The 129,290-nt window shown below is 33.0% G+C and overlaps 1 protein-coding gene across 4 annotated transcripts; it reads left to right on the forward strand.

The window, feature by feature from the left end:
• The first annotated feature begins 13,420 nt into the window (after window positions 1-13,420).
• LOC127731265 (tRNA N(3)-methylcytidine methyltransferase METTL2-like) lies at window positions 13,421-120,956 on the forward strand. Of its 4 annotated transcripts, XM_052240312.1 has the most exons (11): window positions 13,519-13,665; window positions 29,539-29,770; window positions 33,487-33,578; window positions 43,723-43,916; window positions 71,996-72,045; window positions 76,577-76,637; window positions 87,861-88,000; window positions 90,317-90,423; window positions 92,328-92,393; window positions 108,379-108,495; window positions 120,874-120,956. In XM_052240312.1, the coding sequence occupies exons 1-11, from the start codon at window positions 13,644-13,646 to the stop codon at window positions 120,891-120,893; spliced, it is 1,101 nt and encodes a 366-aa protein (XP_052096272.1). In that variant the 5' UTR covers window positions 13,519-13,643; the 3' UTR covers window positions 120,894-120,956. The 4 variants fall into 4 exon arrangements, with proteins under 4 accessions (XP_052096274.1, XP_052096272.1, XP_052096271.1 ...); XM_052240311.1 differs by lacking the exon at window positions 120,874-120,956 and having other exon boundaries at window positions 108,379-108,543; XM_052240314.1 differs by lacking the exons at window positions 29,539-29,770; window positions 120,874-120,956 and having other exon boundaries at window positions 13,421-13,665; window positions 108,379-108,543.
• Window positions 120,957-129,290: the final 8,334 nt, after the last annotated feature.

Below are 129,290 nucleotides of genomic sequence, written 5' to 3' on the forward strand. Positions count from 1 at the left end.
TGAAGAATTTCATAATAATTTCAATACTGCAACTGGTACCAAGGGCAGTTTCTTAAGATTCTCATCTTGTCTGATTCAGCAAACCGAGGATTTGAATAGATAACTTAATAAATAAACTTGTCAAACATGATTATCTGATCCATATTTAGCATCATAACTTATAATCAATAAAGACGACAAGAAAATGTGACAGTATTATATGCCCCGGCTTCTCTGACATCGTGGCAACAATGCATGCATTGTGTCCAGCGCCATAGACCACTCGGAAATTAGCTATAGGTTATAGGAAAATATAGCTTTCGTCAGTCCAGTAATGCCTTTCCTCCTATATTTGAGGGGAGGAGGTTGACAAAATTAATACTCTAGAATAGATTTGGACAGTTTAACCATACAAATGATCCTGATAGTTGTATCCTCAGTTTTAGGGTTTAAATATCATAGAACAGTTTAGATGGCAGATTATTCTGACAGTTCTGAATTGAGGTTAGAACATATATGGCCAAACCTCTTTACTACCATGTTTCCTCAAAATTTTTAATCTTTGTCTTTCTTACGGAAAATACCCTGAACCCTGGACTACATGTCTTTTTTTCCCAATTCATAAAGGGAATGATACATCTGATCCTTATAATTGTCGAGGAATCACAATCACTGATCCTAATGATTACCGAGGAATCACAATCACTGATCCTAATAATTATCGAGGAATCACAATCACTGATCCTAATAATTATCGAGGAATCACAATCACTGATCCTAATAATTACCGAGGAATCACAATCACTGATCCTAATAATTATCGAGGAATCACAATCACTGATCCTAATAATTATCGAGGAATCACAATCACTGATCCTAATAATTACCGAGGAATCACAATCACTGATTCAATGGGGAAGCTTTTTAATAAGATACTTGACACCCGTCTTTGTAAATTCTAAAATAAATATCATATCATTGATGATAGCCAAATTGGGTTTACCAAAAAAGCACGACCATCTGATTATATTTTCATTCTTAAGACTATTATTGATAAGTATTGTAATACAAAAGAAGGTAGAGTGTTTGCCTGCCTTGTTGATTTCCAGAAGGCTTTCGATACTGTCATTCACCCAGGGAAAAAGCTTAAGCTGTTACATATAGGGGTGGGTTCAAACTTTTATAATATCATTAAGAGCATGTATGCCCACAATAAATCTTGTCAGGTCTCTTTAGAACTAAAGTAGGAGTAAAACAGGGAGACAATCTGAGTCCTAATTTGTTTAAAATTTTCATAAATGACCTTCCTGATTGTCATAAAAGTTCGCCTGATCCAGTTGTTGTTAATTCACGACCAGTTCTTTGTTTACTATATGCTGATGATATTGTCATTTTTTCAACTTCATCAAAAGGACTTCAGAGTAAACTTGATCGAATAAGTACTTATTGTAAAGATTGGTGTTTGAAAATTAATCCCAATAAAACTAAGGTGTTTGTAGGCGGGCAGACATATCAAACACAGTTTTTATTTTACTGACATACTTATTGATTGTGCACAACATTGTGAATCTTTCGGAATAACTTTTAGTGCATCATGATCTTTTTCCTTCGCTCAGAGAGGATTGTATAATAAGGCGTTAAAAGCTTACCACATCGAGCTACGCAAGGACTTTATGTCACTTAATCCAAGTTCAAAAAACAGCCTTCATGTATTTGATCATACAATTAAATCTATTCTTTTTATTCTTTTATATAGTTCAGAACTTTGAGGATATTTTAACCCTTTAAAAAAAATTAAAATCTATGACTACACATGTAGATCAGGCTTATCCTAAGCTTCTTTCAGAAACACTACACATTAAATTTTGTAAACTTTTACTTGGCGTTGGCAAAAGGGCAACAAATTGTGCCACTCTTTCTGCAGTTTAGCTTCTGCGATCAATTATAGCTTTAAATTTTTATACAAAAAAAATTGTATCAGTACTATGAGAATCAGTGGAGACTCCAAATGCACAACTGTACTGATGGAAAGGTCTGTAACTATAGCACTTTCAAGACAAATTTTGATCTTGAAAGATATCTTATTTTATTGCGATCCCCTGAGCGGAGGAGAAATTTTACTCGATTGCGTAATCGTCGCATAAACTTAGAACTGAACAAGGTAGATATCATGGTATTTCTCGATAAAATAGAGGATGTCTCAGGTGCACCTCAAGTGAAAGTGATGATGAAAAACACTTTTTATTTTCATGCACATCATCTTTAACTAGGAAAAACTGCATGTACTCCATGATTAACTCACTCTGTCCTAACTTTAAGCACTTTTTTCCTAGCCAAAAACTAATCTGGCTACTTAATGTAGAGAATGTTGATACATTAATATCTGTTTGTGATCTGATTGATGAAGGCAAAATATATATCTAGCTTCTCTGCATGAGGCACGAAGATTGCATGGTGGTTACCTAGACTCACCAATGATAATAATGTACCTTTTTGTATTTGTTTTATCATTGACAATCAGAATTATTCCCATATATATTAAATATAAGTATTTTTTCTATTTAGTATTATATATACTTGGGCATGTCATTTAGCATCGTCCCTTGGTGCCTCTTGCAGTCGGGTCACCTTACAATATGTATCAACCCCTCTGCATCAGACACGAGGATGACATACCAGGTTTGTGCATCTGCTCATAATATCATAACCAAATTGTCTATTTACATACGTGTATACCATGTGCGTCTATCTCCCACCTTGCCATGCAACACCGTCCCTTGGTGGCTTTTGCAGTTAAGTTATATATCCAATACATTGCCAATTTATTCATAGACCTTTTTTATGTTGGGGTGTGCCTGAGAAGGAGGTACAGCACTGTTATAAAACGTATATATATATATATATATATATATATATATATATATATATATATATATATATATATATATATATATATATTTATATGTGTATATTTATATGTGTGTGGAGTTCATTCATGTTCAAACAGCTTTTTCTTTTCTTTGTATGTATATTTGACTATTGGTTTTTTTGTTGTTGTCTTATTAATGTCTTATATTGTATTATGCTCGTTGTGATCCATTTAATGGAATAAAACATCTTCTTTATCTATACATATATCAACTCAATAAATCTTATTTTGCATTTTATTCTCATTTTTTGTAAAATCTTATGACTGTTTAAATTGGCAAACCGTATCATGGATACTCGATCTAATCATATAGACAAGACAAGACAAAACTCGATCTAATCATGCAGACAAGACAAGACAATCTAATCATATAGACAAGACATGACAATACTCGACCTAATCATATAGACAAGACAATACTCCATTTTAGTCTCACATTTTCCTTTCATAAAACATACAAATAGTCAATAAAAAATAATCATAAAACATACAAGAGCCATTCTGGAAAGAGAGAGACTTTATAAAATGTATATACATTATCTAAACTATTAAAATAAGCAATATAAAAACATCTACTTTTCAATAGAAGGTCATTGCAGATTTCGGCAGTATAACAATGCACATTTTCCTCTGTGAAAAAACCCCAATATAAATCTATATCGTCATCAGACAAATGCATAAAATTAACATAACATAGAGATGCTTGATAAAACAAATAACAACGCAAATCTTCAAGCACTGGACAATTCATTAAGACAATGTTTTTTTTTTTATCTTCAATCATCATGATATATGTTGAGTCTAAATATGGAGTCAAATGAAGCATATAAAATATACTGATATATTTATAAAATTTTGTGCTAAAACCTTTGAAAATTGGTTTATTTAAATGAATTTCAAAATAATCTTTGTGATATGTTGCCTAAAGGATAAAAAAAGTATGCTTGAATATTTTCCATATTTATTCAGCAACAAGGACACTTGATATAATGCATGAAAAGAATAAGGGATGGATTAATCATTTCTTCACAAAAAGCATGAAAGGAATAAGAGATGGATTTCTTCACTAAAGTCACGAAAGGCATAAGGGATGGATTTCTTCACTAAAATCAAATATTAAAATGCAAATTATTTCAAACTACTTCACATAAAACCAAAACATTGCCCCCTTTGAAATAACATCTATCTTTAATAGTCTTTTGTATTCAAAGAATGGTAACTCTTACTTTAAATTCCGTTATTTATAATCAAATCAAATCAAATCAAATCAAATATTTTATTGTCGTTTAAACCTTACAGTTTGTGACCAACATGTATTAACACAATAAACATATATACATACATATCAAACATACACAATAAAAACAGCATCAAAATTTATAAAAACAAACAAGCTGTTAAGAGTCCCCTGCCCTCAGTTCTAATGACTTTTTCAAGAAGGATCCTAACTTATTTGTTTGTAAAGGAGTTGATGGATTTAGTAAATAATGAATTTTTTCTTCTTCACTTAAATTATTAAAGTTATTATTTTCAGTACATATGTGTTCAAAAAAGGCATTTCTTAGTGTTTTATTATAATCACAATAGAGTAAAAAATGTTTCTCATCCTCTAGTATTTTACATTTATGACAAAGTCGTTCCTCTCTTGGGATTCTAAAATATCTCCCTTTTTCAATCAAGAGGGAGTGATCACTTAGTCTAAATTTAGTGATCAATCTCCTTATCTGAAAATTAGATATATTTAGATAAGATTCTAGTTTGCAATCCTTTTTAAGTTTTTTATATAGATAAAATTTACTTTTATCATCAATGTTTTCAAATTTAGTTTCAATTAAATCTTCATATCTATTTTTCATTTTTAACTTTATATCGTTTTTTATTTTATTTACATCTTTTATGTCCTTACAATTAGAAAAAATATTAAGGTCAATATTAGTCTCTTCAACAATATTTTTTGCATATCTATACCATGAATAAGTTCCAGTCAAATCTAGAGACTGTGCTAGAGAAAAAGCTTCCTTTATCAATGGATTAATATTATTATTATATAGCCTAGCTAAATATAAAAGGGTTTGTGTTTTAATAAAACATTCTATAGGCAATCTTCCTAATTCAACTCTTGCTCCTAAATTGGATGCATTTTTTCTTATTCCTAGAGTAGATTTACAAAATTTAAGATGCATATTTTCAATAGGGGTTTTGTCTGTAAAATCAAGTTGATTAATTTGTTTTCCTGAAGATAAGGCTCTATTTTTGGCTCTATGAAAAGAAATATATGTATCCAAATATGTTACTTCTGAATTATAGGTCATAATTGGTTTTACTAAAGAATCAAAAAGGTTATTTGCTATTTTTATAGGTAGATTATTCAATGATTTAGTATAGGATTTTATTGCAAAAAATACTTTTTTTGTCTTTTTTGTCAGCTCTAAGGTACTTTGTGATAAATTTCCATTACATTTTTTCAACATTCCCAAAAATGAATATTCTGATACGCTCTTTATGGCTTCATTCTCATAGTAAATATGTGATGTTTCACCATTTTGTTTGGACTGACTGAAAATCATGGATTTTGTTTTGTTTGTATTTAAAGAGAGTTGCCATTTGTTGCAATATAATTTAACATTATTTAAACTGTTAGACCCTCTTTCGATTCTGACAGGATCAAAAGATCATCTGCAAAAAGGAGGCATCCCACCTTACTATTTATAAGCTTAAGGGGACTTGAATCATTTCCCTCAAACATTTTTACGATATAATTTATGAAGACATTAAATAAAGTGGGGCTCAGGGTGTCTCCTTGTTTAACCCCTCTAGCAATATTAAAAAATTCTGATACATAATCTTTGTATTTCAAAGATGATTTAGTATTTAAGTATTGTTGTTTTATAACTCTGTAAAAAGACCTGCCAACTCCCATTTTCCATAATTTATAAAGTAAAGCAGTTCTCCATACTGAATCAAAAGCCTTTTTCAGATCTATAAAGCAGGCATAAATCTTTTTTTTTCTCTTTATGTAGATATTTATTAATCAAGGACTTCAATAAAAAGATGCTATCAGCTGTTCTGTGATTTTCTCTGAAACCAAACTGACAATCACTTAATTGTTTGTCAACAATCTTGATATAATGTTTCATCGGAAAACCCATCTGCTACTCTGGAAGTATAAGCTGTTTATAAATTATTTGTTTTCTAGAAATATTGTTCGTATAAAGAAAGTATGTAAGCCCATTCTGGACTTCTTGGAGGAGGTCATTAATTAATAATTTGTTTCCTAGATATATTGTTCATGTATAGAAAGTATCTAAACCCATGCAGGAGTAGGCCGTTTATAAATATTTTGTTTCCTAGATATATTTTTCGTATATAAAACATATTTTAATCTAATCTGTTACTATAGGAGTAGGCCGTTTACAAATAATTTGTTTTCCTAGATATATTGTTCGTATATAAAAAGTATGTATAAATCCCATCTGCTACTCTCGTAAGGAGTAATTAAGCCGTTTGTAAATAATTTGTTTCCAAGATGGATGAGTTGGTATATCATATAATAGACAATGGAAACGGGGAATGTCTCAAAGAAAGAACAACCCGACCAAAGAGCAAACAACAGCACGTGGTCACCAATGAATCTCAATCCTCTCCCTATCCCAATAGCCAATGTGGAATAAACTAATTCTCTCCCTACTCCAATAGCCAATGTGGAATAAACTAATCCTCTCCCTATTCCAATAGCCAATGTGGAATAAACTAACCCTCTCCCTATTCCAATAGCCAATGTGGAATAAACTAACCCTCTCCTTATTCCAATAGCCAATGTGGAATAAACAAACCCTCTCCCTATTTCAATAGCCAATGTGGAATAAACCAACCCTCTCCCTATTCCAATAGCCAATGTGGAATAAACAACCCTCTCTCTATTCCAATAGCCAATGTGGAATAAACTAACCCTTTCCCTATTCCAATAGCCAATGTGGATTAAACAACTATCTCCCTATTCCAATAGCCAATTTGGAATAAACAACCCTCTCCCTATTACAATAGCCAGTGTGGAATAAACTAACCCTCTCTCTATTCCAATAGCCAATGTGAAATAAACAACTCTCTCCCTATTCCAATAGCCAATGTGGAATTAACAACCCTCTCCCTATTCTAAAAGCCAATGTGGAATAAACTAACCCTCTCACTATTCCAATAGCAATCATCTTCCTATTCCAATAGCCAATGTGGAATAAACTAATTCTCTCCCTACTCTAATAGCCAATGTGGAATAAACTAATCCTCTCCCTATTCCAATAGCCAATGTGGAATAAACTAACCCTCTCCTTATTCCAATAGCCAGTGTGGAATAAACAACCCTCTCCCTATTTCAATAGCCAATGTGGAATAAACTAACCTTCTCCTTATTCCAATAGCCAATGTGGAATAAACAACCCTCTCCCTATTCCAATAACCAATGTGGAATAAACTAATTCTCTCCCTACTCCAATAGCCAATGTGGAATAAACTAATCCTCTCCCTATTCCAATAGCCAATGTGGAATAAACTAACCCTCTCCCTATTCCAATATCCAATGTGGAATAAACTAACCCTCTCCTTATTCCAATAGCCAATGTGGAATAAACAAACCCTCTCCCTATTCCAATAGCCAATGTGGCATAAACTAACCCTCTCCCTATTCCAATAGCCAATGTGGAATAAACAACCCTCTCCATATTCCAATAGCCAATGTGGAATAAACTAACCCTTTCCCTATTCCAATAGCCAATGTGGAATAAACAACTATCTCCCTATTCCAATAGCCAATGTGGAATAAACAACCCTCTCCCTATTACAATAGCCAGTGTGGAATAAACTAACCCTCTCTCTATTCCAATAGCCAATGTGGAATAAACAACTCTCTCCCTATTCCAATAGCCAATGTGGAATAAACAACCCTCTCCCTATCCCAATAGCCAATGTGGAATAAATTAACCCTCTCCCTATTCCAATAGCCAATGTGGAATAAACTAACCCTCTCCTTATTCCAATAGCCAATGTGGAATAAACAACCATCTCCCTATTCCAATAGCCAGTGTGGAATAAACAACCCTCTCCCTATTTCAATAGCCAATGTGGAATAAACAACCCTCTCCCTATTTCAATAACCAATGTGAAATAAACAATCCTCTCCCTATTCCAATAGCCAATGTGGAATAAACAACCCTCTCCCTATTCCAATAGCCAATGTGAAATAAACAACCCTCTCCCTATTCCAATAGCCAATGTGGAATAAACAACCCTCTCCCTATTTCAATAGCCAATGTGGAATAAACAACCCTCTCCCTATTTCAATAACCAATGTGAAATAAACAACCCTCTCCCTATTCCAATAGCCAATGTGGAATAAACTAACCCTCTCCCTATTCCAATAGCCAATGTGGAATAAACTAACCCTCTCCCTATTCCAATAGCCAGTGTGGAATAAACTAACCCTCTCCCTATTCCAATAGCCAATGTGGAATAAACTAACCCTCTCTCTATTCCAATAGCCAATGTGGAATAAACAACCCTCTCCCTATTCCAATAGCCAATGTGGAATAAACAACCCTCTCCCTATTCCAATAGCCAATGTGGAATAAACAACCCTCTCCCTATTCCAATAGCCAATGTGGAATAAACTAACCCTCTCTCTATTCCAATAGCCAATGTGGAATAAACAACCCTCTCCCTATTCCAATAGCCAATGTGGAATAAACAACCCTCTCCCTATTCCAATAGCCAATGTGGAATAAACAACCCTCTCCCTATTCCAATAGCCAATGTGGAATAAACTAACCCTCTCCCTATTCCAATAGCCAATGTGGAATAAACAACTCTCTCCCTATTCCAATAGCCAATGTGGAATAAACTAACCCTCTCCCTATTCCAATAGCCAATGTGGAATAAATTAACCCTCTCCCTATTCCAATAGCCAATGTGGAATAAACAACTATCTCCCTATTCCAATAGCCAATGTGGAATAAACTAACCCTCTCCCTATTCCAATAGCCAATGTGGAATAAACTAACCCTCTCCCTATTCCAATAGCCAATGTGGAATAAACAACTATCTCCCTATTCCAATAGCCAATGTGGAATAAACTAACCCTCTCCCTATTCCAATAGCCAATGTGGAATAAACTAACCCTCTCCCTATTCCAATAGCCAATGTGGAATAAACTAACCCTCTCCCTATTCCAATAGCCAATGTGGAATAAACAACCCTCTCCCTATTCCAATAGCCAATGTGGAATAAACTAACCCTCTCCCTATTCCAATAGCCAATGTGGAATAAACAACCCTCTCCCTATTCCAATAGCCAATGTGGAATAAACTAACCCTCTCCCTATTCCAATAGCCAATGTGGAATAAACAACCCTCTCCCTATTCCAATAGCCAATGTGGAATAAACTAACCCTCTCCCTATTCCAATAGCCAATGTGGAATAAACTAACCCTCTCCCTATTCCAATAGCCAATGTGGAATAAACTAACCCTCTCCCTATTCCAATAGCCAATGTGGAATAAACAACCCTCTCCCTATTCCAATAGCCAATGTGGAATAAACTAACCCTCTCTCTATTCCAATAGCCAATGTGGAATAAACAACCCTCTCCCTATTCCAATAGCCAATGTGGAATAAACAACCCTCTCCCTATTCCAATAGCCAATGTGGAATAAACAACCCTCTCCCTATTCCAATAGCCAATGTGGAATAAACTAACCCTCTCCCTATTCCAATAGCCAATGTGGAATAAACTAACCCTCTCCTTATTCCAATAGCCAATGTGGAATAAACTAACCCTCTCCCTATTCCAATAGCCAATGTGGAATAAACTAACCCTCTCCTTATTCCAATAGCCAATGTGGAATAAACTAACCCTCTCCCTATTCCAATAGCCAATGTGGAATAAACTAACCCTCTCCCTATTCCAATAGCCAATGTGGAATAAACTAACCCTCTCCCTATTCCAATAGCCAATGTGGAATAAACAACCCTCTCCCTATTCCAATAGCCAATGTGGAATAAACAACCCTCTCCCTATTCCAATAGCCAATGTGGAATAAACTAACCCTCTCCCTATTCCAATAGCCAATGTGGAATAAACTAACCCTCTCCCTATTCCAATAGCCAATGTGGAATAAACTAACCCTCTCCCTATTCCAATAGCCAATGTGGAATAAACTAACCCTCTCCCTATTCCAATAGCCAATGTGGAATAAACTAACCCTCTCCCTATTCCAATAGCCAATGTGGAATAAACTAACCCTCTCCCTATTCCAATAGCCAATGTGGAATAAACTAACCCTCTCCCTATTCCAATAGCCAATGTGGAATAAACAAACCCTCTCCCTATTCCAATAGCCAATGTGGAATAAACAAATCCTCTCCCTATTCCAATAGCCAATGTGGAATAAACTAATCCTCTCCCTATTCCAATAGCCAATGTGGAATAAACTAACCCTCTCCCTATTCCAATAGCCAATGTGGAATAAACAAAGCAATACAGTACGCACAGTAAAACTCGGTTTAAAAGAAGTCCGATGGTTGAATAGGTAAAAAAAAATAAGCAAAAATGATGGTTATATGAGCTCTACAGAGCTCGTGTTTACTCTGTTAATTTGTACATTTTACTTACTTATACATAAATTAACCAAGGACTACTAGCGATTACTTACATGTCAGCTCCAGGGCTCAATTAAACTGATCGAAAGATCATGTCTTCGTGAAAATCAACCACAATCCCTGCCGTTAGGGGTTTAGTTGTAACAGTAAATTCGGTCCGATAGTAAAATGTGTTCCCAAGACATTGTTTGATATGTAATGAAGTCCATGACCATAATTTTACTAGAAAAATAAGTCCCAGGATAAATGTTCCTAGGAAAATAAGCCCATAGCTAGTAAAATATGTCTGGCACTGATTTTCAAGGGACTTAATTACTTTTCTAGTAAATTATGGTTATTATGGTTATGGAGAGTTTTTCGTGCATATTTGGGACAATTTTCAAATTTGTATCGAACTCTTCTGAAAATGACTGAATTATAAAGATAAAAAGTCCTTGTTATCAATTTTTCCTAGGAAAAAAAAACTCCTTTTAAAATTTCAATTCTTAAGACATTCCTTAATATTAATCCAACTGTGTATAGTTATTACTTCATTATTACTTCAAATAAAAAAAAACAACAATTTTTAAGTAATAAAAATCATAAAGTGTGTGATATCAATTTTCCTAGGAAAAAGTCCAATGTAATTATTTTGAAATGCACCCATATTTTAATAAAATGATGAAAGATTAGTGTACAACTGTTAAACAAAAATATTGAAACTTCACAAGTAAACAATCCCATTGTTTATATGTAAATATTTTTCCTAGTAAAATAGAGGACATGGGCATTTTTACCTAGGAATATTAAGTACACGGACATTAATACCTAGGAAAATTTATCTGTGGACATTATTTACCGACATCGCTCTAAAAATACTAGTAAATTGTGTAACCATGGACTTTTTATACTAGGAATTGGTGTCCACCCGGACACATTATTACCAGACCTGATTTATCTCTTTCATAGTATCATGCAATTAATCATAAATTATATGGGAAGAGCATATCCCGTATCATGCCAAAAACAAACAATTACTGGTTTTAGAATAAATATGTTTATTTTCGGTGCAAAGACCCTATGAGTGAATCAGTATTAATTCCCACAAATGTCAGAAAGTATGTATTTTGTTAATAGAATTAAAAGAAGAATAAGAATATTTATTGTTCCGAACAATGGCCATTGACGGAAAGCATGACATTAATTTACAAATGTTCAAACTATTTTTTTACTTTACAGAATGAAGATACTTGAATCTGTATTTTTTTCTTCTCTTGATGTGCGTATTCCATATTAAAGCTGCTTTATATAGTTATACAGTATTATGTATCTTATATAGTTAACTGTATTATGTATCTTATATAGTTAACTGTATTATGTATCTTATATAGTTAACTGTATTATGTATTTTATATAGTTAACTGTATTATGTATCTTATATAGTTAACTGTATTATGTATTTTATATAGTTAACTGTACTATGTATTTTATTTGTTTGTATTTTTTTCTATCGTATGAATAGTTTGTGAAGGCCCCAGGGAAGATTAACACCTTATTGTTAAGTGAGCTACCTTCGTTAAATAAAGAATTGTATTATGTATAGAGCTAGAAAACCTCACACGACTGTTCTGCTACGACATGCATACCAGTAGAATGAGGCAGATGGCAGGGTAGGGGCGAGGGTGTAGTGACAGTTTATGTAGAAGCATATTATTTATTAAAAAAATAACGACAATCCGGCTGGCTATTTACCTACATGTATCGTTTATTTTGGCCATTTTACAGCATAGTGCTTTAACATTCTATTTTCCTGCATATTTACCGCATAGTGCTTTAGTGTACCTAAATTTTAAATATATCTACATATTCTGCAGATGAACGCATATATCCGATATTAACAGTATGTCCAAAATATAAGACATTAACATTTAGTGCTTACCTATAGACTGCTATAAAGCTAATGTATAGAATAGAATAGAATAGAATAGAATATTTTTATTTCCCAAATTACAGGGCCCATAAAGGGCATAAAATCAGATACAATTGATTTACATAATTGGTAACAACAACAATAATAGTCACTTGAAAATATATATTTAGTATATTAGCATTGGTCAGAATCAGAGCCAAAAACCACATATATTGTGAATAAAAGAATAAAATTACATTATATGCATTCATTCTCAAATCATTTACTTGACTTAGTGTCAATATGCATACCTGATCTCCTTAATTCAAAACAGTCACAAATATAACAGCCCAGTTTTTCCATAAGAGTTACATTTTCTTGAGTCAAGAGCCATAAAAATTTAGAAGATTTATTTAAATTTTTAAAATTATAACAATTGTCAGATATGTATTGAAAAAAGTCTTCCCTTTGAATATCATAAAGAGGACATTCTAACAAAAAATGAAGCTCATCTTCAACTTTACCAAGTGAGCAATTTGAATATAATATGTAAATAACACTTGAACACAGTATATGTGCAGCACGCTTTTACCGTTACCGTTATATGATATATATATGCATGAATTAGTGGATTAGTGGCACGTTCCTTTGTGTGTAATATGAGTTTTTAGTGGGTGCGGGTGTATATTTGTATATAGCGCATTAGCCATTCTTCTATGTAGGAGTGCGCCGATCTAGAACGGCGATTCATACCTGTAGAAAGAAAGAACGATTATCATTATTTACACACACACAATGATATACTATGATTTTGTTTCGAAATGAAATATTACATGTTCATATAATTATAAACCTAAACACTTTCTTTATCTTATATAAATTATGTACATTTTATTCTAACGATATAATAGGCTGAAAATATTACAAACTATTACAATCCGGATTTTCCTCACATTTACTCCGTTCAGGTCCTTTTTTTATTATTGCGCAAGTGGATCCCTGTCCAGTCATGTCTCCGCTCCCTCTACTTCCACAGTGAGTTAGATACCATACTAACATCGATATTCAACCAAAGACTAATTTGCAAAGTGGCTAGGCCTAAATATGAATGATACTGGGGACAAATTCACGGATTTATCAGCTGAAAACGTAAAGGAAAAACGCCCACAATTCGGAAACAGAAACCTTGAAAATCAGGATAATGTGTTTGAACACAATGCATGGTAAGACAACAAAAACCAAAAAAATAAAATAGAAAGAATTGTACAGATCGGAAAAAAAACAATTAATTTCGCCATAGGCGACAATGATAGCCTTTTTCCAGATAAAGACTTTAGAAAGTTTATTTTTCTAACGAAACCTTGCTACAAATAAAGAAAAATTATTCGGACGGTATTTTTTGGTAAAAAAAATATAGGTTCCCGTGGCTTTTCTTAACGTAAATTGTACTTATCTCCCTTGCCTATCAATTTTGCACTTATAAACACGTCTCTCATCCTAGCGTAGAAAAGACACCTGAGATCCATTAGGGCTAAGGAAAATATATTATTTTGCCTTTGGTATAATGCAGAGTGCACGAAGTCTCTAATAATAAAAAATAACGGATGCACATATTGACCAATCAGGATTAGCCATACTCTTAATTCTGAATACCATGTTATCTTCAAAAAATGGCTGTGCCCATAATATTTAATGGTTGATTGTAACCTTCATTTACAGTTGCAATCACAACGATTTCCTGAGAACTTCCTAAAACTCAATATGAATCCGAGAACCGATAGATTTACCCGATAATTCCATTTTATATGGCGTAATACTGCTTTTATCGCAGTCATGACCAGTCAGGGGAATCACTTATTTATGAGTGATTTCTTAAATCACTAATTCAAGTAACATTTTGTCCAGAAATGTTGGAAGTGAGAGTTGCCTTTTTTTAATAATCACCTATTTAAGTAGTACTAATAAATCACTAAACTAGGTGATTTATTTTCATTGTAGCTTTAAATATATAATACTATATAGATATAAGAAGATGTGGTATGAGTGCCAATGAGACAACTCTCCATCCAAGTCACAATTTATAAAAGTAAACCATTATAGGTCAAAGTATGGTCTTCAACATGGACCCTTGGCTCACACCGCACAGCAAGCTAATGTATAAAGGGCCCCAAAAATTACTAGTGTAAAACCATTCAAACGAGAAAACCAACGGTCTAATCTATATAAAAAACGAGAAACACTTATGAACCACATAATTTTTGTCTCGCCTTGACAGAGTCAAAAAGTGAGACATAGGTATGCTGTTTCCAGCGGTGGCGGCTTCAACAATGTATTAGTTTGTGATTAGGTCTAGTTCATGGTGAACCACTAGTGGTAATTCAATGATATTTGGTATGCAGTTGTATTAGCATTGGCACATCTCATTACCATGGAGATTATTTGGCCCCGCCCCCTCAGTCAAGTTTTGCCTACAGTACAACCTGTGACTTCCTCTTAGTTATGTCCACCCTCTTGTTCATGTATGGTCATCATCAAATGGTGGCCAATTATTGGGGTATTCAATCTTGAGATGTTGGCCATTTATTGGGGTCATAAAACATAGGTTGATGTTTTATCTAATTATGTTACCTGTTGAAATCAATCAGGGTTGAAGTTTTCAGCTTGTATGTTTCATTAAAATTTACCTGTACAGGTAACTCAGGTTTCTTCTCAAATTGACATTTCACCTTCCTTGAAAATGTAGAATAGAATGTTTGTTTTAGTCTTTGTTAATTCATATCATCATGGTCATTTGTTGATTTTTCTGTCTTTAAATTTACATATTTCCCTTTTTTCTAATGTTTTTATTTTTTTATGTTATTATTATTTTTCATTTGCCAAGAAATATATCCTTTGTGTGATTAAAATTTAATAAATTTTCATTTATCAAGGCTTATGAACAATTTCCTAAACTTAAAAATGAAATATATATGTTATAAAAAGAAAATATTTCAAGATCTTTCTCTTATATATTCAAACAATTGTCAACAAATTATTTGTGACTTTTTGTCCTGTGACTTTTTGTCCTATCAAATTTGTGACTTTATGTCCTGTGACTTTTTGTCCTGTGTCTTTCTGTCTGTTTACCTATTAATTAAATCACTTTTTGTTCTGTGTATTATATTGTCGAAACTGCAGGACTGGCATATGCATGATACATATTCTTGGTATACATTTGCAAAGAATATTTCACTCAACTCAGGCCTTTTAGATAAAGTTAATAATTGCACGGACTTGAATGAATTAGATTCTTTAAAGCCCTTGATTAAAAATGAATTTTAAGAAAAAAAATAAGAATATTTTTGAAAATAAATAAGAATATTTTTTCAAATAGAATAAAAACTTATGATGAAAACAGTAAACTCAAATGCTTCACTAAGTAAAGAATTAGTGGTCATAATTTAGAAATAGAAAATGGTGAATAAAAATTCCTAGAAAGAATTGTTTGTAAAATTAACATAACAACATGAACAACTTAGGGATAATCTATTTGAAAATTGTTTACCTTCTCATAATAATGTCTCTGACCAGTTTATGAATAAAATCTTGAATCTTATGAATAAAATCTTAACCAAGAACAAAAAGTAAAAGAAATGCTAAACCTCTATAACCTGGAACATGTTTAAAATACTGGCTCCTTTATAAAAGAAAGTCATTAGAACTGAGGGCAGAAATCTAATAACTTTTTTCCATGTGTTTTGATTTCTTATAGAATTGTTATTTCTTTGCATTATAATGTTTGTTTTGGTTTTTTTTTTGTCAGAAACTTGATTAAATTGTAATATGTTTATATGACAATAAAAAAATTATCAATTTTTTCTGTAATGAATATTTTGAATATACATGTATTATCATGATTATTCAATAGAGAAATAATGAATTGCATAAATTTTATTTAGAATAAGTCAGAAAGATAATCTTAAACATTTGTTAAACAATGTTAAATGCAGTAAGTTTTAACAATTTTGAATTTAGAAAATTAATTTGAGAAACACCTTTTCAATGGAAAAAGGCAGGCGTTGTGAAAGTTTGCATTATATTAGAAGATGATATTCATTTATTATTCACTTGCCAAAAAACACATGTAAAAAATAACTTAAATTGATAGAATTATTTAAAAGTTATAACATCAACATGATCAAAACAAACATTTGCAAACAGTCATGAGAAAATTTTTACAAAAAAAAAGTTAGTAAATTAAGCTATATATTCAACTAGTTTTATTATTTCATTTTATTTTAGAATTTTATTGTCATAATCACGGTTTTTAAATTTGACAAACACAAAAAGTCATATATTTTCCCTGAGACACTTTACCTGTAAGTTATGTAATTTTAACACTTCAATGCAGTCATGATTTCTCTTTATCCTTGACTAGTTTTTGATTAATACCTTGTACATGTGTATTAATTTAGCAGCAGGGGGTATAATGATGGACATTTAGGGCCATCATGGTGACCATATTTTTTATGGCCACCATTAATAAGATAATGTCACAGGTAGAACTGTACTATCTTGAAAACTATAATAGATACATTGTAGAGAGAAACTTTCAATTGCAAAAACTGATCAGCAAGACATGTTCTACAAATAAGTCTGCATGGTTGAAATCCTCAGTCGACTCCTTATTAATGTTATTGCCCTTTGATGACGATTTGGCCAGCCTGCGACTTTTGTCGTAGAAAGCTCAACATGAGGATAGTGATCCAGCGGCGAAGATTAACTAACTTCTTAAAAACTTAATATTTCAGAAGGTAGAAGACCTGGATGCTTCAAACTTTAATTGTATATAGATGCCTTATGATATGAAGTTTCTGTCTGTCATATGTCCATTGTCCTTGACCTCATTTTCATGGTTCAGTGACTACTTGAAAAAAAGTTAAGATTTTTTGTAATGTTAATTTCTCTCTTATTATGAGTAATAGGATAACTAAATTTGGTATATGCGTACCTTGCAAGGTCATCATGCCTGTCAGACAGTTTTCACTTGACCTCGACCTCATTTCATGGATCAGTGAACAAGGTTAAGTTTTCGTGGTCAAGTCCATATCTGAGATACTATAAGCAATAGGTCTACTATATTTGGTGTAAATAATGATTGTAAGGTGAACATGTCCAACTGGCAGGTGTCATCTGACCTTGCCCCCCTTTTTCATGGTTCAGTGGTCATAGTTTAGTTTTTTTGTTTTGGTCTGTTTTTCTAATACTGTATGCAATAGGTCAACTGTATTTGGTGTATGGAAATATTTTACGATGTTCATGTCAGTCTGGCAGGTTTTATTTGACCTTGAACTCATTTTCACGGTTCATTGCTCAATGTTAAGTTTTTTGTGTTTTGGTCTGTTTTTCTAATACTGTATGCAATAGGTCAACTATATTTGGTGTATGGAAATATTTTAAGATGTACATGTCAGTCTGGCATGTTTTATTTTACCTTGACCTCATTTTCACAGTTCATTGCTCAATGTTAAGTTTTTTGTGTTTTGGTCTGTTTTTCTAATACTGTATGCAGTAGGTCAATTATATTTGGTGTATGGAAATATTTAATGATGTACATGTCAGTCTGGCAGGTTTTATTTGACCTTGACCTCATTTTCATGGTTGATTGGTCAATGTTCAGTTTTCCTGGTTAACTTTTTTCTTAGATACCTTAAACAATAGGTCTACTGTATTTGGTGCAAGGAATGATTTTAAGGTGTACATGTCTGTTTGGCAGGGTTCAATTGACCTTGACTTCATTTTCATGGTTCATTGGTGGGTATAGAATTTCCATGGTTTGGTCTGTTTCTTTTATACAATAAGCAATAGGTCATCTATATTCTGTGTATGGAGGGATTGTATTAAAGGTGTACATGTATTTCTGGCTTGGTTTATCTGACCTTGACCTCATTTTCTTGGATCATAAATGTTAATGTGATACTTGTAGTAAAACTTTATATGTAGGACTATCAACATAAAATCAATGGTCAGTAAATTAGGTGAGACATTTCAGCGTGTGCACTCTTGTTACCAATATTTTTAACCGGATTTTCGAAGGATATATCGGTTATTAAAATGGTTATATACGGCGGGCGGCTCTGGCGGCTGCCAAACAGCGTCCGCTCAATAACATGAAAACGCTTTAACAAATTTTCTTCAAATTTAAATATGTTGTTTCCTGGGACCTAATGACATGAATGAAGGTCTCTATTAATTTTCAAGATTTTAGTATATCTCCTTTGTGAGTTATCTTCATTTTTAATATCCAAAAGTAGAATTTTTAAATATTTTACTGTTGTTATATTTTTATGATTTGTCTTATCTCAGAATAAAAATTGGAGTGACAGATTTATTTGAAAATTATCTATTTCCTAAGTGGTAATGATTATAAGCTATATCATTAGACATTTTGAAGATTATTACATTATTAATTATGTTAGAGTACAATGTTAAACAACCATAGTTCTGTTCAATTAGATATTATAAATATTTCAGCATATGATAATGATTTATTTTCATTATTAATTAGATCTTTGAAATATTTTAGCATATGATAATCATTGGAGTGACAGATTTATTTGAAAATTTACTGTTTTCTGATTGAAATATAGGGGAAGTCCATTGGGGTAACCCTTACCCCCCTTTTTTTGATAACTTGTAAACGGTCAAGATTCCCACCCAGAAACCATATATATTCTAGTATGGGACAATATATCAAATCAAATGAAATATAGGGGAAGTCCACGGGGGTAAACCCTACCCCCTTCCTTTTGAAAACTTGTAAACAGTTGAGATCCCCACCCCTAAACCATATATGTACTTGTATGGAACAATAAATTAAAGCAAATTAAATTTAGGGGAAGTCCCCTGGGGTCACCCCACCCCATCCTGTTTAAGAACTTGTAAACCGTTGAGATCCCCGCCCCTAAACCATATATATTCTTGAATGGGACAATAAAACAAATCAAATGATATATAGGGGAAGTCCAGGGGGGTAACCCCCACCCCCCTTCTTTTTGATAACTTGTAAACAGTCGAGATCCCCACCCCTAAACCATATATATTCTTGAATGGGACAATAAAACAAATCAAATGAAATTGAGGGGGAGTCCCCTGGGGTCACCCCCACCCCCTTTTTTTGAAAACTTGTAAACGGTTTAGATCCCCACCCCTAAACCATATATATTCTTGTATGCAATAAAACAAATCAAATGAAATATAGGGGAAGTCCTTGGGGGTCAACCCCACCCCCTTCTTTTTGATAACTTGTAAACGGTCTAGATCCCCACCCCTAAACCATATATATTCTTGAATGGGACAACAAAACAAATCAAATGAAATATAGGGGAAATCTATTTGGGTAACCCCCACATTCTTCTTCTTGAGAAATTGTACACTGTTGAGATCCCCACCCCTAAACCATATATATTCTTGTATGGGACAATTAAACAAATCAAATGAATTTAGGGGAAGTCCACGCACTGAGTCCACGAGGGTAAACCCCACCCCATTCTTTTTGAAAACTTGTAAACGGTTGCGATCCCCACCCCTAAAACATATATAATCTTCTATGGGACAATAAAACAAATCAAATGAAATAAAAGGTGAGTCCCCTGGGGTAACCCCCAACCCCTTTTTTGTGAAAACTTGTAAACAGTCAAGATCTCCACCCTGAAACCATTTTTCTTCTTGTATATTACAATAAAACAAATCAAATGAAATAGAAGTCGAGTCCCCTGGGGTCTTTTTTCTGATTGAGTTATTTTCCTTTGAACAGAAATTGTTAATTATATGCATTAAGTTTGATTACACTAAGCCTTTATAGAAAATTTTCACCTGTTTATAAGTCCTGTAATCAGTTTACTAAACATATGGTTAATGTTTTATCTTGAGTGACAGATTTATTTGAAAATTTTCTGTTTTCTAAGTGTTGATGATTAAAAGCTATATAGTAGTAAATATAGTTAGAAATTTACTGTTCATTATTAGACATTTTGAAGATAATTACAGATAAGTTTTATAGATTTTTAAAAGACATTGTATTAATGATAAATACAATTTTTTTTTCTTTACTTTAGTTAATTGTAAATTGTTTGTTATTCTGTAAAAACTAATTTTCTGAATGCTATATATATTTTTTTGATTAGGTGAACTCCTTTTAAAACTTAGCTTAGATTGTCTATTAATAAACATATATTTAGATTTCTGATTTTGGGCCCAGTTTTCAAGTTGGTCCAAATTAGGGTCCAAAATTAAACTGTGTTTGATTTCAACATAAATTGAATATATATAGGGTTCTTTGAAATGCTGAATCTAAACCTGTATTTATTTTCATTATTAGTTAGATAATACCACATGGAGGTACTAAGGGTCCTAAATTAAACTTTTGTTTAATCAACAATTGAATTCTTGGGTTCTTTGATATGCTGATTTTAACAATGTTTGAGTGTTAAATCATATCTAATTTAAGAGAACTAAGTCATCACTGGTTGTTGTTATTATACTATTGATTATAATTTGAAAAATTACATCATATCAAATTTTATAGAACTTAGTCATCACTTTATTCATTATAATCTTATCTATTTATCAAGTTTGAGTTATTTCCCTTTGCACAGAAAGTATATGGACAAAATTAAATTGTGTTTCATTTCAACTTAAATTAAATATATATAGGGTTCTTTCAAATGCTGAATCTAAACCTGTATTTAAAAATTAGATTTTTGGGCCCAGTTTTCAAATTGGTCCAAATCAGGGTCCAAAATTAAACTTTGTTTGATTCACAAAAATTGAACTTATGTGGTTCCTTGAAATGCTGAATCTTACCATGTATTGAGAGATTTTGGATTGTGAGCTCCTTTATCAAATTGGTCTACATTGTGGTCCAAAGGGTCCTAAATTAAACTTTTGTTTGATTTCATTGAAAAATGAATTTTTGGAGTTCTTTGATATGCTGATTCTGACAATGTACTTAGATTTTGGATATTGGACCATAGTAGGTAATAAGATAAATGTCCAATTTCAAATATTTCAGTTCTTTGACCACATTCATTTTGTGTCACAAACCTATGCTGTGTCAAATATTCAACCACAATCCAAATTCAGAGCAGTTTTAAGCTTAAATGAAGTGTCCATACTTGCTCAACTGTTCAGGGTTTGACCTCTGCAGGAAAATCCGGTTTGCTGTCACTCTGACAGCCTCTTGTCTGTTTTTGCCTTAGATCTTAAAAATTATAATAGATACATAGAAACTTAAAAAAGCAAAAATGATCAGCAAGACAAGATCTACAATTAAGACAATATGGAGGAAATCGTCCGACTTATATGATAAAAATTATAATAGATAAATAGACACTTTAAATCACAAAAATGATCAGCAAGGCAAGATCTACTAACAAGTCAAATTTTGCCGATATAGTTAGTAGACTGTCACTCTTTATAGAGGGGATGGACAGGGGGGGGGGGGGACCTGGGAGTAAGGGGGCGGGAACCGGGAGTAAGGGGGACGGGAACCAGGAGTAAGGGGTGGGAACTGGGAGCGAGCCGGGCGGGAACATGAAGAATTCGAGGAAACAGGGAAACCGATTCAGTGCTGTATTCAACAAAAATCTTACACGATAAAAGGTGTTGTTATTCTTAATGACCATCTTATTGCATTTGGAGATTTATTGCAGAAGATTGCATGCGAAAAAGATTGTTTCTTGACTTTCCGTATTGTCCATACCGTATTATATCTGTATCCAACAGGCAGGTCTAAAAACCAGGACAGTTATTTTCGATATGTTTTCATCTGTTGTTTTACTCAACATATTGTTAAAATTTAAACTGTATGATAAAGAACAGGATAATTACTTACATAATTGCAAAGTTTTTAAAATTAAAAAAAATTATGCCATATGCCAGGACAGTTAAATTTTAAGAAAAATATGTCGGAAAATGCCGAGAAAATTTTACTTACAATTGAAATAATTTCTCCAAAACAACTGTCTGGCATACCTTTTTTGTACTATTATAAAGTTTAGGGAATAATAATTTCAAAAATTTATAACTTAATATTTTTTGTGTCTTTTAAAGGTAAAAAAATCTGCCAGGACAGTAGCCTATTACATTGAAATTTTGTTGAAATTCGCTCAAAATAAAAATATAAAGTTGAATTTCTTCTTCAAAATGAATGTCTGGTAAGCAAATTTTTGTTCATTGGAAAGTTAAGAATATAAGATTTATGAAAATATAAAATTTTATGGACTTTTATTTCGTTAACACAAAAAAGTCTGCTAGGACAGTAGCCTATTACGTTAAATTTCTGTATAAATGGAGGAAATAAACGTTTCTTTAATACGATTGTCTGGTATATACTATTTTGATATTATTATTAATTACAGACACAATCATAAAAAAAAATCAAGAAATTGAATACTTTTCACTTTTAAAGTAAAAACAAATCTGCCAGGACAGTAGTTTATTATGTCTTAACTTTGTGAAGAAATTTGTTTCAAATCGAAATACAAAGTTCAATATCTTCTTAAAAATAATTGTCTGGAATGAAATTGTTATTTCGTTTTAAAGTGTTTAGTTCTACATTCGGAAATATGAAAATCAATCTATGTATTTATATATAAATCTGTCAGTACAGTAGATTATTACGTTTAGATTTTAAAGTTATCTTTATTTTTTATTGGTGTTAATTGTAAAGTTTGAACAATAAATTATAAGAAAATATAAAAATTTTCATTTGACATGTTTGATAATACCTAAAAAAATCTGCCCGAACAGTCAGCCTATAGCTAAATATTTGGTTGGCACGATCCAAACTTTACGACAAGTCTTTTCATCTGTGTATTTGTGTATTTTGTTAAGTCATCCGTAAACCGAGCATTTAGAAAATTTTATTTTCTAAATTAAATCGCTAATATCTTGAAAAAGTAAGAAATAATCAAAATGAAATATTCTAAACTCTATCAACAAATTATCAGATTTTTAAGTTTTTAAAACCAGAAAGTTGTGCTCACAGAAATAAAAAAAGGAGTTTCAAAAGCAACCAAGTTTGTAGTTTTAAACTTCCAATATTTTCATGTCAAGTCTCCACTTTTCCCCTAATATCATGAATATCTTTTTTGTTTTTCAATTTTTGTTTTCAAATTTATTAAACTATATCAGGAAATAGTTAAGAAAAATAATTCACTTATTGGTTCAGAAATATGTTCAATGAATAAAAAGAAGTTTCAAAGGTAAGGAGGGGATCGTACCTTGTTTATTGTGAAAAACAAGCCGTATAGTGGACTTTCCAATATCTTGCATTATATGTTTCTGCTGACCATGACATGCAAACTTCAGTATAGATAAGATGTTCTGGTTTAATTAGTTTTCCCATAGTTATGGACATTTGAACTTAGAAAGTTTGACCCTATCAAGTATGCAACTTGTGATCGCAACTCCTCTGGCATGGCTATCTGGATACACATAAAATCCAGTAGGTTGTTAGAACTTTGTGATGAGCCTGGAGGTAGAATATTCTGGTCCATTGAGTTTTCCCCGAGTTATACCCATTTGGAGAATAATTTTAAGCTTATCCAGTATGCACCTTGATCTATCTTGACATCGCAGCTCCAATATTGACAGGGTATTTTGGATACACATGAAAATTAGTAGATATTTTCGATAGAATGACACGGTCCATCGAGTTTTCCCAAAGTTATAACCCTTAAACTTAGATTTTTTTTATTTATATCCCTGTGCATCTTGTCATTGTCACTCCTCCCGTATGGTATTCTAGATACTTGTGTGCATGTGACTATGTTCATGTCCATTGAGGATCATTGAGACTGGTTGGAGAAAAGGAGGTATGTTCACAGTTCTAGATTTTCTTGTGTGAAGGAGGAAAAGAGGTATAGCTGAACGAAATAATAAGTTAAAGGAGGGAAGTGGGAGTCAAGGGGGAGGGAAGCGGGAGTCAGGGGGGAGGTTAGCGGGAATTGAATACCACCTGTCCACCCCCTCTTTATAGCAGTGATTGCCCTTAAATGAGGATTTTTTTTACCCTCTTTTGTGTTTTGAGCAAAAACTAAAGAAGATAGAGAGAAACTAAACAGACTCAATGATCAGCATTACAAGATCAACAAAACAGAGATTTATTTCATGAATTCTATTCTTGTCGACAATGTTGGAGAGTGTCCTTTGTTGAATATGCACATAGCGGTAGACCAAGGTGAGCGACACAGGCTCTTTAGAGCCTCTAGTTTGTTATTGTTCACATTTTCAGCATAATTGTAGTCAGTGCCATTATAACAACCATGATAACCTGTAATTAATTGACTTTTTTTTTTATTAGTTTATTTTTTTGATATAGTGTATAAACTTTCTTGTTGCTAAATTTGTCTTCTTGTCCCTAAGTTTTTTCTTCTTCTTGCTATTTTTTTCTTCTTGTCACTAATTAGTGAGACCACAAAAAATGTAGTACATCAGAAAAACTAGTGAAGTAAAGTAAAGTGATTAAAATTAGGCTTTTGTCTCGCCCTACAACAGAAGTCACAGAATGTGATACATAGGGATTATTATCCAAAAGAATTGCATAAACTATTTGTTTAAAGTAATATATTTTAGAAGATAGAAGACCTGGTAGGGGTGTGGAAATATTTGTTGTGAGCACTTGTCCCTGGGCAAGTTAAACTGTAAATTTTACTTGTCTAGAAAAAAGTTAATTGCCCTGAATTTCCCAATAAATAAAGTATTTTACTGTGAGCTTGTAAGATTCTTAAAATAGAAAAATAAAATGATGTGATATGATTGCCAATGAGACAACTCTCTACCAGAGACCACATGATGTAGAATTTTACAACTATAGGTCACGTTAAAACTATTTTGTATCACATATAAATGATGTTTGTGATATTTTTTTTTGTATAAATAAAAAGAGGTATGGGGTTAACATCAATCGTTTGTCAATGAGAGTATGAACCCAAAAGGAAAACAACCGAAAGACATCTAGAGGGTAATTTGCAATGTTTTGTCCATTTCCCCAGACACCTGTTTAATTTTACTGTTTTCTTCATCTGACAAGCTTGGTGTTTTGCAAAACATTGATTTTGGTGTCCCTTCTATTTATCAATTTGCCAAAAAATAACTCAGACTTTTGATCTGCAAGTTGTGGGTGTTTCCTACAAATTGTGCAAAAATTTGATTTATTTTCAAAAGTTTCTTCTTTGAAGCGCCACGATGTCTGGAATTCTCGCATCTGTTTTTTTTTTATATTCCTTGTCTTTCTTCGCCCGTGCTTTCTGTTTTTTACTCTACTCGTCATTACTATTTTCATTATTTTAGTCTTGATTACCAGGTCTAGGTGTTTTTATCAGGTATTATATGGCTAGCTGTTTTACTATTTATTCTAACTTCAAGATATCTCATATAATATATAAGATATCTTATATAATCAAGCTTTTATAAGATATCTTATATACTTTATAAGATATCTTGTAAACTTTATAAGATATCCTATATACTTTATATATAAATAAGATATCATATACTTTATAAGATATCTTCTAAAGTTTATAAGATATCTTATAAAGTATATAAGATATCTTATAAAGTATATTATAATAATAATAATAATAATAAATTCTTTATTTAAAGAGGGTAAACTCAGTTAGTTACAATAAACTAATCTTCCCTGAGGCCCTCACATACAAATTACAATACAATCAAAAACAGATATTTACACATAGTTAATTTACAGTCAATTAGTTCAATGTAATATTACTAACACGATAAGATATGAAGGCTGTTCAAGATGCACATGTAGTCAAAAAATCAAATAAAAATAAAAATAAAAGAATATACAAATACATTGTAGAAAACATAATCTTATCAGGACTGTGTTAAGTACTTCTTGATACTTTGTTTAAAAATATAAGTGTTTTGAGCTTTACGATTTTTGTGTGGTAGTCCATTCCATAACACTGATCCAGAATAAACAAAAGATTTCTTAAATAGCTCAGCTTTGGCTTAGGAACTATCAGATTACCTTGAGTGACACCTCTCAAGGAGTAAGGATTATTATCTGATTTCAGTTTAAACTTTTGAACTAGGTACATTGGTGCTTCCATACACATACATTTATGTAGAAGTAAATATTTGTGGTATTTGATTCTATTGTCAACTGTCATCCACCCAAGTTCTTTAAATAAGGGGGCTGAGGGGGATAAAGGATCTGCATCTAGAATTAATCTTGCTGCCCTTTTTTGGAGTTTTAAAATTCTTGTTATCCCTTCATTTTTACATTCACCCCAAATAATACAACAGTAGTCAATTAGGGGCAGAATATACCCATTGTAATATGTTTTCCTTGCATTTATATATAAAAATTTCTTTATTCTAGAAAGAAGGTATATTCTGAATGATATATTAGCACAAACTTGGTCAATTTGATTTCTCCAGTTAAGTGTGCTGTCAATTTTAACATCTAATAATTTTTCACATGAAGAATTTTGTAATACTTTTGAATTTATTATCAAGTTTGGTTGATAAGTCTGAATTGATAGTTTCTGCTTTGTTCCAGTAACCAAACATTTTGTTTTATTTGCATTAATGAACATATTATTCACTTTGCACCACTCTTCAACCCTGTATAAATCTTCTTGAACATCATCAATGTATATTTTCTATGTTTTTCCCTGATTTATGAAGAGTGGTGTCATCAGCATATAGGTCTGTTTCACAATTTTCAATGCATAAGGGAAGGTCGTTTATAAATAGCACAAACAATAGAGGACCAAGTATAGAACCTTGGGGGACACCAAATTTTACATGTTGTTGTTCAGAGTAAACATTACAAATGTTTACCTGCTGTTTTCTGTTATTCAGGTATGACTTGAAAAAACTAACAGTACTAGTAGCCTCACTAAATCCATAAATTTCAAGCTTTAAGCAAAGAATGTCATGATCTACCAAATCAAAAGCTTTTAAAAGATATCTTATAAAGTATATAAGATGTCTTTTAAATATTTTTTATATAAGATATCTTATATACTTTATAAGATATCTCATATATTTTATTAGATATTTTATATAGTTTATATGATATCGCATAAAGTTTATAAGATATCTTATATTATTTATAAGATATCTTATAAAGAAAATTATATGAGATATCTTATAAATTATATGAGATATCTTATAGATTATATGAGATATCTTATAAACTATATAAGATGCCTTATAAACTATATGATATATCTTATAAACCTTATAGGTTGCAATTCTGTAAAAACAGACGATGCAATTTCCAATAGGAACTCCCTTTAGGGCTAAAACTGTATCACTTTTACTAGGAAGTTTCGTAAAAAATTATATCCTAGAATGGAAAGCTCATATGCACAACTATTTTTTTCAAAGGTCAAAATATAGGGCTGTGTGGCATATTTTCAACATTTATATGCCCTGAACTTCTAAGAGTTAAAACTTATACTAAAATTCTGTACTACCCCTCACTTCACTTTTGGTCTTCCACAGATTTCAATTTGGCCGCTATTCATGTGTATTTATACTGGTAACATTTCCAAGTTATGTCTCTACCAGATGAAACATAGAGATCATTTCTTGGAACCAGTAGGTAAACAAAACAAAATATCTATGAATATTATATATCTTCCCAAAAGAGGCGTGGATAATCTCTATCGGTCTAATCTGAACCACTGCGTTCACACTACAAGTAAAATGCAATCAATCTGACCTAATAACCAGTGAAAGTGTAAACACTGTGCATAAAAAGAAATATTTAATCAAATTAATGTGTTGATAATGGATGAAGTTATTGTTTCACTTAAGCTTGAATTACAAGTTCAAATGTCGATACTGTTGTTCTTATAGTTTTCGTTAATTTTCATGTTGGTCATCCATTTGTAATAAATTACACTTGTAATTTTGCCTCCATACATGCGCACAAATTATTTTGGATTCAATCGTACTAGTTTAGATCAATCTCTGCAAGTAATTTTTTTGAGAAAATTAAAGGGAGATTATTCAAACCTTATAAGAAAATATGGACATAACAAATTTATTCCTTTAAGTATATTTTTATTTACTTCTTCAAATAAATAAAAATAACTTGTACAAATTGTACCCCTGACTGTAAGTGTTACTCTTGACTGTCCTTCCGTCTGTCTGTCTTTCAGTCCGACCGCCTGTCCTATTTTCGTTTACGCACTGTTACTTAAGTTTTCTCATCAAATCTTATGAAATTCATACACTATGATAAGAACCACAACACCTAAACAGAGTTCGAATTTGGGTTGTTAGTCATTTACCATTCTAGAGTTATGCCCCTTTTTAACTTGGAAAATTGCAAAGCTTAAGCGGGGGGAATACGTGTCCTCAGACTCATTCTTCTTTTATTAAAGACAGTGTCTTTTGATGGTATCACGCAATATACATGATATAGCCATTTCATTTTACATGGGGGTAAACAGGTCATATAGGAATCCTGAAAAGTGGAATTCTTCTTCTATTTGTGATATTCTGGGTTTTTTCATTGTTATTCATTAAAAGTGGGCAGTAGCGAATAGAATGAAATAAGAGTAGCATTTTGCATAATAAGCAGTCAACTGATTGACATACGGGAACTACTTAAAAATCCGTGTGAAAAAATGCAGGTTTATTGTGAGTATTATTTCAATCTCAAGTTGTTATTAACATCGTTTCAATTGTTGATATAATAATGAAAAGTCGACTGAACAATGCCTAGTCACCACATGTCAATGTGAAGAAAGTAGGCTTCAACAAATTCTTATCATTGTTTTTTTTATGTTTCCACATTTTGATGACTTTCATTTTCACATTTGTGCATCTTCTCGTAAAATGCTTATATTCTTACGTCATTGTTGAATGACGTCATTTACACCAATTGACCTCGACTAACTCATTCATAAAAAGCATAAGACGTGGGAGTATGTTTGGAACAGCCCAAACAAATAATGATGTTGCCGATCAGCTGACAAACAATATATTTGTATTTTACCACAGGTGTGCACTCAAGGCATTTGCAGAAAGTCATATTAGAATCTTGTTTCAATTTGTGTTTTCAGTAAACAACTTTAAGAAGTGTGTCGATAATAAAATTCTACAATGGTTATTAAGAAGATCATTTGTAAGATGCCTTCATGTTCTTCAGTTTGGCATATCACACTCTCATTGGACACACCCTAATGTTTACTGGTCTTACAGTCAGAGGTCATTTCACAGTAAAAAGATCCAAAGACCTGTGGGTGGAGGGAGGCCTTTAGTTAATCAAGATGATATTTTCAAATGTAATAATTGGTAAGGAGCACATCATGGATACGTCTATTTAACAGTGACACACTACAACATGTACAATACACATCTACAGATCTATCTAACAATGACATACTACATTAAACATCTACAGACCTGTCTAACAATGACATATTACATTAAACATCTACAGACCTGTCTAACAATGACATACTACATTAAACAACTACAGACCTGTCTAACAATGACATACTACAATTAACATTTTCAGACATATCTTACAATGACATACTACAATAAACATCTACAGACCTGTCTAACAATGAAAAACTACATTAAACATCTACAGACCTGTCTAACAATGACATACCACATTAAACAACTACAGACCTGTCTAACAATGACATACTACAATAAACATCTACAGACCTGTCTAACAATGAAAAACTACATTAAACATCTACAGACCTGTCTAACAATGACATACCACATTAAACAACTACAGACCTATACGTCTATCTAACAGTGACACACTACAACATGTACAATACACATCTACAGATCTATCTAACAATGACATATTGTAATAAATATCTAAAGATCTATCTAACAATGACATATAGTAATAAACATCTATGGATCTATCTAACAATGACATACTACAATACACATCTATAGATCTATCTAACAATGACATACTACATTAACATCTACAGACCTGTCTAACAATGACAAACTACAATATACATCTACAGACCTGTCTAACAATGACATACTACATTAAACATCTACAGACCTGTCTAACAATGACATATTACATTAAACATCTACAGTCCTGTCTAACAAAGAAATATTACATTAAACAACTACAGACCTGTCTAACAATAACATACTACATTAAACATCTACAGACCTGTCTAACAATAACATACTACATTAAACATCTACAGACCTGTCTAACAAAGAAATATTACATTAAACATCTACAGACCTGTCTAACAATTCAATGACAAACTACATTAAACATCTACAGACCTGTCTAACAAAGAAATATTACATTAAACATCTACAGGCCTGTGTAACAATGACATACTACATTAAACATCTACAGACCTGTCTAACAATGACATACTACATTAAACATCTACAGACCTGTCTAACAATGACATACTACATTAAACAACTACAGACCTGTCTAACAATGACATACTACATTAAACATCTACAGACCTGGCTTACAATGACATACTACATTAAACAACTACAGACCTGTCTAACAATGACATACTACATTAACATCTACAGACCTGTCTAACAATGACAAACTACAATATACATCTACAGACCTGTCTAACAATGACATACTACATTAAACATCTACATACCTGTCTAACAATGACATACTACATTAACATCTACAGACCTGTCTTACAATGACAAACTACAATATACATCTACCAGTCAGGGGCATTACTTAAATAAGTAACAATTAAAATTACCTATACAAGTAATGTTGAAAACGAGGCTATTTTAAATATTACTTATATAAGTAACTTTTCTGAATATTATTTTTATAGGTGTCCAATTATACAGATTTTAGTAGCTTTAACAAATTTTCACAGTCATCTGGTTATTTTTCCCATGAAATATAAAATCTAATCCTTCTGAAACACTAATTAACTTTCTGACGCACTTATCTTTCATACTGACGCTTCTGGGTCAAAGATTGGTCTCATGGGACTATTAAATTATCATTTTCCTCCAAAATCTTGAAGGTAGACTGATATAAATAGATAGATACTTGTGAATTAATTAAGACTTGAAGTTATTTATAACTTGTAACCAAAATCAATTACATATGTTCCTTCAATAAGTGTTATTACTATTTTTTTCAAAAATGTATAAAATAACTTATTCAAGTAATATTTTTGTCATTATTTTTAAAGTAACCCTTTATCTCTATACTCCTCTCAAATCTAATAAATTCTTTATTTTATGATATAAAATGATGTAAAAATTCATGAAAACTACATTTAGTCTATGCTTCTATTGAAATTTAAAATAACTCTATTAAGTAATTTTATTATTTTTAAAAACAAAAATTACTTATATAAGTAACTTAAAAAAATAACTTGTTTAAGTAACGCCCCTGACTGTCTACAGACCTGTCTAACAATGACATTCTACATTTAACATCCACACAGACTTAACAATGACATACTACATTAACATCTACAGACCTATCTAACAATGACATACTACATTAAACAACTACAGACCTGTCTAACAATGAAATACTACATTTAACATCTACAGACCTGTCTTAACAATGACATACTACATTAACATCTACAGACCTATCTAACAATGACATACTACATTAAACAACTACAGACCTGTCTAACAATGAAATACTACAATAAACATCTACAGACATATCTAACAATGACATTCTACATTTAACATCTACACAGACATGTCTAACAATGACATACTACATTAAACATCTACAAACATATCTAACAATGACATACTACAATTAACATCTACAGACATATCTTACAATGACATACAACATTAAACAACTACAGACCTGTCTAACAATGACATACTACAATTAACATCTACAGACATATCTTACAATGACATACAACATTAAACAACTACAGACCTGTCTAACAATGACATACTACAATTAACATCTACAGACATATCTTACAATGACATACAACATTAAACAACTACAGACCTGTCTAACAATGACATACTACAATTAACATCTACAGACATATCTTACAATGACATACAACATTAAACAACTACAGACCTGTCTAACAATGAAATACTACAATAAACATCTACACCTGTCTAACAATGACATACTACATTAAACATCTACAGACCTGTCTAACAATGATATATTACATTAAACAACTACAGACCTGTCTAACAATGACATACTACAATTAACATCTACAGACCTGTCTAACAATGACATACTACATTAAATAACTGCAGGCCTGTCTAACAATGACATACTACAATTAACATCTACAGACATATCTAACAATGACAAACTACATTAAACAACTACAGACCTGTCTAACAATGACATACTACAATTAACATCTACAGACCTGTCTAACAATGAAATACTACAATAAACATCTACAGACAGATCTAACAATGACATACTACATTAAACATCTACAGACATATCTAACAATGACATACTACAATAAACATCTACAGACCTGTCTAACAAGGACATACTACCTTCAACATCTACAGACCTGTCTAACAATGACATACTACATTAAACATCTACAGACCTGTCTAACAATGACATTCTACATTTAACATCTACAGACATGTCTAACAATGACATTCTACATTTAACATCTACAGACCTGTCTAACAATGACATACTACATTAAAAAACTACAGACTTATCTAACAATGACATACTACATTAAACAACTACAGACCTGTCTAACAATGACATACTACATTAAACAACTACAGACCTATCTAACAATGACATACTACATTAAACAACTACAGACCTTTCTAACAATGACATACTACAATAAACATCTACAGATCTATCTTACAATGACATACTACAATATACAACTACAGCTAATAGCTAATAAAGCACTATAAAACTAGAAAATACATTTCATATGACACATATGCATCAGTAAAGATATTGATAATTGCTGTTGATTTTTCGGTAAAAGAATCTTTGTTTAATTCAGGGACAATGTGGAATGGAATGCTGAACAAGAAAGATCTGCTAAAGAAATAACAGAAAATCAGTGGAAGTCAAAACTGTCTCAAGAGAAAATAGGTATCATGAGAATATTTGAATACAGACTAATGTAGAAATGTTTGTTTTTCTAGGGTTAACATTTGGTGGTTTTGTGTTTAAACTTGATTTTATGGGAATATACATGATAAATGTTTGTGGTAATTTCAGACTTTATCAAGATGAAATATGTTAAATATAAAAAAATCTGTGGAAAACGGACCATATCAGTATAAAATTGGTATTATGACTGAAAAAACCTGTGGAAATCCAGACTTTATCAGTATAAAATTAGTAATATGTCTAAGAAAACCTGTGGAAATCCAGACTTTATCAGTATAAAATTAGTAATATGTCTAAGAAAACCTGTGGAAATCCAGACTTAATCAGTATAAGATTGGTAATATGTCTGAGAAAACCTGTGGAAATCCAGACTTTATCAGTATAGAATTGGTAATATGTCTAAGAAAACCTGTGGAAATCCAGACTTTATCAGTATAGAATTGGTAATATGTCTGAGAAAACCTTTGGAAATCCAGACTTTATCAGTATAAAATTGATAATATGTCTAAGAAAACCTATGAAAATCCAGACTTTATCAGTATACGATTGGTAATATGACTGATAAAACCGTGGAAATCCCAACTTAACCAGTATAGAATTGGTAATATATGTCTAAGAAAACCTCTGGAAATCCAGACTTTATCCATGTTATCAGTATAAAATTAGTAGTATGTCTAAGAAAACCTGTGGAAATCCAGACTTTATCAGTATAAAATTGGTTATATGTCCAAGAAAACCTGTGGAAATCCAGACTTAATCAGTATAAAATTGGTAATATGTCTAAGAAAACCTGTGGAAATCCAGACTTTATCAGTAAGAAATTGGTAATATGTCTAAGAAAACCTGTGGAAATCCAGACTTAATCAGTATAAAATTGGTAATATGTCTAAGAAAACCTGTGGAATTCCAGACTTTATCAGTATAAAATTGGTAATATATCTAAGAAAACCTGTGGAAATCCAGACTTAATCAGTATAAAATTGGTAATATGTCTAAGAAAACCTGTGGAAATCCAGACTTAATCAGTATAAAATTGGTTATATGTCTAAGAAAACCTGTGGAAATTCAGACTTTATCAGTAAGAAATTGGTAATATGACTGAGAAAACCTGTGGAAATCCAGACTTAATCAGTATAACATGTATAAAATTGGTTATATGTCCAAGAAAACCTGTGGAAATCCAGACTTTATCAAGATAAATAGGTTATATGAGAAAACCTGTGGAAATCCAGACTTTATCAGTATAAAATTGGTAGTAAGATTTAAAAAAAAAAAAACACCCTGATGTACAAAAAGTACTTAAAAACATTGACAGTTCATAATATCCATTATAGTGGAGTGACTTTAACCATGAAATTAAATTTTTAATGCACCCACCTAACACACGGCTAAATTATATATCATTTGAAAGCTAAACATCTGTACTATCTGTTTTGCCCAGTCAGTACAATTTTCGTCAAATCAAGATCTAAGGTCAAGGACGAATAAGTGCATATTTTCCAAGATGTCAGCTTGATTGCATATTCTGACTTCTATATAATAAACTCATGTATGCAGACAGTTCAAACTTTTAGCAGAGAGATTAACAGTCATTTATCAAATTCACTTTTAAATATTTATTATATCATATATGTTTTTGAAAGACAGCACATGTTTCCTGAAGTTTGAGTAAAAGTTAACAAAATAGTGAAAACCAAAATTTTTGTTTCTGATGCAACTGCTAATCACTTAAAACTAAGTAAAACCCTGTAATAAATATTAAAGAAGTTTTTGACACCATCAATTTCCTATAATTATACTTACTTCTAATCAAACAGCAAATCATAACAACTCATACAGTTGCCCAAAATACCGCCATCTGCGGATACACAGCTTTTAAGCACTACTTCCCTTTTAAAAATTATATATGGTCGATATAAGATTGAAGAAACAAATTCTGAAGAATGTGAAAAATTTAAAGTAAAAAAATATATGGGAGCATCATACTATTGCTTGAAATAAAGGGGGCGAAACTGCGACATTGCAGTGTGCATTGTAACTGCTAGACGGAAATAAACCTCTTTCAACTTTTCTTATTGTTTGATTTGTAATTTCATTATAAACGTTGATGTAGTGAAAAGACCTTTTATTTATATAATGTCAACCATAAAAAAGAAATTGAAAAAAGACAAAAATAAATAAAAAATAAATCAATGAAAATTGAAATTTCAAAGAATTCAAATACCAGTATACACATTGGAAAACTTGTCTTCTTGGCTGCTTAAACTGCATTGTTCATTGTTTAAATGCATAAATTCATTGAAAAAGAATAATTTGATTGAAAAAATTCCATTAACTTGCAATGAATCTAGTTAAAACTAGACTTCCTGAATAGCTTGAATGACTTGTTCCTTTATTCACACGAGGCTGACGTCACGCAAGAGCTTCTAAGGACGAATGAAAAGAAACTACCATTATCTTTAAACTTCACTTTCCACTATATTGATGATGTCCTCTCACTGAATAATGCAAAGTTTGTGACTATGTTGAATGCGTATATCCCATCGAAATTGAAAAAATAATAGACACAACAGATACAGTTAACTCTACCACATATCTTGACTTACATCTAGAAATGGATGATGAGGGTTGGTTGAGAATTTTACGACAAAAGAGTTGATTTCAGTTACCCAATTGTGAACTTTCCATTTCTATGTAGCAACATTCCAGCAACACCTGCATATGGAGTATATATCTCCCAGTTGATACGATATTCCAGAGCTTGCATTTACTTCCATGATTTCCTTGAAAGTGGGTTGCTGCTCACAAGGAAGCTACTAAACCAGAGTTCAAAATGCCTAGTTGAAATCATCCCTTCGAAAATTTTATGGACGCCATTACGAGTTGGATGACCCTGGAATATTTGATTCGCCAGATGACGACGGATAAGTACATGTAAGTTCCAATCGACGTAACCACAATACCATCCTCTCTGCCTGGAATATCATCTACTGAATTAGACTTATCATCGGGTTAGGAATTACACAAGACTGGTGCCACATGTGGAACAGGATCTTCTTACCCTTCTGTAGCCCCTGAGTTCATCCCCAGTTTTGGGGGGGTTTTTGTTGCTCAATCTTTAGTTTAATATGTTGTGTTTTGTTTACTCTTGCTTGTCTTTTAGTCGTTTTTTCGGTTTGACCCGGCTTTGTCAGTTTGTTCTCAAATTATGAGTTTGAATGTCTCTTTGATATCTTTCATTTCTCTTTTAGTAATAAAAGTTTTATAAATTGTTGTTAAATATATCATGATTACGAATTGGTTATATATATCACCGTCAGCAAATTAACTTATTTTGGCGGATATTTGTCTTATTGCGTTTAATCCTCTTTACTTTACTGTGAGGGGATTTTTTGACGATTTTTATTTCTGCAACTTAATGTCTTTAAACATGTTAAAGTAAAGTGATACCAAAGGGACAATCTCAAACCATGAATCAAAGAAACTTAGATAAAACCATGAACAAAATGAAATAAAAGTCCCAACAGTCCACAAAACACAGTGCAGCATGAAAACGACCACTACCTCAAACAGCGAATGATCTTATGAGGTCAGGAAAGGTATTCAACCTTTCATTTATTTAACAACACAACTACTAATAATGTTTTTACATACACAATTACCTGCATTTGTATTTTAAAAGCTTATGCTGAAAACACTCAAAACAGCTTTCATTCTAATAATTAAAGAGATTAAACTTCTAAACACATTTAACATGTCTAACACGTTTTTAAACAAAATATAAAGCAGCAGCATTATATCTATTTCGTTTATATCACGCAAAAGACAACCAAGTGTTTTCAAACGATGGTTACTTATTTCAATGTTGCCACCGATTTAGTCCCAAAGTCATATTTGCATTTCACATGACTTCAAAAGGTAAATAAGTTTGACTTAAAAAAAAAGCCATATTTTTACCTCAATTCGCTTGTATATTTCCTTTCGAATTTTAAATACCCATTCTTTTATTATAAACAATTATTCTCCTCCCTGATATTGACAATTAGCGATGTGCTATCTAAAAATAGAAAAACAAAATGATCGCTATTTGCAGATAGCAGATTTTTGGGCAATTGCAAACACTTCAATAGAAGGCTGTTCCATGAACAATAGTTAATAATTGCACCTTAAAATTATAAAAAAAATATTCCTAGACCTAAAAACCATACATTTATTTAATGTTTGAGCATACAAATATCGATCCTCCAAGATATATTTTGCTTTTAGAGTATTTTTTTTCATTTTTGTAGGATTTGTTAAGAATTTCAATTTTCTGGAAATATTGCACAACTTACCTCTAAATTTTTGTTTGATTTGGAATAAATGTATCATGTTATATAAGGTTCATATGATCTTTTGGAAAATTTTATTTTACAAGAACAAGAAAATGGCTTTTTGTTTAGTTATCACAAAAATTTGGAATGATTATTCTTGACCTTTGACCTTGATTTAACAGAAAATGCATCAAACGGTTTTTTTACGACCGGGCAAAACAGAAAGTACAGATAATTATTAAAGCTTTCGAATGATATATAATACAGCAGTGAGTTAGATGGGTGCATTAAAGTCCTTAACTAAGAGGCTTTTTGAAAAATGTCACTCGCCTATTAAGATAAAGAAATGATTGCATTCATTTCAACACAAACAAAAAATGAAGCATCTTTATATCCTTATATTATTTACATTTTATAGAAAATAACTTATCCAGAGCCATTTAACACATGTTTAAAATGACTGATTACAAATAGCAGTGCATTATTTTTGATAAATAGAAATATGGGCTTTTTAAAGAATGCAAAAAAAATGTAAGTGTCTTTTCTCTGATATTCATCATATTTTATGAAAAACATCCCATCCTAATCATGCTAATGTACAAAAAGTACTTAAAACCAATGGTGGTTTATGATTTCCATTAAAATATAGGAAATAGCTGCATTCTCATTCAACACAAAAAAGTTTATTTAAACATTTTTATCTTTATATTATTCTCATTTTATATAATATGATTTATCCAGAGTCATTTAAAATGATTGATTGCTAAAAACTGTGCAATATTTTCTGTAAAAAAAAAAATTAATGGCATTTTTAAACAATGCAAATAATATTTTAGTATCTTTTCATTGATATTTTACATATATTATGAAAAACACATATATACTGATGATCAAAAAGTACTATAAACCAATGACGGGATATGATTTCAATTTAGAATGAAGAAGTAATTACACTCTTGATCAACACAAGCAAAGCTTTAACAAGTATCCTTACTATGGTATTTTATTAATAACATTTTATGAAAACTTATTCATATAGTGACTTTGAAATACATGAATACTGAAAAGGCTACTGATTTCAAATGATGGCATTTTGTCATTTTTGTCGAGCCTGCGACTTTAGTCGCTGAAAGCTTGACATAGGGATAGTGATCCGGCAGCGGCGGCGTTAACTAACTTCTTAAAAGCTTTTATATTTTAGAAGCTGGAAGACATGGATGCTTCATACTTTGTATATAGATGCCTTATGTTACAAAGTATCTGTCTGTCAAATGTCCATTGTCCTTGACCTCATTTTCATGGTTCAGTGACTACTTGAAAAAAAAGTTAAAATTTTTCGTAATGTTAATTTCCCTCTTATAATGAGTAATAGGATAACTAAATTTGGAATGTGTGTACCTTGCAAGGTCCTCATGCCCGTCAGACAGTTTTCACTTGACCTCGACCTCATTTCATGGATCAGTGAACAAGGTTAAGTTTTGGTGGTCAAGTCCATATCAGATACTATAAGCAATAGGTCTAGTATATTTGGTGTATGGAAGGATTGTAAGGTGTACATGTCCAACTGGCAGATGTTATCTGACCTTGACCTCATTTTAATGGTTCAGTGGTTATAGTTAAGTTTTTGTGTTTGGTCTTTTTTTTTATACTGTATGCAATAGGTCTACTATATTTGGTGTATGGAATGATTGTAAGGTGTACATGTCCAAATGACAGGTGTCATCTGACATAAATTAGGCTGTTAGTTTTCTCGTTTGAATTGTTTTACATTGTCATTTCGGGGCCTTTTATAGCTGACTGTGCGGTATGGGCTTTGCTCATTGTTGAAGGCCGTTCTGTGACCTATAGTCAGTCAAGGGTGTAACTTGAATAAGTTATTAGATAAAAATAACATACATGTGTTATTACAGATACTTTCTCTTAATCTGTAGTAACATATGTTTGTTATCAGTTAAATGTACCATAATAATTTTTATTTTCAGTGAGCAATTGGGAATTCTTGAAACTTGCGCAGTAACTTAATACATATTTCTTGAAAACTAATTTTCTAATTCAATTAATACATTTTTGATCAACCATGGTAAATCAATGACACAAGACTTTTAAGTGATAACTTAGCTGTAATAACAAGGCTTAGTTATTACAGGCATTTAACTTATTACATGAGACACTTGGGAATGACTAGGTAGCTTGCGCAGAACCTCATTACATGCTCTTATCATTATTTATTACAATAAATTAAAATACATTGTTATATATTTAGGAGAAAAGGCTTTGAAGAGATGCAGAGAAGCTGTAATAACACCCTTTAGTTATTACAGGCATATTTTTTCTGTAATAACATGGGTGTGTTATGCATGATTGTCAAACTATGGGCTGTTATATCTTTCTAAAGTTTAATGTACATAAAGACAATTATAATATCAATAGAACTAGTACACAATTTAACAAAATAAAGGATGTATAATGTCCCTTTGAAGCATGTAACATACATATGTTATCACAGATTTTTGATTTTTTAGCCCTCAATAACAAATGTATGTTATTTTTCTCTAATAACTTATTTAAGTTAGACCCTTATAACATACCTGCCAACCCTCCCGTTTTGAGCGGGAGACTCCCGCTCAAATGGCGAAAAACGGGAAATCTCCCGCTTGCCGGTACCCTCCCGCGCGGGAGTATAGAATCTCCCCCTTTGGGATATTTTAACCTTGAATGACAAGTCAACAGTAATTACGTTTTTGTCTCACTGATTAAGGTTGTAATTACCTGTAAATCACAGACCATGTGAAATTAAATGGCTTCACTTGACAGCTTGGGTGTCAAACATAGTACTAATTATAATAGTTAACAACTTTTGAAGCAAAACACTTCAAAGAAATTTCGGGTTACTTCCCCTGTTTAATCTTGTTTTAAGTTACCCTTCTTAAAATAATGTGATAAAACAATATAAACTAAATACAAATTAAACAAAGAATCATAAAAGAAGGGCAATTAAAAGATTTTGTATGCCTTAAGACAAAAAAAATAATTATATTTTAAAAATCACTTAAAAGATCTATACTTCTATCAATGTTTATATTGAAATTAATTAGATATGTATTGAATCAATTTTAGTCAAATAAATAAGTGCACACACAAAATGCACCTGTGACAATATGATTGCTCTCTTATAACAGAGGTGTCTGGGGTGAAAGTTGTCTGGAAGTGATTCAAATGTCAAAGTTGATGAAATAGGAAAGAAACAAACAACACACCTTCTGTAGGATATAACCATATTTAAAGAAACAAAATATATCTATAAACTCCTATATGTGTTTCGTAGATAAATAAATAAATGCGTCATATATTTCACTTGAAAATGTCGTTCGCGCAAAATCTCCCCCTCAGCTGTCATAGCTGAGAGGGAGATCTCCCTCTTTGAAGGTTTCAGAGGTTGGCAGGTATGCTTATAATAATAATAATAATAAATTCTTTATTTAAAGAGGGTAAACTCAGTGAATTACAATAAACTAATCTTCCCTGAGGCCCTCACATACAAATTACAATACAATCAAAAACAGATATTTACATATAGTTAATTTACAGTCAATTAGTTCAATGTAATATTACTAACATGATAAGATATAAGGCTGTTCAAGATGTACATGTAGTCAAAAAATCAAATACAAATAAAAATAAAAGAATATACAAATACATTGTAGAAAACATAATCTTATCAGGACTGTGTTAAGTACTTCTTGATACTTTGTTTAAAAGTATAAGTGTTTTGAGCTTTACGCATTTTGTGTGGTAGTCCATTCCATAACACTGATCCAGAATAAACAAAAGATTTCTTAAATAGCTCAGCTTTTGGCTTAGGAACTATCAGATTACCTTGAGTGACGCCTCTCTAAGGGAGTAAGGATTATTATCTGATTTCAGTTTAAACTTTTGAACTAGGTACATTGGTGCTTCCATACGCATAAATTTATATAGAAGTAAATATTTGTGGTATTTTATTCTATTGTCAACTGTCATCCACCCAAGTTCTTTAAATAAGGGGGCTGAGGGGGATAAAGGAACTGCATCTAGAATTAATCTTGCTGCCCTTTTTTGGAGTTTTAAAATTCTTGCTATCCCTTCATATTTACATTTACCCCAAATAATACAGCAGTAGTCAATCAGGGGCAGAATATACCCATTGTAATATGTTTTCCTTGCATTTATATCTAAAAATTTCTTTATTTTAGAAAGAAGGTATATTCTGGATGATATATTAGCACAAACTTGGTCAATTTGATTTCTCCAGTTAAGTGTGCTGTCAATTTTAACACCTAATAATTTTTCATAATACTTTTGAATCTATTATAAAGTTTGGTTGATAAGTCTGAATTGATAGTTTCTGCCTTGACTGATAGTTGTTAATTTCTGTGTCATTTGGTCTCTTGTGGAGAGTTGTCTCATTGGCAATCCTACCACATCTTCTTTTTTATATTGACCTCATTTTCATGGTTCAGTAGTCAAAGTTAAGTTTTTGAGTTTTGGTCTTTTTTTCTAATACTATATGCGATATGTCAACTATATTTGGTGTATGGAAATATTTTATAATGTACATGTCAGTCTCGCAGGTTTTATTTGACCTTGACCTCACAGTTTTCACAGTTCATTGCTCAGTGTTGAGTTTTTGTGTTTTGGTCTGTTTTTCTTAAACTATAAGCAATAGGTCAACTATATTTGTTGTATGGAAGGATTGTAAGGTGTACATGTCTGCCTGGCATGGTTCATCTGACCTCATTTTCATGGGTCATTGGTCAATGTTTAGTTTTATTGGTTAAGTCTGTTTCTTAGAAACTATAAGCAATAGGTCAACTATATTTAGTGTATTGAATGATTGTAAGGTGTACATGTATTTCTCGTTTGGTTTTTTATGACCTTGACCTCATTTTCTTGGATCAAGTTAAGTTTATGTGATAGTTGTAGTAAAGCTTTATATTTAGGACTATCAACATAATATCAATGGTTAGTAAAGAAGGTGAGACATTTCAGCATGTGCACTCTTGTTAAATTATGCAGAAAGCATGTCATTCTGCAATTATGTGATTTATTTAGCAGAAAAATAAAAAAAAAAAAATAATGAAATAATTACAAAATGCATGAAAAGTAATTTATATATTTTCATGCCCCTTCTGCAGCGCAGAGGGCATTAAGTGTTACCCTTGTCCGTCCATACGTCTGTATGTACGTACGTTCCAAAATTAGTTTCCGTTCTCTAACTTTAGGTTGACTCAACCAAATGTTATGAAACTTATACACAATGCTTATTACCTCGAATTTGGGTGTTCTCACTATTACCGTTCTAGAGTTATGCCCCTTTACAAATGGAAAAATTGCAGAATTTTTCGTTTCCATTATCTAACTTTAGTTTGCTTCAACCAAATGTTATGAAACTTAAACTTAATGTTCATTACTATAAAACACAGATCAAGTTTGAATTTGGGTGGGGTCACTTTAACAGTTCTCTAGCATTCTAGTTATGTACCTTTATAACCTTATATGCAAGTGGGGGCATCATCTCCATTTATTTATTTTCATATGTCATTGCAACCAAGTTGAGTACAAATTACCCGGTAAAGGTCTCTTCACTATTCTCTTCGTAGTAGTGATGAATAATCATGCCAAGTTTCATTATCGAACTCCATGAGAGTTTAAAGTTAGAGAGGAGAAACAGTTTGTAAAAGACAGACAAATTGATTTTATGGCCTTCCGCTGATTTAAACTAAATATTGCATTTTATAAATGGATTATAAATTATGATAAATTTTTTGTAGATGAATATGAAAAACAGGCAGGTACACACTGGGATACATTTTATGGAATTCATCAAAACAGATTCTTTAAAGATAGAAATTGGTTGTTTACTGAGTTCCCAGAGTTGTTGCCTCCTCCTGATGAGGGTTGTGGAAATAACATTAAACCTCAAGAGACATGTGTTGTAAATGATTCCAGCTTTAACTTATTAGAGGTATAGTTTTTGTTAAATCAGAATGTTCAAGTTTGAAAATGAAATAGTGCTAGAAAACTGAACAATTTTTGCTGATCTAGTATACATTTTTGTTTAGGGGCCAGCTGAAGCCCGCCTCCAGGTGCAAGATTTTCTCGCTGTGTTGAAGACCCATTGGTGGCCTTGAGCTGTTTTCTGCTCTTTGTTCAGGTTGTTGTTTCTTTGACACATTCCCTGTTTCCATTCTCAATTTTAACTATTTATTTTAACATTTAAAATGCAACAATTCCCTATTAAATTGAACCACTTTACAAGTGAGACAAGACCAACAGCTTTCACGAATTTTGCTCAAAAAAGATAACTTATAGCAAAGAAGTTTTAGCTAGATAAGTCATCGCTTGTGATAAGGTACATATCCTTGAATAATAAATGAGCTGTAGTCTCACAGATGACAAACAAAAAAGGGGTTTTGCTCTTAATTATATTCATTAGAATCCTTAAAATTACATGAAACATATTTTTTTATTGATATCTATAAATTGTGCCGCTTTTTAGTTCTTACCTCAGAACATGAAGTTCGTAGATACTACCTCTTCAATATATCCAGTTTATATTAAGAATCGAAAGATGTGTTGCATGTTGTAATTCTATGGCATCATTAGCGGGGTTAGATGATGTCTTAAACCGTGTTATAAACCGTACTGTGACCTATAGCTATAATGGTTTACTTTTATAAATTTTGACTTGGATGGAGAGTTGTCTCATTGGCACTCATACCACATCTTCTTATATCTATATAGTATGGTGATTTCAAGGGAAGGGTGGGTTGGGAATCCACTGAAACTTCACAGGAAGGTTGTACATAGGTTGAAGTTGTGTATCTTTATATGGAAGTGTTTGAGGATAGATCCCTGAAACTTCACAGCACTACTGCATAGTCACCCATTAATTGGCCATTAATAGCTACCATTAAATTACCATTAAAATTTCATTAAAAAAAATATTTAAAATCCCTCAAAGGTACATAATTAAGACCCATTAAATCAGTGTTCTTTATGTTAAAAACCATTGAATTACAGTTAATGGCCTTAAATTTTGACAGTATTAAACCCATTAAATATATATTTAATAGTCTATTAATCAGGACAAAATGAAAGCCATCAAAATTCTGTTTAATGGGCATTATTTTGACAAAATAAACCCCATTAAAATATATTTCATGGCCATTACATTGTAGGTTTCAACCCATGAAATTTACAACCAAAATTTAATGCCCATTAAAACAGTTCTATTTAACGCCCATTGAGAAACAATAAATTAATGGTCATTTAAAAAAAATAATGGGAAATTAAAACTTAATAGCCATTATAGGTACAATATTAAGACCCGTTAAATCAAAATTACCGAAATTAATGGGTATTGGCCATGTTTAATGGCTTATTTAAATTGCTGTCAAATTCCCATTAAAATAAAACCGCCTTGTATTCAATGATATGGTCCCTACAGTTTAAGAATTAGGGGCCAAAAAGGGGCCCTAATAAGCATTTTTCTAGTTTCTAGACAATAACTTGTGGAACAGTGTATGGAATTGTCTGAAATTATACCATACCACAAAGGGATGGTAAGAATTGGCTTTGGGGGTTATGGCTCAAATCATTTAGGAATTAGTGGCAAAAGAAGGTGGAAAACAAGGGTTTCCAGGTTAATGGACAATTACTTAAGTACAAAACATAATTTAAAAGCAGTGTAAGGGAGGTAATTCAAACACAACATTGACAATGTGTTTGAATTACCTCCCTTACATTGCTTTTAAATTATGTATAAAGAAATGTATTGTCTTGAGGTGATTAGCTTTAAATTAATTTTTTGAAATTACTATTTTAAAAATAAAAGGTAATTTAATTTTAGCCATAATTATGTATGTCATTTTTTATTTTAAGACTTTTATGATGTATTTAAATGGGTTATTATGGTTGCAAACTCCATTGGAAATTTGACAATAACTTAAGTATAAGTAAATATAAATCTATGAAATTTAAACACAAGGTTTGAAACCACAAAAGGAAGCTTTACAATGATTTTGGGGGTTATGGTCCCTACTGTTTAGGAATTAGGGGTCAAAAAGGGGTCCAAATAAGCATTTTTCTAGTTTCCAGACAATAACTTGTGGAACAGTGTAAGGAATTGTCTGAAATTGTACCACAAGTTTCCACACCACAAGAGGATGGTTAGGATTGGCTTTTGGGGGTTATGGCTCAGTCTGTTTAGGAATTAGGGGCAAAAAAGGGGGAAAACAAGGGTTTCCTGGTTAATAAAAATTACTTAAGCTTTGTTTCTTTAATTTATGTTGGTACTTTTTGCTTTTTGTTTGCTAGTTCTAGTATGAAGTATTTTTTAGCTGTTTCTAGAAACATCAAATACTGTGATTTAAATACATATAATATTATAATAGTGTATATCAAAGGGTTCAGTGGTAATACATTTTTATACTCAGAATTGGTTATTCTTTGTTTGGGTTTATTTTTTGCATTAGAGTTAATTACCTCCCTTACAAACTGTTTGATTTCAACTAAATTTAAATTTTTGGGTTTTTTGTATATGCTGAATCTAACCATGTTGTTAAATTTTTGATATCAGACCATCCTTGGTAAATTAAATGTCCTATTTCAAATTTTTAAGATCTTTGACCGCATTTATTTTGTGTCAGAAACCTGTATTATGTCAACAAATTTGATCACAATTCAAATTCAGACAGTATCAAGCTTGAATATTGTGTCCAAACTTGCCCCAACTGTTCAGGGTTCGACCTCTGCTGTAGTATCAGGCTGTGCTGAGCGAAGCATTTTATTGTATACTGATTCCAAAAATATCTGGTTTCTATACACTGTTGTTTGAACTAAATGAGATAATATGTTACTTCCAGTTTGAAAAATGTAATTTTCGCTATTTTTTTATAGTTTACTTGACACTGATTCCAAAAATACATGGTTCTATATTCTTTTACATTAAATTTTAAAAAAAAATAGCTACTTCCGGTTTACACAAGGTCACATCCGGTTGGCTTTTTCAAGGTCATATGGCTTGCAACCTAATGCAAAAAGTCCCATGGCTTTATCATGTATACATAGGAAATAAAAGCAAAGGTCAAAATCTAGAACGTCAAATTTATATAGGACCTTGACCTTAATTTAATGATCATAAACCAAGGACCTCAAATCAAAAGACACCAGGTCTTTATTATGTATGGTTAAAGTGATATATCATAATACGCATAATTCTTAATATAATAGCGGAGAAAACTCCCATTTGATGTCAACATACCCTTTCAACCAAAATGTATGTGTTACAACATGTTGCAACTAACAATTGAGTTTTAATATGTTGTCACGGTTTTTGAAAAGAGTGAAAATAAGCCAAAATCAAAATTTTGAATATGACCTTGACCTTTGACCTTGACCTAATTTTCTTTTTTTGGACCAAGTACCTCAAAAGACCCTAGGTCTCACTATCACTTATGGTTTACCAATTACAAATGCATATCACTTATATCAAATGCATAAGGGGAAATAACTCTCATAGGGGTCTCTATACCGCTTCAGTCAAAATTAAACAAAACATCCTGAGGATATAACGAGCCATTTGAAAAAATAAATTTGTCATAATCTTTTACGGTTGCAAAGGAGATGCACACACAAGAAAAACAGTGTTCCGGGAGATATCTCTTACAAAGAAAATTGTTCAGCTTAGCAGGGTCAAATTTTAAAGTGCATAAACTGTTTGATAACTTGTACCAAATATCTAAACGACATGTTGCGAAACAAAATTAACACACAAGAAACAAATTTGGCGGAAGAAAAAAAAAAAAAAAAAAATATAAATCAATTGCTTTAAAAAGCAATTGTAAACGGTCTTTCCCCCTTCTGAAACATGATTGATTGATATATGTGTATGTTTATTTGTTTGTTTCTTTTTTTCTTTCTTTAAAGGGTCCATATTAGTGTGTTGGTTAAGTTTCTATATTTAGTTTGGAAATTTTTTATTCTATTTCAGGGTCCGCGCACGTCTTTGTCTCTCGCCAGGTTGTGGCGTCACGTGACGAGGCTTTATATTAGCTAAAACTTAGTATTTTTATTTCTTTTTAAGGTGGGACGTTAAACAGACAACATGTATAGCGACGGAATTTACACAACGTATTTCTTTTGTCATTGTAGGTAATTGACATTTTGATCACAGTTTACGAGCAGTGCATGCTTTTGATTTAATTGATCCTGTGTAATTTTAAAACACGTTTGTTGATTATTTTCATATAATGTACATTTTTCAGTAGCAGTTTGTAACACAGATTTGTATTTCAATCAAGGAGCGGACATTTTATTGTAGGATTTCACTGAGATTTACAGAACTAGCAAGCGATTTTTACGGCATTGCAATTTCTTTTCTCTAGGAAAATTCTTGAAAGATATCTGCACCACGTTGTTTTATGAAGATGTAATACATGTATACCCTGCTGACTGCAAATTTTGGGGTCAATTGGACATGTAGTTTCAGAGAACATCTGATAACAAGCATGTGGATTTTTTTTTTTTCAGAACAGATGTAAGAACAATATTATATGGAAAAAAATGGAGTTGTCGTTCTTCTCCGTTGACAGAGTAGATAGCACATAGCTTCATACAAGAGTTGTAAGTGGAGGGTAAAAAAAAAAAGGGGGGGGGGGGGGCAAAAGGGGGTCCCAGGGAGACATTTTGTTATATAAACGGTACATGTAAGAATGGTTAAAAATGCCGATTTACAATATAAATCAATTGCTTTAAAAAGCAATTGTAAACAGTTTTCCCCCTTTTGAAACATGATTGATTGATATATGTGTATTTTTGTTTGTTTGTTTGTTTGTTTGTTTGTTTGTTTGTTTGTTTCTTTCTCTTTCTTTCTTTCTTTCTTTTTTTCTTTCTTTAAAGGGTCCATATTAGTGTGTTGATTAAGTTTCTATATTTAGTTTGAAAAGTTTTTATTCTATTTCAGGGTCCGCGAGCGTCTTTGTCTCGCCCCAGGTTGTGGCGTCACGTGACGAGGCTTTATATTAGCTAAAACTTAGTATTTTTATTTCTTTTTAAGGTGGGACGTTAAACAGACAACATGTATAGCGACGGAATTTACACAACGTATTTCTTTTGTCATTGTAGGTAATTGACATTTTGATCACAGTTTACGAGCAGTGCATGCTTTTGATTTAATTGATCCTGTGTAATTTTAAAACACGTTTGTTGATTATTTTCATATAATGTACATTTTTCAGTAGCAGTTTGGAACACAGATTTGTATTTCAATCTAGGAGCGGACATTTTATTGTAGGATTTCACTGAGATTTACGAACTAGCAAGCGATTTTTACGGCATTGCAATTTTACATGTATACCCTGCTGACTGCAAATTTTGGGGTCAATTGGACATGTAGTTTCAGAGAACATCTGATCACAAGCATGTGGATTTTTTTTTTCAGAACAGATGTAAGAACAATATTAAAAAACCAATTGTTCAGAGAACAATTGAAGGTCTTTCCACGTCTTACGCCTAACGTCTAATGTATTTTGATACGGAAATAATATAAAAATCGGTTTAAAATGTCATTTCCAGTATCAAATGATAGCTCATTGTTTGCTGATTCCAAAAATATATGATTTCTATACTATTTTGTTTGAAATAAGGGAGGTAATTTGTTACTTCCGGTCTGAAAAATGTCACTTCAGGTACTATTTGATTATTTATTTGACACTGCTTTCAAAAATATAATGCTATGAATATTATTACATGCAATCAGTACAAAAAAAAGCCACTTCCGGTTTACACAAGATCACTTCCGGTTTGCTTTTTCAAGGTAACATGAATTGTTACCTAATGCACAAAGTCCTTTGACTTTATTATGTATAAATATGAATTCAAAGCAAAGGTCAAAATCTAGACTGTCAAACTTATCTATGACATTGACCTCAATTTCAAGGTAATAAACCAAGGACCTCAAATCAAAAGACCCTAGGTCTTTAATATGCATACTTAATGAGTTATATCACTTTAAGCATAATTCTTAATATAAGAGGGGCGAAAACTCCCATTTAATGTCTACGCACCCTTTGAGCCAAAATTAAGAAGTTACCACATGTTGCAAATGACAAATTAATAGAAATATATTGTCAATATCTTGTACAGTTTATGAAAAGAAGTGAGAATAAGCCAAAATCAAAATTTAGAATTTGACCTTGACCTTTGACCTTGACCCATTTTTCTTTTTTTTGGACCAAGGACCTCAAATCCAAAGACCCTAGGTCTCTAACACTTTTTTTTTTCATTTACCAATACAAATAACTTATATCAAATGCATAAGGGGAAATAACTCTCATATGGGGTCTCCGGATAGCTTCTGTTCAAATGATACCTTAATCCTGAAGATATAACGAGCAATTTGGTAAAATAAATTTGTCGTAATCTTTTACGATTGTGAAGAAGTAGCAAACACAAGAAAAACAGTGTTCGGGGAGATAACTCTTACAAAGAAAAGTATTCTGTTAAGCAGGGTCAGTTTTGAAAGCCCATAAACTGTTTGATATTATATACCAAATATCAAATCGACATCTTGCGAAACAACCAAACAGCGAAAGGAAAAAAATTAGGTGGAAGAACAAAAAAATAATCAGAACAAAATCAATAGGTCTTTCCACGGAAAAGTGGGAAGACCTAATAATGAAAAACCAACTGTTCAAAGAACAATTGAAGGTCTTTCCACATCAATTTTTTTAAATAATTGATAAGAAGCTACTTCTTGTTTACTCAAAGTTACTATTGGTGTCCAATTATAGGTTTCTTCATACTGATTCAACAAACATATGGTTTCTATAGACTTTTGCCTGGAACAAGGGAGATAATTGACAACTTCCGGTTTAGAAAATGTCACTTCCGATCTCATATGATAGCTTTATTTACACTGATTCCAAAAATATATGTTTTATATATACTTTTGCCTGTAAAAAGGGAGATAATTGGCTACTTCCGGTTTATAAAATGTCACTTCTGGTCTCAAATGATAGGTTAATGTATGACCATTCAAAAGATATATGGTTTCTATGTACTTTTACATGAAATAAGTGCAAAAATTACTACTTCCTGTTCACTCAAGGTCACTTCCGGTTGACATTTTTCAAGGTCATATGTCACCCAACATTTTGCAAAAGATCTCATGGCTTTATAATGTACCAATCTGAAGAAATAATCAATTTACCGTAAAATAAAACATTTCAGGGGCAATAACTCCTATAAGATGTCACTGGATTGATTCAGACCATTTGTATCATATCGTCATCATAATATAACAAACATTTTGCACTAGTTCTTTTATATATAACGATAAAAATATCGGAAAAATGCAAAAACAAGCAAAAGACAAAATTCAGAACATGACCTTGACCTCATTTTCTAAATTAGGTCCCAAGGACCTCAAATAAAAAGACTATAGGTTTATATGGCTTATGGTTTATGAGTTTCAAAAACATAACGACAAATTTAATTGATAAAGGTAGATAACTCTTATAAAATTTCACCGGATCGCTTCGATTCAAATCAGACAAAAATTTCTGAGGATGTAACGAACAAATATGAAAAAGAATTTTGTTGTTATCTTTTTTGGTTACGGAGGAGATACACTCAAAAGTGTTTGGGGAGATAACTCTTACAATAAAAAAATTCTTCGCCTTAAAGAGATATGTTTAAAAAGTTCAAGAACTGTTCAATATCATATTCAAAATATCTAAGCGACATCTTGTGAAATAACTTTATACCGCAAGAAAAGGGTTTGGCGGAAGAAGAAAAAAAAAAATAATAATCAGAACAAAAACAGTAGGTCTTTCCACAGAAAAGTGGAAAGACCTAATAATAATCAGAACAAATTCAATAGTAATTATCAGAACAAAATCAAAAGGTCTTTCCACAGAGAAGTGGAAAGACCTTTCCATCCTAAATAGACATATCTAGACAAAAAATAATTAAATTTTGGTTTAAAATGTCAACTTTTGTGTCAGATGATAGCTTTATTTGTGCTTATTCCGAAAATATAGGGTTTCCATATAATTTTGCTAAATATAATGGAGATAAGTAGGTTTACAAAATGCTATTTCCGGTTACAGTAGAACCTTATTTCACACTGATTCAAAAAATATAAAGTTCTAGTAAATTGTACATGAAAATCATGCAAAAATGGATACTCCCGGTTAAAAAAGGTCACAAGGTCATATATCTGTAAACAAATGTAAAAGACCCTTTGACTTTATCTTGATAAGGATAAGAAGTAAGAGCAAAGGTCAAAATCTAGAATGTAAAATCAAACTTTGACCTTGATCTCAATTTCAAGGTAATTAAACAAGGGCCTCAAATCAAAGGACCCTATGTCTGTACTATATATGGTTAATGAGTTATATCACCATACAGCTAATTTTAGATAGAAATGGGGAGAAAACTCGCATTAAATATCTATGTACCCTTTCAACCAAAATTTGTTTGTGACATCATGTCGCAACTAACAATTTAATAAAGATATTTTGTCTATATCTTATACAGTTTCTGAAAAGAAGCAATAAGAAGCCAAAATCAAAATTTAGAACCTGACCTCGACCTTTGACCTGACCTCATTTTCTATTTGATGGACCAAGGACCTCAATTCAAAAGACCCTAGGTCTCTATAACTTATGGTTTATTGTTCTCCTCTTATATTTGATGCGTTTCCCTCAGTTTTAGTTTGTAACCTGGATTTGTTTTTATCTCTATCGATTTATGAGTTTTCGAACAGCGGTATACTACTGTTGCCTTTATTTACCAGTTACAATTATATCACTTATTTTAAATACAATAAAATCAATAACTCCTATAAGATATCATCAGATTCCTTTGGACCAAATATACCATTTCTTCATCTCAACACCCCCAAACGTTTTGCATCAGTTCTTTAAACGTTATGCATCATTTCTCTTGTATCTAGCTTTCATAGTTTGAGAGGAGTTGTACACACTATCAAAAGGCATAATTTAGAATATGACCTGGACCTTTGACCTTAACCTGATTTTCCAAGTTATAACTCAAGGCTCTCAAATCAAAAGATCTTAGGTCTTTACGTCTTACAGTTTATGAGTTACACTGACATACCGATAAAATAAATAGTGACGGGTAGATAACTCCTGTAAAATTTCACCAGATCGCTTTGCTCCAAAATGACCAAGTCTTAATGAAGATATAAAGAACAATTTAGAAAAGAAATTTTGTCGATATCTTTTTTGGTTATGGAGTAGCACACACAAGATAAACAGTGTATGGGGAGATAATTCTTACACAGAAATTTGTTCGGTTAAACAGGGTCAAAGTTAAAAGTGCAGTAACTGTATGATACAACATAAGAAATATCTTAGCGACATATTGCGAAACAAAAATTTGAGGCAAGATCGAATTTTGGCTGAAGAAAAAAAAAAAAATATAAATCAATTGTTTTGTAAACAATTGTTAACGGCGGTCTTTCCCCTCCAAAACATGATTGATTGATTGATGATTGATTGATTGATTGGTTGGTGGGTGGATGGGTGATTTGGGTGGTTGATTGGCCAAAAAAACGCATTGGACCTAGACTGTAGGAACATGCGAAAAACTAAAGGAGATCCCTCATCTCTATTAAACACGTGGACCAGACACCTGCATGAGTGATTGATTGGTTGGTTGGTTGATTGGTTTGTTGGTTAGTTGGTCGGTCAGTTGATCGATTGATTGATTGATTGATTGATTGCATGGCACTTTCTCTGTGCGAGGCAGCAAACTTAACGTCTATATTCTGACCTAACCTGACTGCCTATTTATACATCCCGCACAGTCAAATGGACGCCTGAGATGTCCTCATTAAAATTGACCCTAGCATCCTTCGTTTATAAATTTTATCTATTTTCTATGTTACCTTGGAAGTTTCACCTTCTGTATTTGGATATGGAATTTTTTATTCTAAATTTAGGTTCGCGCACGCGATGGTGTTGTAAAGTCATGTGACCCTCGAATGTATATGTCTGGAGTTAGAATATTAATATCTTTTCAAGGGAGACCGTTGAACAGAGCACATGTGTATTGATAAGGGTAACACGATAACTATTGATTTTATTTTTTACTGATCATTGATGTGGGATCAAGCATGCATTTTACGTACACATGTTTACTGAAGTACAGATTTGTATTTTAATGCATGTTTAGAAATTTGATTGTAGGATTTCAGTAATTTACGAACTTGGGAGCAATTTCTACGTCATTGATTTGAATTTCTCAATTAAGTGCAACGCATGTGTATTTATAGTGCCAAAGGGAATATATTTTCTTGATTCATTTTACAGGTAAACTGATATCAAATTGCTGATCATGAGTCTTCATTCATTGTTGTTATAGTATTTTAACAAAACGTTTATTGATTAATTTCAGAAAAAACATGAATTGGAGCAGATCTTTGCAGTAATGGATTTCTATTTCAGAAGTTTGTACATAAAAAGGATTGCAAATTTTACAGTAAAATGTACGGGACTGAAGGCGATTTCATTTTAAAGAAATGGGATTCCTTATAAAAAAAATCAAAAAGGGGCGGGGGTTTGGGAGGGGGGCTGGGTGTGGTTGGTGGTGGACCTTGGTTGATTAATTAAGATAAGATGCATGTATACATCATGATAGCTATAATTGGTTAATTTATTCAATTTACCATTTCAGTGGCATGGAACCCCCAAAAAATGACGCGTACTATTTCGACAAAAACTCTACAGTTATATCATGTCGCGACTAACATTTTGATCAAATTTTTTTTGTGGATATCTTTAACTCTTTCTGAGTAGAAGCAGCATGAAGTAAATGTCAAAATTTAGACATGCCCTTGACCTCATTTTATAAGTTGGGACCTAAGGACCTCAAATGGTTTATGAGTTACAAAAATATATCGACAAATTTTTTTGGTTAACTTCTATAAGATTTCTCTGGATCGCTTTGATCCAAATTAGCCAAAAATTCCTGAGGATGTAACGAACAATTCAGAAATTTTTTTTCGTTATCTTTTTATGCCCTTGCCGTAGCGGTGGGGGCATTAATTTTTACCCTTGTCCGTCTGTACGTATGTACGTACGTACGTCTCAAAATTGGTTCCCATTGTCTAATTTGAGTTTGCCTCAACCAAATGTTATGAAAATTATACAAAATGCTTATTACCACAAAACACAGATCAAGTTTGAATTTTGATGGCGTCACTTTAACCGTTCTAGAGTTATGTCCCTTTATAAATGGAAAAATTGCAAAATATTTAGTTTCCATTCTATAACTAAAGTTTGCCTCATCCAAATGTTATGAAACTTATACACAATGCTTATTACCACAAAACACAAATCAAGTTTGAATTTTGGTGGCGTCACTTAAACCGTTCTAGACTTATGCCCCTTTAAAAATGGAAAAATTGCAAAATTTTTAGTTTCTGTTCTCTAACTTAAGTTTACCTCAACCAAATGTTATGAAACTTATACACAATGCTTATTACCACAAAACACAGATCAAGTTTGAATTTTGGTGGCGTCACTTTAACCGTTCTAGAGTTATGCCCCTTTATAAATGAAAAATTGCAAAATTGCATTTTTTTAAATTGGAGTTATCTTCCTTTGTCTATGATTATAGTTGAATCAACTACAATCAATGCTTTATACAATGCAATGTTTAATTTTGACTTCCACTGATAAAACACAGATCAAGTTGAATTTGGGTAGTGTCACTTTAACCATTATTGAGTTATGCCCCTTTATAAATCAAAAGATTGCAAAATTTTTAGTTTCGTATCTGTAACTTAAGTTTGCCCCACCCAAACATTATGAAACCTATACACAATATTCATTACCACAGAACTAAGATCAAGTACAAATTTTTTGTTTCCGTTTTCTAACTTTAGTTTGCCTCAAACAAATGTTATGAAACTTATTACTACATAATACAGATGAAGTACAAAATTTGGTGGCGACACTTATACCATTCTTGAGTAATGTCCCTTTATAAACATAAAAATTGCTGAATTTTTCGTTTCCGTTCTCTAACTTTAGTTTGTCTCAACCAAATGTTATAAAACTTATACACAACTGTCTAGAGTTATGCATGTTTACAAATAGAAAAATTGCTGAATTTTTAGTTTCTGTTCTCTGCTTAAGTTAGCCTCAACCAAATGTTATGAGACTTACACACAATGCTTATTAACACAAAACTCAGATCAAGTTCAAATTTGGGTAGTGTCACTTTTGCCGTTCTTCAGTTATGTCCCTTTATAACTAAATGATATGCAAGCGGGGGCATCATCTATGTCCACATGTGGACACTAACCAGATTTCTTTTGTTACGAAGGAGACGTATGCTTATACAGTTTCTGAAAAGAAGCAATAAGAAGCCAAAATCAAAATTTACAACCTGACCTTGACCTCATTTTCTTTTTGATGGACCAAGGACCTCAATTCAAAAGACCCTTGGTCTCTATAACTTATGGTTTACCAGTTTCAATAATATTTCACTTATTTTGAATATTGAAGGGGAAATAACTCTCATAGGGAGTCTCCGGAATGCTTTGGTCAAAATAATTCTTGAGATCCTAAGGATATAACGAGCAAATTGGTGAAATAATTTTGTCGTAATCTTTTACAGTTGCGAAGGAGATGCACACAAGAAAAACAGTGTTTGGGGGAGATAACTCTTACAATAAAAAGTGTTCGGTTAAACAGGGTCAGTCTCAAAAGTGCAATCACTGTTCGATATCAAATGCAAAAAATCTAAGCCACATCTTGCAAAACCGCTATACACCACAAGAAAAAAATGTGGTGGAAGAAGAAAAAATAATAATAATCAGAACAAAATCAATAGGTCTTTTCATGAAAAAGTGGAAAGACCTTATAATCAGAAGAAATACAAAGTGGAAAGACCTAGATATAGATCAATTGTTTTGTAAACAATTGTAAATGGTCTTTCCCCTCTGAAACATGATTGATTGATTTGTTGACTGATCGACTAATTAAACACATGGCATAGGGTCTCTTGGAACAAGCAAAAAAAAAAAATAAATGAGATCTTGGACCCTGTATTAAACACATGGGACCTAAACATGCATGCATGATTGATTGATTGGTTGATTGGTAAGTTGATTGATTGATTGATCAAAAGTTTGCACGGCACTCTGTCTATGTGAGGAATCAGACTTAAGGTCTATATTCTAACCAAACGTGGCTGCTTAAGTATCTATCCCTCACAGCTAAAAGGACGCCTTGGATGTCCTAATAAAAATTGATACTAGCATCCTCCTTTTATAAATTTTTATCTACACAACCGCGGACTTCCAAGTTTTAGTTATTTGTTGTGTGTGCATTTTGTTTGAATTTGTAGGAAAACTGAGTAACATTTTGTCTAGGAAGTTTTACTTTCTATATTTGGATGAGGAATATTTTTATTCTAAATTTAAGTCTGCTCGCACAGTTGTGTTTTTGAAGTCACATTATGCTTGTATATATATGTCTAGAGTTAAGATATTAAATTTCTTTTCAGGGCAGACCGTTGAACAGACCACATGTGTATTGATAAGAGTAACACGATAACTATTGATTTAATTTTTTTCAGGTAATTGATATCTGATCATGCATGCTTTTTCGTACAAATATTTTTGGGAGCACAGATTTGTATTTAAATGCATGTTTAGAAATTTGATTGTAGGATTTCACTAATATTCACAAACTTGGGAGCGATTTCTATGTCATTGATTTTAGTTTCTCAATTCAGGTTAGGTCTTTAAGCGGACAAATAGTGCTAAAAGGAATATATTTTTTTGATTCATTTTACAGGTAAATAATGCTGTTGTTATAGTACATTAACAAAACGTTTATCGATTAAATACATGAATTGGAGCAGATTTTTGCAGGATTGGATTTCTAATTCAGAAGTTTGTACATAAGAAGGATCGCATTTTTATAGTAAAATGTACAGGCAATTTTTAATTCATAGAAATGGGATTCCGAAAAAAAAAAAAACGGTATGAAAAAGGGAGGGGGGAGGTGTTGACCTTGGTTGATTAATTAAGATAATATGCATGCATTCATCATGATAGCTCCAAAGTTTGTAGCTGTAATTAGTTAATTTGTTCATTTTACCGTTTCAGTGGCATGGAACCCCTAGAAAATGATGCGTACCATTTCGACAAAAACTTTCCTGTTATATCATGTCGCGACTAACATTTTGGTCAAATTTTTTGTGTTGATATCTATCACTCTTTCTGAGCAGAAGTGATATGAGTGATTGTCAAAATTCGGAACATGACCTTGACCTTTGACCATTTTGCACTAGTTCTTTTATATATAACTTTAAAAGTGTCAGAGAAAATGCAAAAACAAGCAAAAGTCAAAATTGAGAACATGACCTTGACATTTGACCTTGACCTCATTATCTAAATTAGGACCTAAGGACCTCAAATAAAAGATCTATAGGTTTATATGGCTAACTGTTTATTAGTTACAAAAACATACTGACAAATTTATTTGGTAAAGGTAGATAACTTCTATAAGAATTTAATGGATCTCTTCGATCCAAATCAGCCTAGAATTCCTGAGAATGTAACGAATAATTAAGAAAAAGAATTTTGTTATTATCTTTTTAGGCTACGGAGGAGACATACGAACAAAAAATAAAGTTTTGGGGAGAAAACTCTTACAATAAAATGCCTTCGACTAAACAGGGTCAATTTTAAAAGCGCAATAACTGTTTGATGTTATATGCAAAATATATAAGGGACAACTTGCGAAACAAAATTTACACGCAAGATATAAATTTGGTGGAAGAAGAAAAAAAAATAATAATTAAAAACAAATTGTTCAGAGAACAATTGAAGGTCTTTCCACATCAATTTTCTAAATAATTGAGACAAAGCTACTTCCGGTTTACTCAAAATTACTTTTGGCGTCCAATCATAGATTTCTTTATACTGATTCAATAAATATACAGTTTCTATATACATGATATACCTTTGCCTGAAATAAGGCAAATAATTGCCAACTTCCATTAAAGAAAATGTCAAGTCAGGTCTCAAATGATAGCTGTAGTTACACTGATTCCAAAAATATATGGTTTATATATACTTTTGCCTGTAAAAAGGGAGAAAATTGGCTACTTCCGGTTTGAAATTTCACTTCTGGTCTCATATGATAGCTTTATTCACAATTATTCCCAAAATATATTGTTTGTTTATACTTATGTCTGTAATAAGGGAGATAATTTGCTACTTGCGGTTATAAAATGTCACTTCCGGTCTCAAATGATAGATTTATGTATGCCCATTTAAAAAATATATGGATTCTAGGTACTTTTCCATAAAATAAGTGCAAAAATGACTACTGCCGGTTCACTCAATGTAACTTCTGATTGACATTTTTCAAGGTCATATGTCACCCAATATTTTATAAGGCCCTATGGCTTTATCATGTACCAATCTGAAGTAATGATCAATTTACCTTAAAATAAAACATTTCAGGGGCAATAACTCCTTTAAGATGTCATTGGATTGTTTCAGACCAAATATATCATATCTTCATCACTATGAAGCAAACATTTTGCACTAGTTCTTTTATAAATAACTATAAGAGTCAGAGAGAATGTAAAAACAAGCAAAAGTCAAAATTGAGAACATGACCTTGACCTCATTATCTAAGTAAGGACCTAAGGACCTCAAATAAAAAGATTCTAGGTTGATACGGCTTACAGTTTATGAGTTACAAAATCATAACGACAAATTTATTTGGTAAAGGTAGATAACTCCTATATCATTTCACCGAATCGCTTTGATCCAAATCAGCCAAAAATTCCTGAGGATGTAACGAACAAATATGAAAAAGAATTTTGTCGTTATATTGTTAGTCTACAGAGGAGATGCACACACAAGAAAAACAGTGTTCGGGTGATAACTCTTACAAAGAAATTAGTTCGATTTAGCAGAGTCAAATTTAAAAGCGCATAACTATTCAATAACATATACCAAATATCTAAGCCACATGTTTGTGAAACAAAATTTACACCCAAGAAACAAATTTGGCGGAATAAAAATAAAATAAATAATCAGAACAAATACAATAGGTCTTTCCACAGAAAGAGGAAAGACCTAATAATCAGAACAAAATCAATAGGTCTTTCCATGGAAAATTGGAAAGACCTAATAATAATAATCAGAACAAAATCAAAAGGCCTTTCTACAGAAAAGTGGAAAGACCTGATAAAAATGATCAGCAGAACAAGATCTACTAATATATATGACAAACATGTCAGTTTAAAGTCAGTCTGGTGTAATACTTATACAATTGTTTTTGTTTTTGTTTATTGGTACAGGTGATTTATTTGGGATTTACATCCCTTTAACATGTTTACCACTCAGTATCTTTTTTCACCGATACAAGTAACAAAAAATGTATTTTTTTGTTTTCTTTTTGTTTTTGTTTTTTTTTGTTTTTTTTTGTTTTTTTTTTTAGTAAATCATACTTTATTGATAGTTTTGACATTTGTTAGTGGATACATCAAATACCGGTACCTTATCCCGGCCTCGTTAACCGTTAGTGGTATATAATCAATTTGGTTGGTACTTGTTAGTTTATTTTATCTGTAATATATACATTTATAAATTATAATATATCCAACTAATACATTATCAATATAGAATGATCCATATATTTGAATAGAATAGAAAAATAAAAGAATAAATAAATAAAAATCACAGAAATTTGGAATTTTGGAAAAAGCAAAAACAAAAAAAAAAACAAAAAAACAAAACAAAAAACAAAAAACAAAAAGATATATCTTACTTACAGCATTCATAATACAGCTTGCAAAGGATTTTTTTTCAGTTATTTTCGTAAAGGCAATAACTAAGAGGAACATAAATGTAGTTATAAACTTAGACAAAACATCAAGCATACATATAAACCAACATATAATAGTATTAAATCATAACATGGATGGTGATGTGGATAAGGTAAAGAAATGTAAGTGAAAGTAGTTCCGGTACACAATGTACCTATTTTTTGTATAATAAAACATTATTCTTCTAATATTGGAAGCCAGGGGTCCCAGCAGATATTGGCCGTATGAAAAGGGTTTCTTTTAAAAAATATATTCTTTTCTAGTGCCAGAAATTCTTTGAGGTAATTTTTAAGTCCTGTAAAATTTACCTTATTTTCACAGAGTTTTGTTCTATAAATAGTATTATTAAGTTTTTTATCATTATTTCCTTTGTTACCTGTACTTAAATTTCCAAATAAAATAATATCTATATTAAATGGTATTAATATTTGTGTTTGGTTATAAATCCAATCACCAAGTTCAATCCATAAATCTGAAATTTTATAGCATGTCCAAAATATGTGCTCAATATCTTCAATAGCTTCATTACAGAAAGTACATTTATCTGTTTGTTTTATCTTAATTTTGAATAAAAACTCATTTGTGCCTATGATTCTGTGTACTATTCTGTATTGGAACCAATGAAGTTTAGAGCTTTTTGTGGTGTAGAAAGACATATTATGCACTTTTTTCCAATCAAATTTTTTGTTTAATCTTAGAGACCATTTATCTTCACAGCTAGGCCTTGTACTATTTTTTTTCTAATAAAACATTATACATATCTTTTGACCCTTTATTTGATAAAAAAAATGTTCTTATGTTATTTGGAATAATTGGTCCATGAATTTTATAAAGATTGTCTATAGAGATATTATGTTTAAGAGAATTTTGGTATGATTTTATTGCTGATATAACCCCATTATAAACTAGAAAGTTAGATTTAATTTCATAAATATTTTTGCATTGCTCAAAAGACATTAACTTACCCTCATTATCTACCAGATCATTAATCAACAAAATACCATTATCAGCCCAGTCTTTATAGAAAACAGATGCGTTACCTATTTTAATACTTCCATTATTCCAAAGTGAGTCTGTTAAAAATTCTTCTTCATTTTTTGGTATAAGTTTATTTTGCATTTCTGTCCATGCTTGAAAAACCTCTTTCCAAAAGGGTTTTTTACATCTGTTTGATGGACCTAGAAATACTAGTTTTTCAATATTAATATTTTCTGTGCTTTCTATTAGCTTTTTGAGTTTTGTATTGTTTTTTAGCAACCGTCGGACCCACGTTAGTTTTAACCCTTTAATATATTCTTCAATATCTAGCATTTTCAGCCCCCCAAATTTATATTCCAGACATAATATTTCTCTTTTAATCTTGTCAGTCTTGTTTTCCCAAATAAATGAATATATTGTATGAATAAGTTGTTTAAGAGTAGTATAGCATGGTGCTTGTAATGTTAAAAACAGATGATTTAATTTTGAAATAATTAGTGTCTTGATAATTGTTATCTTTCCCACTGGAGTAAGTGTTTGTTTAGACCAAATATTAATTATATTTTCAATTTCTTTTATTTTAGGATAATAGTTCAAAGATTCCATTTCTTGCAAATTGATCGAAAAGTTTATTCCAAGTAGTTTAAACCTACTGGAACCCCATTCCAATCCCCACTTTACACACATGGTGTCTTGACTATATTTTTTCTTCCCTATCCACACCACCTTTGTCTTGTCTAAGTTCATATGGAGACCAGACATTTCAGCATATTTATGTAATAGGCGGAGAGATGCATCGAGAGATTCTGGTGTACCGTCAAGAATAATTGAAGTGTCATCAGCATATTGAGAGATCAAATATTCGGTATCATCTTTTTTAATTCCCTTTATTTCTTTATTTTTTCTAATTAATATTCCAAGTATTTCTGCACATAAAAGAAATATATAAGGTGATAAAGGATCCCCTTGTCGACAACCTCTTTGAATTTCAAAGAATTCAGATAAAATACAATTTTGAGAAACTGCAGAACTTATATTTTTGTAAAAGGTTCTTACCCAGTGTTTTATAGAGGGGCCAAAATTGAAAAAGTCTAAAACATTTTCAATGAAATTCCATGATACAGAATCAAAAGCTTTTTCAAAATCTATGAGAAGGAGCAGTCCTGGTAAATCATTAAGTTCTGTATGAAATAAAATATCATAAATAAGACGAGTATTTTCCCCTATAAATCTACCAGGAATGAAACCGGTCTGATCACTGTTTATAATTTGAGGTAGAACTAATTTTATACGCTCAGCTATGCAGCTTGATGCTAATTTATATGTGGTATTTAGGAAACTTATTGGTCGCCAGTTTTTCATGAACTGTCTTGGTTTATCTCCCTTTGGTATACAGGTTAAAATACCTTGTCTTTGAGTAATAGATAATTCCCCTTTTTTGTAACCATTAATTATAGAGCGAAATACAAATTTTCCTATATCTATCCAAAAAAACTTGAAAAATTCATTTGTGAAACCGTCTGACCCAGGGCTTTTTTCATTTTTCATTTTTCGCAAAGCTGAAGTTAATTCATTATAAGTAATTTCACCCTCTAAAGATTCTTTTATGGTATTATTTAGTTTTTTAATATCAGTATAAGGGATTTCAGAATTAAGGTTAACATTATTCAAGCTTTCTGTTTTGGTATATAGCTTTTTGTAATAATTGTTTGCCTCCTTTAATATTTTATCTTGCTCACTGATAGTGTCCCCTTTTTCATTGACTAATTTTGGAATAGTTTTATTTATAAAATGTTTGGTTTCTTAATTTATAAAAAAGTTTGAAGGTTTTTCTCCTTCTTCTATCCATTGCATTTTGGATCTGATGTAGGACCCCCTCATTTTTTCTTGCCTTAATACTTTTAGATCAGTTTTCTTTTTTTCAATTTCAGTAAAGATTTCTTCTGACAAGATTTGTTCTTCTAGTTTTTTAATATCTTCTGATAATATTCTTTCTTTTTTATCTTTTTGTTTCTTCCTAAAAGAAGCATATGGAATTGATTTTCCTCTAATTTCTGTTAGTAAAGTTTCTAAAAAGAGTTGATCATTTATAGTATATTGAATTTCTAAGTCATTTATCTTTTCTAATGTTTCTCTGTTGTATACTTGTGATGCATATTGTTCTTTTACCTTATTTATAGTCTCTTTAACAGCAGCTGAATATTCAATGTCATGTAAAAGTGAATTGTTAAATTTCCATAGACCTTTACCAATTATAAAGTTATTCATCTTTAAATGTAACATTATTGGGGAGTGATCAGATCTATAACTGTTAAAAAAGTGTACATCATGTACATGTTGATTAAGGCCTTGTGATATTAAGAAGAAATCCAATCTTGCTTGTTTAATGGGATTATTTTTTCTCCATGTAAATTTTTTTAGTTCAGGGTACAGTTCCCTATAGGGATCTGTTAAATCATAATTTTCTATTATATCTAAAACTTTCTCTTTGGCTTTCGGGTTATTTACATTTTGATAATTATAAGTATCAAGATTTTGGTTTTGGACTAAATTATAATCTCCAGTTATTATAACTGATTGGTTGTTCAAGTTTTCTATTGTGTCACTAACTCTAGAATAAAATTCAGGTGAATCTTTATTTGGACCATATAAGCTTATTAAAGTTAATTTTTTTCCTTCAGTTTCAATATCAATTTCTAACAGATTCCCTTGATCATCTTTTTTTATTCTATGTATCTTGTATTCAAAGTTTTTGATAAAAAATATTGCTACCCCTCTTTTGTTTGTTGCAAAGGAATTGAAAATACAGTCTCCTCCCCATAGATTTTTTATTGATATTTCTTCTTTTTCTGAAAAATGTGTATCTTGCAAACAATATATGTGGCAATTTTTTGCTTTAAGATAATCAAAAACATCTCTCCTCTTCTCCTTTGAATTTAAACCTTGACAATTGTATGAAACAATTTTTATGCCATTATCACTCATTTATTAAATATTTATTTTTATAGCTGAACAAAAACTTGAGATTTGATAAGTGTATTGCGACCTTATTCTTCCATAATGTATTATATAAGTTAGTGATAATGTAACTCTGAAATGTCTGACCTCCTCTAACTTGTCTGCATTACTTTCCTGCTGTTTTCTAAATGCATCATAATTGCTGTACAATAAGTAATACTGGGCCAAAATGAAAAAGAAACATAACAAATAAAAGAAACAAAAAGAAAGAAAATTTGAGATCATAGTGTAAACAACAAACATCTAACAATAATTAAAAACAAATTATTATTGTAATGAAGAGTAACATATCCACTTGTGTTCAAATATTTTTTAATACAGAAATATTGTATACAAAGGGAGATTATTCTATCTAACTGAAATTTTAATAAAAATTATCACCCTTATATAATGTGTTTTCATATCAAAATCTAAATGCATTAAATTTCAACTGTTTTAATAAGTTTTTGTTTTGTTTCAATTCAAATGAGTCAAACCCAAAGAAATAATGGATTATTTCAATATATGAAGATAAGAAATATGTGTATATTTAGTTTTTGCTTACAACATGTACAAACAGATGTTTGGTTTTCAGTGAAATCAATAGATTTGTTTTCTTTATATTATTCATGTCGTGTTAACATTTCCAACATTTTGCAGGTGTTTTTTCTTTTCTTCTTTTTTTTTTAAAGCAGTGAACACACACTTCATAATATTTACACCAAGAGCATAGGAAATCATGTATATGTAACTGAGAATTAATAGCAGCTAATTTAAAAAGCTCTTGCCATGCACAAATTAAGCTTCAAGCAAATCAACACAAACAAAATACATTTAAATACAAACTAAGCGCTAGTAGGAAAGTAGTTCATAAAGCATGAAAGGACTATACGATTGCATCTCTTTTAAAAAAAAATTCTGCAATAAATTTTAAAGTAATCTTTGTTAAGCCAGGATCACTTATTCATTTGAATCATTTGTAATAATCTCACCTTCTACTAGTATCATGGTATTATTTGAGACAAGATAACAGTAATGAAAGCCTGTTGCATAAAGTTTCATTATAACAAGGCTTCTAATGATGAATTTTGTATAACTTTTATAGTTTTACAGTTTATTATCTGTTGAGTACTGACCTTTGGACCAGTCATTTAAGCGTGAGAAAATATCAGTCATTAAGCTTTTAAATTTTGGGACTATATAATATATATATATGACATGTACATAGTTTAAACTAGTATCATACATGTATCTTTGCTATTTTTGAGGGGTGTGAAAAACATTCCTGTTTGTACCTATAAGTAAACAAAAAGGCAAAATACATGCTGGAAAGCACAAAAATAGAAAAAGCTAGTAAATAAAAAAATAGTTAAACAAGAAAATCAGCAAAAAACATACACACATCACAAAAAACAAGACAACATTAACACATCTATACTTACTGGTATGTCAAACCCTAAAAAATATTAAAGTATAATAGATACATTTTTGTATATTTGTTTATGAACACAAATATTTAGACCAAACAAGTAAATATACAAAAAAACAGAGAAGCACATCAACAATCTAAGTACTACTTGTTCTACATGTACATGTACAAGTGCTGATCAGACACAACTGATGTCTTTACGGACGTTCCAGACATCACGTGCGTTTAAACGGGTTTCTAGAACCAAGTGTACACCTCTTGCTCTTATCCTTGTTTGTAGTTTTTCTTTAGTCCTGATGTTATATGCTATTTTCGCAAGATCGTTACGTGCCTCTTTCATAATAACTGGAAGATCATCAACAATTCGTATCTTTTTGTTTGCAACTTTGTAAGCCTGAGCCATAATACATTGCTTGTCAGCATAATGCATGAACCTAACAATAATTGCATCAGGGCGTTTTGTACTAACAACTGGAGCTTTTGCGGGAATCCTATGAGCATTTGCAATAGGGAAACTGTCGGCTTTGAATCTTTCTATGCCAAGATCTTTAACAAATAAATTATCAATCACTTCCCAAATTATCTCATTTTGTTTTTGTTCGATTCGGTAGATGAGGATGTTGTATTTTCTATCATGTTTCTCAAGTAGTATTTGACATTCTTTGAGTGAAGCAAGTTTTTTGTCTATATCTATTTTGAGCCCTTCCAATTTCTCTGTTTCTAAACAATTAAATTGAGATTCCAAGTGTCCTACACCTCTCTCAAGCTCATTGTGGTCTTGTCTAAGTAATTTTACCTCAGTGTTTGTGATACTGAGGTCAGATTTTACTTGCCCTACCTCAGATTTCACATCACTAATTAGTTCAGTCAAGTTTTTCTCCACGGAGTCAAGCCTAGATGAGAACTTTGTTACCTTAGTATCTATACCCATCATTAAATTTTTAAGGTCAGCGAAATCTTCTTTTGTCACCATGGCCATCTCTCAATACAAAGTTTTCATTCAATCAATCTACTGGTTTTTCGATATTTAACCGTACAGTATTTATTTGTTACCACAATATTCTGCGCTTAAACCATTTTCATTTTTGAAAGTTATATGACTATTAATTTCATATTTTTAACTACACAAACACATTCTAAATGGATAAATTACTCTTTTTTTTTTCAGCTCGAAATTTTCATGGGCGCCGCCATGACAGGGGCGATAAGTTTTTTCTGTTTTTTGTTTTCTTGCTTTAATAGAGTGTTTAATTGTCTGTTGTTTATAGTTGTCTTTACTATTATTTTATGGACAAAGAGAATCACATTGTCTGTTATCTTCAAAGTATTAACAAGCCTCTAGGGAGCAGGCTTTGCACAGTTACTTAAAATCTGTGTGCAATAGATTTCTTATTTTAGTTCTTCAGATAAAATGTTGAACTCTAATTAAAAAAAAATTAATAGCAAAGCAGAAAAAAAATTGTTTAGACATGATTTGACCTACCATAACTTGAGATTTTTGAAGTTGTAATTTTTTGAGAAGATTAAGGGGAGATTACTCAAACCTAAAAAAAAGAACATTAAAACCTTACACATTTTCTTATACTAGAGAATATTACTTACATCTTCAAGTTAATAAACATAACTTATATTTGTATTACTCCTGCCTACCTAAAGGGAGTATTTGCCTTTTAATGATGATTTTACCCATGTGTTGCATTTTTGGTGAAAGCTATAGCAGCAAAATGATGAGCAAGGCAAGACCTGAAATAAGTCAACAGAAGAGAAATTGTTTGTCCACATTATATGAAATACTGCCCTGAAGTGACGATTTTACCCTTTTAAGATGTCTTGAAAAACACTATACAATAGAAAAAGAAACTGTAAACAGAAAATGATCAGCAATACAATATAAAACAAGTACTATCTTTTAAAAAAGATATCTGGTGCATTCCGATGTAAGCATATAGTTTAAAACAAACCACAAATCTTTATCAGTTTTTTTTTAATCCTAGAAAAATTAGAAAATTGCACACAATTTGATGGCAAAAGGCTGACGATTCTAAAAGTTGAATATATGCTCTTTTCTCTAAAGAATTAAAATCTATGCTGCATGGTACTTAACTAAATGCATATATATATATATAGGTATTTTTCAGAGAAAAAGAAGTACCTATAATTTAGTCATAAATTATACTCTAATCTATAATGTTGGAGAGGGGCTATTGTTAAAGATGAACATATACCCGGGTGAGAGTCACAGGCTCTTTAGAGCTTTTAGTTTTTTGGCAGAAACTATGAAAAGATAAACTGATTTGCAGAACAATATCCACAAATGAGTCAATCAGGCCAAAATAGTCACTTAACTACTTATAGGAGTTATTGGCCTTGAATGTAGATGTTAACCTTTTGTGTGTGTTTTTTTTTTCTTTCGGAAACTATAGTAAAGATAGAGAGAAATAAAATAGATAAGATCTACAAAAAAGTTAACACATCCTTAATTGACAGTCCACAAACTGTTTGAGTTACTGCCCTTCAAATTTAACCCCAACTTGTCCTAAATTGATTGCAATAAGGGCAAATGTAGGCAAAGAATTATTTTTAAAAGTTTTAAAGAACAAAAAAACTTTTTTTTAGTTATTGTCCTTGGACAGAACAGATGAAATATGTGCGACGCAGGCCTAGGGGACATTGAAACTCTCTTCTTTTATTGTTCAATATGCAAAAAAGTAAAAAAAAAATTGGAAAATCTAAAGAATTGAATATGTCCTACATAATAAAGCAAATCAAATGCTCTATAGGGCTAGTCCTCAAGGGTCACCACACCCCCTGCCTTTTGATAATGTTCTAATATCTTGTAAACAGTCGAGATTCCCACCCCTAAAGCATTTATATGTATTCCTGTTTGTCATGTCAAAATGATTTGAATGATATACAGGGTTAGTATCCAAGGTTCATCCCCATCCCCTGGCAATCGTGTAAGTGGTCAAGATCCCAACCCCTCAACTATCTATATTACTGTTTGTCATGCCATGATGATTTGAATAATATATAGGGTTAGTCTCAAGGGGCCACCTCATTCCCTGCCATTTAAAAATGTTATTGTCAAGATCCCAACCCCTTAACCATGTATAAACATGTTTTTTTTTTTTATGTCAAAATGATTTAAATGATATTTAAAAGAAGTCCCGAGAGGTAAGCCCCATCTGTGGCATAGGAGAATTCTCTTGTATCCTGTAAATAGTTGAGAGCCTCATACCTTAATCATATATTTGTGCAAGATAAATTGAATGAATTATAGAGTCCAAATGGGGTTTATACCTAAGGGGATTTTGTTTGGAAGACAATCATTTATTCTTTTTATTATTATAGGAACACGAGGAATGCTCAAAACAAATTGATATAGCATTACAATTTGCAAGGTTTTTTTCATGGTTTTTGTCGAGTCTGCGACTTTTGTCACGGAAAGCTCGACATAGGGATAGTGATCTGGCGGCAGCGGCCGCGGCGTTAGCTAACTTCTTAAAAGCTTTATATTTTAGAAGCTAGAAAACCTGGATGCTTCATACTTTGTATATAGATGCCTTATGTTACGAAGTTTCCGTCTGTCATATGTCCATTGTCCTTGACCTCATTTTCATGGTTCAGTGACTACTTGAAAAAAAACATTTTTTGTAATGTTAATTTCTTTCTTATTATGAGTAATAGGATAACTATATTTAGTATGTGTGTACCTTGCAAGGTTCTCATGCCCGTCAGACAATTTTAATTTGACCTCGACCTCATTTCATGGATCAGTGAACAAGGTTAAGTTTTCGTGGTCAAGTCCACATATCAGATACTATAAGCAGTAGGTCTACTATATTTGGTATATGGAATGATTGTAAGGTGTACATGTCCAGCTGGTAGGTGTCATCTGACCTTGACCACATTTTCATGGTTCAGTGGTTAAAGTTAAGTTTTTGTCGAGCCGACGACTTTTGTAGCAGAAAGCTCGACATAGGGATAGTAATCCGGCGGCGGCGGCGGCGTTAGCTAACTTCTTAAAAGCTTTATATTTTAGAAGGTGGAAGACCTGGATGCTTCATACTTTGTATATGGATGCCTCATGTTACAAAGTTTCCGTCAGTCACATGTCCAATGTCCTTGACCTCATTTTCATGGTTCAGTGACTACTTGAAAAAAAAGATAACATTTTTTGTAATGTTAAATTCTCTCTTATTATAAGTAGTAGGATAACTATATTTTGTATGTGCGTACCTTGCAAGGTCCTCATGCCCGTCAGACAGTTTCCACTTGACCTCGACCTCATTTCATGGATCAGTGAACAAGGTTAAGTTTTGGTGGTCAAGTCCATATCTCAGATACTATAAGCAATAGGTCTAGTATATTCGGTGTATGGAAGGACTGTAAGGTGTACATATCCAACTGGCAGGTGTCATCTGACCTTGACCTCATTTTCATGGTTCAGTGGTTATAGTTAAGTTTTTGTGTTTTGGTCTGTTTTTCCTATACTGTATGCAATAAGTCTACTATATTTGGTGTATGGAATTATTGTAAGGTGTACATGTCTAGCTGGCAGGTGTCATCTGACCTTGACCTCGTTTTCATGGTTCAGTGGTCAAAATTAAGTTTTTGAGTTTTGGTCTTTTTTTCTAACCCTATATGCAATAGGTCAACTATATTTGGTGTATGGAAATATTTTATGATCTATATGTCAGTCGCGCAGGTTTTATATGACCTTGACCTCATTTTCACGGTTCATTGCTCAGTGTTAAGTTTTTGTGTTTTGGTCTGTTTTTCTTAAACTATAAGCAATAGGTCAACTATATTTGTTAGATGGAAGAATTGTTAACTGTACATGTCTGCCTGGCATGGTTCATCTGACCTTGACCTCATTTTCATGGTTCATTGGTCAATTTTTAGTTTTCTTGGTTAATGTTAAGTTTATGTGACAGTTGTAATTAAGCTTTATATTTAGGACTATCAACATAATATCAATGATTAGTAAAGAAGGCAAGACATTTCAGCATGTGTACTCTTGTTGAGTTTTGGTCTTTTTTTCTAATACTATATGCAATAGGTCAACTTTATTTGGTGTATGGAAATATTTTATGATGTACATGTCAGTCTTGCAGGTTTTATTTGACCTTGACCTCATTTTCATGGTTCATTTCTCAGTTTTAAGTTTTTGTGTTTTGATCTGTTTTTCTTCAACTATAAGCAATAGATCAACTATATTTGTTGTATGGAAGAATTGTAAGGTGTATATGTCTGACTGACAGGTATCATTTGACTTTGACCTCATTTTCATGGTTCATTGGTCAATGTTAAGTTTTCATGGTTAAGTTTGTTTCTTAGATACTATAAGCAAAAGGGTCAACTATATTTAATTCATAAATTGATTGTAAGGTGTACATGTCTGTCTGGCATGGTTCATATGACCTTGACCTCATTTTCATGGTTCATTGGTCAATGTTAAGTTTTCTTGGTTAAGACTGTTTCTTAGAAACTATAAGCAATAGGTTAACTATGTTTGGTTAATTGAATGATTGTAAGGTGTACATGTATGTCTCGTTTGGTTTATCTGACCTTGACCTCATTTTCTTGGATCATGTTAAGTTTATGTGTTACTTGTAGTAAAGCTTTATATTAAGGACTATCAACATAAAATCAATGGTTAGTAAAGAAGGCGAGACATTTCAGTGTGTGCACTCTTGTTATTGGTGAACAGTAATTTTTACAGCAGTCTTAATTAATTGCAGGTGGGATGTGGTGTTGGTAATACAGTGTTTCCAGTTCTGAAAACAAACCAGTAAGTAGCTTTTTTAAGGGTTACACAGGTGGGATGAGGCATGGGTAATACAGTGTTTCCAGTATTGAAAACCAACTAGTAAGTATCATGTTTAATGATTACACAGGTGGGATGTGGCATTTGTAATACAATGTTTCCAGTATTGAAAACAAAGCAGTAAGTATCATGTTTAAGGGTTACACAGGTGGGATGTGGCATTCTAGTAGTGAAAACAAAACTGTGTATTGCTGTGTGTTTGTTTATTCTACATTGGCTAGAGGTATAGGGGGAGGGTTGAGATCTCACAAAACATGTTTAACCCCACCACATCTTTGCGCCTGTCCCAAGTCAGGAGCCTCTGGCCTTTGTTAGTCTTGTATGTTTTTAATTTTTGTTTATTAATATGTTTTGGAGTTTAGTGTGAAGCTGATTTTCACTGAAGTAGTACACATTTTTGTTTAGGGGCCAGCTGAAGCCCGCCTCCGGGTGCGGGATTTTCTGGCTGTATTGAAGACCCATTGGTGGCCTTGGGTTGTTTTCTGCTCTTTGGTCGGGTTGTTGCCTTTTTGACACATTCCCCATTTCCATTCTCAATTTTATGTATCATGTTTAAGGATGAGACAGGTGGGATGAGGGATTCAAAGGACTGGTAATGCAGTGTTTTCAGTAATGAAAAAACCCAGTAAGTATCATCATGATCATGTTAAAGGATGATACAGGTGGGATGTGGGATTGGTAATACAGTGTTTCCAGTAGTGAAAACAAACCAGTAAGTAACATGTATAAGGGTTAGACTATTGAGACGCGACATTGGTATACAGTGTTTCCAGTATTGAAAACAAACCAGTAAGTATCATGTTTAAGGGTTACACAGGTGGGATGTTGCATTGGTAATACAGTGTTTCCAGTATTGAAAACAAACCAGTAAGTATCATGTTTAAGGGTTACACAGGTGGGATGTGACATTGGTAATACAGTGTTTCCAGTAGTGAAAACAAACCAGTAAGTATCATGTTTAAGGGTTACACAGGTGGGATGTGGCATTGGTAATACAGTGTTTCCAGTAGTGAAAACAAACCAGTAAGTAGCATGTTTAAGGGTTACACAGGTGGGATGTTGCATTGGTAATACAGTGTTTCCAGTATTGAAACAAACCAGTAAGTATCATGTTTAAGGGTTACACAGGTGGGATGTGACATTGGTAATATAGTGTTTCCAGTAGTGAAAAACAAACCAATAAGTATCATGTTTAAGGGTTGGACAGGTGAGATGTGGCGTAAGTAATACAGTGTTTCCAGTACTGAAAAGAAACCAGTAAGTATATATCATGTTTAAGGGCTAGACAGGTGGGATGTGGGTTTGGTAATACAGTGTTTCCGGTATTGAAAACAAAATGGTAAGTATATATCATGTTTAAGGGTTAGACAGGTGGGGTGTGGCATTTGTAATACAGAATTTTCAGTACTGAAAATAAACCAGTAAGTAGCATGTTTAAGGGCTAGACAGTTTGGATGTGGGTTTGGTAATACAGTGTTTCCGGTATTGAAAACAAACTGGTAAGTACCATGTTGAAGGATTAGACAAGTGAGATGTGGCATTCGTAATACAGTGTTTCCAGCATTGAGAACAATTCAGTTAGTAGCATGTCATGCATGTATAAGGGTGAGACAGGTTGGATCTGGAGTTGGTAATACAGTGTTTCTAGTCCTGAAAACAAACCAGTAAGTAGCATGTTGAAGAATGAGACAGGTGGGATGTTGCATTGGTAATATAGTTTTTCCAGTATTGAAAACAATTCAGTAATTAGCATGTATAAGGTTTGTGTTTTTGCAAAAACCAAAGAAGATAGAGAGACACTGTAAACAGAAAAATGATCAGCAATACGAGACAAAAACAATATTTTTGTCCTTAATTCTATTCTAGTCCACTATGTTGGAGAGTTTCCATTGTTGAAGATGCACATTGACCTAGGTGAGCGACACATGCTCCTAATGTTATAGCAGGAAAAAATGTATGATGACCTTATCTTTAATTTTCTACTTATATTATGCAAGCGTTTTTAACAGCTATCTTCTCATACTTTATTTCACAATTCTATCAATTTGTTTATCTTCTATTCACATAATGATGTTTTTCCCCATATAATCCATACAAAATGTATATTTTTTTCACAACCTATAGCTTGAAAAAAAGCTTGGTGACCTATCATTTTTATTATATTTTTGAACATATATAAAATGTTGGCAAAGTAGGAAAACTTTCTATCATTTTTCATTTATACTCACATACCACCTTAATCAATCATTCCTAATTTCAATTTTGAAAAACAAATATTTATTGACAGAGCTTACCTTTTTTCATTTCAACCTGATAAAGCTTAAACTTATTGTTTTGCTGTAATGACTGTAAGTCAAAGCTACAATATTTCATAATATTTGTCACAAATACTTAAAGATGATTACAAAATAGACAGAAGCCTTGAATAGATATTTGCTAGTACTTTAGTGTCTTAGAATATGATAATAAAAGTGGTCTGGTGTACAACATCAGACAGCAAACCAACAACACGAATCTCTTATAGACTAGGGACAATTCAGAGCTAAATTGTTTTCATTTAAAATACAGACATCTGCATAATGTTGAAATTTGTCTCTACTAGCTTTTGTTTTTTAATTCATAATCAAAATATAAAATTAATTAAGTTTCCAGAAACTGAACTTGAAGTTAGAATACTTTGAATTTCTTTACAAAATGCCTATATTGGTGGACAAATGAAGAAAAGTTGGTCCTACTTTTTCAAGATTCAGAACATGCTGAACGAAAAGCATTTATATTTTCAAATATCATTTGATCTTTATGTGGGCTTAAAATCAAAAGCACATGTTCCTCTCTGCATAAATCCATTGTCCTTGACCTCATTTTCATGGTTCAGTGACTGCTTAAAAACTAATAAATCAAGTGGTTTTCTCGCTTGATATATGAGAGATATAAAAACTATATTTGGTATATAGAATCAATGCAAGGTATACATGTCTGTCAAGCAGGGTTATCCTTAACTTGACCTCCTTTTCTTGATCAAAGATCGGTATTTCTAAAATACTATATATAAGAATATGTCAACTATATTTGGTTTATGATATGATAGTGAGGTCTACATGTCCATCACACAGAATGACCCTGACCTCATTTTCATGGTTCATTACCAAACATTTTGTTTTAGTGGTTAGGTTTATTTCTAAGATATTAAAGGCAATAGGTCAAATCTATTTGGTGAATGCAAACAATTGTACTGTTTACATATCTTTCTGCCAATTGTTACATTTGACATGACATTGCTTCATTTATGGTTCATTGGTTAAACATTAGGTTTTTCTGGTTTGGTCAGATACTATATACAATAAGTCAATTTTATTTGGTGTATTGTATGATTGTTAGGTGTTCAATTCTGTCTACCAGGATTCATATGACCTTGACCTCATTTTCAAAGTTTATTTATAATTTAAAGTTTATGATATATTCCTGTAGTGAACTTTTTTTCTTAAAGATTTCAACATAAAATTCAATCGGGATTGATAAGAAAATGAACAAAAGATAAATAAAGCATGATATCTAAGTGTATATACATTTGTTAACTAAAACAGTACTAATTAGTATTTGTTTGGTTCACTCTATGCAAAATTCATATGATGGTGTATTTATATTTTACCAAAAGTCATTGAATGCACATGCATGCACCTTTTCTTCATATACAATCTTTTATCAGTCAGGGATATAACTCTATAGGGTTATTACAGAAAATAACTTGCATGTGTTATTACAGATACTTTCATGAGTTGTCTACTCTTTGTTCCTTAAATTTTCTAAATCTGTAATAACATATGTTTGTTATTTGTAAAATAAATCAAAAATATTTTAATCTATAGTGGGCTCTAGGGAACTCTTGAGACTTTGCGCAGAAACTAAATACATAGCCTTGATAACTAATGTTTTAATTAAATTAATACATTTTTGATTAACCATGGTAAATCAATGAGATGAGGTTTTTAAGGGTGCAACTTAGCTGTAATAACAAGGCTTAGTTATTAAAGGAATGTAATTTATTATATGAGACACTTGGGAATTACTGGGAAGCTTGCGCAGAACCTCATTAGATGCTCTGGTCATTATTTCTTACAATAAATTAAAATACATTGTAATTAAGCATGATGTATGTCTGGTCAAATGCTTTGGAGTGATGTAGAGAAGCTGTGATAACACCCTTTAGTTATTACAGGCATATTTTTTCTGTAATAACATAGGTGTAGTAAACATAATTGGCAAACTGTGAACTGTTATATCTTTCTATAGTTGAGTATACATAAAGACAATAGTAATATCAATAGAACTTGTATACATTTTAACTAAACTAATGATGTATATTGTCCCTATGAAACATGTAACATACATATGTTATCACAGTTCTTTTACTTTTTAGTCCACAATAACATATGTATTTTATTTTTCTGTAATAACCCTATAGAGTTATATCCCTGACTGTTTATTTTAATTTCAGGAATCCAAATTTAAAGATATACTGTTGTGATTTTTCACCTACAGCAATAGAAATAGTTAAGGTAAGCCAAACTGGTCTATTTTTTTTTTTTTATTTGCATGTTATACCAGTAAAATCCAAATGAAAATTAGTTGACCCAACAAGGGGATTACCACTGGTTTTTCATTGGGAAATTTTGTTGGGGATTTTACCAGAATCTTCTCTGGGATACCAATGGAATTCCATTGAATATTCTACTGTCAGTTTACATGTCTGCTCCCCTAAGATTTTACTGCTGTTTTTTTTATAGTGCATTAGTAATACTAAGTTTACGAGTTTACTAAATAGCTATACTTTCCAATGCAATACAATATTTTTTTTTTTAAATATGTATAATGAATTTAAATTTTCATAGTTATAATATGCTATTAATTTTGCTAAGACTTTCCAAAATATGAAAAGACAAATCTGAAAATAAACATTAGTAAAAGCTTTGTTGACTGAAATATATAACAATGGATAGCCATCAGTTCAAAACAATTTTTTAACCATAGACATTTATGGTTGAACATTTCTCAAACCTTTCTAAAATTGTCAGTTGATAAATTTTGAACTTATTAGAAACTAAGGTTTCAACTCCCTCAGGCAAAGTTAGATGGATCTGGCTATTTTTTAGGTCCTTTTTGGTAATTAAGCTCTTATACATTCTTTGCTTTCAAAAATTCGTCTTTGGGTGTTCCTGATGAAGGTAAATCCAGAAAAGCGCTTATGACGCATGAAATTTATAAGGTGTTGTTTTAATTTTTTCTCAAATAGTGAACCTTACCCACACACCATCTATACTCAAACTATATGTCAGATAAGGATATATATGTAGGACTCTAAAGTGCGATGGGGACGCTAAAACGCGATGGCCACGTTAAAGTGCGATGGCATACGCTAAAGTGCGATGGTCTGATACGCTAAAGTGCGATGGTCTGTGCTATTAATTGGAACACGCTAAAGTCCGATGGCTCAATACGCTAAAGTGCGTTTTTCCGCGAAAGTGCGTTTGTTCGCGAAAGTATGGACGTTTGCAACGATACTATCATTATGACGTTATAAGCCTTTTGTACAAACAAAAAATGGATGTGCCGTTAAACCAGGATTTGTGTCCAGATGAAGGGTTTATACTTGACAAAAAAAGAAAGAAAAGAGAAACTAATGATCCTAATCCGGAACATTTTTGGTCGGTATTGGAAGAGGTAAATTTGATATGCAAAAAGAAATTTGATGAAAATAGCTGGGGTGCTAAAAAAATAAAGGAGGAACTAAACTTACGAATGGGAGATACAAGTGTTAGAAAGTATTTGGCCAACTTTCTGTATGATGACCATTCTTGTTCATTGTACCACAGAAGTACAAAGGTAGGAGACAATCATAGAAGAGTCTTATCTAAAGAAGAAATGATAGTGGAAATTAACAACAATCATAAAATTAATCACCGCAAAAGTGACGCTATTTATGAAACATTAAGGAAATCATATTTTCCCGTAGTTCGTGAAAATACTAGATTACTGTTTAAGCAACATGTAAAATGTTCGCAATGCCTTGCAGCGGTTGATTTACCAAAGACACAAATAACTAGAAAACCAATACCAGCTACCTATTCCAATAGTAGGTGGCAAATGGATTTAAAGAAGATGCCTCCATGTAAAGGATATAATTACATATGTAATATTGTTGACTGCTACAGCCGCTTTGCCTTTGGTGGACATCTTAAGCAGAAGACAGCAAAGGAAGTTTCCGAATTGCTCCTAAAATTTATCTATATATTTGGTCCACCTCGGATTCTCCAGACGGATAACGGGAAAGAATTTAACAATGCAGATCTTTGTGCAGTGATAGATGAGTTTAAAACAAGAAAAATTAATGGTCGTCCGTACCATCCTCAATCACAAGGTTAGTTAAAAAAAACTGAATTGTACTATAATATTAAATAATAATTTAGTATCACCTATTCATTACAATAAAAAAAGCAATAGAAAGATATATTGCCTTTACATTATGTCCAGGTTTACATCTTTAACAGGCTTTTTTTTTTTAACTTTTTTATGAATATTTAAATGGGGACGCTAAAACGTTATTTTGTAATTTTTTTATACCTTTAATGTAGACAAACGGTATACCTATAAATTACTAAACTAAACTGTTATCTTCAAAATGCTATATTAATTAAATATAGAATTTAAAACAATGTTATAACACTTTTTTACACCATAATTTCAGGACGCGTGGAAAGATTTAATAGGACAGTTGTTGCATACTTTAGAGCCCAATTTGTTGACACAAGAGATTGGCCGAGTTTACTTGGAGAGTTTTATTACAAATATAACAACAGAGTGAACAAATCTACTAGACCAATGACACCCCATCAGAGATTTTTCAAGAGACCAAACTTTTCGATGGCATTAGAAGTACAGGTAAATTATATAAACTTTTTTAATTATAAATAAGAAAATGAGGTATCATTGCAAATAGGACAATATTCAATTTAAACACAAATCACATATATATAAAAAAAAAAAAAAAAGAGGTTGCAATACGATGTTTGATAATGATAAAACCCCACACTGAAAAGTACAGTTTAAAAGATCATCTTATAAACACAATTTTATACACGAATCCAATGGTTATATTTAAGAATAAAACATTACACCAAGTTTAAAGTTTGTGTTTATTATAAAATATAAGTAAATAGTTTTATTATTTCTGGTAATTCCTTCAAGTTAACACAGTGAAAAATGATTTTTGCATGTTGAATGTACAGTGACAAATATTACATGCATATACTGGACAATAACACTCAACCTTTTGTTTATTTATACTTGAATAAATTTTTGTATTGTACTGTTTATGTTTAGGTTGCAAAGTGTAATCTAACTAAAGAGGAAAAAGAATTTCTAGAGATGGCTCACGTGGATGTAGAGGAAGATGATGACGACAACAATAACTTGACATTAAATGAAAACTTAAAATCCGAGAAAATTAATGGAATTACTGATGCAGAACCCGGGGTTGTTAATCAGGTATTAAAATAGTTGCTTGTTTCTATAAAATAAATTAAAAATAATGGAACTTGTAAAACAAAATATTTCACTAAAGTGGGTTGTCAATTGCACACAAGTCGTAGGTAAGATTTTAAATATATCTATTACTTGTTATCTTATATTGTACCAGTGTATTATAAAGATTTCACATGAAAAATGTCTTTGTAGAAAAATAATGAAGACCAGCAGTCTGAGATGATAGATAATAAATTAACCACTGATTCTGCAACAATTGGTGCATTAAGTACAAATTCTGAGGTGAGTGCGAAAACCTTGTTCTATTAAAAAGCGCATTAATGATATAAATATTTCTATTAAACAACAAATTAAAACATTGCATAACATAAATTTGTATGTTTAAAATAAGTTAAAATTCCTTCTTGTTACAATACTTGATTTATAAAACATTTTAATTGCATAATTATAGATTAACAGTGAAAGTGTGCATAAAAAAGCTCAAGAAATTATCAGAATGGATGCAGAAAATGATTATCAGGAATTTGTTGAGTCGTTGTGGAACACAAGAATTACCAACATGATCAATGAAAGTGAATCGGTATGTTACATAACTGTTTATTTTAATTGTTTTCAAATTAAGTCATTTTTTACAATTATAATTTAATTGTAATAAGGTTAAAAAATTGTAATGGAAGATAAAGTACTTGGAATTTATGTACATAGTACTTGTTTGTGAATGATTATTTGTTTTCTTTACATTTCAGGTAATAACAGGAAATGAAACTATAACTAGCAATGTGCATTATATGCAGCCCGAAAATGGCGTTGAAAATGTCGAGGTAAGTATTGCTAAGATGTTTTGATCACTATTAAACGTTTAGATTGGGTAATTGGATTACATTTGAATTTTTAATTCTGAAAAAAAGTTCAATTGGTCACAAAATTTTGTAAATCTTATTATACTTTTTAAATTAATACCCTATTTAAAAATACAAATATTTCTGTCGTTTTAGGTAAATAATACCGTACAGACTTCTAACAGATCGAATGAAATGATACCGTCACAACAGCAGCTCCAAATGTCTCAGCCACTGCAAGATATCACAAATTCACAAATGATGCGCAATACAAGTTTACATCAAGTACGTAAATTTTATAACTTTTAAAAAAGTAGCTCTTAAAAATACAGCCTAAACATAATCAATTTCAATGGTATTTTTAAACGAAATTTATTTCTATTTTACTGCATGGTGTGTGTTAAGGTATTACGAGTAATTATTCAAACACTTCATACAAATGTAAATAACTATTTATTCATGCGTACTTAGCGTTGTAAATAAGCATCTATACTTACTTAATAATTAATTTTGTTTTAAAAAGTTAGAATACAAAAATGAGAAGATGTAGTTTGATATCCAATGAGACAACTCACCACAAAGACCAAATGATATAGAAGTTTAGAGCTATTGGTCATAGTACGGCCTTTAGAAATGAGCAAAACCTATACAACATTGTCAGCTATAAAATGTCTCTTAAAACCAATGTAAAACAAACCAAAGGAAAACACCAACGGCGTAGTTTGTGTACAAAATGTTATGTACGCTTAAAAATTATAGAATATTATTAAACCATTTCTTATTTGCTTTCAGTCAGAAGTTAGCCCATATTATAAAGACCTGTATGCAAGGAGATTCATACAACATACTGATTCTGGTATGCCAGGCTTTAAACGCCGTCACTTGGAAACCGAAATCTATATGTCTGAAGTAAGAAACTTATTTATTGTGACAAAATATAAATAATAATCAAGGTGAACAAATAGAGTGTAATCTATTATTTGTTGGTTACGTACTATTGAATGCTAAATCAAAGTATCATGACACTTTTAAGCAAAAAAAACATAATATTTGCATTAATAGCGAAATTTTTATATTTTAATTAGGGACTTTGTTTAATTCATAATCACTTGAACAATTTGTTTAATGATTGTTTCAATTTGTTACATTTGTTATTTTCATGCTTTGATTTAATGTTATGTTTTATTGTAACTTTATTTTTACGCTTTTCAGAATCGTGAAGAATGGGACAGTAGCATGTATCCGGAGGAGTTGTTCCCCAAAAAAGTATCCAAAATTACAGAAATGCAAACCTTTCATCCTGCAGTTAATGAAATTATTGACTTTAAACCAAATTCAGCTCTATCAGCGGGAACAAACGTTTTTCTTTCAGGATATTGGAAGAAAGGACTTGTTATAAACATTGAAAATGATGACAGTAAGGGGAAGGTATATACCTTAAAAGAGCTTGAAAATGACAAAATTCATCAAGTTTCTAAATATCTAATTCGTCCAAATTTGATTTAGACAATTATTTTATGAATTCCATGTCATTTAGTTGGGTCAAATAAAGTCTACTTTTTACTTTGTAATTGAATTATTTTATAAAATGTTTTTTACAATAGGTTTTATTATACAGATATCAGAAGATGTGGCATGAGTGCTAATGAGACAACTCTCCATCCAAGTCACAATTTGTAAAAGTAAAAGTAAAAGTATGTTTGTTAAAGAGATTCATATTCGCCAATAAGACAGCAACTTAAAAACTAGAGATGTATTATCATAATATGATTGCCAATGAGACAAGTCTGTGAAAGAGACGAATACTGGTCATCAAGACAGTAACGAAACGACCAGAGATTAGTATCATACTATGATTGCCTATGAGACAACCTCTTTCCAAGGCTAAATGTCATTAATTCTAATTAACTATAGGTTACCGTATGGCTAACCCCGCAGATATTAATCTATAAGTTAACGCCCAAAGGGTATTAGACGACAATTGAAACGGTCTGATTTATATACAAAACAAAAAACAAAAACAAATGCGGTGTACTTGTCAACGAAACAACTATACACTTAAGACCAAATTTCGTTGGTGTATGCACCTAATTACATTATGACCTTCAACGTGGAGCATTAAATAAGGCTATATAGGACAACACAATAACTAGTGTAAAACAATTCAAAAGACGGCATGATTCATAAATAATACAATAAAAGAAAAACTATTATAAACACATAAAAAACAAAAACCATTGCATTAACCCCATTCCCGTTTCACCATCGGATTAATGGTGTGTTATACCAACGCACTTTATCGTGTCATATACCATCGTACTGTTTCATGCAATACCATCGCATTTCAGCGTGTTATACCATCACACTTTAGCTTGTCAAATACGATCGCATTTTAGCTTGCCGGACCATCGCACTTTGGCGTGTTATACCATCGCACTTTAGCGTGTCTTATACAATCGCACTTTAGCGTGTCATACCATCGCACTTTAGCGTGTCATCTATTTGCACTAAAACAAACAAACAACCATCGTACTTTAGCGTCTAACACCATCGCACTTTAGAGTACCATCGCACTTTAGAGTCCTACATATATATATATGTAAACTTCTCTTCCTTTTCATTATAGGAGATATTTATTCGAATATTTTAAAAACCATTTCGAAACATTATTATTAAGATTTCAAATCGAAATATATTGTTTCTTAAATGAAAAATATTAATATTCAAATCAATATATTACCCTAAATGAGTCAGTGATTATGCAGAATACAGCATTTATGTTGATTGTAATTTTATTAGAAGTTATCAATACTACTTTGTAGGCATAGTTATACTAAAACATATATTACAGAAGTTAGTACCATCAATATTTATTAACAGTTATCACAAATTTTTCAAATGACTTTGATCTTAATAGTCCAGCAGATATTGGAAAAATTTATCACTTTAGGGTAAAAACTTTGCACAGTGATGCTAATGAACATTTTTGTCTAGCCTGCAACTTTTGTCGCAAAAAGCTCAACATAGGGATAGTGATCCGGCGGGGACGGCGGCGGCTGCAACGGTGTTAGCTAAGTTCTTATAAGCTTAATATTTTAGAAGCTAGAAGACCTGGATGCTTCATACTTTGTATATAGATGCCTTATGTTACGAGGTTTCCGTCTGTCATATGTCCATTGTCCTTGACCTCATTTTCATGGTTCAGTGACTACTTGAAAAAAAGTCAACATTTTTTGTAATGCTAATTTCTTTATTATTATGAGTAATAGGATAACTATATTTAGTATGTGCGTACCTTGCAAGGTTCTCATGCCCGTCAGACAATTTTCATTTGACCTCGACCTCATTTCATGGATCAGTGAACAAGGTTACGTTTTGGTGGTCAAGTCCATATCAGATACTATAAGCAATAGGTCTAGTATATTTGGTGTATGGAAGGATTGTAAGGTGTACATGTCCAACTGGTAGGTGTCATCTGACCTTGACCTCATTTTCATGGTTCAGAGGTCAAAGTTAAGTTTTTGAGTTTTGGTCTTTTTTTCTAATACTATATGCAATAGGTCAACTATATTTGGTGCATGGAAATATTTTATGATGTACATGTCAGTCTCGCAGGTTTTATTTGACCTTGACCTTATTTTCACGGTTCATTTCTCAGTGTTAAGTTTTTTGTGTTTTGGTCTGTTTTTCTTCAACTATAAGCAATAGATCAACTATATTTGTTGTATGGAAGGATTGTAAGGTGTATATGTCTGTCTGGCAGGTATCATCTGACCTTGACCTCATTTTCATGGTTCATTGGTCAATGTTAAGTTTTCATGGTTAAGTTTGTTTCTTAGATACTATAATCAATAGGTCAACTATATTTAATGCATACATTGATTGTAAGGTGTACATGTCTGTCTGGCATGGTTCATCTGACCTTGACCTCATTTTCATGGTTCATTGGTCAATGTTAATTTTCTTGGTTAAGACTGTTTATTAAACTATAAGCAATAGGTCAACTATGTTTGGTTTATTGAATGATAGTAATGTGTACATGTATTTCTCGTTTGGTTTATCTGACCTTGACCTCATTTTCTTGGATCATGTTAAGTTTATGTGTTACTTGTAGTAAAGCTTTATATTTAGGACTATCAACATAAAATCAATGGTTAGTAAAGAAGGCCAGACATTTCAGCGTGTGCACTCTTGTTGGATATGATATGAAGCCATGAAAAAAAATCCTTTATGGCCTCCAAATTAAAGATGGATGACCAACATAAGGTACTTGGAATACACTACCATGCACTTAATGAGGTCTACTAGATGCTAGAATTCAGTGCATATTCATATATGGGATCAAATAAAAGCTTATGGTATTAGCTTTCTAAATATTATCAGGATTATTCTCACAATTGAAATACATACCCCTACCCCATGCAAAATAGGCAAAAATGCCAAAAAAGGTCCTTTCGATTGTTAACAAACACCAAAAAAAATATAAACATTGATTATTTGATGTATTCTAATAATTATGGAGGTAGTTGAAATTTTTGGTGGCATTTTTAGGTTTTAAGCACGATTTGTAGTCAGAATATGAGGAAATTGTAAATATATTTTCAAATTTCCAGATTTAGTAAGATTTTTCCTTCTTTTGCCTGTTATGACCTATCTGCTTTTGCTAAAACAGTTCGGTTGATCTCAATTGAAACAAGAATGTTTAATTTTTTGTGGAAACACTAGGCATTGGTAGTTTTAATAGGATTAGGATAAATATTTGTACTTACATGAGCTAAACGAGGGGTGCCATATGTGGTAGGATCTGCTCACCCTTCCAGAGTACCTGAGATCACCCTAAGTTTTTGGTTGGGTTCTTGTTGCTCAGTCTTTGGTTTTCTATGTTGTTTTGTGTACTGTTATTTGTCTGTTTGTCTTTCTCTTTTTTAGCCATGGCGTTGTCAGTTTATTTTCGACTTATGAGTTTTAATGTCACTTTGGTATCCCTCACATCTCTTATACTGCATATGTTGAAAAATATTAACCCTACATCCTAAAAAATTTTCAACTAGAACTGTGAATATTTACAAATGAACAATTTAAATAATTCAATTGAAGTATAATCTAGCAAAAATTAGTAGTAACTATGTACAACATATATATTTGGAAACCATTTGGCTACATGAATATCATTTGTGTAGCCAAAGGTTGGGGACTTTTCAGATTTTCTTAAATTTTGTCATTTATCCTTTTAAAACAAAATATGTATGTTATGTCCAAAACTATTGGCTTTCCCATGTGGAGGGAAGAAATAGATTTATCATTAAGTGCATTATTTTAAGACTCCTAGATCGTTTAAAGTTAATTTTGTTCTCAAAGAAATTAAAAAAACAGATAATTTTAGATTTTTCTGATTTAGAATTGAATGCCATAAATATCCATCTAACATCCAAATGCTTTTGTTAACTCCAATCTTTTGGCATATATGAATGTTTTAATGTATTTTACACTTTTACCTCTTGAGATGAATTATTTTCTCTTAAAAAATCTAATGATAAAGCAAAGAATGTCCGTACCCTTTAAAATTGAGGAAAAATGTAAAAATGTGACTAATCATGGCTTTAATTTTTGCACACATGAACAATAATTTAATCAAACTACTTGCATTTATATCGAATACTTATATAATACAGATTAACAAAAGCCATTTCTGTAGTCACGGGCTTGAAAAAACCCAGAACTTTTCTTGATAAATGTCATTAGTAATTAATGTCTTTGTTACCCAGAACTTATGTTAATACATGTCTTCAGTATTTAATGTCCTTGTCACCCAGAACTTTTCTTGATAAATGTCTTCGGTCCTTAATGTTCTTGTTACCCAGAACTTTCTTGATAAATGTCATTAGTAATTAATTTCTTTGTTACCCAGAATTGTTCTTAATAACTGTTAGTTGTAAGTAATGTCCTTGATACCCAGAACTTTTTTGATGAATGTCTTCAGGTTACACTTTTGTAAATATAGACAATTCAATTTCCAATTGGAACTCCTTTTACGGCTAAAACTGTGCCACTTTTAATATGAAGTTTCGTAAAAAAATATATCCTAGAATGAAAGTTAATATGCACTACAATTTTTTTCAAAGGTCAAAACATAGGGATGTGTGGCATCTTTTCAACATGTATAAGCCCCAACGTCTAAGAGTTTAAACTTGTACTAAAATTCTGTACTACTCCTCCCTTCACTTTGGTTTTCCTCAGAATTCAATTTTGCCGATATCCATGTGTATTTATACTGGTAACATTCCCAAGTTATATTTCTATGAGATGCAACATAGATATCTTATCCGGGAACCAGTACGTAAACAAAACAAAATATCTATGAATATTATATATCTCCCCAAAAGAGTCGTGGTTTGTGAAACAGCTGTATTTACAAAGTGCAACCTTCAGTAATTAATGTCCTTGTTACCTAGAACTTTTCGTGATTAATCTGAGACAGCAGTAATTAATGTCCTTGTTTCCCAGAACTTTTCATTATAAATCTCAATAGTAATTAATGTCCTTGTTACCCAGAACTTTTCATTATAAATCTCAGCAGTAATTAATGTCCTTCTTACCCAGAACTGTTCATTATAAATCTCAGCTGTACTTAATGTTCTTGTTTCCCATTTCATTATAAATATCAGCAGTAATTAATGTCCTTGTTGACCAGAACTTTTCATTTTAAATCTCGGCAGTAATTAATGTCCTTGTTAACCAGAACTTTCTATAATAAATCTCAGCAGAAATTAATGTCCATGTTTTCCAGAACTTATCATTATAAATCTTGGCAGTAATTAATGTCCTTCTTACCCAGAACTTTTCATTATAAATCTCCGCAGTAATTAATGTCCTCGCTTCCCAGAACTTATCATTATAAATCTCAGCAATAATTAATGTCCTTGTTACCAAGAATTTTTTATTATAAATCTAAGCAGGAATTAATGTCCTTGTTTCTAGGAACTTTTCATTATAAATATCAGCAGTAATTAATGTCCTTCTTACCCAGAACTTTTCATTATAAATATCAGCAGTAATTAATGTCCTTCTTACCCAGAACTTTTCATTATAAATATCAGCAGTAATTAATGTCCTTTTACCCAGAACTTTTCATTATAAATATCAGCAGTAATTAATGTCCTTGTTACCCAGAACTTTTCATTATAAATATCAGCAGTAATTAATGTCCTTCTTACCCAGAACTTTTCATTATAAATATCAGCAGTAATTAATGTCCTTTTACCCAGACCTTTTCAATATAAATATCAGCAGTAATTAATGTCCTTTTACCCAGACCTTTTCATTATAAATCTCAGCAGTACTTTATGTTCTTGTTTCCCACACCCTTGTTATGTCACAATGTTTTATTTCAATATTTTCTAGGGTCACCCAGACTACAACCAAGACCGCTGTAATGCATTTGTATGTGATATATCAGATGAGATGTCAGCTACTCCAATTTCTGATAATTCTTTGGATATTGTCACTATAATATTTGTTTTGTCTTCCATTTCACCAGAAAAGTAAGTACAATACTTTTGCATTTCTCACACATACAAATAGCTACTCTCTCCACCTCGTGGCAGAGCGATTGCTAATCTGTCTACACTGATGTTGTGAATTCAAACGCTGCTCATGGGCAGTGTGTTCGATTCCAGTTTTAATTAACTAGAACTGCCAGTTTTGTTCTGTCAGAAGGTTGGTGATTCTCTCCATATACTCTGCCTCCTGCACAAATAAAATGTCATGATATAGCCAAGAGTGTTGAAACCCTAACTATCAATCTTCTCTCTCTCCTCCTCTTTGAGCAGATGTTATGAATTAAAATAGTGTGTTGCACTATCAGTAAACATGCAGGTGAATTCAATGTTTATTTCCCCATTAAAGTTGAAGTAGCAGACATCACCTTCCTCTGAACTAACCTCATTTTTGTCTTGCCTGCAACGAAATTTTGTTGCAGGCTGTGAGACTTATAGATTACATCCCGCGGCGTCGACAGCCTAAACTATTTCTTTAAAGCTTTATATTATAGAAGGTAGATGACCTGGATGCTTAATACCTTTTATGCAGATGCCTTGTGCTATGAAATTTCTGTCCGTCATATGTCCATTGTCCTTGACCTCATTTTCAAGGTGAAGGGAATGCTCGAAAAGTTTTTATACCCCCGCTTTAAAAAAGTGGGGGTATACTGTTTTACCTCTGTTTTACCTCTGTCTGTCTGTCTGTCTGTCCATCCATCCATCCATCAGTCCCTCTGTCCGTCCCGTGAATATTTTTTGTCCCATCTTTCTCAGAAACTACATTACAAGGATTTCTGAAATTTGGTTTCAGGGTTTATATGAGTCAGCTATACCGTGTGATGCATTTTCAGATTCATCACTCAACAACTTCCTGTTTACCTTATACTTTTAATGGGGCGGGGGTATCACTAGTGAGCAGTAGCTCACAGATTCACTTGTTTTTTTTATCTTGTGAAATTCTTACATATTATAAGAAATAGAATATTTATATTTGGTATATGGTTCCTTGCAAGGTCTACATTTTAACAGGTGTATTTCCGTCTTGCAGAATTCATCTGACCTTGACCTCATTTTCATGGTTCATTGGTCAAAGTTAAGTTTTCGTGGTTATTTTTGTTTTTCAGATACTGAAAGCAATAGGTCAACTAAATTTGGTGCATGGAATTTTTGCATGGTGTACATGTTGTCTGGCATTGCTCATCTGATTTTGACCTCATTTTCATGGTTCATTGATCAATATTTAATTTTCTTAGGTTGAATGTTTGTATTTATCTTATGTCAAAGATGTCCATAGATCAGTAACCTAACAACACATTTTTAATAAAAAATAGACATCTGTATAATGGAAAAGAAATCGGCGTCTTAGTGCACCACCCTGTATCCCAAATGAAACTTTTAGTTCCTTCGACCCCCAAATGTTTGTTACATCCTTTCAATTTGTACAAGTTGTCACATGACTGTGTTATTTCATTATGTGAGCACTAAATTTTAGTAGCAAATCAATGAATATTGCCCAGATGACCCTTGTACATCAAGAAAGAGATTTGACTCATCTTCCAATCTTTGTTTGCATAAATAAGCTGCCATGATAGCAAGTAATGCAAGGAACTAACAAGAAATTGCATTATGACAGAAAAAGCAGAAGTACTTTGCCGAAAATTGTTGTGAGGAATGAAGCTTTCATTTGTGCTACAAGGTAGTAGTGCGTCACTTAAAGTTACATACTTGTGGATGAAAATGAATATGAAAGTGAATTTTGTATGGCCTATCTGCTTGAAAATGTATTATTTATGATCTTGAGACAGAAATTTACATCCAGAGTGAATTGTATTCATATTAATCAAAAATTTCATCTATAAAACGATATTCCAGTCAGTTGTATATTGCAGATATCATAATAAAGGCAGCAGTAGTATACCGGTGTTCAAAAGTCATAAATTGATTGAGAGAAAACAAATCCTGGTTACAAACTAAAACCGAGAGAAACACATCAACTATAAGAGGAAAACAAAGGAACAATAGGAACACTGAAGTGCAACAAAAACACATGCCAACATACATAGAAACGAATTATTTGATAACAACTGCCATATTCCTGACTTGGTACAGGACATTTAAAGAAAAATGGTGGGTTGAACCTAATTTTATGGCTAGCCAAACCTCCCGCTTTTATGACAATGTTAAAAAATATCGCTCAAATGACAACACTACGTGACAGAAGTACAGCACAAAAACATAATTTCACTTTTACTACATTGTAGTTAAATAGTTGTCCTCTAACTTGATGTAAAGAAGCATTTGAAGGATTTTTTTTTATAGAATGCAATATGTGGTGAACAGATTGACCAGATATTTAAAACCAGGAGGGACTATTCTCCTCAGGGATTATGGAAGATATGATATGGCTCAGTTAAGGTTTAAACAAGGTATTTGATATTATAACAGTATAAGATTGGATGGGATTACAGGATATATTATTTCCCACATTTTAAGATATAATACTTAATACTCCTCGATAATGCTACTTTTATTGTTGAAATGTTCATGATATATATAGAAACATATATGGGGATAAAATCAGGGTAATTTATTCCTTTAATGTTGATGTGATATCACTGTTATTCATTTCTTTAATGTTGATGTGATAGCAGGATAACAATACAGTAAATGTTGATGTGATATCACAGTCATTCATTTTAAACCCGATATTCAAAGGAAAAAATCGGTTATTGATTTGGAGATGTACGGCTGGCGGGCCGGCTTTCGGCTGCCACATAGTGTCCGTTCATTAACATGTAAACACTTTATTGAAATCTTTTCAAATTAAGTTATGTTGTTTCCTGTGACTAAATGAAGGTCAAGTTCAATTATCACGATTTTAACTGTTCTCGATGTTGAGTTATAGCAAAAGTGATACTTATTATATGATTTATTTATTTTGAGTTATTTCCCTTTGAACAGAAATGGTGTAATTAATAAGTAAATGGATAGATAGATTGTATCTGTTTTATTCATGCAATAGTTTGCACCTTTTATCAAGATAAAAAATATGTGGTAATTATCAACTGACAAAATTATAATTGGAGTGACATATTTATTTGAAAATTTTGTGTTTCCTAAGTGTTGATGATGTAGGACAGTATAAATATAGTTTGAAATTTACTGCTCATTATTATATATTTTGAAAGTAATTACAGATAAGTTTTATAGATTAATATTAATTATTATTATAGTATTAAGGATAAATGATATTTTTGGTGAAAAAAAAAAAATTCTTTTGTTTTTTGGTAAATGTTTTGTGGTAGGTTTGTTTGTTATTCTGTATAAACTAATTTTCTGAAAGGTATATATATATATAAATATATTTTATGGAGCAAACCCCTTTAAGGTAGATGGGGGGGTGTCTAAATTAAAATCCATAGAATTTTTTAATAAATTTGTCAAAAAGTAGTTTATGTCATGCTTTTAACAAAAATATAATAAAAAGTATGGGTAACCGGGTTTTTTTTCGAGCTACAGGTTGTGCAAAATTGTCATATTTTGTATAGATTATGCCTGGAAAACTCATTGTTTTGTGACAAAAAGAAAACTAAACCATAGAATTTTAAGATAAAATATGAGAAGATAGCTCTTATAATATGCTTTCAGTTAAGAAAAAGAAAAAGTGGGGTCAAAGAACTCGTTTTCTTGCTACATCATAGAAAAGATAAATTCATAACACATTCTATTATAAAAGTTATTTTATCTGAGTTATCTCCCCTTATGTTGCAGAATTGAAAAAAAATGAAGAAAAAAAAAAATTCTACTTTTTGTAAAATACAGCCGTAAAATATGATAAAACACATAATTTTCTATATCAACACGAAAAGTCTTACAAATGAATTACATACTACTCTCAAAATTTGCACATTTCAGTAAAGATCTTGACCGATTGTTATCTGCTTTTCAAAATCCAAGATGGAGGAAGACACCTCAGCCACCTTAAGAACTAAAACTTATATTGTTTATTAATAAACATGTATTTAGATTTTTGATTTTGAGCTAAGTTTTCAAGTTGGTCCTAATCGGGGGTCCTAAATTAAAATGTTTGAATTCAACAAAAATTGAATATATGGGGTTCTTTGAAATGCTGAATCTAAACTTCTTCTTTTTTACTTGATCCTGTTTGGGGGTCCAGATTTGCAAATATTGTTTTCATGCAGGACAATCCAGTTTGCTGTCACTCTGACAGCCTCTTGTTTTAATGTTGATGTGATATCACAGTAATTCATTTCTTTAATGTTGATGTGATATCATGAAAAAAAAAATATATTGATTTATTCGTGAACAGGCAGATGTTTATCAGAGAATTTTTATGTTAGAGGAGATGGAACTAGAGCTTATTTCTTTACTCAAGGTAAGTTACCCTACGAATATACTTATTTTGATAGTTTAATTAAAAACTGCTGATTTAATTTTTTTGAGAAAACTTAATTTATCATCCTCCAACAGACAAGGTTGATTTGCTTTAGAAATTCTCTTTAATTAATATCAATGAAAAAAGTAAAAATAACACAAATACCGAACTTCAAGAAAAATTCAAAACGGAAGTCCCTTAACAAAAGGCAAAATCAAAAGCTCAAACACATCAAACAAATGGAAAACAATTGTCATTATATTGACTTGGTACAGGCATTTCCTTATGTTGAAAATGATGGATTAAACATGGTTTTATAGCTAGCTAAACTTCTCACTTGTATGACAGTCGCATCAAATTCCATTATATTGACAACAATGTGTGAACAAACCAAACAGACATAATAGGTAAAAATGTCAAAATTTGGGGTAAAGCAGTCAACATTGAGTTATAATATTAATCACTTTAAAAGAACTATATCAACAAAGAAAAAGCAAAATGAAATATGATTTATAAAGGCAACAGTAGTATACCGCTGTTCAAAAGTCATAATTTAATTAAGCAAAAACAAATCCGGGTAACAAACTAAAACTGAGGGAAACACATCAACTATATATAATAATATAAGAGGAAAACAACGGAACAACAGAAACACTGAACTACAATAAAAACAAACGCCAACATACATAGAAACAGACTGTAGATAACAACTGCCATATTCCTGACTTGATACAGGACATTCTTAGAAAAAATGGTGGGTTGCTCCTGGTTTTATGGCTAGCATAATATTGCTTAAAGTACTTTATAAAAATAAGGAGATGTGGTATGTTTGGCAATGAGACAACTATCCACCAAAGTTTAAATGAAGTGGATGTAAGCAATTATAGGCAACCGTACGGACTTCAACAATGAGAAAAAACCCATACCGTATGGTCAGCTATAAAAGGCCCAACATGAAAAATATGAAACAATTCAATTCAGAAAAATAACGGCCTAATTTATAACAAAACAATTTACGATAAACAAATATGACAGCCATGAACCAACGACAACCACAGAACTACAGGTTCCGGACTTGGGACAGGCACATAAAGAATGTGGCGGGGTTAAGTTTTGCACTGTACATGCAACCTGTTTCATTTGTGCAAAACCTGACTGATAGGATCCCTGTTTTAGCTCAAATTACCAAAAGAGCCAGTGTAAGTTATTGTTATTACCTAGTGCCTCTCTTTGTCTGTTGATGTCATCTGCCATTGTTGTCCGTTAACTTTTACTTGTATCTTCCCTTCTGAAACTACTGGGCCAATTGGAACTTAAGTCTCTAAAATATCTAGTTAAAGATATTAGTCTGATGATCAAGCCTGCCTACCAACATGGCCCACATGGCTAAAATAGACATATGCGTAAAATGCAAGATGTGTCTATTATCTGAAAACTTTATGTGATAGAGAAAATCTGACAGTGCAATCAAATACTGTGTCCATTTTGTCAAAAGTTGTCAAACTACTCTTTATAGGAGTTATTTACGTGAAAATGACGATTTTTACCAACTTCTATGTTAAAAATAGCATTCATGCAGTCAAAACCGAGTTCAAGTAACAAAATTTTGTGTATATATATTACCATACTTGTCAAGAAAACTATCTTAATGAAAATAGCGTAAGTAAATCATTCTGTCATACAAATAGCCTTTTTAAAGGACATATTTAAACTGGAGTTATCTGCATTTGTTCTTAATTATAGTTGAACCAATATCTTTAATTCAAGATATACCTTCTATTGCATATATACAATACAATATTTCACTGTTGGTTCACAGTTCAAAATGAGAGCAATCTTAATCCTTCAGCCACTACCATGACTACAAAGTTACCAGATTCTAAATGGCCATTTTTTCTGAATTTTGTCTAACATTCTGAAAAGAATTAATACTGTTTTACTGTTGTCCAAACGTTTTATTTTAATTCTAAATTTTCCTTAACTTTCTAAATTTGTCTCATGCAGATATGATTTTAGAATAGGTAATACTCAGGATTTGAAAATTGACAATGATTATAATGAGAGTTTAGATTATATGTAATTAACCGAGTTAAGATAATAAGTTTATTAAATTCCTTAAATTAAGCAAGTTAAAAAATGGGAAAGCATTATTGATAAGGTTTGAAGTGAACATTTAAAAAATAAATGTGATTAGGATTTAGTTCACTGTTCAAGATGTACAACCAGTAAATTTACATTTGTACAGCTTATATTTATTTTTATATATGTACTGTTTTATCACTTTAAATACAAAAAAAAACAACATGGGAATTTTATTAAATTCTTAAATTCCATTAAAAGTAGTAGTCATAAGAATTTTCCATGTATTGTAGAGACCATACAAATTGTTGAGTTTCGGTCTTGTACATATTAAAATGAACTCTTGAGGTCCTAGTCAAATCCTATATGTGTGACTAAGATCACATTCAGACAGTTCAGAATATACATTTCCAGAATTTATTCAGATAGAGTTCAGAAAAAATCAGACAAATCAGACAAAAATTAGTCATATCTGAATTCAATGACTTTGTAGAGAGTGCTAGCAAGCACTTTGATTTTAAGGTATACCTTGTATCTTGAAATGTTTAATAGTTGGATAGATAGAAACTTTATTAGCAAGAGGAGATTTCTACAAATCTGTCAACCTGGTGGAAATCATCATTTGAATCCTTATGGGAGTTGTTGCCCTTTAATGAAGATTTTTACTAATTCTTTGTGTTTATGTCTGTATATGTATATGTATATTGTATAACTTCATTTGTTATATGGGTTCCTTGCAAGGTCTACATGTTCGTCAGACAAGGTACTCGATCACATTTCATCCATAAGTGATCAAGGTGAAAGTTACTTGTTAAGGTACGTTCCTCAGATAATATAAAAAAAAGTAAAGTATATGTGGTGTATGAAGTGATTGTATGGTGAACATGTCACCTTGACCTATAATGGTTTACTTTTATAATTTGTAACTTGGATGGAGAGTTGTCTCATTGGCACTCATACCACATCTTCCTATATCTATGTCAGTCTGGAAGGGTACATTTTACCTTGTCCTCATTTTCATGTTTCATTGGTCAATGTTAAGTTTTTGTGTTTTGGTCTGTTTTTAAATTCTATAAGCAATGAGTCAACTTTAAATGGTGTATGTAATGATAGTAAGGTGTACATGTCTGGCATGTCTCATATGACTTTGACCTTCATTGGTCAATGTTAAGTTTTCACGGTTTGGTCTGTTTCTTTGATACTATAAGAAAATGTCAATTATAATTTGAGAATGGAATAATTTTATTGTGTGCAAGTATGTCTGACAAGGTTTTTTTTACCTAGACTTCATTGTCATGCATCTTTTAAAATGTTACAACTAGGTGATACTTGTAGTTAAACCGGCAGGGTTTGAAGCTAAGAAAATAGAGCAGTAGCCAAGTAGGCTACCAAAATTTTTTTTGAATTAGTCCACTTATTAAGGAGTAGGGGCCACAGGTGCACGTCAGGGCGCTTGCCACCTCGCATAAGCGTGGTGCCTTACGGCGAGGGGTTTGTGGGCCGCTTAAGGCCCCTAGAAGCTCTTGGGGTAAATGGTGCTAAATCCTGCATTCTGGCACTCTCCTGGCAGCAAAATTGTGTATTTGAAAGTCATGATTTTATATAGAAAAGTTTTGAAATTTCTAAAAAAAATATGAAATTTCACCATTTAGTTTTTTTTTCTTGGTCTGGTCATTAATCCTCAATTGTAAATTATTTGTTTACCATAATGGCATTTAATCATTGGGTCCCTGTTGTTCCCTGTCATATTCAAATTGTACCAAAAACTAGAGTTGCAGACATGTAATTTTATTTAAACATTAAAACATTCAAAATTCACATTCATATTCATATTCCAGAAGGTCATTGAAAACAGAGAGTTCATTTTCTGATTCATCAGTTTCATCATCAGTTGGTTCATCCACATTAGATGAGTTTTCATCATGAATATCTTGTTCCAATTCAACTTCTGTTTCATCATCCACTTCTGAGATGTCCATCTCAACATTACTAGTAGGTTTTTTTTTTATTTCCCTAATACCTAATGGTTTAGACAGAGGCCTCTAGCTTTGCTTCCAGAAGTGTTCCAGTGCATAATAGAAGAGGGACGAAAGATACCAGAGGGACAGTCAAACTCATAGATCGAAAACAAACTGACAACGCCATTGCCAAAAATAAAAAGACATACAAACAAATAATAGTACAGATGACACAACATACAAAACTAACGACTAAGCAACACGAACCCCACCAAAAACTGGGGGTGCTCCGGAAGGGTAAGCAGATCCTGCTCCACTTGTGGCACCCGTCGTGTTGCTTATGTTATTACAAATCCGGTAAATAGTCTAATTCGGTGGGTCACATTCGTGAAAAGGGAAGGGTATTGTAGTTACGACATAAGGAACATATCCGATATCATCTGTGAAACGGTTATTCCATAACGGTCAACCAAATAGTGATGGCGTCCGTAAAATTTACGAAGGGATGATTTCAACTTCACCATTTGGAACTCTTCATTTAAAAGCTTCCTTGTGAGCAGCAATCCTCTATGAAGGAAATCATGATAGGAAATACAAGCCTGGGAATATTGTATCAATTGGGAGATATATACTCCGTATGCAGGCGCTGCTGGAATGTTGCTACATAGAAATGGAAAGTTCACAATTGGGAAGCTGAAATCATCTCTTTTGTCGTAAAGTTTTGTTTTCAACCGACCCTCATTGTCAATTTCTATATGTAAGTCAAGATATGAGGCAGACTTAACTGTTTCTGTAGTATCCTTTATCTCTAGTTCGATGGGATAGATTAGTTCAACATAGTCACCAAATTTATGGGGATCAAAGTGTTTTACATCTGGAGATTCAAGTTTGATCACAAGAGAGTGGTTCAGTAAGTCATGTCCCATTTTACTCCTTATATTTGTTTTTATCAGTTTTAGGTGTGAGAATCCTCTCTCTGCCTCAGCTGATGAAAGCGACAAAGACAAAATGAGGTCCATAATGGCCAAAATTGTTAGGTGCTTCATCTCCAAATTTAACGTTGAGGAAAACCCAGTCAGGAATTACACCACTTTATATTAAGCTTAAAATGAAATAAAATGATTTTTATTCATCAAATTCATGCATTCTGAACACTTAGGTTAAATTAAAAACAGATGATATGCATCCCTTTTAATATTCATGGCATTTTTTGTATGTTTACTTCAGGTTGATCAAATAGTTGATGATTGATTGATTGTTGGTTGCTTAATGTCCATAAATAGTTGATGAAAATACTTAATAAAAATAAATATAAACCCCATCCCCAATATGATTATAGACATGTGTTGAAAATTTCCCATAAACAAGTTCTAATAAGTTTTACAGCAGATTCCAACGAGTATGAAGCTACAGGTAGATTCTTTGGTTAGCTTCCATGCTAGCTCTACCATGAAAAGATTATTAGGTAATGTACAACAGCCTTTGGGTGGAGTCAGTAGTTAAACAGAGAACCAATCAGAACTAGTGACAGAATATTAACATTGTAAAACTAGTTTTACAAGTCAGTTTAAAAATAAGTTTTAAATCTGAATTTAAAATTTAGTGATAATTATAAGCTAATTCACAAGCATGTTGAAGGTGTGTTTGATTTGACAATTTTATTTCAATCAGTTACTCTGTTCATTTATAAATCCAGTTATGTGTATGTACATTACAATGGTACAATCGATAAAAAACCTGTCATATTCCCATTACATATATAAATCTTTGCTTTTCATATATATTTTCGGGGAAGTGCTACAGAATGTGTAAACATTTATTTGGTGAAATCTTTGTGTTTTAATCTCATCATTCTCCTGTATTTTGTTGTTGTATTGTTTTGATTGATATAAAGTGCTTGCAATGCACCTTGAAAACGTTTGTAATTATTTTTTTAAAAGTACTGAACTGAAATTATGAACTATTGAAAGAATTCAAGCATAAATCAAACTTAAACTGATTGAAACTTTACATGTAAAATCTCATTCTAAATGGTTCCGTTTTTTTCTCTGTGAATCGTGAAAGAATTAATCTGTTTGTTGATTGTTTGCTTTATGTCCATTTGCAAAACTTTCATGCATTTTCAGTACAACATTTGATCGAATTGTAATAGTGATAAAGTTTTGACAAACATTAACATACGCCTTATCTTAGAAAACTGAAATGGGGTAATTAATGTTGATCAACCCATAAAAGTTATTGAATCCCATATGTTACTGGGACTCGCGAACTGAACTTTAACATTACTGTGACCCCCGAACCCCCTGGCCTCGGGTGTGTATGTACTGATTGTAAGGTGTATCTTACCAACTGTAAGGTGTCATCTGACCATGACCTCATTTTCATGGTGCAATTCTCAATGTTCAGTTTTTGTGTTTTGATCTGTTTTTTTCTAATACTATATGCAATAGGTCAACTGTATTTGGTGTATAGAAATATTTTACGATGTTCGTGTCAGTCAGACAGGTTTATTTGGCCATGGCCTCATTTTCATGGTTCATTGCTCAATGCTAAGTTTGTGTTTTGCCGGCCGTCTGTTTTTCTTAAATGTTAAGCAAAATGTCAACTATATTTGGTTTATGGAATAATTGTATGTTTTGTCTGGCAGGAACCGTCTGACCTTAGTCCCATTTCATCGTTCGTTGGTCAATGTTCAGTTTTGCTGAATATTTTTTTTTTCTTAGATACTATAAGCAATAGGTCAACTAAATTTGATCCATGGAATGATTTTAGGTATACATACAAAAAAGAAGATGTGGTGTGATTGTTGATGAGAAAAAGATAGGTAAGTGTACGGCCTACATGTCTGCATACATGTTTGTCTGGCAGGGTTCATTTGACACTGATCTCATTTTCTTGGTTCATTGGTCAATATTAAAGTTCCATGGTTTGGTCTGTTTCTTTTATATCTTAAGTAATAGGTCATTTATATTCGGTGGATTGAAGGATTACATTAATAGTGTATTGTAGGCTTTGTTTATCTGACCTTGACCTCATGTTCTTAGATCATAAATGTTGATGTGATACTTTTAATAAAACTCTATATTTAGGACCATCAATATAAAATCAATGGTCAGCGTTGTAGGCGAGACATTTCAGCGTGTGCACTCTTGTTTTATGTAGGGTTGAAGAGTATTGTTTTGGAAGTTGTGCTCGAAGTATCTCTATAGTTGATAGAAGTTTATGCCCTATGTCCAATAACCAATAATTACCATTTGACCTGCATGGTGATTATATCTATGTTTTTTCTTTAGTTTTTGTACCTTGTTTGATAATAAGAATTCAAAGTTTAAAAAACACCAACCTTGACAAGACTATTGTTTAGAGTTATGCATCATTGTGTATGGTAATGACACTTTTCTGTTATTTTATTATATTGACTTCTGATGTCTGAAACGAAGTTTAAGAAGACTTTGTTTTTGCTCAGTTCTTCTTCTTATTATTATTTTTCTTCCCTCTTCCCTCTTCCTCTTCCGCCACTTTTTTAAATGAACTTGTCCGCACCCGTTCTCCAAAACCGCTTGTCAGATTAACTTATGGTTCTACAATATGTTAGACTAACATGTCTAGTGGTGCAATCAGGGTTTTGTTTGTGCAATGAGGTTTGTAAAGGGGTACTTTGAGGGGCAAAAAGAAAGGAGGGTTTTACTATAGAACCCTATGGGATTTTACTTTAAAATTTTTCAAATGATTATAGATTGAAAACCGTTTGTGAAAGACCCAATATTTTTAATTAAAAATGTTCTAAATGATCAAGCACATTAAATGAAACAAAAGGTTAGTCCTCAGGGGTTATCCCCACCCCCTGCCATTTGAGAAAAATTAAATATCTTCTAAGGGGTCAAGATCCCCACCCCTAAACCATATATTATTGTGGTTTGTCATAAAGCACATCAAATGAAATACAGGGTTAGTCCCCAGGGGTCACCCCCACCCCCTGCCATTTTAGAAAGTTCTAATATCTTGTAAGTGGTAAAGATCCCCACCCCTAAACCATATATATTCTGGTTTATCATGCGAAGATGGTTTGAATGATATACAGGGTTAGTCCCCAGGGGTCATCCCGACATCCTGCCATTTGAGAAAGTTTTAATATCTACTAAGTGGTCAAGATCCCCACCCCTAAACCATATATATTGTGGTTTGTCATGATAAAGAACATCAAATGAAAAACAGGGTTAGTCCCCAGGGTCACCCCCACCCCCTGCCATTTAAGAAAGTTCTAATATCTTGTAAGTGGTCAAGATCCCTACACCTAAACCATATATATTCTGGTTTGTCATGCGAAAATGGTTTGAATGATATACAGGGTTAGTCCCCAGGGGTCATCCCGACCCCCTGTCATTTGAGAAAGTTCTAATATCTTGTAAATGGTCAAGATCCCCACCCCTAAACCATATATATTCTAGTTTGTTATGATAAAGCACATCAAATGAAATAAAGGGTTAGTCCCCGGGGGTCTACCCCACTCCCTGCAATTTGACAAAGTTCTTATATCTTTTAAGTGGTCAAGATCCCCAACCCTAAACCATATATATTCTTGTTTGTCATGATACAGTCCATCAAATGAAATAAAGGATTAGTCCCCAGGGGTCACCCCCACCCTCTGCCATTTGAGAAAGTTCTAATATCTTGGAAATGGTTGAGATCCCTCCCCTAAACCACATATATTCCTGTTCGTCATGTCACAAAGAATCCAATGATATATAAGGTCAGTCCCCAGGAGTCCCCCCGCCCCGATGATCTAATATCTTGTAAATGGTCCAGATTCCCACCCCTAAACCATATGTATTCCTATTCGTCATGTCAAGAAGATTTGAATGATATATAGGGTCAGTCCCCAGGGATCACCTCCACCCCCTGCCATTTGAGAATGTTCTAATATCTTGTAAATGGTTGAGATCCCCACCCCTAAACCATATATATTCCTCTTTGTCATGTCACAAAGATTCGAAAAATATATATAGGGTCCCCCCACCCCCAATGATCTATTATCTTGTAAATGGTCGAGATCCCCACCCCTAAATCATATATAGTCCTATTCGTCATGTCAAGAAGGTTTGAATGATATACATGGTCAGTCCCCAGGCATCACTAATGCATATAACTATACAGGACCAAATCAATTTTTACTGGACTTTGTGATGTCAGGCGACTCTGGGAATGACGAATTATGGGAGCTTCGTTTGGGAGACTTCGTAACAGCATCCTGTTACAATCATTTCTTGTTTTTTATGGTTTCTCTTTCATGAATACTCGAGTACTTCAATAAGCATGAATAAACATAGCATAGAATGGTAAGACATTTCATAAATATGCTCATGTTTCATTTAGTTACAATGCGGTTACGATAATGTTGAGTGGAATAAATATAAAACACCATGATCTAGAGAAAAAGGATTAAAAGTAAATAATCCACAACACTCTAAACAGATAATAAAAGATTGATTAACATGAACCAAATCAAAGATCAGTGATGGACTCGAGTCTTTCAAAAGCTTTACTGGTGTCCCAAGTCATGTTAGTACATGTTAAGGTTCCTCATTACAAATGGACAAAAAACGGATGTTATTCCACTTCGAAAATTACTCAGAGTACAAACACATCTACTAGTAATATAAAAGTAAATGCATTTTATGTTTATGAAAGATAAAATATTTTTTGGAATTCGATTGACATTTTTATTCATTCTTCATATAACTGCAAAAAAAAATGAATTGCATTTGATACTGTCCACTCAGATACACCCTTTTAAATCACCTATAATATTTGTCTATATCAATGGTCCCCCTAGATGCATAAAAAGGCATACGAAAATAAGGTGTGGTATGATTGTCAATGGAACATCTCAACCAGAGACCAAATAACATAGAAGTTAGCAACTATAGATCACTTTACAGCTTTCAACAATGAGCAAACCTTATACCGAATAGCAAACTATAAAAGACCCCGTAAAAGAATTTAAAATATTCTAAAATTCATAAATTATTTCTCTATAATTCTGAATTCATATTGCAATACTTTGTTAGCAACACATGTAAATTCCTAATGAAACAAATTTAATCAAACATCTAGTATATTTAATTTTGTGATCAAGATTTATTTCAAGCTGAGTACAGGATATAATTGTCAAAAATCACTTTCATCATCATCATCATCATCATCATAGTTAATTGGACTATGTTTGAGTGCTGCTTCAGCTAATATTTCCATCGGATTTTTTTTGTGGTGATTTTGATTCTGGTTTCACACTCGCGTTAATATACGAATTACTGGTAGGAAATCCTTGTATCTGGGGGTTGAATGTGGAAGACATTTGCCCGGAATTAACATTTGGAAAGAAAGGCATTTGATGATACATTGGATATAGATAGGGATACGGAAACTGAGGTTGAGGTTGTGGTTGACACATGGGGAAAGCTACTTTGGCGGTCTTCATGTTTGTAGAAATGTCATCATCATCAATTTTCAGGTTTCTTTTGACGGGATTAACCTGGAAATTTTCTCTTTTCTTATTAATGGAATTAAGTGCTTCTGTAAAATCCAAACTGTCTCTTCAATTTTCAGTTGGTGTCTCACCTTTAAAATACGTTTTTAAGGCAAATAAGTCCCTCATCAGTATAGAACCATCAATATATTTTCTAGGATTCGAAGCTCTTAATCTCTGCCTCATATTGCTGATAAAATCATGGTTTCTAGTCAGTGCGTATGTCTCTAGCATTTTCTGCTCCTCTGTCAGTTTTTTTCATTTTCTGCTTGAGTTGTCCAACCTCTCTTTGTTTTCTTCTTTTTTCGATTGTGTATTCAAGATGCTTGTCAACCTGACCACAGTTACTTATTGACATGCAGGACAGTTTTGCGCAGGGTTGGTTGTTTTTGTTTCCATCTGCCTTGTGCCCTGTTTCATGGCAATTTGTACATCTTCTTGCTTGGTCTTTGGCCTTTTCTACTAGAGTCATTGTATTAAGTTCAGCTTTTGAATTGTCCAGCTGGCGTTTAGGTGAGTTAATTGCTGCTTTGTTGGCGTCTGAAATTTTGCCCATACTGGGCTTTTCTGCAGGCTTTTGTTTGGTACTAGCTGACAACTAACACGACTCACTTACATATTTCAGATAAATTAATGCATTTTGTAACTGTCTTTTTTTTGCCTAACAGCACACAAATGTTAGCCTCTTTAAACATTATTTTTATATCTTCATTAACACGAATGCATCTCAAACTTTCAATAGTATCAAATCCATTTTGCCTAAATACTGACGAAAACGATTGAAATTCTTGACCAATTTGTATCAAGAACTCTTCAACACTTAATCCATCCATTATCAATTGAAACATTAGAATGAAGCACACAAAAAGTCATGTGACAAATGAGTTAACAAAAGAGAAGTCACATAGTAACTCAGGTAACAGAAAAGTCGAATGTGGGGCTAACTGCATGCTATTCATGTTCTACACTTACCTATTTTGAAAGTATGAATGGCATATCTATACATTTGTCTGGGGCCATATGCAGGTTACTCAAATCAGATTCTACTAACATTTTATAAAAGACAAAATATTTCAAATTTAAATCATATATTAAATTGATATTTATTTCCAAATCTCATGAAGAAAAAAAATAAACATATAGTAACATTACAATTTCAATCCACTAACGATGTTTTCAGCATCAGCTCTTTCAGCTGCTTTTACTCCTAGAAGATGAGTTTGAATAATACCTTGAGAACATGATCTGGCAAACCACATTTCCTGTCCAAGAACAGCTTTATCAGTAGATCCATCACCTATGACAGTTATAAATTTGGCCTGTGACAAGACTTTTTCTATATTTTTAAACTGAACTTCTGCCATTGACTTTACGAATGCTTTGGCTGAATTAGTGTTGCGTTACGTTTCACCGATACTTAATCCTTTCATCTCACCAACCTCACATGACCAAATAAAATCAGTAATCGGACGATCATGTAAAACAATTGAGTGGCATGTGCGAAACATTTTATCAAGCTTGTTGTATATATCTTTGTTTAGGCTTGAAATTATTTTTCTTGCATCAGATTGCTCAACTGGTTGGCCTTATTAATTTCTATTTCTGCAGCTTTTTTGTGTAGTTTAGAGGCCTCATGCTTGACAATGCTATCCAGTTTATACGACTTGCAACCAATTGTAAAAAATTATCATAACCCTGGGTAGAATAGTAAGCGCAGATCATACCATTTTCAATCGAGTCGGACAACCATGGCCTTTCTTGTTGCCATTCCTTTTGAAATTGTCTCGACCTTTTAGAGACATCGTAACTTTTGTAATATTTTGTTCTGTCTTGTTCGCCTTTCCTTTTCGGCGGTGCGGGGTTGGTAAAGAAAGAACTCAAATTGGTCTGGCGAGACATTTCACTGACCGGATATTATGATTGCAGTATCATAATTGCAAAATCGGGAGAAGGGTGTAAAATTTCCGTACGAGAAAAAACAACAGGGACAGAAAAATTTTCATCTTTAGATCAATCACTGCTTAACTTTATTCATCATTTTATTAAAAATAGAATAATCACAAAAGTTTAATTACGCAAGGTGAAGTATTAAAATTGAAAATCATGCCATACTTCCGTTTTGTGTCAGTCGGCTGTTCCGATTAACTGGTTAAATGGAACAGCCGAAGGACACCAAACGGAAGTGCACCGAATACAGGAGTACTATTTCCATATCAAGAAGCAGAAGCATGCGCAAAATTTTAGTGAACAAAGAAATATATTGTTAAAATTTATGTTTTTTTAAATTTTATTTACACTGAAAAATTGGGCGACGAAATTGGATTTTTATATTGGCCCACACTGGAATTTGATATTCACTCGTCAAGTGGGCGACAGAGATGTAATTTTTATTGGCCCACACAGATATTTACTTGCCAATGGCGAGTGGGCGACCGCTAATTTCAAACCTTTCTTTAAGACTTTCAACATTAAATCAAGTATTGTCAGTAAGGTAGGCGAGACATTTCAGCATGTGTACTATTTTTTTTTTTTTGCTTTACAGTTTTCAAAGTACAAACTGAATCAGCCACAAGTTCTTTATCTGTCATTTACAATTGCCGCATCGTGCCAAACTTTGTTGACTTCTGTCAGGATTAAATACCGGGGTTTGTTTATTAAATAATACCTCATATTTGACCATATATTGTTTTCATCGGAATTTGTTTGCTTTACAATTTTATTGTGAGTTTAGGTTGTCAATATCGGCGTCAGTTTCTACAGAACTAGTTGAAAACAGTTGCTTATCAATGTTTTTAAACATTCGATAAGTTCTGCAGAACATTCTACATTTGTATGATTAAGATTTGACAAATCATGATGCAAATATGTAGATGAACTTTTTCTTTTACTGTATAATGAATTCATTTTTGTCGAGCCTCCGACTTTAGTCTCAAAAGCGAGACATAGCGATACTACATTCCGTCGTCGGCGGCGTCCACAAATATTCACTCTGTGGTTAAAGTTTTTGAAAATAATAACTTTCTGAAACTTTCCTGGATTTCTACCAAACTTGGACAGAAGCTTGTTTATGATGATAAGATAGTATCCAGAAGTAAATTTAAAAAAAAAAATGTTAATCCGTATTTTACTTATAAAGGGACTTAGTTTTCTGCCAGTTAACATTACATTCACTGTGTGGTTAAAGTTTTTAAAATTTTAATAGCTTTCTTTAAAAATCCTGGATTTCTACCAAACTTGGACAGAAGCTTGTTTATGATCATAAGATAGTATCCAGAAGTAAATTTTGTAAAAAAAAATCCTGTTTTTCCGTATATATCTTATAAATGGACTTAGTTTTTCTTCCATTTAACATTACATACAATCTGCAGTTAAAGCTTCTTTTAAACATTTATTAGATTCATAAACCATCCTGGATTTTTACCAAACTTGGACAGAAGCTTCTTACATACAAAAGATAGTATCTAGAGGAAAATTTTTAATAATTATTTCCCAATTTTTGTTGAGCCTTGGACTTTTGTCGCAAAAGGGAGACATAGCGATCCTACATTCCGTCGTCGTAGACAACAGCAAAAATAGACGAGATACTGTGTTCCGCGGAACCCTAACGAATTTTTTAAATGGAATTATTTCAAAACATTTCTAGAAAATATTCAAACAATTGTGATTTAAGTAACTAACTTTTTGTCTTATAGACTTTGTGACCTTCTGTCTGTTTACGGAATCAAATATATCCAGTTATCTTTCAATTAACCATTTGTCAGAATGATTATTAATGAGTGTGACAGCATAATTAATAATTTAGATGACAACACATCTCTACACTCTGCCCCAGGGGCATTATGTTTTTCGGACTCTGCGTCCATTCGTTCGTTCGTCCGTCCGTTTGTCCGTCCCTCCGTCTGTCCCGCTTCAGGTTAAAGTTTTCGGTTAAAGTTTTTGGTCAAGGTAATTTTTGATGAAGTTGAAGTCCAATCAACTTGAAACTAAGTACACATGTTTCCCATGATATGATCTTTCTAATTGTAATGCCAAATTAGAGTTTTGACCCCAATTTCACGGTCCACTTAACATAGGAAATGATAGTGCGAGTGGTGCATCCGTGTACTATGGACACATTCTTGTTTATGAATGAGTCACGAATGACCAGTGTGCAACTTGCTGTCATTGAACAATCGGTTCTTACTGTGACGTAATAACATGCGTATTCTCACATAGAAAATGTACAGGAAATTGCACGAATTTAAAAGCCGCCTATGCTTATAAAGCTTATTTATTTTTATAGTAAAAAATTCAATTAGTAGTACCTAAAATAATAAGATATGAAAGGATGAATATGAAATGTATAATTTGATTCAGTAATAAATTATAAAATATCATAAAAATGTTAGAACTGAATGGTACACTAGTTGGGTTAACTGAGATAAATTTATTGAGTATTTAATTAGCATTTGATATTAAATAAATATTTTCATTCATTTCATCTAATGATTTTTTTCTGCACAGTAAAGCATTGCGCACTTCTTAGTAACTATAAACAAAAGCAACATTTCTGTGATATTATGGTAAATACTATTTGATTCAGCAATCCTGTTAAAATTATAGACCGGCTTTTGTATATTGGGAGAAAATTAAGTCATTTTTTTTCAAACTTTTTGCAGCCTGTATTTTAACTCAATGGAATACCGGCAACGATTTGGTCCTTTTCCAATATAATCTTTCTTTTTATCAAATTTATTTGATTATCAATTGACTTTAAAAATCATACAAAGGTTTTAAATCGGGTTCTTTACTTTTGGAAACATTTTAGTTTAAAATTCTACGTCTCCATTTCTATACAAGGAGTCTTCCGGCCACGATTTCCTTCAGAAATAATATTTAAGTATTGAACAAGTTGTATATTTTATCGTGATTTTAAGTTCAAAGTGGCAAAACCAGCTTGACACATTCTGGTTGAACAAGGCTTCCTGCCAACTTTTGGGGGAACTGAGGTGGAACTGTGATTTAATTGATTTTAGAAAATCAGGAAAATCAGGCCAGTGGATCCCATGTGGATCATTGGCACAAAGTTTAAAGTTTTATTTGTGTTATCGTGTCACAGCATCTTGACTTAAAGACTTTGAGGGATCACGAATGTTGTCTTGGTTCGTCTTCAATCTCACTGTTTATTCCCTTGTATCTTCTTTCAAAGCGCTTACCAGAATTCCAATAATCTTGCACATATTTGTGTACAGGACATGACGTTGTGGACTTGTTATTTAAAATTTTGACTTTCCCGTGTACCAAACGATGGTATATGTTATGTATGCATATATAATTTGCAAAAGGCAGTACATTTTCCTCCTTAGATTCACATGTTTTTAAATTAATCATAAGTTATGTTCATATCTATTTTAATATAAGTATATTATTTAATTTATTGCAGATGAATTAAAACAAATGTTTGAAAAAGCTGGACTAGTAGAGAAACAGAATTTAATTGACAGACGTTTACAAGTGAACAGAGGAAAACAGTTAAAAATGTACAGAGTTTGGATACAATGTAAATATGTAAAACCTTGCTGATTTACGAATTAAATTTTGTCATATTTGTTTTTCTTTTATTGAATAGTCAGAAATGAAACTTTTTGTTTTTTCTGCATTTGTTTTATATTTTGTCATGTCGTGCCCTTTAAGACTTACGTGGTTTAGTATTGCTGGAGCCTGAAATATAATTATACTTACTAATGAAAATGTAAATATTAATCAGATATTGTACTTGTAACCTGTACAGTTCACAAATTCGGCTAAGATTGTTAATAGAATCAATACATCTTGAAAATAGTTTTATATATCTTGAAAACTTTTTTATCATTCTGAATAAAATGTAATCTTCATGATATTTCAGAAACATTATTCTTGTTGTAACAAGATATAAAGTAAGAAACAGTCCTGTGTTCATCCTGCAGATGCACACTCAATGACAGAAATATTTTTTGTCGCGCCTGCGACTTCTGTCGCAGAAAGCGAGACAATGGTATAGTGATCCGGCGGCGGGGGCGGCTGCCGGCGGCGTTAACAAACTTCTGAAAAGCTTAATATTTCAGAAGATAGAACACCTGGATCCTTCATACTTTGTATATAGATGCCTTATGGTATGAAGTTTCCGTCTCATATGTCCATTGTTCATTGACCTTGACCTCATTTTCATGGTTCAGTGACTACTTGAAATTTCTTTCTTATTATGAGTAATAGGATAACTATATTTGGTATGTGCATACCTTACAAGGTACTCATGCCTGTCAGACAGTTTTCGCTTGATCTCGACATCATTTGATGGATCAGTGAAGAAGTTTAAGTTTTCGTGGTCATGCCCATATCTCAGATACTATAAGCAATAGGTGTACTATATTTGGTGTATTGAATAATTATAAGGTGTACATATCCAACTGGCAGGTGTCATCTGACGACCTTATTTTCATGGTTCAGTGGTTTAAGTTGTTTTATTTTTTGTGTTTTGGTCTGTTTTTCTAATACTGTATGCAATAGATCAACTATATTTGGTATATGGAATGATTGTAAGGTGTATATGTCTGTCTGGCAGTTATCATCTGACCTTGACCTCATTTTCATGGTTCATTGATCAATGTTAAGTTTTCCTGGTTACGTTTGTTTCCTATATAATATGTGCAATAGGTCGACTATATTTGAAGCATAGAATGATTGTAAGGTGTACATGTCTGTCTGGCAGGGTTCATCTGACCTTGACCTCATTTTCATGATTCTTTGCTCAATATAAAGTTTTCATGGTTTGGTCTGTTTCTTGTATACTATAAGCAATAGGTCAACTATATTTGGTGTATGAAATGATTTTACGGTGTACATGTATTTCTAGCTTAGTTTATCTGACCTTGACCTCATTTTCTTTGATCATGTTAAGTTTATGTGATACTTGTATATTTTAATTTTATATTTAGGACTTTCAGCATAAAATCAATGGTCAGTAAAGCAGGCGAGACATTTCAGCGTGTGCACTCTTGTTGTTAACTTATATGCATTTTCAAAACAAACTTCTGTCTAATACTTATTATAATATAAACTTCTCGAAAATCTGATGCACGAGGCTAAAAAAATAAAAAATCCGAAATTTTATTTATTCGATAAAGACATTACTCCCCCGAAAAGGAACACAAGTATAACAAACATGGAATAAGAGTCGGAGTTGTACATATAGGAAGATACTACATTTATTTTAGATGAATTCTTAAGTTTATTGACCGTTGAGATTGGTTGAGGATAAAACTTGTCCAAAAAGGTAACATTTCAACTTTCAAATTGGATTAGGGTTAGGGTTAGGGTTAAAGGAAATACTGCTTACAAAGCAACTATTGAACCAAGGATTCTTAATGCTCAAGTTGTAGTCATCCCTCCGAAAGTTTTATGGACGCCATCACGAGTTGGTTGACCGTCATGGAATATATGGGTCTTAGATTTGCACAGGCATGCTCCAATTGTCGGAACAAGAATCCTGTTTTGTATACGACCGCAAAATTTTTTTGCGTCCGTATTATGTTATGGCGATGTCTGCGTTGGCGTCGGAAGACATTTTGATTCGCAGACAATAACTTGAGTATGAGTTTATAGATCTGTATGAAATTGGGTTTGGGTTAGGATTAGGGGGGTTTTGCTACCTTGCAACTGAGTTGCAACTAGGGGAGATAATTTCTTTTCAGTAGAGGCATAGCTGATTTTAATTCAACTTCTATCAAGATAATTAATCTAAGTGAATATTTTTAACGGCATGCGCCGGATGTTTAGTGGAATAACGGCACCTAGATTTTAATAGCTTCTTGACGTCATAGGACGTAAAATATTTGCTTGAAAATTACAAATTACATACATACATACATACATACATGCATACAAACATACAGCTATGCCTCTACTGAAAAAAAATTATCTCCCCTAGTTGCGACTCAGTTGCAAGGTAGCAAAACCCCCTTAATCCTAACCCTAACACTTACCCTAACCCCTAACCCTAAGGGTTAGAGTTAGGGTTAGGGGGACTTTGGCGAGATTTGTGCCCTTTTCCACTTCTGCGCATGTGTGCCCATTTTTGTGACTGCGCATGTGTGAGGGTTAGGGTTAGGGTTTTAAACCCTAACAGTAACCCTTGCGCATGCGCCTTTATCTTACCCTAACCCTTAGTTCCTTTGCGCATGCGCCGATATGTTTTGGATTCAAGGGCATTTTGCGTAAATATTCCCTTACCTCGAAGAATGACTGCGCATGCGTAGAGATACTCGGAAGTTTGACTGCGCATGCGCGGAAATGATTTAGTTCAACACTTGTACAGGGTATTTAAAGGATCAATTTCCAACTTAACATACGTAACTTAATTGGAATATATTTGGCATAAAACGCCGTCACTAAATTCAGTGGCAGGAATTGGTTGTACAACATTTTAATGTGGTCCACTAACCCTATGTTTGGGAAACAATAGCTATGCAAGTCTATTTACGGACATTTTAGACCGAAATATATGTCTGTGTGTCAAGAATATGACTGTTGTTTCCAGTCGTTGTGTTAGTTGATGTTTTTGAGCCTTTGGTTTTGCCAGTTGTTTATGGACTTTGCCCTGTTTTTGATTTTTCCTCGGAGGTATTTGAATCATCTTTTTTCGTTTGAGACATGAAGAGATACGAATTTCCGTTTTATTTATCAATAACTTATGACATTAATGAAATGGGTCTCCCATTCCATTGGTGGCATTGGGTTGTTTTGTACTGATCGGGTTGTTGTCTCTTTTATACCTTCTCCGTTTCGATTCTTAATTCTATTAGAGGTCTACATATTACTGCTATCAGAATAGTAATATCTGTTTTCAAAGACCCATATCATATATTTTTTGCTACTAAGGTTTTCATCTGTTCCTCCTATATTGCGTTGTTTTCTACTCGAGAAGATATTTAAAACTGGCGGCCGTCTTTCATCTCAAAATCAGCTTGGTATTACGTGAACTGGAATTGGGTATTAAAAAAGAGGGACGAAAGATACCAGAGGGACAGTCAAACTCATAGATCGATAATAAAATGACAACGCCATGGCCAAAAATAAAAAGACAAACAGACAAATAATAGTACAGATAACACAACATAGAAAACTAAAGACTAAGCAACACGAACCACACCAAAAACTGGGGGTGATCTCAGGTGCTCCGGAAGGGTAAGCAGATCCTGCTCCACATGTGGCACCCGTCGTGATGCTTATGTTATTACAAATCCGGTAAATAGTCTAATTCGGTAGGTCACATTCGTGAAAAGGGAAGGGTATTGTAGTAACGACATAAGGAACATATCCGATATTATCTGTGAAACGGTTATTCCATAACGGTCAACCAACTCGTGATGGCGTCCTTAAAATTTACGAAGGGATGAATTCAACTTCACATTTGGAACTCTTGGTTTAATGGCTTTCTTGTGAGCAGCAATCCTCTATCAAGGAAATCATGATAGGAAATACAAGCCCGGATATATCGTATCAATTGGGAGATATATACTCCGTATGCAGGCGCTGCTGGAATGTTGCTACTAGAAATGGAAAGTTCACAATTGGGAATTGTTGTCTGCTAGGTTTTTTAAGCAGTATTCGAAGTTGTATAAACTTTTTGTTCTAATTCGTTTTCCATTATGGGTAACTTATGACTGAGGAAGGATACAATATATAATTTGTGACACACTTTTGTCATAATAACCTATTTTCATGTGTAAGTACTAGTTGTGTGTGTTTGTCGTGTTGGGATATCCCACTTAAAGTGTAAAAGATGCAGAAGAAACAATGACAGAAAGGAAATCGAAATCATTATCCAAAGGACAATATCTAAACGAGAATACTGGTAAACAAACGGACCCAGAGAGAGACGTACGAACATAAAACACTTAAAAATCAACCGTGGGCAATACGAACTCAAACCAAAAAGATGTGAGTAGTTGACACAAATACTGCTTTTGTCAACAAGGAGACCCCAAATGTATGCAGATAAAGAACAAAACACTGTGTTCTAGTTATGTATACAGTTGTTTATACATGGTCACATACAAACTTAAGTTAATGTACAATCGTAGATGCATATATAAAACACACATACTGTATTTACAGTTGGCAGCACACAATGAAGGTTAATATACAAACATAAAAAAACTGTATACACTGGCACACATACAAACTACTATTGCCACACACATAACAGTCATTCAAAAAATCGGACAAACATGCATTCGCTTATACCAACATAAATTATATTTTTTTACTACAGGTTTATGTGAATATAAATAACTCTACAGATACAATGAAAAATTATTTACGCACACGCGAAGAACAAGAAAATCACACCTGTTTGTAAAGACGTGCGTAAAAAATTAAGAGGTGATATGATTGCACTGATATACAATGGTTTGTCCAGATAGAAATTAACCCTTAGAAATCAGAATAGAAAGTACAAGGTTAACCAACTATTTCAAGCATAACACAAAATATCTTGCTAATATATAACATAGTATTACTATATACAACGTATGCAGACATAAGACGAACGAATAACTATTAGCAATCCACGATTGCATAAAAACTATTGCATTTTGTTTTTTGTTTTTTTAATTAAAGAAGTAGTTTTAAACATTACATCAAGCTTTTAAAATAAATGAACATGGTTTTATGTTTTAAGTTTATGTGTTATTTCATAAAATTTATTGTCCCAAGATCGAATGAGATATAAGTGAGAGAAAAAACAAGTGTTGATGAAATATCTATGTATATCATATAACGAACATTTTATAAATTTCAGGAAAATTAATAAACAGTCTGCAAAGTAAAAACACATTTCATTTCATTAAGTGGACATGACACGGTTCAGTTTTCTCTTAAAGCTGTCAAAATTTCTGTCCGGTACTTTCCTATCACGACATAAATTGCAGTATATTTGTAAAAGTTCTTTCAACGTATTTTGTCTATTTCTTCAGGGGCCGTCCAATAAGATTTTACAGCCATAGGAAGGTGCGTTGTTGGTGTTTTTCTACATCTTGACATTGCGTGTCCTCTTCATAATCCTCCACGACATTTTGTATATGGTTTACATCTTCACTTTCTTTAGTTGGCTTTGGACTTTCCACTTCTGGTTTTTTGGCAGTTGTAGCTGTAGCGGTAGCCTTCGGCAACTGAAAAGGTATGCTTTTGTGTAGGCGCCGAATTTTGAGTGTCCCAAAGAAGGACAAATCTATTTTCCCTAGTATTTCTAACGATTGCATTGTAAATTGATTTACAGGGAGTGTCGAGAGCATTGGTTCTATATTTTGAAAGTTTACAAACCACTGCTGTTGAATCAATGCTACACAAGAATGAAATGTCAGTGTATCAAGAAGTTGTCTAGCATTTAGTCTTTTCTTCCTTTTGTTAAGCTTATCCATTACAGGTATAATCCAAGGGAATGATGTTCCTCTCAGATAGTTGAATTTTGGAGCATATACCAGTTGTCGCCTCTCAAGCTCTTGTATAATTGCCGTGGTTAACCTCTCCGCTTCTACTTCTTTATCACTGCCATCAGGTGAACACAGCTCAACAAATTTATTCGGGATTAACTTGAAAGTCTTGTGTCCAGCTGTATCCCAGGTTTGAATAACAGGGAAACGCACTAGTTGATTTTCAATGATACCTGGAAATTGAATGATATACGTTGAAATAATCTCAATGCACAAGTGGTAGAGTGAAATCGGAGATAATATAAAGTAAATTTAGCCGAAAAATAACGACCTTTCTATAATTTCGTTTATATGATTTTGTCCATGGCAATGTATTCAAATGTTTAAGGTAAACAATGTTTCAAAGTCCAGTAAACAGACTATACAAAAAATATTCAAGTATTACTGACACACAAATATCTATAAGTACAAAAGTATCAATGATGAAATTCGCCCTGCGCCTACCATATCATACAATAATCTATGTCCCTAGCTGCCTTTTTGTTTAAATCAAAATGTATATATTTAGATTCTGAAACTTTTAGTGGCACACGGTATCAAGACCTACCATTTACATATTAAAGTTAGGGTTAGGGTTAGGTATCATATAGAGGGGGCACCTGGGGTGTAAGCAGACTTATAGGGTTGTCATATGGCTGGCGTATGAATATATTAGGGTTAGGGTTAGCCGGATCTTCTTTTTTATAACCCAAACCGGGTTAGTTTTAGGGTATAGGCTTTAAACGAAGATGAACCTTTTAAGATGCGCCTTTGGCTTGTGCGCATGCGTGTGGACTTATTGAAGTATGCAGAAAGTAACTTAGAATTTAATATTGAAACAGATGTAGAATGGGTTTGAATAGATATATGTTCGTCAAGTTGACTGTTCTGAAATGCTTGGAGGATTGTCCAGAGGCGGCTACCTCTCTGGTATCACTAAAATGTAGGGCCGCACTTTCCGACCTCAGTGAAAAAGCGTTTTTTTTTGTGTTTTTATTTTTTTCAGAATAATTTCCAAGTACAGTATATGTAGTATTTCTCTACCTTTTTAATGAATGCACTATACATATCATCTGTCTACTTTTGTGTTTGATGTATAAACCACTTTACACCTGTTCATATTATATCGTTAGTAATAAAAATGTGAAGCCCGGTACCTTTGATAACATTTGATAATGGGTCATGTGTACATCTGGGTTATGGGTATACCTAGGTTATGGGTTATGATATCGAATGTCCTCCATTATCAGACCAGTTTAAGAATATTATAAGAAAGAAGGAATATTGTCGCGTTTAATTGTTTTGGACATAGATGTTAGTAACCGTAATAAGGCTAGTAACAGAATATTAAAAAGAATAAATATTGTCTATTTTTATTCTTGCCGTCAAAAGTGTTAGTAACCGTAAACTTTCAAAGCTCTTAATTTAAGAAGGAAAAAACAAATCATACTTAGGTACATAAAGAATAAAATGATTATGCTGGTAGGGAATATCCAAAAAGAAAGTAAATATTTGACCCATACATTGATGAATACAACAAACATAGCAACATGACACTTAAAATCCTTCATGGAAGGCTATCATTTCATAAATATTTAGGTGGAGCACATTGAATTGTTGTACCAGCAATTCCTGACACAAAAGTCAGTACCGTCGTTTTATACCCAATAACTGCTGATTCAATATGATCATGTTAAGGTGGAAATCATTCCTTTCTAACACCTGTCACAAGTCACCAAAAAATAAACCCGCATTCCCGAACACAGCTTGCTATTTACACATGGAGCACTTGAAAATGTTGTACCAAGGAGTAATAATGCCCCCATATTTTCAATATCAAGGCACCAACAATTTGCGCCATTAAATCCCATTTTCAAAACGTTAAACAGTTTATAAATCGGCCCCCATAACACCAGATGGTACCTGGTACCTTTGATAACATTTGATAATGAGTCATGGGTACACCAGGGTTATGGGTATACCTAGATTATGGTTTATGGGTATACCTCAGTTATAGGTTAGGGTTAGGATTAGGGTTAGGGTATAAACATTTTGCGACATGAGCCGATTTGAGATGAGCCAGGTGTTAAAGGGAGACAATTCATTAATTTTGAGCGGACTAACAAAATTATTTGAAGGTACATTTGTTTTATGTCTGATATTGCCTGTATATATAATGTTGTTTTATTTCGGTTTATCTATCTCATTTGTTTTATAGTATATGTAGAATAAATGACGAAATAAGATATTCTTTAAAAATATTTTGAAAAAGGATCAAGAAAATAATTGGCAGATGTTCGCTTTAAACTACTTCATTTAATGCAGTGATTATTAAATCGGATTTATAATTGCTATCATTATATTGATTTGACTATTTTTATTCAGATATCAGCAACTGTTAATAATCTATTTTTAGATTATATTAACTTGCTGTTTCATAAATTTCGAAAAATGGAATCACGTGTCACGGATGTCGGGAAATAAATGCGACTGTTATTTAGTAAACTCTTTAATCACTATTCAGTGAAATATTGAAAGAAGATTAAATTTTTCAGATTTTTTTACCATTGGAAGTATGCAAAAGTCTGCTTCAAATTCCCAAAAAAGGCTACATCTAGACTGGATTAAAACAGAGATAGAAGGGATGGGGACATTTGTGATTAATTTTCCGAGGTTAAAAATTCATTCTGCCGATTCATAACTTATAAGAAGGATCCTGGAATTTTTTTAACTGTACCGGTTTATGGATTGTATTGTGATCAATAAACAAGGTTAATGTGATCACTAAAAACGTGTAATGCATTGTTTTAATGTGAATATGTAATCTGCATTAAAAGTCAATACAAAAAAGAAGATGTGGTATGACTGCCAATGAGACAACTCTCCACAAGAGACCAAATGACACAGAAATTTACAACTATAGGTCACCGTACGGCCATCAACAAAGCCCATACCGCATAGTCAGCTATAAAAGGCCCCGAAATGACAAATGTAAAACTATTCAAACGAGAAAACTAACGACCTAATTTATGTACAAACAAAAAAATGAGCGAAAAACAAATATGTAACACATCAACAAACAACAACCACTGAATTACAGGCTCCTGACAAGCATTTTGTGTCATGTTACCTACTACTATGTCACTACCTATAACCCACTAAACCGTTACCAATTACCTATTACCCTTTACCTATTACCCATTATCCACTATACCTTAACCATTTACCCTTTACCCAATACCCAGTATACATTTACCCTTTACCCATTACCCATTACCAAGTATACCGTTACCCATTACTTATTACCCAGTAAACCGTTACCCATTACTTATTACCCAGTAAACCGTTACCCATTACCCAGTTAACCGTTACCCTTTACCCATTACCCATCATCCAGTATACCGTTACCCTTTATCCATTTCCCATTACCCAGTATACCGTTACCCTTTTCCCCTTACCCATTACCCAGTATACCGTTACCCTTTATCCATGATTCAGTACCCAGTAAACCGTTACCCATTACCCATTACCCATTATATCTTTACCCATTACCCATTACAGTATACCGTTACCCTTTACCCATTACCCAGTATACTTTTACCAATTACCAATTACCCAGTATACCGTTACCCTTTACCTATTACTCTTTACCCAGTATACCGTTACCCATTACCCATTATCCAGTACACCGTTACAAATTACCCAATTTACCCTACCTATTACACAGTGTACCGTATCCATTTACACATTAACCAGTGTACCGTAACCCATTAGACATAACCTAGTACATCGTTACCAATTACCCATTACCAATTACCTGGTATACCGTTACCCATTACCAATTTAACTTTTACCCATCACCCATTCCTCAGTATACTGTTAACCGTTACCGATTACCCATTACATAGTATACTATTACCCATTACAAATTACCCATTATCCAGTATAACGTTAGCAATTTCTAATTACGCAGTTTATCGGTACCCATTACCCATTAACCAATTTACCGTTACCAATTACTCACTACCCAGTGTACCGTAACCCATCAACCATTACTTGGTACACCATTACCCATTAACCATTGCCCATTTTACCGTTACCCGTTACACATTATCGAATATATCGTTACCCATTAGCAAATACTCAATAATTCGTAGCTAATTACTCATTACCTAGTATAAAGTTACCCATTGACCATTACCTGGTATACCGTTACCCATCACCCATAAGTAGTAAAACGTTAACCATTTCCTTGTTTACCGTTACCCATTACCCATTACCCAGTTTTCCGTTACCCATTACCTAGTATATCGTTACCCATTAACCATTACCCAGTATACTGTTACTTAATCCCTATATCCTAAAAGACCGTCATATCGTTACCCATTACCCATTACCTAGTATACCGGTTACACATACCCAGTTTACCGTTAGCCATTATCCATTACCCAGTTAATCGTTACTCATTACCAATTACCATTAACCCAGTGTACCGTAATCCATTTACCGTTACCTAGAAAATCGTTACCTATAACTCATTACCCATTACCTGGTATACCGTTACCCATTACCCATAACACGGTATACCGTTAACCATTACCCATTAACCAGTATACCGTTACCCATAACCCAGTACCCAGTATACCGTTACCCATTACCCAGTATACCTTTACCATTTATCCATTACCCAATACCCAGTATACCTTTACCTAGTATATCTTTACCCTTTACCCATTATTCATTACCCAGTATACCGTTACCCTTTACCTATTATCCATTAACCAGTATACCTTTACCCTTTACACATTATCAATTACCTAGTATACCTTGACTCTTTACCCATTACCATTACCCAGTATACCGTTACCCATTACCCAATACCAAGTATACCGTTACCCTTTATTCATTACCCAGTACCTAGTAAGCCGTTACCCATTACCCATTACCCTGTATACTTTACTATTTACCCAATACCCAGTATACCTTTACATTTTACCCATTATCCATTAAAAAGTATACAGTTACCCATTACCCATTACCCATTACCTGGTATACCGTTACCCATTACCCATAACACGGTAAACCTTTAAACATTACCCATTACTCAGTATACCGTTACCCATAACTCAGTACCCAGTATACCGTTACACATTACCAAGTATACCTTTACCCTTTACCCATTATCCATTACCCAGTATACTGTTAATCTTTACCCATTAACCATTACCCAGTATACCGTTACCCTTTTTCCATTACCCATTACCCAGTATACCGTTACCCTTTATCAATTACCCAGTATACGGTTATCCATTACCAATTTCCCATCATCCAGTATGCCGTTACCATTTATCCATTTCCCATAACTCAGTATACCATTAACCTTTACCCATTACCAATTACCCAGTATACCGTTACCCTTTACCCATTACCCTTTACCCAGTATACCGTTACCCATTACCACCGTACACCGTTACTTATTACCTATTAACCTTAACATATTACCCATTACCTAGTATACCGTAACCCATTACTCATTACCCAGTATACAGTTACCAATTAACCATTACCTGGTATACCGTTACCAATTACCCATTACGTAGCATACTGTTATACATTACCCATTACCCAGTATACCGTTACCCATTACCCATAACCCAGTATACTGTTACCCATTACCCATTACTCAGTATGCCGTTACCCATTACACATTACTCAGTATACCGTTACCCATTACCCATTACTCAGTATACCGTTACCCATAACCTATTACCCTGTATACCGTTACCCATTACCCATTATCCAGTATACCGTTACCCATTACCCATAACCCAGTATACCGTTACCCATTACCCATTACTCAGTATACCGTTACCCATTACCCCATTACTCAGTATACCGTTACCCATTACATACTTCCAATTATACCGGTACCCAGTATATCGTTACACATTTATCATTACCTATTAGAGGTTTCCCGATTTTCTATCGTGCCAACCGAAGTACGATTTGAGAGCCGACATTGAACTGTTGAAAACAATTCATATATGCCCTTAATATTATATGAATCATTACCAAAATTATTTAGAAGATTTTGGCTACAACTTAGTGTTAATTTCATGTGGATATTTAGCTCTTGAAAATTGTTAATTTTTTTTCAATTTGAACCAAAACGATTCTTGACATAAAATTATGCCAGTTGTATTTTAAAAGCCAAATGTATTTACTAGCTATTGAGCATTATTTAATGTACTTTTCTGCATTCAGTCAAATTAAAACTATTGTATAGTCGGCTGTCAGGTATTATTTTTTGAAAATTAAAAAAACATTTCCAAAATTTCTTTTTAGTGGAAGGGCAGAGGTTGAAGACTAAAAACCCTAGAAGTTTTGAAGTTATGCATTTTTAAACTCTTTTTTTTTTAATATTTTAGATATATTCCTGTTACCATAATAAAAGATGGATTATGAGTTTAAATGGATTCTCAGACACAAAAGTGAAGAAATGAATGTTTCAGGTTGCTGTATTTGTTGTCTGCATCTATAAATGGTGCCAATATCTATCCTTTTTGATAATACTTGTGTGCCAGCATGAACATTTTATTCTTTTGATGGATAATCTGACACTGTATAAGTCTACGGTTACTTATATTTGTGTCGATAACAATAAAAGGCGACAATATTTCTTTCTTTTTGATGATACTTCTGTGACGGCATGAACATTTCATTTTTAGGATGGATAATTTGACACAAAATGAGAGCTGTATAAGTCTACGGTTACTTATATTTGTGTCGATAACAATAAAAGGCGACAATATTTCTTTCTTTTTATTGATATTCTTGTACCGGCTTGGTAATTGAGTACTTTTTGTACCTCAAGATTGATTGTTAGACATTAGAGTGAAGGATTTTAAGTTTCAAATTGCTATATGTGTTGTACTCATCAATATAGGGTGTCAACATTGACCTTTTTCGTGGTTATTCCATCCTATTTCATTCTTTTTGGTTTATAGTTTTCAGTGTATGGAGACTAAAAACTTTGTCGACAGATATAAAAAGTGCCAATATTTCTTCTTTTATATGATATTTAAGTACTTTCATGCCTCATGCTGGACTGTTTGAGTTAAATTATATTTTTATTTTTTTATTTATTTTTTTTTTTTTTTTTAACTGTTCTGATAAATGCTGGAGTGTTAGAGTTAAATTATAGTTAACATTTTTATTTATTTATTTATAAAGTCTGAGTGCGCATGCGCGACATGCCTTGGATACAAGGGTTCCCCCCATTAGCATATGTGTACTGAGTGCTTTATATAGTAGGCTTTGTGTAATAATTTCCTCAAACAAGGTGACACAAAATTTGAATTCAGGGAAGATAATCCAATTAGGAATATAGGCAAAGTTCGAAAAATCGTAGCTCCGTTGTTTGCGGTCCGATGTATAAACTGTTTAGTGTTTTGGAAAGGACATTTAACTGCGGAAATTGTGCTGACTTGATAGTGAAAATAAAATGTGTATAGCCATTAAAGAAGACTTGGGTATTTGTTTACATATCAGACGTAGTAAGGAATACGGGAGGCTATATGGCAAACTTTGAAAAAGTCATAGCTCCGTTTTTAACCGTTTGATTTACAAAATGTTTAACGTTTTGAAAAGGACATTCAATTGGGCAAATTGTGCAGTCTAGGTTTGGAAGATCAGTTCAGGCATTCAAAAGTTATAGGTCGATAAAGAACACATGGGTATTTGTTTACATATTAGACGTAGTATGGATAGGGTTAGGATTAGGGTTAGGTTAGGGTTAGGGTTAGGGTAAGGGTTAGGGTTAGGTTTAGGGTTAGGGTTAGGGTTAGGTTTAGGGTTAAGGTTAGGTTTAGGGTTAGGGTTAGGGTTAGGGTTAGGGTTTAGGGTTAGGGTTAGGGTTAGGGTTAGGGTTAGGGTTAGGGTTAGGTTAGGGTTAGGGTGAGGGTGAGGGTTAGGGTTAGGGTTAGGGTTAGGGTTAGGGTTAGGGTTAGGGTTAGGGTTAGGTTAGGGTTAGGGTTAGGGTTAGGGTTAGGGGTTAGGGTTAGGGTTAGGGTTAGGGTTAGGGTTAGGGTTAGGGTTAGGGTAGTGGACTTTGGCGAGGGTTAGTGAGGTGACCTTTTTTACTTCTGCGCATGTCTGACCTTTTTTGTGACTGCGCATGCGTGAGAAATTTCCAAAAATATTTCTAAGTACAGAGTATGAAAAGTGCCTTTGACTTCAATCTTCAAATAGGTGTAGAATGGATTTGAATAGAGATATTTTCTTAAAGTTAACTGTTCCGAAAAGATGAAAAGGCGATCTAGAGCATGAAAACTTATTGGTATCAATGAAGTGTACGGCCGCACTTTCCGACCTCACTGAAGAAACGTTTGTGTGAGAGTGAAGCCTAATCCCGACATTAACCCCAACTCCGAAACTACAAAAGATAAAGACTTGCGGTTTTCATCATAGGCTTAATTCTCGCAAAGTACTGCCCCTAACGGGGTCGATTTATTAATGTCAAGCCAATCGAAGCATAGGATCATGTTGAGACTTTGAAAAGATCGACTTTGAAAAGTACCAAAAACCACAACCTGACCCCCCACCCCTCCAAAACTGTGATTTTTGAGAAGTTCGTGAAGAAACTTAATACGAAAATCTAATCGGTTAACCCCCTAGACTTACCCGTTCCAAGATAAAGTAAGGCCTTCAAAACAACGATTTTAACACATTTGGGGTTTGGGTTAGGGTTAGTGTTTGGGTTAGGGTCAGGGTTTGGGTTAGGGTTAGGGTCAGGGTTTGGGTCAGGGTTTGGGTTTGGGTTAGGGTCAGGGTTTGGGTTAGGGTCAGGGTCAGGGTCAGGGTTAGGGTTAGGGTCAGGGTTAGTGTTAGGGTAAGGGTCAGGGTAGTGGACTTAAAGGATGGTAGTGGACTTTGGCGAGGGTTAGTGAGGTGACCTTTTTTACTTCTGCGCATGTCTGACCTTTTTTGTGACTGCGCATGCGTGAGAAATTTCCAAAAATATTTCTAAGTACAGAGTATGAAAAGTGCCTTTGACTTCAATCTTCAAATAGGTGTAGAATGGATTTGAATAGAGATATTTTCTTAAAGTTAACTGTTCCGAAAAGATGAAAAGGCGATCTAGAGCATGAAAACTTATTGGTATCAATGAAGTGTACGGCCGCACTTTCCGACCTCACTGAAGAAACGTTTGTGTGAGAGTGAAGCCTAATCCCGACATTAACCCCAACTCCGAAACTACAAAAGATAAAGACTTGCGGTTTTCATCATAGGCTTAATTCTCGCAAAGTACTGCCCCTAACGGGGTCGATTTATTAATTTCAAGCCAATCGAAGCATAGGATCATGTTGAGACTTTGAAAAGATCGACTTTGAAAAGTACAAAAAACCACAACCTGACCCCCCACCCCTCCAAAACTGTGATTTTTGAGAAGTTCGTGAAAAAACTTAATACGAAAATCTAATCGGTTAACCCCCTAGACTTACCCGTTCCAAGATAAAGTTAGGCCTTCAAAACAACGATTTTAACACATTTGGGGTTTGGGTTAGGGTTAGTGTTTGGGTTAGGGTCAGGGTTTGGGTTAGGGTTAGGGTCAGGGTTTGGGTCAGGGTTAGGGTCAGGGTTTGGGTTTGGGTTAGGGTCAGGGTTTGGGTTAGGGTCAGGGTCAGGGTCAGGGTTAGGGTTAGGGTCAGGGTTAGTGTTAGGGTAAGGGTCAGGGTAGTGGACTTAAAGGATGGTAGTGGACTTTGGCGAGGGTTAGTGAGGTGACCTTTTTTACTTCTGCGCATGTCTGACCTTTTTTGTGACTGCGCATGCGTGAGAAATTTCCAAAAATATTTCTAAGTACAGAGTATGAAAAGTGCCTTTGACTTCAATCTTCAAATAGGTGTAGAATGGATTTGAATAGAGATATTTTCTTAAAGTTAACTGTTCCGAAAAGATGAAAAGGCGATCTAGAGCATGAAAACTTATTGGTATCAATGAAGTGTACGGCCGCACTTTCCGACCTCACTGAAGAAACGTTTGTGTGAGAGTGAAGCCTAATCCCGACATTAACCCCAACTCCGAAACTACAAAAGATAAAGACTTGCGGTTTTCATCATAGGCTTAATTCTCGCAAAGTACTGCCCCTAACGGGGTCGATTTATTAATTTCAAGCCAATCGAAGCATAGGATCATGTTGAGACTTTGAAAAGATCGACTTTGAAAAGTACCAAAAACCACAACCTGACCCCCCACCCCTCCAAAACTGTGATTTTTGAGAAGTTCGTGAAAAAACTTAATACGAAAATCTAATCGGTTAACCCCCTAGACTTACCCGTTCCAAGATAAAGTAAGGCCTTCAAAACAACGATTTTAACACATTTGGGGTTTGGGTTAGGGTTAGTGTTTGGGTTAGGGTCAGGGTTTGGGTTAGGGTTAGGGTCAGGGTTTGGGTCAGGGTTAGGGTCAGGGTTTGGGTTTGGGTTAGGGTCAGGGTTTGGGTTAGGGTCAGGGTCAGGGTCAGGGTTAGGGTTAGGGTCAGGGTTAGTGTTAGGGTAAGGGTCAGGGTAGTGGACTTAAAGGATGGTAGTGGACTTTGGCGAGGGTTAGTGAGGTGACCTTTTTTACTTCTGCGCATGTCTGACCTTTTTTGTGACTGCGCATGCGTGAGAAATTTCCAAAAATATTTCTAAGTACAGAGTATGAAAAGTGCCTTTGACTTCAATCTTCAAATAGGTGTAGAATGGATTTGAATAGAGATATTTTCTTAAAGTTAACTGTTCCGAAAAGATGAAAAGGCGATCTAGAGCATGAAAACTTATTGGTATCAATGAAGTGTACGGCCGCACTTTCCGACCTCACTGAAGAAACGTTTGTGTGAGAGTGAAGCCTAATCCCGACATTAACCCCAACTCCGAAACTACAAAAGATAAAGACTTGCGGTTTTCATCATAGGCTTAATTCTCGCAAAGTACTGCCCCTAATGGGGTCGATTTATTAATTTCAAGCCAATCGAAGCATAGGATCATGTTGAGACTTTGAAAAGATCGACTTTGAAAAGTACAAAAAACCACAACCTGACCCCCCACCCCTCCAAAACTGTGATTTTTGAGAAGTTCGTGAAAAAACTTAATACGAAAATCTAATCGGTTAACCCCCTAGACTTACCCGTTCCAAGATAAAGTTAGGCCTTCAAAACAACGATTTTAACACATTTGGGGTTTGGGTTAGGGTTAGTGTTTGGGTTAGGGTCAGGGTTTGGGTTAGGGTTAGGGTCAGGGTTTGGGTCAGGGTTAGGGTCAGGGTTTGGGTTTGGGTTAGGGTCAGGGTTTGGGTTAGGGTCAGGGTCAGGGTCAGGGTTAGGGTTAGGGTCAGGGTTAGTGTTAGGGTAAGGGTCAGGGTAGTGGACTTAAAGGATGGTAGTGGACTTTGGCGAGGGTTAGTGAGGTGACCTTTTTTACTTCTGCGCATGTCTGACCTTTTTTGTGACTGCGCATGCGTGAGAAATTTCCAAAAATATTTCTAAGTACAGAGTATGAAAAGTGCCTTTGACTTCAATCTTCAAATAGGTGTAGAATGGATTTGAATAGAGATATTTTCTTAAAGTTAACTGTTCCGAAAAGATGAAAAGGCGATCTAGAGCATGAAAACTTATTGGTATCAATGAAGTGTACGGCCGCACTTTCCGACCTCACTGAAGAAACGTTTGTGTGAGAGTGAAGCCTAATCCCGACATTAACCCCAACTCCGAAACTACAAAAGATAAAGACTTGCGGTTTTCATCATAGGCTTAATTCTCGCAAAGTACTGCCCCTAACGGGGTCGATTTATTAATTTCAAGCCAATCGAAGCATAGGATCATGTTGAGACTTTGAAAAGATCGACTTTGAAAAGTACCAAAAACCACAACCTGACCCCCCACCCCTCCAAAACTGTGATTTTTGAGAAGTTCGTGAAAAAACTTAATACGAAAATCTAATCGGTTAACCCCCTAGACTTACCCGTTCCAAGATAAAGTAAGGCCTTCAAAACAACGATTTTAACACATTTGGGGTTTGGGTTAGGGTTAGTGTTTGGGTTAGGGTCAGGGTTTGGGTTAGGGTTAGGGTCAGGGTTTGGGTCAGGGTTAGGGTCAGGGTTTGGGTTTGGGTTAGGGTCAGGGTTTGGGTTAGGGTCAGGGTCAGGGTCAGGGTTAGGGTTAGGGTCAGGGTTAGTGTTAGGGTAAGGGTCAGGGTAGTGGACTTAAAGGATGGTAGTGGACTTTGGCGAGGGTTAGTGAGGTGACCTTTTTTACTTCTGCGCATGTCTGACCTTTTTTGTGACTGCGCATGCGTGAGAAATTTCCAAAAATATTTCTAAGTACAGAGTATGAAAAGTGCCTTTGACTTCAATCTTCAAATAGGTGTAGAATGGATTTGAATAGAGATATTTTCTTAAAGTTAACTGTTCCGAAAAGATGAAAAGGCGATCTAGAGCATGAAAACTTATTGGTATCAATGAAGTGTACGGCCGCACTTTCCGACCTCACTGAAGAAACGTTTGTGTGAGAGTGAAGCCTAATCCCGACATTAACCCCAACTCCGAAACTACAAAAGATAAAGACTTGCGGTTTTCATCATAGGCTTAATTCTCGCAAAGTACTGCCCCTAATGGGGTCGATTTATTAATTTCAAGCCAATCGAAGCATAGGATCATGTTGAGACTTTGAAAAGATCGACTTTGAAAAGTACCAAAAACCACAACCTGACCCCCCACCCCTCCAAAACTGTGATTTTTGAGAAGTTCGTGAAAAAACTTAATACGAAAATCTAATCGGTTAACCCCCTAGACTTACCCGTTCCAAGATAAAGTAAGGCCTTCAAAACAACGATTTTAACACATTTGGGGTTTGGGTTAGGGTTAGTGTTTGGGTTAGGGTCAGGGTTTGGGTTAGGGTTAGGGTCAGGGTTTGGGTCAGGGTTAGGGTCAGGGTTTGGGTTTGGGTTAGGGTCAGGGTTTGGGTTAGGGTCAGGGTCAGGGTCAGGGTTAGGGTTAGGGTCAGGGTTAGTGTTAGGGTAAGGGTCAGGGTAGTGGACTTAAAGGATGGTAGTGGACTTTGGCGAGGGTTAGTGAGGTGACCTTTTTTACTTCTGCGCATGTCTGACCTTTTTTGTGACTGCGCATGCGTGAGAAATTTCAAAAAATATTTCTAAGTACAGAGTATGAAAAGTGCCTTTGACTTCAATCTTCAAATAGGTGTAGAATGGATTTGAATAGAGATATTTTCTTAAAGTTAACTGTTCCGAAAAGATGAAAAGGCGATCTAGAGCATGAAAACTTATTGGTATCAATGAAGTGTACGGCCGCACTTTCCGACCTCACTGAAGAAACGTTTGTGTGAGAGTGAAGCCTAATCCCGACATTAACCCCAACTCCGAAACTACAAAAGATAAAGACTTGCAGTTTTCATCATAGGCTTAATTCTCGCAAAGTACTGCCCCTAACGGGGTCGATTTATTAATTTCAAGCCAATCGAAGCATAGGATCATGTTGAGACTTTGAAAAGATCGACTTTGAAAAGTACCAAAAACCACAACCTGACCCCCCACCCCTCCAAAACTGTGATTTTTGAGAAGTTCGTGAAAAAACTTAATACGAAAATCTAATCGGTTAACCCCCTAGACTTACCCGTTCCAAGATAAAGTAAGGCCTTCAAAACAACGATTTTAACACATTTGGGGTTTGGGTTAGGGTTAGTGTTTGGGTTAGGGTCAGGGTTTGGGTTAGGGTTAGGGTCAGGGTTTGGGTCAGGGTTAGGGTCAGGGTTTGGGTTTGGGTTAGGGTCAGGGTTTGGGTTAGGGTCAGGGTCAGGGTCAGGGTTAGGGTTAGGGTCAGGGTTAGTGTTAGGGTAAGGGTCAGGGTAGTGGACTTAAAGGATGGTAGTGGACTTTGGCGAGGGTTAGTGAGGTGACCTTTTTTACTTCTGCGCATGTCTGACCTTTTTTGTGACTGCGCATGCGTGAGAAATTTCCAAAAATATTTCTAAGTACAGAGTATGAAAAGTGCCTTTGACTTCAATCTTCAAATAGGTGTAGAATGGATTTGAATAGAGATATTTTCTTAAAGTTAACTGTTCCGAAAAGATGAAAAGGCGATCTAGAGCATGAAAACTTATTGGTATCAATGAAGTGTACGGCCGCACTTTCCGACCTCACTGAAGAAACGTTTGTGTGAGAGTGAAGCCTAATCCCGACATTAACCCCAACTCCGAAACTACAAAAGATAAAGACTTGCGGTTTTCATCATAGGCTTAATTCTCGCAAAGTACTGCCCCTAACGGGGTCGATTTATTAATTTCAAGCCAATCGAAGCATAGGATCATGTTGAGACTTTGAAAAGATCGACTTTGAAAAGTACCAAAAACCACAACCTGACCCCCCACCCCTCCAAAACTGTGATTTTTGAGAAGTTCGTGAAAAAACTTAATACGAAAATCTAATCGGTTAACCCCCTAGACTTACCCGTTCCAAGATAAAGTAAGGCCTTCAAAACAACGATTTTAACACATTTGGGGTTTGGGTTAGGGTTAGTGTTTGGGTTAGGGTCAGGGTTTGGGTTAGGGTTAGGGTCAGGGTTTGGGTCAGGGTTAGGGTCAGGGTTTGGGTTTGGGTTAGGGTCAGGGTTTGGGTTAGGGTCAGGGTCAGGGTCAGGGTTAGGGTTAGGGTCAGGGTTAGTGTTAGGGTAAGGGTCAGGGTAGTGGACTTAAAGGATGGTAGTGGACTTTGGCGAGGGTTAGTGAGGTGACCTTTTTTACTTCTGCGCATGTCTGACCTTTTTTGTGACTGCGCATGCGTGAGAAATTTCA

This window comes from Mytilus californianus, unplaced genomic scaffold, assembly GCF_021869535.1.
Source record: "Mytilus californianus isolate M0D057914Y unplaced genomic scaffold, xbMytCali1.0.p SCAF_2, whole genome shotgun sequence".
In the NCBI taxonomy this organism is placed as follows: Eukaryota; Metazoa; Mollusca; class Bivalvia; order Mytilida; family Mytilidae; genus Mytilus; species Mytilus californianus.

Bases quoted from the DNA above. Each gene is read 5' to 3' on its own strand.
- LOC127731265 (XM_052240311.1), top strand. From the start codon at position 13,644: ATGTGTTTGAACACAATGCATG. The intron at 72,046-76,576 runs GTAAGTAGCTTT...TTTTAATTTCAG, and splicing joins CCAGTTCTGAAAACAAACCA to GAATCCAAATTTAAAGATAT. The intron at 92,394-108,378 runs GTAAGTTACCCT...AATTTATTGCAG, and splicing joins AGCTTATTTCTTTACTCAAG to ATGAATTAAAACAAATGTTT.